At 33.8% G+C, this 136,015-nt stretch overlaps 8 protein-coding genes across 14 annotated transcripts; 5 read left to right on the top strand and 3 right to left on the bottom strand.

Annotated features, from left to right (window-relative positions):
• Positions 1-23,107: 23,107 nt before the first annotated feature.
• LOC128157274 (uncharacterized) lies at positions 23,108-25,624 on the bottom strand. Its single transcript, XM_052819747.1, has 2 exons — positions 25,508-25,624; positions 23,108-23,638 (listed from the first exon to the last, which is right to left on the bottom strand). Exons 1-2 carry the CDS (start codon positions 25,536-25,538, stop codon positions 23,286-23,288), a joined length of 384 nt encoding a protein of 127 aa, XP_052675707.1. The 5' UTR covers positions 25,539-25,624; the 3' UTR covers positions 23,108-23,285.
• A 4,893-nt stretch (positions 25,625-30,517) lies between these two features.
• Positions 30,518-36,154, top strand: LOC128157272 (uncharacterized). 3 transcript variants are annotated; one of them, XM_052819746.1, is made up of 3 exons: positions 30,518-30,904; positions 34,140-34,292; positions 34,419-36,154. In XM_052819746.1, the coding sequence occupies exons 1-3, from the start codon at positions 30,562-30,564 to the stop codon at positions 34,721-34,723; spliced, it is 801 nt and encodes a 266-aa protein (XP_052675706.1). In that variant the 5' UTR covers positions 30,518-30,561; the 3' UTR covers positions 34,724-36,154. The 3 variants fall into 3 exon arrangements, 2 of the variants coding, with proteins under 2 accessions (XP_052675706.1, XP_052675705.1); XM_052819745.1 differs by having other exon boundaries at positions 34,140-36,154; XR_008239812.1 differs by lacking the exons at positions 30,518-30,904; positions 34,419-36,154 and adding an exon at positions 31,042-31,697 and having other exon boundaries at positions 34,140-34,228.
• Positions 36,155-40,120: 3,966 nt separating this feature from the next.
• LOC128192989 (nose resistant to fluoxetine protein 6-like) lies at positions 40,121-50,758 on the top strand. Its single transcript, XM_052866140.1, has 14 exons — positions 40,121-40,580; positions 41,121-41,305; positions 41,471-41,537; positions 41,631-41,724; positions 42,563-42,750; positions 42,847-43,111; positions 43,369-43,467; positions 45,411-45,573; positions 46,060-46,139; positions 46,407-46,529; positions 48,300-48,423; positions 49,605-49,797; positions 49,919-50,061; positions 50,329-50,758. Exons 1-14 carry the CDS (start codon positions 40,235-40,237, stop codon positions 50,449-50,451), a joined length of 2,193 nt encoding a protein of 730 aa, XP_052722100.1. The 5' UTR covers positions 40,121-40,234; the 3' UTR covers positions 50,452-50,758.
• Positions 50,759-57,051: 6,293 nt separating this feature from the next.
• LOC128192990 (nose resistant to fluoxetine protein 6-like) lies at positions 57,052-70,111 on the top strand. The gene is made up of 14 exons (XM_052866141.1): positions 57,052-57,499; positions 58,332-58,516; positions 58,818-58,884; positions 58,975-59,068; positions 64,736-64,923; positions 65,051-65,315; positions 66,335-66,433; positions 66,748-66,910; positions 67,474-67,553; positions 67,818-67,940; positions 68,408-68,531; positions 69,105-69,297; positions 69,465-69,607; positions 69,858-70,111. The coding sequence occupies exons 1-14, from the start codon at positions 57,157-57,159 to the stop codon at positions 69,978-69,980; spliced, it is 2,190 nt and encodes a 729-aa protein (XP_052722101.1). The 5' UTR covers positions 57,052-57,156; the 3' UTR covers positions 69,981-70,111.
• A 526-nt stretch (positions 70,112-70,637) lies between these two features.
• On the bottom strand, positions 70,638-73,922 carry LOC128192991 (heat shock 70 kDa protein 12A-like). Of its 2 annotated transcripts, XM_052866142.1 has the most exons (7): positions 73,901-73,922; positions 73,552-73,590; positions 73,164-73,451; positions 72,680-72,927; positions 72,371-72,586; positions 72,125-72,284; positions 70,638-72,033 (listed from the first exon to the last, which is right to left on the bottom strand). In XM_052866142.1, exons 3-7 carry the CDS (start codon positions 73,411-73,413, stop codon positions 70,955-70,957), a joined length of 1,953 nt encoding a protein of 650 aa, XP_052722102.1. In that variant the 5' UTR covers positions 73,414-73,451; positions 73,552-73,590; positions 73,901-73,922; the 3' UTR covers positions 70,638-70,954. The 2 variants fall into 2 exon arrangements, with proteins under 2 accessions (XP_052722102.1, XP_052722103.1); XM_052866143.1 differs by lacking the exon at positions 73,901-73,922 and having other exon boundaries at positions 73,164-73,467; positions 73,552-73,797.
• An 8,944-nt stretch (positions 73,923-82,866) lies between these two features.
• Positions 82,867-104,623, bottom strand: LOC128192090 (RNA-binding protein 42-like). Its single transcript, XM_052864536.1, has 9 exons — positions 104,484-104,623; positions 101,664-101,764; positions 101,233-101,355; positions 100,653-100,907; positions 99,821-99,961; positions 99,183-99,382; positions 98,694-98,817; positions 95,793-95,987; positions 82,867-83,116 (listed from the first exon to the last, which is right to left on the bottom strand). The coding sequence occupies exons 1-9, from the start codon at positions 104,549-104,551 to the stop codon at positions 83,004-83,006; spliced, it is 1,320 nt and encodes a 439-aa protein (XP_052720496.1). The 5' UTR covers positions 104,552-104,623; the 3' UTR covers positions 82,867-83,003.
• Positions 87,299-93,428, top strand: LOC128192091 (uncharacterized). Its single transcript, XM_052864537.1, has 4 exons — positions 87,299-87,834; positions 89,211-89,423; positions 92,017-92,148; positions 93,243-93,428. Exons 2-4 carry the CDS (start codon positions 89,225-89,227, stop codon positions 93,314-93,316), a joined length of 405 nt encoding a protein of 134 aa, XP_052720497.1. The 5' UTR covers positions 87,299-87,834; positions 89,211-89,224; the 3' UTR covers positions 93,317-93,428.
• Positions 104,624-108,703: 4,080 nt separating the features above from the next.
• On the top strand, positions 108,704-126,786 carry LOC128192089 (glucose-6-phosphate exchanger SLC37A2-like). 4 transcript variants are annotated; one of them, XM_052864532.1, is made up of 18 exons: positions 108,704-108,910; positions 111,166-111,247; positions 112,497-112,602; positions 113,114-113,192; positions 115,262-115,397; positions 116,070-116,146; positions 116,418-116,584; positions 117,337-117,386; positions 117,713-117,745; positions 118,235-118,321; positions 119,475-119,576; positions 119,965-120,055; positions 121,247-121,309; positions 121,541-121,626; positions 121,734-121,782; positions 123,064-123,216; positions 123,427-123,524; positions 125,572-126,786. In XM_052864532.1, the coding sequence occupies exons 1-18, from the start codon at positions 108,834-108,836 to the stop codon at positions 125,623-125,625; spliced, it is 1,590 nt and encodes a 529-aa protein (XP_052720492.1). In that variant the 5' UTR covers positions 108,704-108,833; the 3' UTR covers positions 125,626-126,786. The 4 variants fall into 4 exon arrangements, with proteins under 4 accessions (XP_052720492.1, XP_052720493.1, XP_052720494.1 ...); XM_052864533.1 differs by lacking the exon at positions 118,235-118,321 and adding an exon at positions 118,856-118,903 and having other exon boundaries at positions 108,705-108,910; XM_052864534.1 differs by lacking the exon at positions 118,235-118,321 and adding an exon at positions 117,870-117,887 and having other exon boundaries at positions 108,705-108,910.
• The last annotated feature ends 9,229 nt before the right edge of the window (positions 126,787-136,015 follow it).

Here is a 136,015-nt window from a genome sequence, read left to right as displayed (position 1 = left end):
ATTAATTGTCAGTTTTGGAAGAGCGGGAATTGAGAAATTACATACGATACGTATGCCTGTCTATACCTTCTATTCTTTTTTGTTGATAGAATGAGTAATAAAAAACTAAAAAGTTAAATTTAGAAAAATATATTCAAAGTTGGGTTTTTTGTTGTTGTTTTTTTTTTTTTGTTCTCAACACTTTGGTAATCGCAAACACACACAGAGTGAGCAACATCACTTAGATCAGTGAAACACACACCAGTAAAACTATATATTTAGAAAATATATAAAAATAATTTAGTTATGGATAAAATAACACTTATTTATTTCTAAGAGCATTTACGAATAATCTCTATTTAGAACATATTAACGTCGCCAATATACAGTATTTTAAAGCCATAATTTAGATATTGAGTCTCGAATTTCGCATCTCGTATATTAAAACTCGAATGAGCCTTCCAGTCTTTTATAAGAGACAGCAAATATATGGAGACCCATAAACTGTTTGAGTTGGGATTGTAAGCATGGCAATCAATATCAACACACAAGTATAGGACTTCCTTGATATTTTACATTTGTTTTTGTTTATTTGATTTTTTTCACGTATTTATATTTGGTTTAGAATTCTAAGAGATGTAAGTTTACAAATTTTTGAAAATCTTAAGTGTACAAATTATTTCTTAGAAAAGAAATCCAGAAAGTGATGGGTTTACTGCTGAATTTTGTAAATTTTTTCGGGACTGATCTTTAAACATTCATTACAAATGCTATTAATCATAATTTTATGCATAGACCGTTGCCACTGTCTCAGAGACTAGCAATATATAATATCTGCCAAAAGAGGATAAACCCTAGCAATTAAAAAAAAATGGCGTCCTATTACATATTTGTACTTTACTTAATGTATTTTATAAGCTTATTTCTGGATGCATCAGTTATAGAATCAAATTACTGAGAGTACTTAAAAACGGGGTCTTGAAAGTTTGAATTTGTAATTGTACTTGATTTCCTCGAATATGCTTCCAAAAATTATGAGTTTGAATTAGTTGTTTCAATCTATGTTAATTCACCTTTTTTGCAATTGTCTGATTCTTTGTTCTTTGCCTAAATTTTACTCAACCCCGGCCTTCATAATTGTAGAAAATTGACACAACGGTATTTTATTTTAAAAAAACCCTCAAGGAATAATTTTAAAAATTACTTATAACCGGGGAAATCAAAACAACTATATAAAGGTAGATAATTTAAATCATTAGATATATTTAATTTTGTGATCCAAGAGAATATCCACTAGTCGGACGATATCCGTTATACAAAGTTTATGAAAACCCCGAAAACTCTCAAACTGCAGAATTAACAAACAAAGTTAAAATTTGTATACCTATAACAAACACAGGCACCTAACGTTAGAAATATTTCTTTTTACAATAAGATTCCAAGTACTTTAACAATAAAAAGGTTTGTCTGACACGGTCGCCATTTTGATTTGTTAGACCGACTTACCTGACGCGATTTTCTTGCAGCGAGTCATGCAAAATTAATAGGTAAAAATAAATCCCTACTACTTACTACTTTTTTGTGTAAATTCAAGTATCACCCACACGAATTACGATACAACCGCTCCGTTCATTAAAAATCATACTCCGAAAATCAAAGACATAAATAACAGGGACTGGCAACTCTGCCATTAGCGTGTAAATGTTACGGGACCAACCTTACTTTGAGGACTACAAGTGCAACAGGAATCTTGTATAGATCATTAAATTTGAACCTGATATTGAACATGAACTTGTCAATATGTTTAAGCATGTTTTATTTATGAAACATCTACAAAAACCCTTTTTTTTAGCTTTTAAATTACTTTTTTAAAACTTACTGACTTTTCACAAAGTAATGTTAATGGTAATGCATTTCTTTACTCATGTAATGGTAATGTAATGCATTACTTCAAGAGAATAAAGTAATGGTAATGGTTATTTAATGCCCTAATTCATGAAGAAATGGTAATGCAATGTATTACTTTGCAATGCAATTCACCCCAAGACTGATTCCAACCAAACTGGAAAACATGAACATTAACATTTAACTTGGTTCTTCACTCGATAAGATTGTACATGTATAAAATATTATTTGATGTATTGTTTACCCAAAATGTATGATCTACATGTATATAAATTTTGCTAACAATGCATTGTTCAAAATTCAAATCCTGTTTAATTAATTAAAGAGCCAACAAACGAGAAGGCAAATTCATAATTGTTTTTATTTTCTATGTACTATATTCCTTCACAGACGAACAGCAGTCATACCGCAAGTTGACTGGAAGCCAATGAAACACATATTTAATATGTAAGACATCTGTGTTTAATCTGTCATGATTTTAACTTGGCTTGCACATGAAGTTCGGTGGTATTCAGGTGAAAGATTGTCAAAATAAGATTCACGACTTTTCAAAAATGGCACAATGCTTTTGGGAACTTTACTTTCGATTCAACCTTCAATCTCTTCTATTGATTAATGAGCTTGTACACCAACTGAATCGTCAACGGCGTTGTGCATTTAGTTACGTAACTCATTCCACATTTGAACCCGAGCAAGAATATGTTGATCAATAAAACATTTTGTTTGTTTTCTAAATAGAATTTAGTTTATACACAGAGAACTTAAACAAATTTAATGCGTGTTTTTATAATATATATTTACTGAAATGCATGAAAACTTTCTGCACTTTTTTCTTATGCGTAGACTCAATTCATGTGTTCTACGCGTGCTTTCCGGTTTGAGACTTCGGCTGACAGTAAACTTATAGCGAGCGCAGCTCGCCGGCGCGCAGCGCCGGTGAGCGATGCGAGCTATAAGAACCAGTGTGCGCGGGAAAAAGAACGAGCTACACCTACTGCAGTACAGTTCATCAAACAAAATTTTTTGTCTACGTCCCATAATGCTCTCTAATGTTTTCACCCGTGGTGCTATGCCAAAAATGGCCGACTTTTAACTCGTAATTTACGGTGACTTTAAGTTTGAAAGACACGTTTTGAGTACTGCATATGCTTTGGCGAGACTCAAAAGATTTGTTGCATGCTTCCATACCTTCGTATTGAGTCGAGAAGCGTACACAAAGACGAACAAAGTCATGGATGACGTCACAGTGCACTCGCGCTATATTTCCCGCGATAAATTTAGAGGTGGATCAAACATCTGTAATGAGTGTAGTTGGCTATTTCAGTATAGACTGCGATACCTGCCTCATTGACATATGATTTGTTTTTAATCTTTTTTTAATATAGAGATTATATATACTAGCAAGAGCCATACTTTACTGTCATATCGATCCATTTTAAGCTAATTGTGCATGCATGTACAGTAGGCAGGTAAGTATATGAGTAGGGAGGAAATAAACAATAGGACATTTTGAACTAAATAGAAAGGAATAAAATGAAAAAATAAACAGGTAAAAAAATTATGTAGATATTGCATATAGTCAGACCATTAAATTTAAAAGTGGGAAATTCAAACATACAAACAGGTACCGGGCTCTCTCTCTCTCTCTCTCTCTCTCTCTCTCTCTCTCTCTCTCTCTCTCTCTCTCTCTCTCTCTCTCTCTCTCGGGATAGTGGGTTGCGCTGTATGTATCATAACCATTAAAATTAGTTCCTTTGGCATACTTATTGTAGAGCAATACTCTCTCAAAAATTCTTTGACGTTCATTTATACCTAAATAAAACTATAAGTTGACAATGATGCAAGGTATGTGTAATTCTTGCTGCGCTCGCCAGAACGGTAGCACCGTAAAACATATTAGACGGGGTAAGTCTGATAAAATTCTCCTTAGACCTACTTCTTTTGGATATACAAACAGCTTTCACACAGGGGAGATATATTGGAGAAAACACTAGATTTATATATAATCTAATATCTTACACAAAAATCAATGCCTGGATTGCTTATGCTTAATGATTTCGAAAAAAGCTTTTTGCTTTAGTGAGGGGAGGGGAGGTCAGGAAAACTGGTATAAGCATAGAATAATGCAATCCAGTAGTTGTTTTAAAGGCGAATGGTTTATTAGGGAAATGCATATAACTCACACCATATGTTTATAGCGTCTTATTCAGAGCACAGTTATGACTTAATACTATTTCCATACAGATGACAAATGTGACAAATTTCCATTATATAAAGAAAACCTCCGTTTCTATATTAGCATATTTTATTTCCGTATACAATTATTTGATTTCGGAATCATTAACCAGATCTGACTAGAGAAATTAGTTTTAAAGATTCTTTTTTTAAATAGATACATGTATTAACACCAGCAGGTTGTATGCAATAACCCCCTCCCCACTTTCGCTTTTCAATTTTCTGTTTAACCCACGCTTCTCCAACACAATTGATTACAATAGTCAGTGCTTATATTTTTCTTGAAATGTGTGGCAATATCGACGAAAAAATACAGGATTAAGAAATTTGAAAAATTAATTCTAAAAAATATTATTATTTGATTTTAAAAAAAGTTAATAAGCTCGAAATCAATGTAAATGTAAACATTACCTCTATTTGGATAAGTCACTAGCACGTACATAATGAATGCGAGTCGTATGTACACACATTTACAAAGACCATAGGCATGGGCCTCGGGCCACTGTCAAGGTGTAACGACCTCTAACGGTATTGTGTGTAAGCTTCTGATTGGAAACATTGAAGTCCTTTATTATGTACAAACAGCTTGCTATTGGGCCCCTGTGTGTCCTGTGATAAATTTTTATATATATCTTGCACGACTCTTCGCGTGGTTGCACAAGTCTTCTTATAACAATCATCTCACGTGTCAATTGAGAATGTAAATATAAGCTTATAATGCATGTGCACTTTAAACGTTGTAGTTTTTTTTTTTTTAATTTTTTTTCATAAATTTTGTATTCTTTGATTATTCTATTCTTTTGTATACTAGTATATTTCACATTGTTTGATTTTCCATTGGTGTCTTCAATTTATGAAATGTTTTGCAAAAAGTAATATTCAATTTTTCTCGGAATTATGGAAATTTTCTATTCGTTTTGAATCGATATTCATTTGTATTTTGTAATTGATATGGTTTTCTCCTATCATGTCATGATATTACATAACTTTATGGTTGTATTCTGTAATCCATGGTTGTCCAAAAATATTGTAAACTGAGGGCAATATTTAAATTTTGTTCAATATTATTTCGTAGGACAACTGTATTTTGATCATTGTACCCAAAAATTTAAATGCGTGCTTAATATATTATTTGATAAACAAAATAATCTATATCAGCGGGGTTTCTTAGGCAGTGCAATGTTTAACATTGAAAATACTCAGCCTTTACGCCGTTGGCAAACTCTTCGTATCATTTATGGTAACACCCCCCGTTCTGTGTCCGAAAATGTCTTAGAAAATAATATTTTTTTTTGAACATGTACATGTACCCTTTGTGCAAATTTACTATGCATTTCTTGTTTTGTTTTTCAAGTTCTTTCTTGGAACAAACGATCTGCCGACTCCAAACATGCAGTTTTACTAGTTGCCTAATGTTGTGTCGTTCAGCAGTTGTCGTCGTTTTATTATCAGTCGGGGTTTCTTTTTCATTTGATGTTATTATCAAAGATGCAAGTTAAAATAAGGGAGTGCCAGTATACCCGATAAATAAAGCAAGAAGCACCTCTAAAAATGCAAAAATGGTGAACCCTTGGAACAGATGTTCACAATTACATACTGTCAAGATAAGCACGAATTAGTTATAACCAAGTCCAATGATACTACTGAACGCCGCCACAAGAAGACTATGCCAAATGCTGGGACATAGTCTGCGCCACCAGTAATATGCAAAACAGCGCCCCATCTCTACAGAAAAATGAACTTTAGATAAAACCAATAAGGTAATCAGCAAAAGGTTAATGAGTGATCAAATAATGATCAATGTCAGATACATAACAGATGTGCATCATAGGCAAAAGCATTATCTGCAAATACCAAATTGACTGGGTATATAAGTGCAAATAAGTCAAAAGCAGTAATATAATCAATGCAGCCACCACAATTTGTGACTGAGACTATTACCCGCTTACTAGTCATAGCACAGCCATTGCCCAAACTCTCCCAATTTTGGTGACACTTTTTCAGTGATTTTGTAATGAAGGTTAGCTAACCCTGTTGACGGCGATACAAGAAAAATCGGTTACCAAGCTCAGAGAATGAACACCATCAGGGGAAAACAAGTGCAGACAATCAATCTGAATTTCGGAATAACGAATATACCCCCCCCCCCCCCGTGTGGATTAAGGCGGTACAAAACTGTTTAATCGTTTTCTGATCATATTCATTGCTTCTTTGTCAACACCGCCTCGCCAGTGCTAGCGGGGAAGTATCTGTGACCAAACTAAAACAGTGTCGGGCAACAGCTTGGACAAACTGACCAAGGTGTTGTTTATATTTAGTCTTTAACTAACCTTTAACACCCGATATGTTATTGACCCCACAGTGCAATACGAGGAAATTGGGTGGGTCCTCTACCTTAGGTAAACACTTGATTTTCGGCATCCCCCCATTTCATTCCACCCTTACCCCGCCAGAAAATTGATGCCCGATGCCTTTCTAGCTCGAGGCGAGTTTGAAATATTGAATGCCTTGTCTGGCTAAAGGCCTCCTTAGTAATAAACGAGCCCACACTCCAAATTCTAATATCTACAAATACAAAATTATTTGAACAAGATATATATACACACATATTATGTATTCTATACTAGTTTGTTAGTTATTGTCTAAATTTGAAATATAGCAGCTGCTATTGTAGCCCTGGTGTGAAATAAAGAAGAATACTGGGCAACATGACAATAACGAACTAAATTTTATAACACCTCAAATGCACAATATAAATGCTAGCAAAATGTTAAACTTCTAATGTACCAACACATACAACGAGATTTCCAACGCCCATCACCCGCAATATCCCTTAATATAAATTTTAGAAATGATGATTTTAGTTAGAACTGAAAGAGCAAAATGTCTCCATTATTGTGAACCGAAGACCAAAGTGACTCTCTGCATATCTGCATATACATCTTGAAGTAATCATCTCTCTCTCTCTCTCTCTCTCTCTCTCTCTCTCTCTCAGGTTTGAAAAAATTAAATGCAAGGTATATAATTTGTGATAGCATTGCTATGATTCAAAGCGTTTTGATGCAGAAATATATTTGTAAACTGCCTACTTGTACCTATTATCTTCAAATTGCTGTCTGAGCGCCTTTAAGACATCGTTTTAATTTGTTTTACTACTTCACATTTCAAAACCTTACAAAATATCATTCATTTCTTTACACAAGAATGATTTGGTTTAAAAGGAAAAGTTGAGAAAAATTACGACATTCTTTAATCAGAGCTATCGATAAATAAAAAAACAACATTTTATCAGTCAAATATTCTCTACATAATTCAAGCTTGACAGATAACCAAACACACTAAAACTGTTGGATCGATACGAGGGTTGGTCCTAAAAGTACATGCAGCGTCATAGTTGCAATAAAATCATAAAAACTCACCGTAATGACAAAACTTCGAACTGTAAAATATTTACATATATTTATATATTTACATTTTCTTTGCCTGTGATAACACTACGTATCGATTTTGTACTATATAACCCATAATACAAATGACGCCAAATTGAGGCGTCAGCGGGGTTGGCTTACAGTGGCGTAGCGTCAATTAAGGCAAAAAGGCAAATGCCCACACAATTTTGTGAGGCAAAATTTGAAATTTGTGTAGATTTTAAATCTATAACAAAGTTGACTTTACCACTAAAAACCTAAACCTTTGGCAATTTATAAAGATATATTCGATAGTTAAGTTAAAACGATTACTTTTGCGATTTTACTGAATTTTATGAAAAGGCAACTTTCTGAACAATATATATATATATATATATATATATATATATATATATATATATATATATATATATATATATATATATATATATATATAATGTGGTCTGGTCCCTTGATTTTAACGTTGTCATGTCTGTTCAATAAAAAAATTATTTTTTTCAAATAAGGGGCTGAAAACATGTAAATGTGGCGTATCAATTATGAAAAAGAAGTTGATATAGAAGTATACTGTGCGTACAGCCGTAGCGCAATGGAGGCAAATGAGGCATACGCCTCATATCGAAGTTTTTTAATGTCATAGTGAATTTTCCAATTATGAAAATATTATAATATCTTGAAGATGACAACATAATGTTTAGTTTTGATCCATATTAAACCCACCAACTCTCAAGCTGCTACCCTACCCATACCTCTAGATAAACTACCCAGATTAGAAGAATATATATGTCCTCTGAAAAACATAGATATTCCATTAAATCCCATCTGTGTTTTCAAAGCTACAAAGCCACACATGCTGTTCAAAAAACAATTTATGAGATAATCAATACGATAAAATTTTATAATCGTATACTGCAATGCGTACACATTTCGCCTAACTGCCAAATGGACGCGCTACAACCGTGGCCTACGGTTGTTGGTTTTGTTTATGCAGAGTATGTTATGGATACGGTGTATGAAAGATTTCTCTTAAATTTCATTAACGAAACATAGATTCTATTTGATTATTACGAAATGAATCGACTGAGGACAGGAAATAATTATTTTAAATTTACATAATGGTCCCTTAAAACATACTAATTAATTTGTTAAAACTAACAAATGCATGCTCTCATAAGTGGTAATTTTGCATCTTTTTTGTAAAAAATTTCTTGAGGGAGGTCCCCTAACCCCCTCCCTATTGCGACCCCTCCTGCACAGGTCTACATGTACATTCGGCTTCAATTTTTGCCTACACATATATATTGGGCACGCTACGCCACTGGCTTATCTTTATTCAAATATTTTAATCGTACGGTGGCTTAAAATTATATACATATAGGTAATAAGGAATCATTCTTTGAATATTATGAGGTGAAAATTTCGGTCGGGGCGTGATCAAATCTATTATATAGCCCTTCGGGCTTTATTGGATTTGATCACGCCCCGACCGAAATAATCACCTCATAATACTCAAAGAATGATTCCTTATTCCTTATTTAGATCTGAAAATTTTAATGCAAAACTGTAGTTACTTCTGAAGACTACATACATGTATATAGAGTGTAAGGTGAGGACAGTCGCCGCACGCCTGCGACGTTATTTATGTATTCTTGAAGTTTTGTTTTAAATTCATACTTCTGTGCTTTACAAAGAAATGGTTGGGATGCTCTCTTCTCACTTAATTGTAATTGTTTCTATTAAATATCAATACAGTGTATTTTATCTGTGACTTCCGGTCGTCACCGGTACCAAACAAAATTCTATCTTCTATTATTGTAATTTTCAATAGATCTAGAATTTTTCAGATTGTTTTTAAAATATTACACAGCATTGAAATGGTATATACTTGAAAAGTGCATTTCTTCTGTTGAGATATTTCAGATCTTATTGAGATGTTAATTTTCTGAGTTTGTCCGCGCGAGATCTCAATAAAGGCTAGTGACAAAACAACAAATTATTGCTGTAAACTAAACCTTAAGGAGGTTGGCACCTGAAATAATAGTAATGTCAATCATCCGAAAACTGGATATAAAGATGAGGACCTAAAATGTTCATTAATTTTATTTGTGACGCATGTCACATGCCATTTTTTGGAAATATAGGGCCCCAAACAGAAATGACAATTTTCCCGTTTGTTTTTGCTATAAGATGACATGGAAATTAATAACTTGTAGCAATCAAACAAATATTTATAGTTTGAACAATTATTTAGTTATGATTTTAATACAGTATGAAGTTGAACATATATATATATATATATATATATATATATATATATATATATATATATATATATATATATATATATATATTAGGGATGTCAACGAGTACCCGGTTAACCGGGTACTCGATCGAACGTCCGAGTATCGAATACTAAAATCAGTACTCGGTTACTCGGATGTATATTTTTAATATTTCTAAGTTTATTTAATAATGCATTAAAACATCGGTTTTAAAACTTAAAATATCCATTGCACTTGTACATACAGTAATTAGGATTTCCTACGCCTCTAAATATGCTAAATGACCGTTATCGCCTGTGGCAGTGTTTATATAGTAATTATAGTGACCAAGCACCTGTTACCTAGCTTTTCAAACCTTTGGCTGTCTTTAACCCTTATTTTTGGCTTACTTTAATGATTTGTTTTCACTGAACATCGTTTATATAGTCTATTATATAAATTAGATGGCACACAGTAGATAAATTGAACAGACCTAAAATGCCGCAACCGACTTCAAAGGTCTGGAAATATTTTTACAGTTATCAATGTACTTCTTCATATTTATTTTCTCCTTCGTTTCACTCCTCCGAAAATAAATCTTTTCTTGTCTAATTTAAAAAACAACAATTAAATGAAATAGGTTAGGTGCGTTCGTTACAAGATCGCATTTAATAACAATTAGACACAAACGTATATATAAAATAATTGCATACCATATAAACAAGCATGTAAATTGTGCAATACAGTGTACAGGGCGGGCAGGGAGGGCTACTATCAACTCCTAACAACCTTGTAACGAACGTCGCAATGACCAAATCACGCATGAAAAACTATTTATACTACGCGCCAAGTCACTCGTGCGTGACGAAACTACTAATAATAGAATAAAGATTTCCGTAATGTCGTAAAATCAAAACGTTAAGAAATTCATTTATTTACACTTTTACCGACTACCCGGGTACTCGATCGGAAAAACGTCCGAGTAACCGAGTACTAAAAATTGACCGATTTGACATCCCTAATATATATATATATATATATATATATATATATATATATATATATATATATATATATATATATATATATATATATATATATTACTGTCATCAGTTCATTATCGTAACTGGCAACTTGTGCATTCAAAAGTTCAGAACCAGAGTTATATGTACCTTCTTCCTGAGATTGAGGACTTCCTCTCTCTTTTAAGATGACAGATATCCGCTCCGTTATGTCTTGCAGTTGGCGAGGAGGTAATGGCTCTACGGGGGAGTTTCCTGTGCACCAAGTGTGTAAGAAGGACCAGGGATGGGCAAATGTGTATAAGACTATTATGTTATCACGCGAACGTGTTGGTGCCCAGCATGAACAACACGGATCCTAATCAAAACACATTCTCAAATACGAGTATGCGCATCGACAACAAAACACATTTTAGAAATATTGGTAAACAAAAAGTACATAAATTTGTGACTTGCCAAACAATGTTTTACCTTTATTTATAGCGATGTTACAGTCGTCTCGAAGTCGGGGCGAATTTTAATATGACTGTGGCGAAAATAACGCTACACCCTATCGTGTCGTATATTTTGTTTCATTAAATTTACAATGTACCTTAAAATTTTAGAAATTATTATTTTAGTTATATTTTATGCACATTACTTGAATCCTCTGTGGCACAAGTTTCATCTCCCTGTGTCTTCGATTAATTGAATAATTCCACTTATATAGACTATTTTGGGACAACCCGGCCTCCTATATGTTCTGGTTTTATTGAAATATCTATTTTTATTGCATAACTATCCATTTAATCATAATTTTGTATCATATAACATAATATTAGGTATGAATTTTTAAATACTTTCTCAATAACTTCTTTTTGTATTCTTTACTTGCACTCTACAGGGGATCAGTTTGTGGTCTGTGAATTCCTCTGACAACGTCAGCATTATTATTGGTTCATTCAACATACAGCCTAAAATCTTCTTTAGTCATTGTCAACTTCAACGTCAAAAGGATTTGATAATGACTTTGCCAACTATTATATTACTATCTTATTAAAGGTTCAAAATTGACGTAAGTACAATTGAGATAAAAAAAAAAAATTTAAAGTTTTGAATTGGAAAAGCCTTATTTAAAGGTGAAAAAATTAAAATTTGTGTTGAAAAGGTCAAATTTAAAGTTGGAAAATCAAGTTAGTGTTGGTAAAGTCAATAATAATTGGCCAAATCAATCTTCGAAAACCAAACATTTGTGTTGTCTTTTCCGAAAAACAAAACGTTTTTGCACTTTGACCCTTCTGGAAGAAATGAATTGTAATATTATAGAATAAAAACAATGCATTTTATAAAACATGGAATTCTTGCTATATGAATAAAAAAAATATAGGAAACGGATAGAATTTTAGTACATTGATCTTTTTTAATTGATAGGAAATTTTTATTAACATATTAGTGTTATACCTCAGAGTCTGTGTCATCTGATTCATATTTCGATATTTTACCTGAAATGAACATTGATGAATAACCTAACAACACAGCTTTTTATTAAACGTGATGATTTTTTTTTTCTATAGTGAACTTTTCTTACTTATGTAGCAATATACATTCATCACCTGTATATTGAATTTTTGTCTATCAGTGATTTGACACGCAAGGGAATGCTCCTAGTCTGAAAAATGTCTAAGGCGAGGCAAGCTACTGACAAACAAGTTGATAAAACAAAAATATCAACAGTCTCGATTGAAGTCATTTTATTGCAAGTTCTATGGTCGATACAACGACCTTGTCAGCAAACGCAATCTTCCACTGGGTTGCATGTTGACTGACGTTCTTAACGCCTTATGTTAGACCATAATTAAGTCTCCCAAACGAAGTTTGGAGACGTTTTGTTTTTGTACGGTTTCTTCTTCTTTCCTACTGTGAACTTATCCGTCGCGTTTCTCAGAGATGGCTGAACAGAATTGTACAAAACTCTAGGATACGATAGGCCTGCATATCTAGATGTGCACGCTGGTTTGATTTTTCTCATTTGGGGTTGGGAAACCACTTTTCTAGGGGTCAAAAGGTCGTAGGGTCTAACATTGAACCATATGGGACATATCTTTTTGTAAATGGTTATTACTTGAAAACGGACCAAGATAATAATACAGGGTTTTCATAATCATATATTGACTGTTACAGGCAATATATAAGGTTTATTAGATCTGACCCCTGGGAGTCATCTTCACCTCCCAGAAATTGTAAATGACCATATATTTCAGAAACTGTTAGAATCCTGACCCCTAAACGGTATATATTCTTGTTTCATGTGTTAAGGGGCATCAAATGGTATGTAGGTCATGGGCCCCAGGTTGGTTCTGACCCCTCTCAAACAGGTAGTGCACAAATAACTTGAAAATGGTTAAGATTCCCACTCCTAAACCATATATATTCTTGTTACTTGTGTCAAGGAGCATCAAATGGTATGTAGGTCATGGGCCCTAGGGGTGGTCCTGACCCCTCTCAAACAGAAAGTGCCCGAATATCTTGAAAACAGTTAAGATTCCTACCCCTAAGCTATATATATTCTTGTTCCTGGTGTCAAGGGCATCAAATGGTATGTAGGTCATCGGCTTTGAGGGTGGTCCTGACCCCCCTCAAACAGGAAGTGCCCAAATATCTTGAAAATGATTAAGATCCATACCCCTTAATCATATACCGGTATATTCTTGTATATTCTTGTATAAAGGACCCATGAGGAACATCATGAAACTTCAGAAATAAAAATAATAAAGTTCTCAATCTTTTTGTCTGTAAAATTTGACCCATGTGGGTCATCCCTACTCCCAATGATGGCCTTGTTCGTTTGGGAGACTTTATAATCGCCCCGATTATAATTACATCTTGTTAATCACTTATTTTTCTACGGATTTTTCCGTATTTACGATAACGACAAAGAGTACACGGGGGGTGTGACCGGTGTCGTATAATTTAAGGTCCGCCCCGTAAAATGGTCCGGCCGGACCTTTTATGCTAAATGGGTTTCCCTACATGAAAAGGTCCTACCCGTAGTTACTTATTGCAATGTATCTCAGAGTTATTATTTTTTTTTGCTCATGTACATTTACATGTGTCTAAAAGATGTCTTTGTTTACATAAACCAGTCGGCCATTTGCGTATGGTACATGTATGGCATATCACTAAATTACTTTGTGGAATATTAAATATTGATAGTGGATAACATTTTGACGAATTGTTTAATGATCTGAAGAAAAAATAAAAACATGAGTATTTTGACAATTTTAAACCTCTGCTTATCCATATACTCCGGTGTATATGGATTAGCAGAGGATTTCACGACAAGTACACACGGGTAAATGAAGCCCTGCAAGCATTCACACCTTAGCTAATCAGAATACACCCCTGAACTGAAAGAGAAAAATGTCTCCACTGTTGTGAACCGAAGACCAAAGTGACTCTCGGCTATATACCTCTTGACGTAATCATTTCTCTCTCTCTCTCTCTCTCTCTCTCTCTCTCTCTCCGGTTTGAAAAAATTAGATGCAAGGTATATAATTTGTGATAGCATTTGATGCAGATATATATTTGTAAACTGCCTAGCTATTATCTTCAAAGTGCTGTCTGAGCGCCTTTAAAGCATCATTTTAATTTGTTTTACTACTTCACATTTCAAAACCTCATAAAATATTATTCATTTCACAAGAATGATTTGGTTTAAAAGGAAAAGTTACGTAAGTGAGAAAAATTATGACATTCTTTAATCGGAGCTAATGATAAATGAAAACCCCCACATTTTATCAGTCAAATTATCTCTACATAATTCAAGTTTCACGTTAAATGGAACTTTCAGACGAATAGCATTCGGATAAGAGACATTTGCGCTTCATAGATAACCAAACACACTAAACTGTTGGATCGATACGAGGGTTGGTCCCAAAAGTACATGTAGTGTCATAGTTGCAATAAAATCATAAAAACTCACCGTAATGACGAAACTTCGTACTGTAAAATATTTACATATATTTATTTAGATCAGAAAATTTTAATGCAAAACTGTAGTTACTTCTGAAGACAACATACGCAAGGTGAGGACAGTCGCCGCACGCCTGCGACGTTATTTATGTATTCTTGACGTTTTGTTTTAAATTCATACCCTTGTGCTTTACAAAGAAATGGTTGGGATGCTATATCCACACTTTATTGTAATTGTGTCTATTAAATATCAATACAGTGTATTTTATTTGTGACTTCCGGTCGTCACCGGTACCAAACAAAATTCTATCTTCTATTATTGTAATTTTCGATAGAATTTTTCAGATTGTTTTTAAAATATTACACAGCATTGAAATGGTATATACTTGAAAAGTGCATTTCTTCTGTTGAGATACTTCAGATCTTATTGAGATGTTAATTTTCTTAGTTTGTCTGCGCGAAATCTCAATAAAGGTTAGTGACTGAATAACAAATCATTGCTGTAAAATAGACCTTAAGGAGGTTGGCACCTGAAATAATAGTAATGTCAATCATCCGAAAACTTGATATAAAGATGAGGACCTAAAATGTTCATTTATTTCTTTTGTGACCCAAGTCACATGCCATTTTTGGAAATATAGGGCCCAAACAGAAATGATTATTTTCCTAAATTTTTGCTAAAAATTGACATGGAAATTGATAATTTGAAGAAATCAAACAAATATTTATAGTTTGAACAATTATTTAGTTATGATTTTAATACAGTTTGAAGTTAAACACATGTAGTGACTATAAAAGTAAAATCTTAGTCAAAGTTTAAAAATGTTTGCTTTGCTGGTGGCTTCAAAAGCCAGTACATAATGAACACAACAACAGATGTTACAAAATTTTAGAGTAATCAAGTTATAATTATGCATATAAAAAATATATATACAGTACTGTCATCTTTCCAAACCTTTTCAAACAAATAGACATACATTTAATGTCTCATTTAAAAGTAAAAGAAGTAGGGGTCACATCTCAAAGAATTAAGATTTAGCATGAAATAAGCTAATTTTAGGCCAAAATTGGAGTTAATTTTTTCTTAACTGATATGAAATATAAGCTAGATATGCCAAAATATATCGATAGAAACCTCAAAATATTTTTTAAATATGTTTTAAAACATCATGAATATATTGTTATACACAAAACATCTAGAAGTTCGGTCTGCGCTGAAAATTATGAAGCTGAAGTAACAGTTCTCTAAAACTAGTGAGTTATGAAAATTGTTCATTTCCTTCTAGAAAACTTTCCTCAACAAAATATTGTCCCATACTAAACTCTGTAAAAATGTAATTTTTTAAAAACAATTTTATTTAATAAAGTTTATTTGGCATTTTAAAAATATAAATAAACTGCTAGAATAAATATTTGATGCAGAATTTTCAGACTAGAGGTGACCCAAAATGGCTACCCAAAACCTAAGGAGCGAACCTCTTTAACATATAAATGTAACATGTAAAATAGATACAGTGTATCAGTTATTAGTCCATCACTTCAGTAGTCACCGGAATTTAAACCAAAAATCGACTTTTAAACGTTTTTGCTTTTTGATGAAATACTCTATCTAAAGGCACTTTTTCGATCTTTTCGAATGAAATATACCTTTTCTTCCTTTGAGATATTTCAGATATCTCATTAATAAGTTTCTTTTCTGATTTTGTACGCGCGAGATCTAAAAAAAAAACAGTAAGTGATTAAGCAACCAAACTTTGCTTTATAATAGACCTTATCTTGAACATGTGCAGAATACGTATCAATAACTTGTCTGTCAGTTCTGGTTGTAACCGGAAGCAAACAAAATTCTACATTAAATAATATTCGATAGAGTTTTCCAGACTTTTTTTTTATTTCAGCACATTATGGTAATGGAAAATATATAAATATTGTTTTTTCTATTAAGGTATCTCAGATATTTTCAGATTCTATTCTAATTAATTTTGTCCATGCTGACTCAATAACGGATATTGATTGAGCAACCAATATCATATATCATATGATATATATCATATATATAAACATGAATATTTGTAGAAAAGGTGTCAATGGTTTATTCGGCATGTCCAGTCGTCACCGGAAGCAAACAAAATTGTATTTTTAAAACTTTAGTATGTTCCAGATTTTTAAAAAAAATCAACCCAACATTAAAATCTCATGCTCAATCATCATGATGACTATTGCCTTTTATGTTGAGATATCTCGGATATCTCATTAAGATGTCTCTATTTCTGTTATTTTCATGTTTTATTTGAAATGTCAGAGGATCAACGAAGGAACATGTTTTCTTTTGGTTTTATTATGGTTTGTTGTTTACAGTTGCAATTAAGTGTTTAATATCAACTTTTGTAATTTAGAGTTTAAAATATTAAAATTCTTCAAGACTGTATATTATCATTTAAAAATTCTACGGAAGACCTATTCGTTGCTTGGAACGAGATTGAATCGATCTTGTTATATTTCTATTATTGGTTTTCATCGTAAAATATATCAGTTATAGGAGTGGGACCCATTGCATGTACATGTATTGTATCCAAAAAAAAATACCAGAAAATTAGTATTATTTTAAACACAGGAAGTAGTAAAACATATTTGTAACTAAGTTTTATTCGACGATTTTTTTCAAAAATTGTGACAAACGCCTGGAATTCATTTCAAACGAGAGTCCGTCTCCTTGAAATAATCTTAAAACAAGGTAAATTTTTCTGACTGTTTTGATTTTCATCTAATGACCTTATCTTTTTTATAAGGGAGGGGGGGAAAATGCATGCCATGATATTTCTGAAAAAAATTAATGATACACGTACATGTAGGTGTAGAGGACGGGAATCTAGAAAAAAAATTACCGTGAGGTGATTCAACTTTTGCAATTGCCTTTTTTCACACAAACATTTTCCTTTTAAGAAAAAGAACCCCCAAACGGCTACTCGCCAGATAGACAATTATGGGGTCCTCTAAGGGGCACAGGTATACCTATGTTCACCTGTATAGTGCAAGAGTTGATTATTTATTATTTCTTTTGTCATATGTTGAATTCATTTTATTTCATTTTAAAAATTAAGTAAAAAGGAATAGAGACAATTTCTTTAACTTAGTTGTTCCTCTCCTTATATATATATATTAAATTTACTTTTTGACCTATTAATCAAATAGTATAGGCTACATATAAAAAGGTAGATGCCTACTCCAAATTATAAGAAGCAAACAAATTTTTATAAGAAAGATTAGATAGAAATATGAAATGATTTAATTGAAAAGCTTAGAATATTTTCAAAATTAGGGATATCATTTTTGTTTTGTTCATATTAATGATATTTAATCTGTCCTTAATTATCATGATAATGATTATTTAAAAATCTAACCAAACAAACAAACATACAAAATTCTTTATTTATACTTGTATATCATAACTTCTCTCTGAATTTTCTTTGACAATATTAAACTGAACACTAATTTTCAGGGGATATCTGAGTGATCCCAGACAGTTATTAGTCAATGCAATTTACATGGTCGAATATTTTCAACAAAAATTAACTAGCTAGTATACCTCAATGTTTTTAGATGTCCGTGTTTGCTCTGCTCCTGTTTCATTCTACTAAACTGACAAAAAATATCATGGTTTTTAAATTCCTTTTTACCATATTTTTGTGGAAAAATTCGTTAAGAAGCCTTAATTGGAGCAAATTTGAATTATTTTCGTCCTGTGCAAAAATTATCTGCTATGTATTCCTTATAAGAGAATACTTTTTTCTGACAAAAATTCATGATTTTTCAAATCTTATTGATCATAAGAGTATAAGTTACATGCAGCCTTAACATGCTAGTAGGTATTTGAAGCAAAATAAAATTCTAAAATATGTGATAGGAATGTCGATAAATTTTAATGTCGAATTGTTTGCATGGTTCCATCCAAACGTTAACATGATCGGGTTTTCAGGTATGATGACGCAAAGGGTGTTGAACAATGAGGAGAAAAATTATAAAACATCACCAGTAAAAACAGCTTGTCTGGATGGCTTGTTGTCAAAGAAATGGACGATGCAATAAATCCAGACCATGTGTTATTTAGCGAGAGATCTATATTTATTTTGCTCTATGTATGTCAATTTTGATCAGAATTACATGTAGGTATGAAAATTGTCCACAATAAATCACATGGATACGCTGATGGTGTGGTTTTGCTCCTGTAGTGGATAAGCCCCCTCCGGTCCTGGTGGACCAAGATGAAGGTCTCAGGTCTATTTAATTTATACTGAATCTCATTCTCTTGTCAAAATAAAGCTTTTTAATCGATTATTCGGTTTAAGCAACGTGTCATATTATTATACAGGTAAATTGCTTGAATAATCGATATGCTCTAAGTCAATTTCATGATGAACTTTTCACATAGTATTTATCATCTAAGGCATCACCACCTGTGAAGATGGCAGTTGCATTTGTTAACTTTTATATTTGTTAGCGCAAATGGTTGATTTTCGTGTTCAGCAAGTCAGCACTATACCAGTAGTATGTTTGTTTCATATCAAATACTTTAAATGGTATGTGATAGGCAATAAGGTTAATAAGTCCAAAAAACCAGTTCGTTTTTTGTGCGCCGTAAATTTCAGTTTGATGCGAGTGATTACTTCCCTGAAGTTCCACTGTCAGTTTCTTACCTTAGAGCTTCAGATCTGCAGTTTGAACTGATTTTGAAAAAAAAAATTGATCAATTAAACCACTGATTTCATTTTCACAGTAACCATAAAATTTTAACCTTTAAACTACAGAAAAATATAATTTATTGATTTTTTTTCTTTCAATCTGTTATTACCATTCATATCTGTAATGTATTGGATTAAATTAACAGAGAGAGAAAGAGAGAGAGAGAGAGAGAGAGAGAGAGAGTATTTAATGCGACACCTGTACCTAGAGTCCTACTTTGCCTCAGGGCAGGTGTATGCATTCATCGTTGTGCACAAGATCTTTCAAGTTTACCTGGTTTGTTTATACTTATACCGGTATTGTGGATTCATACCTGTTAGTATCTGTAAAGAACTCACAGAATCTATACACTGGCAAACTGGTAACCCAATACTTCTGTGATAAATCATTTATCGAATAGTTGAACTCAACTCTTGCTGTGGAGAACAAGGGAAGTGCCTGGAAAAAATTGCTTATGTTTTACGGTAACAGCTTAACTATATGAATAATTTTTAATTTACCAATTAGCATGCTGGGTTATGTTAAAACAAAACATGATTTTTCTTTTTTTAACTTTTTATACTTTTTTTTTATTGAAATATGATATTTATTTAGTGAAACTCAAGAGAAAAAACGTGAGAGAGAGAGAGAGAGAGAGAGAGAGAGAGAGAGAGAGAGAGAGAGAGAGAGAGAGAGAGAGAGAGACTTTTACCAAATAACTCATGATCATTAAATGTCATTAGTTTTTAAATAAAATAAAGTACATCACCTTAGCACTTTATTTGATGACAAGATCTGAAATTTTAAGGCTTAAGCCGGAAACGCTTATATAATCAATTTATAACATATGACAGACTTGTAAAGAAGTAGTACACAGACGCCGAAACATTCTAGCATTATCACTCACCACCTATCATGCAAACGCTACAACTTCAGGGGATGGTTTAGTTGAGTAACATCCCACGTTCAAGTTTTGTTTTGCTTGTTGGCAAATGTATCATGAATAACCTTCTGCCTCCATACACTTTTCAAAGACCCTTGTTTATCGTTGTCATAATGTTAATTTCATATTTTTCAGATGACAGATTCCAAGAAATATCAATATAACCTGCTGCAGACAATGCGATCCATTTGAGAAGACATGCCCAAGCACGGGTTAATTTATACCTTCGATGGGAATGCAGCGAGAAAGCAGGGCATCCAGGGGAAGAGCGGTTTCTCCGTGGTTTTGGTTCGGCTGTTTGTGGTAGTGCTGGTTATCATGGGGATCTTTATGTTATATCAGATGCATCTAACAAATAGACTTTTATTCAATATATCAGCTCAGTTTGACAAACTTTATCCTCATCCACTGGACAAGGAGACAGAAACAAACCTCCAGCAGATTATGAATTTAGACTGAATTTGTTTCAGTGTGTGTTTTCTATTCTATATTAAGGAGGAACGCTTCTTTATTTAAATAAAAACAACAATGCATATAGTTATTTTCTTCTTAACAGTAAACGAATGCCATTGAACATTGGAACCAAGACATGGACAAGACTAAGAAGCTGGTACGTACCGACCGTCTGTTACTTCTGTAACCGTCGTCCAACATGGCAACGACAGCAAAAGGCATGACATTCTCTGGTCGAGAACTTTGTTAAAATTCAATCTTTATACGTTAATTACATAAACAAAATTAGCAAAATATGTACATGTATTCAGAACACCTATACAAGGTTGATGTTACTAGGTACAGAAATTGAATTTTAAAAAAATGGCGTCAACTGCATAAAGCATTTCAAGTTACTCTTTAAAATCAATTGTTGTTGTAGACAGTCAAATTACGTTTTCAAATTACGCTATGGCATTTATTTTAGGTTTTAAGAAAAGATGTAAATATGTAGACCTCGTTAGTACATGTGTCATTTCCTTTTTTCAATCTGAACTTTGCCTAATATTTATCTTAAGCATCATTACAGGACAATTTGTTGCTATTTGTGTGTTATGATAACGTATTGAATAACCCTTGTTAAATAAATACTTTCAAAGTATTTTTCATCATTTTTTAGATGATTCAATGGGTTTTTTTTAAAATCGATTTTCCAAGTTTAAAAATGTCAACGAAATCTTATCTAAGCATATACTGTAAACCAGCTTTTATTCTTAACGACTTTACTTTGCGATTTATATGTACCAACGGTAATCTGCTCTACGGGCAAGTCATTTTCGTGATTAAGATTATCATTTGAGGAATGGTTTGCAGCGAGAAATGTTCACATCGAATAGGTTTTGTTGAACCTCGCTAAAATTTCTTAAACTCGAAAAATATTATTTTAAAATATTTGAAAAGTTAAGATTTTGAGTTTGAAGATAAAAGAAAACTCAGACTGTTAGCCACTCCTTCCACAGAGAATTGTGAGCTGTCAATAGTGGGTAATGTAACAGGGAGAACAGAACATTGTGATGTTTATTAAACTTCATATATTTTTCTAAAGATGTACTGCACGGAAGCGTATTTTTTCAACAATGACTAGTTTTTTTCAGCTTTTGTTGTTCATTTTTAATTGAAGTGCAAATTTTACAATTTATTATGTAAATTTTACACAATAATCTGTAAATCTTACACATAAATCTGGAAATTTTTACATAAATCTGGAAATTTACAATTTTTACATTTCCGTTATGATTTTTAATTATATGTATCAGTTTATTAGAATTATAAGTGAACCCAAATGTAACACTTAATTTTTTTTATTTCAAGTTTTTATCGAAATTTCCAAAATGGCCAGCATACTTTTGGGGGTTTTTGGGGTAAGGGAATACTAATCAACAATGATAATAATTGTTTTGAAACAAAAAAGAACCAGCCACTTATTTGTATATAATTTTATTTGCAAATTGAAAAGAACAACATAAACCGACATTATTGATAGGTACTTAATTTTAACTCATGGTTCACAAAGCATGACGGCGTTCTAAGAATTAAGCGTCGTCAAATTCTCAGTAAATCTGATGTTTAGGTAATGTAGGTCAAACTATACGCAGAAGAATCTTTTTTTCATTGTGTCATTAGAATGTACATTTAATTGTGAGTAAAACAATTCTGCAGATTTCGTTGCATTTACATACTACTGCCATATTCCATTGAACATATGCTATATAATATGCAAAGATGTAAATCTGTAGATTTGAAACTTAATTACAAGAAGCGTGATTTGTATGATTACTATTTTGTTGTGACCAAAAGTGGACAAGCTTTGCCTTTCGTTGTCATATCTGAACTGTTTACATTTGTTGGAATTTCTGGATATTTTGGCACTACCAGTCCGAAGCTGAAAGTATTTATAACAAATTCATTCATTCGTGTACGTACAAATTATTTCAATGGTTTTCTATACGTTAGAGGAAATTTATGATGATTTTTGTTTCACAAACACAATGAATAAGATGGGTAACACAGAGGTTACAGTCAGGTTATTCTCAGGAAATGAGTCATTTATCACAAAACTTTTCATTTTGTGTAATAAAAATTGAAGAATATGCATAGTGAATATATCTTCTTGCACCTTTCACTTTCAAACAGTGGTCCATATTTGAAATTACACATCGACTCACAGATAAATTTATATTTCACATGCATTGGCTCTTAACTACAAAAGTTGAACCATAGCGTTTCGCACCACAAAAGACGAAAAGAACAATCCTCAATGATTTAAAAAGCAAACACCGACATCGTCCTTTGAAGCACTCTATGATAATCCAGTTTCCAACTTCTTTCAGTTACATACACTCGGAATCCCTCATGTTCCATCGCTGGTAGTATTAAAGGTTTCCACAACGTCCTTAAAATTGAATTGCCTGACGAGTTGTTGTAGCTTGGTAAGTAACAGTCGATGGTGGATGGCAAGTTTGTCTATGTCTGATCTGAAGTTTTGTGTAATGACGGTGAGTTTGTTCAAATACTGGTTAGATTGATAGATCTTCAGTAAGGCAGCCAAATTTATGATGAAGAGACAGAAGAATAGAAGCCGGTGATGTTCCCTTGGTAATTCTTTCTTCTCGCGCAGTATCGTCGGTTTTCGTACTGGATATACCAGGAAAGGTCTCTCTTTCTCCATTTCACAAGTTTCTTTTAGTGGGGAAAGGGAACTATCTGTAATGATATAGCACATGTTGCACAAGTATTGATTTACACATTTTGTCAGAAAAAAGCCTAAGGGTTTGATTGATGTTTGCCGATAGAACATCTCTAAATAAACTCAAAGTCATGGTGTAAATAAACAAATAATATTATTTGATTTTTATGTAAACCTTCATTGTTGCAAGTACTTATACGTTAAATGCATTAAGCATATCCTGTGTTTTTTTAGATTAACTAACTTTCTAAATAAAAAAAGGCACCCACCCAAACCCAATCGACCCAGCATCTAATGTGTTTTTTTAAGGACCAACATGCAAACTGTTTCAGTCGGGATTGTAAGCACGGGTACTCTAGCAATCAACAACAAATAGAACTATTTAATATTTGAAATTTTTTGTATTTCTTTTATTTTTGTCCATTCGTCGTAAGTTTTGAATTTTAAGAGATGTTCAATTAATTTCAGAAAATCTTTGGTAGAGAAATTATATACGAATTATAAAAAAAGAATATACTTCCAAGCTTACTTTAACTTCAAAACGTACGATTTCTCGACGGTTTATACAACCATTTTTCCATGACAAAACCTAAGCCTCTTTAATATCATCACCAAATGTTTTATCTCGAAAGAATGGAACTCTTAAGTTTTCTTCCCTTGTCATTAGAAAATCTAAAAACTTATTTTGGTAAAATTCATTCTGATTTCACACACAAGTACACTGAAGGTGACAAAGAAGCTTGAATTTCTGATAGACAACAATGTAGTCTTTGGAGACCAGGTCTTACAACATTAAGTAGGAATTTCAATGGGCACAAATTGTGCTCCTCTATTGGCTGACTTATTTTTATATTTATACGAAGCAGAATTTATTCAAAAAAAAAAACAAAAAACACTTGTTGTGGTCTTTAACTCGACATTTAGATGTATTGATGATGTTTTATCCATTTACAACCGTTACATTCACTCTTATAGAAACTCAATATATCCCAGTGAGCTTGAAATAAAAGATAACATAGATTCTTTGACATCTGTTTCATGTTTGGATCTTTTTCTAGAAAAAGACGTTAATTGTAACGTAACAACAAAATTATATGATGAACGTGATGATTTTTATTTTAATGTTAGCATCGTCAACTTCCCTTACTTATGTAGCAATAAACCATCACCACCTGCTTATGGGGATTTTGTCTCTCAGCTTATTCGTTATGCGAGATCATGCTCTTCATACGAACAATTTCGACGCTATTACTAACAAACAAGTCGTTGGAACAAGAATATCAAGAATGTTTGTAATTCCATCTTTACTCAAGTCGATACTTGTCGATACAATGACCTTGGCAGCAAGTACTATGTCTCATTAAGAGACATGTTGACCGACGTTTTTCATGTTAGAACTTTATACACCGGAATGATTACGGTTTCTTCCGTTTTTTTGCAGATTTTTTAGATGGTTGGCGGTTTGTTATGGTCATATTATTTTTACCTTTCATATATTCTTACACATTAATTTAGACGCATCCTGACATTTGAGATCTTGTTTTGAACAAATATATAAAAGTAGTTATTGTATCAGGAATTATTCATGAAATTAAAATAGCAATACTAGTTATAAGTTTCAAAGAGTCTTTCTTCTTTAAGATATATTAAACCAGCATGTTTTATGCTACTACCCTCTCAATTTTCCCTTTAAATGTTTTGTTTACCCGATGCTTCTTCAATACAATTTTAGGATACAATAGTCAGAACTTTTGCTTGTCTTCAAATGTACCTCAATACTGATAATAAAAAGTATTATAAAGCTTCATCGATCGATTCCGTAAATTTTTTTTATCAAAACTTAAGTAAAAAGCTAAGCTTGAACACAATGTAAATGTTAACATTACCTCTATTCGGATAAGTCGCTAGTACGTACATAATGAAAGCCTATGTACACACAATTACAATGGCCCCAGGCACGGGCCTTGGGCCACTGTCTAGGTGTAACGACCTCTGACGGTATTGTGTGTTAGCTTCTGATAGGAAACATGGAAGTCCTTTAGTATATACTAATATATTGCTACGGGACTCCTGTGGGGCCAGTGATAAATTTCTATGCCTTTTCGTACAGGTCTGCTCATAACTATCACCTAATGTGTTAACTGAGAATGTAAATGTAAACTCGATGTGCATTAGCCTTGCAGTATTCGATCTTTTTTCATTACTTTTGTATTCCATGATTATTCAATTCTTTTTGCATATTTTACACACATTGCTTTTCCAATGTTGCCATTGATTTACAAATTATATGTAAAATTTTCCATTTCTCCCTTCATAGAGAGACTGTGTTACATATTTTTCATTTGTTTTGAAATATTTTTTTGTATTCTGTGGTTTTTCAATTTTGTTGCATTTTTCCTATCGTTTAAGCGTCTAAGTCAGTAAAAAAAAGTTTGAAATAGTTTGTAGTTCCAACTTCAAAGTTTGATATACCAGCTTTAAACTCTCAAATCATTATGAAAATGTCAAATTGAATCTTTTCATTCATCTTTTGATTGATAAAGTTAGGTTTTTTTCCCCTTTTTATCAGAATTGTGAGTTGTTTTTCCTTATGAAATTCACACCACCCATTTCTGTTACCCAAGAGAATGATTAATATAACCTTCTTGGCTTGTTTCCTCATCTTTTTGTATACTTCGTCAATTATTTTTACGTACACATTGATAAATTCAGCACATTTTGTTTAAACTATATTTTAAATACGATTTTCCAATATTTAAGTTGGTATTTTCAAGATAATTTTTGTTTCCAACTTTAATGGATATTTCCAAAATTAATTTAGGATTTTCCAAGATTCAAGTTTTAATTGCTTTTTTGTAAGAAGGTATCTGTGGCCAGGTTCATGAAAGTATCTTAAGATCTATCTTAAAACATGTCCTAGGATGTGGCTTAAGACATATCTTGTGACAACTTTAAGACATATCTTAAGGTCTTACGCAAGGAAATAGCCAATCAAACTGCACTTGGTAGTCCATTTATAGAGAGACAGTTTCTTTTCTTTCTTTCCTTTTTGGCACCTTTTTTTTAGGCCTGCAGTATTGAATTTGGACTCATTTGCTAGGAAAATTATTACTTGAGTGGAATTGTCACACTGAATTAAATGATGCAACTTCCTGGATGGTGCTGAGTTTGTCTCTGTTTGTCAACATGAGAAACTAACGTGAATTTGAAGGTAGGTATGTTTACTATCAATTATCTCTCTTAGAAGCATAAGGCGTTATATTTCTCATCTCAATTTTTTTGAAGCACTTAACAATAGTTTTTCTTTCATTAATAATATGCTGAGAGTATAGGTAATTAATTAACTTAATTAAAGCTATATAGTAGCATATAGTGAAATTTATTCCTTTTTTGAGACCTTAAGATGTAAAACGAAGCTAACTTAGACGTATCCTAAATTAAAATATCTTAGATCGATATGCTATAAGCTGATGTTCATAATGTACCTTTTACAAAAATGTTTCTCACCTGAGGCATCACCAGCTGTGAAAATGTCGAATACATTTCGTTCGTTTATATATTTGTTAGCGCAACTTATCGATTCTGTTATCCTGCACGTCCGTCATGTGCGGATCCATAAACATTTAGGTTTACCCGGGGGGGGGGGGGAGGGTCCGAGGCATATTTTCTGTTATTTAACTATGTAAATTTAAGAAAATTGAATATCAAGGAATTTCAGGGTGGGCTTGTAAGGGGGGAAGTGACAAGACTAGAGTAACATTTTGATTGGAATATTGTTGGGAAATAAGGTTAATTAGTTAAATAAGGATATATGTATTTTTAACCGTAAATTGCAATTTTCAATGTAATGATGGTGTAATGAACTGAACTCTTCGGCTTGTCAATCCGAATTTTCCATTAGAGCTAAAGATACAACTATACTGCTACTACTGATTTTGAAAATATAATTGAATATTGAAAATTAAAACAGCCGAATTCTTTTTCCGTAGTTACAATCCAATTTATCAAAACTGTTGTTTTTCTTGTATATACACAATTAAGATATTCTATTAATCGATTTCTCCCTCTTTCAGTCTGTCAAGACCATATATCTGTAATGTACATGTATTTGATAAAGTAAAGTAATAAATTTTAAATTGAGCACATGCAACCAATATCAAACACCTTTAACCACGTCATTACATACATATATACATGCATACATACATCAGAGACAAAATTCTGCAAATACATAGAAAATTTATTAACAAAATTGAGGAGTTTGCATTTACAGCTCGTAAAATTGACATGAGAGAGAGAGAGAGAGAGAGAGAGAGAGAGAGAGAGAGAGAGAGAGAGAGAGAGAATTTAATGTGACACCTGTACAGAGTTTTATTTTGCTCCAGGACCGGTGTATGTATAATCATCGTTGTGCAGGGTTTTTTACGTTGTCTCCTCTGTTTATACTTGTGGATTTATTCAATTACAGGTCTCTCAGACTCTTAACACCGGCATTCAGGTAACCCAAACTTTTTTTGATAAATTGAAAGCATTTATATGATAGTTTAATTCAACTCTTGTGGTGGAGAAGAAGGGCGATTCTTTGTCGAAACAAGTACAGCTTTATTCTATATGTTTTACGTTAACATTTAAACTGAATGAATTATAATTAATTATAATTTTTATTCCTCTAATAAGCATGCTAAGTGATGTTAAAACAAAATATTTACATTCGCAAATGTTTTCCCTTATATAACATTGTTTGCGCAATCCGCTGTTATTCCTCATTTCCTGCATAACAACAGTCTGTGTCAAGAGGTCAAAGTAGCGCATAAGTAATATAAGTAATCTCGGTCACTTCTTTTGTACGTACTCAAACTTGAGTTTAAACATACCTAGCTGCAGGACTGTTGCTCTCGGTCTGAAAAATTGGGATGGACGACCTAGGAGCTACGTACAGTGCAACCCATTCAAAAAATTGTGTATTTATTGCGAACGAAAACGTGCGCTAGTTTTGGACTGATTAACCTTATCAATACTCAAATTCTGTGTAAGCAATTTGTACCATCAAATTTCTCATGCAATTTGTAGTGTTTGTAATTCATGTAAAGTATTCTAACTCTATACCATTCTCTATTGTGTTATGTTGGGTTATTGCCCCTGTTTTATGTGTGACGTTGTTTCCGTTTTAATAAAGGTCTCCAATGACAAACATGTTATTTACTGATACACTAAATTTAGTTTAATCCGCATGTGTAGCATGAAAGGAGGGTACAAAAAATAGGCGACGAGGATGATTAACACTTGGTGATCACTATGGCAAGTGTTTTGATGCATGATATGCATGGACTTCCGAATTTTGATGTTTCCGATGTGACCGGCATTGCATCCAAATGGCAGAGATGGCGTCTGGCATTTGAATTATATGCTACAGGAAAAGGGATAGATGGTGCGGCTCAATTGGTATTACGAAGTCCAAGAATCGTTATCCCAGCACAACTGCACGATCAAATTCTTCAACTTGTGCCTGAAGCACATCCCGGCATCGTTGCAATGAAATCACGGTTAAGAAGTAAAGTTTGGTGGCCAGGGATTGACAAATGTGTTGAAAAGTTTAGTAGAAGTTGTTAAGGGTGTCAGTAAGTCAGCCTAGTAAACCCGAACCGATGAAGCGAACTGAGTTGCCTTCTGCGCCTTGGCAACATCTCGCCGCGGATCTCTTCGGTCCATTGCCGAGCAAGGAGTATATATTCGTACTAGTTGTTTACTATAGTAGGTAGTTTGAAGTCGCAATCACGAAAATATTTCGTCTGAGAATATTACAGCATTGATTTCAAAGTTCTTTCTAACTCATGGGTTGCCGTTATCAATTCATACAGATAATGGCCACCAGTTTGTGAGTCAGCATTTTAAAGACTTCATGTTGGAAGAAAGTATTGTTTACTACAGAACGACTCCTTTATGACCGCAGCCGAAGGGTGAAGTTGAGCCAAAATTGGTCAATATTAAAACGCATTAGAATTGCTCACTTGAAGGTTGAGATTGGAAAGAGGAACTTGATAAATTTCTGGTGATGTATTGCAATACGCCGCACACTACGACTGATGTAAGCCCATCTCAGTTATTGATTGGTCGCAAGCTTCGCACAAAGCCACCCAAACTTTTTGACTACAACGTTGTTGATCTCAAAGTACGAGATCGCGATGCGGAACAGAAGGAAAAGGGCAAACTGTGTTCCGATAAACGTCGTAGAGCAGTTGAATCCGATATTCGAACCGGTGCTAAGCTCTTGATAAACAATATCGCGAACACAAACTATCCACACCATTCAATACATCACCGTTTAAAGTTTCTGAAATGAATGGTACATGTAATAGTGCAGTTATTGAATCAGATGAAGGTCTACAATACAAACGAAATGTTACACATTTAAAGAAATTCAAAAAGAGAAAAAATAATTGTTTGTCAGATGAACCACAATTGAGTGAATTTGATGAGAGAGTTGATGAGAACTGTGAGGCACATACAAGTACAAATGTTAGTTATAACACACAAAGTCAATGTAGTACTGAGCCTGTCAGTATGTCCAGTGATACATGTAGTGAAACTGTTGGTGTTCAAAGCAGACCTGTAAGAAATAAGAAACTACCGTCAAGGTTTGAGGGATTTTCCATGTATTAATAACTTTCCGGGAAATAATTGGGTTTATCAAATATGGATAAACCCTGTTATTTCATGCAGTTAAGCATATTGTTTGGGGCAAGAACTATAACTCTAGTAATGCTAATTCAAGGGCAATAACTCCACACTTCCTGGTCTTGGAGCGTGCGCGTTAAGCTCTTCCTTTTATATTCAACTGTTCCCTGAGTCGGTCACAAAAAATCAACTAGAGAAATGATCAAGTTTTATCGTTTTAATCGGCGAGTTTTATTACTTTATACCGGCATATTATTTCAATATCATGCTGAGAGTAAGGAACCAAAGGGCATCTAAGGCGAGAAGCCCATACGCAGCCGTGCCAAATGGAGCAAATACAGTTGCCTCGAATAGTGTATTGGCACGAGGTCGTCGCGGAAATCGTCGAGGAGGTCAAGTGAGACAGCCCGCTCCTCCGACACAAGCGACTCCTCCAACACCTGCGGCTCCGACGACACCAGCGACACAGTCGTCAACTGAAGCAGGCCAGGGAATGTCACGGAGCGGGATGATTGGGATGATTCCTCACAACATGCCGCCCATAGTTAACCCCACCCCTGACGCACCAAGTGCCTTGTCGTCACATGTTCCCACCAACATGAATCAAGGTACAGAAAATTATTTGGAAAATAATATTGACACGCCAAACCCATTTAACAGTGTTACTTCTATACTGGGATCCCATGTATCCCAAGCTCTCAAAGATAAAATTTGAAATTCATTTAAACAAATTGTTGCTTCAAGAGCCTTGCACAGAAATGCAAAATCAAATTGTTTTCGAGGGGGGTGTTTTCCAGGTCAAACCAAAAAATAAAGAAACAAAAATTACAAACTTCTCGCAATGGATGGATGCATTTTTCATATATGCTTCTATATACTTAGAAAAACATCCACTACAAGCCATTTCACTCTTGAGGTATATGTCAACAATTAAAAGGGGGGCTGCTAGTAACAATTCAGGTTGGTTGGATTATGATGTGCAATTTCGCTTAAAGAAGTCTGTAGACTCCTCTTTAAACTGGGGATCTATTGATGCTGAACTATGGTTGTTTTACATGCAAACAGTTAATAAAACCCAATTGTCAAATCAGTCAACTCGTAGGTATTTGAAATGTTATGCCTACAATTATGAAGGTGTTTGTCAGAAACAATATTGCAAGTATTTGCATCAGTGCATCACATGTAATGCATATCATCCCTCCATTAACTGCTTCAAAAATAATCAATCTAATCAAATTCCCAAAAATGCACCTGCTCGTTCGGAAAATTTTAATTCCAACAACAAATTTTTCAGGAATCGACAACAAACCACAGGACGGCAAACCTACATGTAACTTGTTACATAAATTATGGGATATTGGCAGCACTCCAATCAATACATCTAACTTCGATTCTTTACTGGTAAATTACCCAAACAAAGAAATAGCAACAGTTCTATCAAATGGGTTTAAAAATGGGTTTTCACTTCAATGTACAGGCATTAGAAAAAAGGTTGAATTTAAAAACATGATATCTGCAGAGGAACATGCTGTTGAGTTACATGAAAAAATAAATAAAGAAATAAAATTGGGTAGAATTTTAGGCCCCTTTCCCTGTCCACCTATTTCAAATTTGCGGTGTAATCCTATTGGTATCCTCCCCAAAAAGCAAGGGGGGTGGCGTATGATTTCTAATTTATCACACCCAGTGGGTAATAGTATCAATGATCACATTGATCAGCAATATTGCTCAGTGTTGTACTCTACATTTGATCAAGCCTTGTCACTGAATCAGGAGATGGGGGAGGGTGCATTAATGGCCAAAATGGACATTTCAAGTGCTTTTAGATTGTTGCCAGTCTGTCCTGAAGATTTCTGCTTGCTAGGTTTCAAGTTTTTAAATTCATATTATGTGGACAAATGCTTGCCAATGGGTTGCTCAATTTCATGTTCATTATTTGAGATGTTCTCTTCCTTCCTTCACTGGGAGCTGCAGCAAAGGTCAAATTCAAGGGGGATCATTCATTATTTAGATGATTTTTTATTTATAGGTAGAGCAAACAAAGCTGATTGTGAGATGTTAATGGCTCATATGATAAAGTTATCAAAAATTTTAGGGATCCCATTAGCTCCAGAAAAAACAGAAGGTCCATGTACATCTATTTGTTTCTTAGGATTAGGCATTGACACAGTTTCAAGAACTATTTTCGTTCCAAAAAATAAAGTTACTGAACTTTTGGAAAAAATTAATGATGCTTTAAGTTGTAAAAAGGTCACCGTTAAAAAATTACAGTCATTAGCAGGTCACTAGCATTTGTGGTTAAAGCTTTGCCCTCAGGAAGAGCATTTTGTCGTCGTGTATATGCGGCTTTAGCAGGAGGTAAAAAATCTTTCCATTTCATAAGAATTTCAAAAGAAAACAGATTGGATTTAGAAACGTGGGTAGAATTTCTTACAAAGTTTAATGGATTAACCCCTTTTCCATCTTTGACATGGCAAGATGATGAGACACTCAAATTTTATACAGATAGCTCAGGTTCAAAAGGGTGTGGGGTCATATTTGGCAGTCAGTGGTGTTATTTGGCTTGGCCTTCACATTGGTTTTATGAGACAACAAAAGATATTACTTTTCTTGAACTTGTGCCTATTGTTTTGGGAGTTTTTATTTGGGCAGAACAACTCTATGCAAAAAAGTTATTGTTACATATTGACAATCTCTCATTAGTTCATATTATTAATCAAAAGTCTTCAAAAAATAAAAGGGTCATGGTTTTGATTCGAGCGTTGGTATTGTATACCCTTAGTTATAATATCCAGGTTAGAGCTATACATGTTCCGGGAAACAATAACAATATAGCAGATGCTATTTCTCGCTTTCAGTGGTCAAGATTCCGACAGTTGGCTCCTACAGCAGATAATTTTCCATGTCAAATTCCTGCTCCATTTTGGGAGATTATTCATCAACTATAGATCAACTGTTAGAAGCCAGTATATCTAAAAACTCAAGTAAAGTTTACAAACAAGGCATCCAAGCATTTTTTAATTTCAGAGTTCAAGCTTCCTTTGAGCATTTGTGGCCACCACCTATAGATCATATAGTAATGTTTATAGCTTATATGAAGGAATCTGGGTTTGCATTTTCAACAGCAAAATCTTATATGGCTGGTTTGAGTTTTGTTGTAAATTTACATGGTTGGCAGAATGCTACAGAATCCTTTTTGGTAAAAAAGTTGTTAGCAGGATTTAAAAGGTCATGCAGAACTCAGGACATTAGACAACCAATTACATTGTCTTTATTAACACAAATTACCAGTATCATTCCACATTTAACTATTTCTTCGTATGAAGCACATTTATTTCAGTCAGCATTTCTCATTGCATTTTTTGCTTTATTGAGAGTAAGTGAACTAGTGGTGTTGGAAAGAAATCATGTTCAAATGTTGGAGGATGAGTTTATAGTTTTTGTGGGTTGCTCAAAAACAGATCAATTTGGTAACGGTTCATCCATTAGAATACCCAAAACACCAGATTCTTTTTTGATGTTTCAAATTTTTCAAAAATTTCAAAGTCATAGGCAATGCATTCAAGCAACACATCTATTTGCCCACTGCAATACTAAACCATTGACGCAATATCAATTTTCATCCATGCTGTATAAATCCTTAAAATTCCTAGAGGTACCTACAAATTCATTCAAGTCGCACTCATTTAGGATTGGAGGTGCAACTTACCTGTACTTAAAAGGGGTTTCTGAAATACAAATCAAGCATATGGGTAGATGGAGTTCATCGGCTTTCAAATCCTACATAAGACCATGTTAATAGTATTTTTAGTTTTATGCTGTTAAATCATACATAAATTTCAGATTCAGTTTGGATCATTGGCTCATCTATTATTCATTGGGCACAGAAATATGCAGAGACCACAAATCAGTTAAACCTTGGATTAAACCACTTTACCATTAATTGGAATGGTAGAAGGGGAATGGTTTGGGAGTACTTGTATACAACTGTGTCAAGTATGTTAATAGCTAATAAACAACCAACTATTTTGATTATTCACTGCGGTGGTAATAATATTGGGGACCCTCAAAATACCTTAAAAGGTATTCAAAAATTCATGAAACTAACTTTATCTCAAATAGCAGACCTCTTGCCAAACACTCTCATTGTATGGTCACATATATTACCTAGAAGTAATTGGAGGCAGTCTTTATCAACCATTGAAGGTGAAAACTCTAGACGTAGAATAAATAGTGCCATTGCAACATTTGTCTTGAAAAAGCTTAATGATGCATCTATCAAATATACAGATATCCAGATAACTCAAAAGAGATTATTTAGATTAGATGGTGTGCATTTGTCAGATCTGGGTAACAATATATACATAAATTCCCTGAAAAATGCTATTGTGCAGTTTGTGACATCTTCCTCTCGCACCTATCCTTAAAATATACTAGCTGATATATCTCTGGCAAGTCATGGTCCGTTTACTTATCTATCTTATTATATATCATATACATATATCTGAATCTAGAATGTCCAAGTATAGACATTCTTATGTATCATATCTACAGGTGTCATTGTTGTCAAAATTGCCGCCTGGTATTGGCGGATGGTTCACGTGACAGTGTCCGTGATCCATTTGGCATAATTTTGATTAGAATACTGTCTCCGTGGGGCACTGTTTTTTCCAGGCTCCTCGGGTCAAGAGAGTATTTCTAATATTGTATATTACATATATATATTTGATATATGCTGCCATATTGTTTGAACGGCGCATGTCGAGTTCAATGTACATGTATGAAATCTATCTGATGTACATGTACTATATATCTGACTGATATCTATCTGATATTCATGTACTTATCTAATTTTTGCACATTTGATTAAACGGCCATGACAACTACGCCAAACAAACAAAAGTCTATTTAGTTTTGTATATACATCAGGGTAAATATCTGAATCATAATTGTCTGTTGTTTTGATATTGGTATTAGCTAGAAACATGAAAAGCATATTTATTTGGGCAAAGGTCATGAAATAATTGGGTTTATCAAATATGGATAAACCCTGTTATTTCATGCAGTTAAGCATATTGTTTGGGGCAAGAACTATAACTCTAGTAATGCTAATTCAAGGGCAATAACTCCACACTTCCTGGTCTTGGAGCGTGCGCGTTAAGCTCTTCCTTTTATATTCAACTGTTCCCTGAGTCGGTCACAAAAAATCCCCTCCCACCCAAACCCATTATTTAGAATTAGGTTGCATGGTTATAAATTATTATAAATTTCCATTTAAACTACTTGTTTATAGTTGCATAGGTATTGTTTTTGTACAATTATAAATTGTGAATAGCTTTTTCGGGTTGAGTTTTCTTTTGCAGCGTCATGGCCATGAAGAATAGAAGAAAGATGTGCTGGAAAGTGAATATGGACAAGGAATGGTTTTGCAGGTCATCTGTAGTCAAGGACTCGGCAACAAAGTGCATAATTTTGATTAGAATACTGTCTCCGTGGGGCACTGTTTTTTCCAGGCTCCTCGGGTCAAGAGAGTATTTCTAATATTGTATATTACATATATATATTTGATATATGCTGCCATATTGTTTGAACGGCGCATGTCGAGTTCAATGTACATGTATGAAATCTATCTGATGTACATGTACTATATATCTGACTGATATCTATCTGATATTCATGTACTTATCTAATTTTTGCACATTTGATTAAACGGCCATGACAACTACGCTAAACAAACAAAAGTCTATTTAGTTTTGTATATACATCAGGGTAAATATCTGAATCATAATTGTCTGTTGTTTTGATATTGGTATTAGCTAGAAACATGAAAAGCATATTTATTTGGGCAAAGGTCATGAAATAACTATGAATAAGCATTCTGGAATTGGTAAAATGTTATTGGTAATCTTAATGTTAAATTTGGAATATTTCATTATGTCTTTGTCGGCACAAGTAACTGATTTGTGCCAATAATATGTATGGCATTGCTTATATGTGTTTTAATTGATTATTAAAAGTTATTTTATTTGAAACAAAGTTGTATTACGAGAAAGGAAGAGATGTAGTGTTTGTATTTCATGTTAAGTTTTCTAAAAGAGAAAACTCTTTACCATCCCCTATTACGTAATGTTGGGTTATTGTATTATGTTTGACGTTGTTTCCGTTTGAATAAAGGATTATTATGGACGTTTTATATAGGACGTTTTATGGGCTTTGATCACGTGACCAACCCGTATTTATATCTTGATATACATCCAAAATGATACTGTATTTCTTAAAGATGTCTTTCTTTAAGGTTGTTATACTATTTTAATGGAAAAATAAGATTGATATATTGAAATTCAAAAAAAAAAAAAGAGAGAGAGAGAGAAAGAACGAAAAAGGTTATATGTGTCTGTTAGTCTGAGTCAGACTTTTGCCGACTTAACGAGAGATTTGTATAAACAAATATCTTCCACAGACCCATTCGCTATTGTTTTCATAAGCTCAAACTCTTTGTTTATTTTTTTCAGATTCCAACATCTTCTTGTGAAAGAAACATGTCGATGAACAGTTTAATTTCTGCCCTCGACGGGGAGACAGCGAGAGAGCGGGACCCCCCTGAAAAGGGCGCATTCCCCGTGATCTTGGGCAGGGTGTTTGTGGTGGTTCTATTTATCGTGGGGATCTTAATGCTATATCAGATGCACATGACCTATAGACTTTTGTTCAATATATCAGCTCAACTGGACAAACTTTATACTCACCTACTGGATATAGACACCGATAAAAATCTCCAGGAGATTATGAATTTGGACTGAACGTGTTACTACGCTATATTATTGAGGGATGGTTTTTTTTATTTTCATAAAAACAACCATGCAACTATGTTTTCTTAACGGCGAACGAATGCCATTGAACATTGGAACCAAGACATGGACAAGACTAAGAAGTTGGTACGTACCGACTGTCTGTTACTTCTGTAACCGTCATCCAACATGACAACGACAGCAAAAGGCAAGACATTCTCTGGTCGAACTTGCTTAATTAAAATAAATACAATGTTCTACGTTTCTACCTTCTTTCAAAATTAACAAAATATATATGTAACCGTGGGTTTGTTTTGCCAATGAACAAAACACAGTCGTTATCAACCTGCAAAATATATACATGTAGGCTACAATATAATCAATATTTAATAACAATAAGACATATTGTATCACTTTTGTAATTAATATACATGAGCATATTTATCATCAAGCATAAAATCTTAAATATAACACTGAATGTCACTGATAGTTGATTTACTTGAATTTAATCTACAAAGGGAAATACATCTTTTTAACCCATATTGTACTTATTTGAATGTATATCAGATTCTCAATAAAAATAAAAGATACGATAGATACCGAATTGTGGATTCAAGTGACGATTACTAATATACATATTGTATTCTCAGCAATGCATGGCTTTGACTTGTATATACAATAAAGCACTTTTTCATTCTATGTACCAGAATGTATAAATACATGTATCTCTCTGTCAGATTTATATTAAATCTATGTAACACTTACTTATTAATTGCCATAGCTTTTTGTAATTATATACAATATAATCAAAACAACTTGATATTCTTTCTTTCATCATTTGCTTTTTTACACGTACCTCTCACATACTTTTTAAAGATATATACTTTATATTTGATAATTTATCAAAGCATAAATATGCGATACATAAAAATCACTAATGGTAATAAACTCTTTTTAAGCAGTGGCCTATCATTTCATATGTTTGAAATTTTCGAAGCATGCACCTTAGACGGGTAGAAAAACGCCACCTTCGCACTGGCATAATTATTCGGTACTGTTCAGTTATGATAACACGGCAAACTTATCTAATACGTTTAAAGTGACAATATCATATATAAAACAAAGTAGACAATCTTTTGTTTTCATATAGATACAAACATTTAAAACCATTTTTGATTCATCCACTCACACATTCATGCTCACATTCACCCAGATTTGGTAAATTGAAAAAATTACTAATTTGTATCAAATATGTTTCCAGCAATGCCAGTTGTTGGTAAAATTTTGCTTTTGAAATTTCTGACATGAAATATATTTTTCAAGTTTGTATTTGTTATAAAAATAAGATAACAGCCTTGATAGACAAGGCAGTGTATCTTTTTTAAGACAGCAAAATAGATATTGTTTTTTATACAAAATTATGTTTACAATTTTGTTGTCTTTTGACAATGGGAGTTCACCCAATAAAATATTGATAACATTGAAACCAATTTGCATAGAAGTTGATTGGTAAATAAGCATGCTTAGGGTGCTTCAAATTGTTGATATTTTTTTCACAGGTTAAAAACATGTTGTATTGTCTCAACTTCATGTTCACAAAAGGAACAGCAATCAGAAGATACAACATTGATATTTTTCAAATTGTTATTTACTGGAAGAATTTTATGGAGTAATCTGTATTGTAACCATTGAATAGATGAGTCGCTGGTTGTTTTAAAACGTACATTGAAAGCATCATAAACACAAATTTCCACCCCATATTGTTCCAATTCTGAATTCCAATTTGGTATTGCAGCTAGAGTTATTTTACGGGCAGTTAGTCGTTTGTAGATGGGTTTTGTACATTTGTTTTGCAAAAGAAAATGTTTGTAATATAATGTAATATATGGAGTAAAGGATCTCTTATATAAACATTTGATTTGTACACGTAAAAAGGATTTTAGATATGTTGATATATCCCTAACTATACTGTTGTATGCAAATCAATTTTTTGTTGAAAAGTTACATGTGACAAAAAATTTCCATTATCATCTAGAAAGTCATTGGTGACCTTTACACCTTTTTTGTACCATTTTTTTCTATAAACAATATTTTCATACCGACTGTAATATGGCTATCATACCAAATAAATAAAAAGTTTTCTTCAACATTATTATCATCAAAAGATTTTATAAGGCAGCACTGTGACTGTTAGTGCAAAAATAATATGGATACCTGCGAAATCCTTTCAAAGAATAAATATTTTTTGTATTTTATTGATTGTTGTTTCCTTTATTCTTTTATTACAAACTTTTTCTACAATGTGTAGTTCATGCATTTAGAAGTCCGTGCAACCTGAATGCCTCGATCGGAACGCAACCGACAGTAACTTTCTCAACCGGTATATATACCCCAGTGGCAGTAGAAGAGCGATCGAAAGTAATAGCGACCAAATGCTTTTATGAATTCACGTCAGCTTTAAATTAATTTAGAGCATTTCGAAATATAATTACACATGTATAAAAATTATCCCGTTTAAACAATATCACATTTTTAAGGGATTGGTATTTATCATCATATTTTTTATTTTCCATTCTTTCTCTGTATTCTGTTTGGTTTTTCATTCCAATATAAATACACTACTATATTAAATTTTGTAAGGTCATTAAAACACTTTAATCATGTATAGTTCTTGTTTGTATCTGTTCACACCTTTCTGATTCATGATTATTGATAAATCTAGTGTTTAATGAATTAACAAATGCAAACATCAACTTCATATATTTACATAAGTTATAAGTACATGTAAATATTGGGAACTGTGTACTCTGGATATCTCCATATATCACGGTGTGTAAGTACTCATGTATGATGTGCATGACAAGCGTATTGTAATGACGAACCTGATATTTACTGTATAAATATTGTGCAAGATAAAGTGTTGAGAAATACACCGGCATTCACATGTGTGCATGTCTCTTGCTTTGCTCACTGTCACAAGATAATAACTGAACAGTTTAATAATAGGTACAGTTTTCGACCCCTTATCTTAAACTACCCTGGTTCTCAGAATACACATAACTCCATAATCCATACGTGAAGGCTGTGTCATTCATCATCCGCCGCTCATTTAGGAAGCTTACTTCTACAAGTACAATTTAGGTCTACACTATGCTAAGACTTCGTTCGACTCTACTGATTTTAGTCGGAGTCTGTGTCAATTGTCTCGATGCCTTCGGAGAATCGCGTTCCTACGAGGATCGTTTAACCTTCCGTGTGTATTCTCCCTCTGTCCAACAACAACTCAACAACAAGACGGCTCTACTGGAGCTAAGGACGCAGATCAACAAGCTTCACGATGCAGAGTTCCTTAAAGAATTGGCTCTTTCCAATGACAATTTTGGGGAGCAAGGTTCGGGACTATTCGCAGACATTAACAATGTTTCGTATACTTGTCGTGAACATTGGAACCGGACCATAGCCGGGCTGTTGAGAAGTGAATTCTGGGCTTTTAAAAGTAAGTTGATTGATTGAGAAAAGGGACCATTACACATGGCAAGGTCTTACTTTGCTGTATGTACACATTTAATACATTTGATGTATATCAAACATTTATACAATGGATATGAGACACAACGGTGTTTAAACAATATTGAATTAATGATATAAAGCTAATGTATGTATATGAAAAAAAAAACCAAAGTATTACAGACCAAGGTGTTAAGGGGACAAGTTCTGGAGATTAAACAAATATACATACATGTATAAAGCTGGACTTTTCTCTCAGTTCCTGGGATTCTTAAAGTTGGATAAATAGCGATTTCAGATCGTTTATTGTTTTTTTGTGTTTTTAACTTAGGCGTTTCAAAAAATTCAAAAAAAAAACGCTATCGTATATTTTGAATGCAAAATTTGTTTCACAAACTTAATACATTTAACATATCGATGATCTTTTTCAATGAGCATCGGTCCTAGGAGGTCATGTAGGAGGGTGAAGGATAAAATAAATCCAGGACTGATTTTTAGGGTTCGGTTATTTAATATCTCTGTTCTACAGTGCTAGACGCCTCAGGAAAGATCGGTGCAGGAATACTGGAGGGACACACGAAATGGATGGGCTCCTACGACGAGTGTTTCCGAATAGACCGGACTCTTCCAGGAATGCCCCCCTCCAACAGTGGGTTCAGTACCCAGTTCTGTGGAATGAGGACCAAAGTGACTTTCGGCTATATACCTCTAGAAGTAATCTCTCTCTCTCTCTCTCTCTCTCTCTCTCTCTCTCTCTCTCTCAAACATACACATATTGAATTCCATATCAAGACCACTCATATTATCTCATATCCCTGTAAATAACTAAAGTAAAAATTGTATAATAATGTTTGATTATAAATATGTTTGATCCAACAGATTGATTTTGCTGCGTGTGTTCCGAAAGCTTGTTCACCAAAAGATCTGACAATTCTATATAATGACTGTAAGTAAAATAGGCAAACGCTTTTCAGTTTCTGGTTCATGGCTGGCTGTGAACAAAATACTAACAATATATTGGTGGATTTTATTTTAACAGTATTAAAACGTCTACCAACTCAAAATCCAGTTCGTGTTTATGGCACATTTTGCAAAGAAGACCAAGAAATAGACTCACGAGCTGTTGTTGCTATGTAAGTTTGGAATAATAAAAACAATGTCAATGGCAACAGGAGAAAGAAAAAGCATGAATTCTACTAGTAAATTGGTGTATTAAAACATAGCAGAAAAAAATAATTTGGATATGGACTATTCATGCATTGTAATTGTTGGTTGTAACTACAAAATCTATAAAACAGGGAACAATGCCTTGATTATAAAAATGTTGGGCAAAAACTCTGCTATTTGTATGTTTCGTTTAAAAGATCAGCAACAAAAGCAAATTTCTCATTATAATGACCGATCATCTGTTAAATAAGTGGAGCAAAGAAGATGAAGTTATGTATTATATTTTATATTTTGATATCCTTTTCATATATTATGAGATGCAGTATAAAAATAGTTTAACACGGTGTTCCGAACTTTGTTTCATTTAAAATTTCAATATAAAAAATGTGTCTAATGTGACTTTACGCGTTTATAACATTAGAAACTTTCCGCCACGACCACTGTGTATATATCAAAGGTTGGCAAATTAGAAAATTCTTGTGTGGTAAGATGTCAATAAGTATGAGACGTCGAGACATCGTTAAGCATACCCACAACAAAGTTGTTAACAGTCCAGGGAGATGGGCATTTGGTTGATTATAAATATATATTACCTGTTATTAATGGAATATTTGATGAACATTTACCCCGCCTTCCCAGTGACAGACAAAGGTACATGTATTTGAAACTTAAGCTACCACCACCTCACCATTTGTCAACACACACTTTTTATAAACGCTGCCAGGTAATCAATAAAATTAGATTATCAAACTTATTGTGTATTAATTCAAATTCAACTCTTTATTTTCTGTTTCTTTGAACCAGTGTGATTCTTGGCATTTTTGCTGCCCTGATGTTTGTAAGTACTGTGTATGACTTACTGATCATCCAGCGTCAGCGCCACACAGCAGAACGCACCAAGTCGGAGATTCTGAGCGAACACACCGCAAGCGTTGGAGAAAAATCTCCCCTTCTTATCTCACATGAAAAGAAATTGGCCCCAAAACAAGACAGTATATATCTAAATTTACTAAAACACAAACCACAAATATCTTTTTCAATGTCTCCGTTTCACAACGTTCAGCCACGTATTTCTCTGTCATTACCAGGTGTCGCCGAGAGACTTCTGTTGGCCTTCTCCGTCTACTCCAATGGGAAGAAGATCCTGCAAGTAAACCACTCCGCGGGCACCCTGACCGCCCTGAACGGCATCCGCTTCCTGAGCATCTCCTGGGTGGTACTGGGCCACACGTTTGCCTTCATTACCCCCGTTCTGAGCAACAGCTACGTGGTGCTTCCTGACCTCATTGCGCGCTGGACATTCCAGGCAGTGGCTAACGCCCTCGTCTCTGTCGATTCTTTCTTTGCTTTGAGGTGAATATAAAACATCATTAATAGTATCGCTTCTTTTTTGAAATGTGGTAAATAATGAATTTTTTTTACTTATTAATTAAAGTTTAAAAACTATAACCACTTATATCTATAAAACTTAACAACAAAGAATGTGGATACTAGTATCTTACTTTACGATAGAATTATAAAGCATCCCTTTTTCTCTCCCCTCTCTCTCTCTCTTTCTCTCTCTCTCCCTCTCTCTGTCTCTCTCTCACGTACCCATTTTCTTCTTGCAGTGGTCTACTGTTGGCATACCTCACTCTGAAGGAAATGAAAAAAGGACAAGGGAAATTCAGAATCAACTGGTTCATGTTCTACTTTCACAGATTTTGGAGGTATTCAATCATCGATAGTATAAATCTATGCATCTTTGATATACTGATATACCCATAACAGAATATTTAAAAGAATATATTCGTAAGTATTATTTGTTCGATGCAATGACCTTTTCAGGAACAACAATCTTCCACTGGGTCACATGCTGACTAATGTTTTTCATACTTATTGTTAGTCCATAATTAATCACCTACATGTATTTTTCTACGTATTTTCCGTTTTTCCGAATATGACGAAGACCACACGGTGGGTGTGACCGGTCAGCAGAGGATGCTCACTCCTCCGTGGCACCTGATCCTACCTCTAGTTGTTTTAGAAGTCCGCGTTTGATCTGCTCCTGTTTTGTATTTTTCCTGTGGACTTTTGATTTTATCACTGTTCGTTATTCCCACATGTCAATCAAATCATTTAATGATTACTGGTTATAAGCATTGCTTGGAATCAAAATAATTATTACAAAATATATTATACCTTTTTTTTAAATTGTTTCATATTATTTCTTCAAGAAGATGGGGGAATAAGATGGCGCAAATGCCCATTCGGTTTAGTAGTGAAATACAATTTTTAATTTATTTTTCCCCAATTAAATCTATTCAAATATATTATAATACAACTTTGCAAAAGCAAAATTTCTAACTATAGTCAGTTTTTGATATATTTAACAATAAATAAAAAAAAAAAATATTGTCGGAAATTTTGGTGGTATCGAACCCGTAACATAAAAACCCTAGATATATAAGGTTCCGTAGCTTATGCCAGGTACTCTAACCACTGAGCCATTTCAGACACAACAAAGTGGGCTTTTTAAATATTATGTGTGACTAAGGTCAAGAACTACCTGATTTGTACTATTTTTTTTCAAAACGTTCAGTTGTTGGGATACAAAATGATATTTTTAATGTATAGTGGGACATCTCTCCACGTTTTTGTTGATTGAAATCGTTTTGTTTTCCAATAGACCTTAATTAGACTATGAGAAAAATATGGAGCACAGACCCACTCTATAAAAGAGAATGCCTTGAAGTTCTATACTCTGTCCCAAAGTATCCTGGATTTACATTTTGCTTTATTGCATGATATTTATAAATACCTCAGGGTTCAAACGATGTTCATTCAAAAGTATGAAAAATTTCCAAGATTTCTCAGTCGAAACGCCCCTGTTAGCTTATCAGGTTTCAATAAAATGCTAAAAAATGTGATGTCTACGGGGTTTTTTTATTGCAGTAAGCCCGGATGATAACGTTGTAAAATTGTGTGATGTATTCCGAGTGTATTCCGAATGGAGAAAAGATGTAAACATTCCCCATTATAAATCTCCGCAAGGAATCTTTTTTCGTTCCTGTAAATTTTTCCGAGTGAAAGATGATAATGTGTCAATGAAATTATCTTGGAAATTATCCCTTTCAACTATTTCAATTGCACTTCTTTCACAGGTACGTGTATTTTTATTAAAAATCGTCCAAATGTGCTGCATAAATATCTTGGGACAGACTATAAAAAATGACAGTATTTGCAGGTTTTGATATGTATACGCCAGGCCTGTTTGAGTCAACATATTCCAAGTATTGATTCATACCTATAGGTTAAAAATCAATGATTCGTTAAACATATATTGTTTTAAATGATTTTAAAAAAACCATCAGATTTATTGATACTTTAATTTTTCAGTAGCCTGTCCGATCGCGTATGGGCATTTTACACGCCTTATCCACATATCTTCTTTAACTCTAGTTGCTAGTTCAGCATTTTCTTGACTATCATTAAATGTTATATTGACATTTACGGATGAGTCATATATTGTAGATGTTGTTAATAAATTCCAGGGTGGGGGTTAACAGCGAGGCATGCGTTAATTGAATTACATGCAGCCTGAACCCTTGGGGAATGTTCGATCGGTGATCTACATTTAGACCTCAGGTTGATGCCCCACGTGTTGTTTCAGGTTGACTCCAGCCTACATGTTGTTGATGATGATCAGTATCTGTCTGTCTCGCTACTTTGGAGATGGACCACTTTGGCCTGACCAGGGCATTGAAGTTAATTACTGCAAAGACACTTGGTGGAAAAATCTGCTGTATATCAACAACTTGTTTAATGAACAATCGGTAAATAGCTTTAGCATTCTCAGTGCTAAAATTTGAATGTCAGAAGTCAAAAAACAGTAGGCATTCAGAATTCAGAATTCTTACCTGTTTCATAAACAAAGTTCGTGCTATGTTTATTTTTACAAATACTGTACTTTTGAAATAATATACTTTATTCAGAGAAAGTATCACAATGTAGCTTTTACAAAATAGCACTTACGTTGCAAAAGAATATACGATAAAGTCATACAGCTTTCTTGCCATATGAATTAATCCCAATGGGCAAAATTTATGCAATAACACTGACACCTTACAATTTAAATACTTAAAAGTATGTCTTACTGATCCATGCATTAAGTTAAAACAATGTAATAGTACTTTATTTTCGCTTGTAAATCGACGTATAACATATGAAAATCGTGTCAAGGCCCTCATCAAAATTAACATGCAACGATAATCAATGTATTTGAAACGAATAACCTTTTTATCATTCTCGCTTCATTGTAGTGTTTCGGTGTGTCCTGGTATCTAGCTAATGATATGCAGTTCTTTTTGCTGAGTCCTCTAATGCTAATACCTCTCTACTTGTAAGTGTTGTCAGTTGGTTTCTTTGTAACGGTGTGTAGCTTCTAATATTGCTTTTTTCTCCTCGATTAACTTCTAGATTTTACAACGTTTAAACCACTGTGCTTATAAATCATTTAATCACACAAATTGATGCTTAATGATAAATCAAATGAAGCCATTGATACATACTGAACTGTTTATTAATGATTGAAGTTATTTGAAGTTATAATCTGATATGTTACTAGCAATATGAATATGTTAAATATTCTCGTTTAATTACTTTCCAGTTATTTCCCATTCGGAATAGTCATTTGCTTTGTCTGGTTGTTGGGGTCCTCCATCACCCCAGGGGTCGTGTCCAGAGTGCTGGATCTACCCCCGAGTTCCCTCGGTGGAGGAGGAACAGCCCAGTAAGTCACACCATGTTAAATCATGGGGAAAATATGCATATAGAGAATAATTAGTTTATACTTTTCTGTCATGTTTGTATACAGAGTAGTATACGTTAGTATGTAAAATCACAAATACATGTTTTACCCTTGCATACAGTTCTATTTGTAAATACATAAATTTATCAGATTATACAATACCTTATATTCCAACTAATTAGTTTACTATTTCATATCATCATAAAATAAATTTACTACAAAAAACTATTTTGACTATTATAATTTGTGAATACTCTTAAACAGATTAGTCAATTGAAGTCACAAAAATACATGTGATAACTGGTTATTTTAATTAAAGGTCACAAAGGACTATATATGATAAGGGCCTAAAATGGCCCCCTAAAATGAACATCATCATTTTACTATCATTCTTTGTTTTCTTAGTACAGGTATGTATATGATGTGTTTACATAATATTCATTTTGGTTCAAGTGCCCACAATTTAGAAATACGACATTGTAAAGACAACCTTTTCCCGCCATTTTTGCATTTTGAGCGTAAAACAGCTTGTTTTCAAGCAGTTTTTCCTTCCGAAAACATAGAGCGCATTCTTGAACAAATGAAATATTTTAATCAGAGATGTATCTAGCCAAGACTAATAAGTGACAAAAATATTTTCCTTGTTCAAGCATGCGCTCTATATTTCCCATTCGTAAATAGATAAGAAAAATGTCAATTTTTGGCTGATTTTGATTGAATTATAGAAATGGCGTCACTTCTGACGTCATATACTGCCAGTGAGTGCAAATAATTCAAATAAATAGATGAAAAATATATTTCATATCAACTCTTCTAAAAAATTAGTTAACATTTTATTGTACCCGAAACATTTAAAAAATGGCGAATTATGGGGGCCAAATTTAACTCTTATCATATATAGTTCTTTTAGGAAATATTCATTTTCCCGGACTAGTAGATCTTTGTCATTTTGTCCATTTGCTAAGAATATCCTTATAACAGACTCATCGTTTTTGTCTTACTCTGTCAAAAATTTTAAAAAATGCCAATTAATACAACAGTCATGTAAATAAGTAATTTTTGCTGTATACATGTCGCAGAAAATACCTTTATTTACTAGTATATGTTAACAGGCAAGAAAGTATATGTCTCAGTCAAATAACAGAGGTTATTTTCATATATTTACATCTACAAAGTATTATTCCCTCTATTTCTTACGAAAACTTATAGTTAATTCATAGCTCTATAGAAACAGCCAGACTGAAATCTACATGCCCCGTCCCTCGATTGGTCGAAATCTACAGCGGCTGAAACTTGAGTAGAAATTGCCAGGTCTGAAATTGACACGCCCTGTTTAGGTCTAAACCTACAGCGACCTACAAAATATCACGGACTGCAAAAAATAATCATGATGATGCCAGACTCTCAGTCTCACAGGAGACGATTAGGCTGTTCCTTTTAGCTAACCTACTTACGTACATTTACAGTAATTTAGCGAATTTTACTTACTTTTCATAATCAAATTATTGATTTGTTAAAGAGAGATGTTAATATAAACAATAAAATGCTTTCTTTGATGATTCATGTGGGTTATGAAAGTAGCGATCATTGCAGAAAAAATTTACATAACCCGCTAACACTGGTTATGTATTTTTCCTGCAATGTCGTTACCTTCATATCCCGAATGAATCACCAAAGAAAGCATTTTATTGTTTAAATGTATCTAGATCAACATTTATGAAACAATGTACATACGTCATGTATTTTCAACAGAGGGCGGGCTGATTACTTTAACTATTATTATATTCGACCGTACTGTCGGATGGGACCTTATATAGTAGGAATCATCGTTGGATCATTTCTGTACAAAACAGACTGCAAAGTCAAGATAAACAAGGTAAATCTATTTGTAATCATCTCAACCTGAATTAAATTAATCAATGGTGGAAAATGAAGACCAAAAAAGTTTAATCTCATACGTTTTAAAGCAAGGACAGTATGGTGTATGCTTGGATTTATGCCCAATATCATTTTGTGAAATATCATTACAGACCATGCCTTTAAAGCTATACACGCTATAATTTGCGTCAATTTTGAATAAAGGGGAAAATGTATGTGTTTGATTACTAATAAAAGTTACCTTTATTCTGTTAATTATAATGCTCAATTCGATCACGTAACAAATATATCAAATATTAAACAATAAAAAATATTTATTTTCCTGCCAGGAAAGTAATGCCTCCTCGTGAATATCAATCTATCACGTGATATCGACAGCTAAATTTAGCCTATCATACCAAAACTGGTGAAGGGTCAACATCTTCATAATTGTGATAGTTTCACAAAGGAAAGGATATTTTCAGTAAAGCATAAATTTGTCCGATATACGAGTACAAACAAAAGAAAAAAAATACAAGCCTGTGAGTAGATATGAATACTTCCTTTAAAGAAATGACGTAGACCTGTGTTTTCCCCTATGTGCTATTTATAGATCCTATAAGTGTTAATGCAGAAGTAAGGGTATCGTGAATGGCAAGCGTATTTTACTCATTATACATATATGTATTTCAAATTAACAACTGTTAAGCATATTAAAAATCAAGTTGGATATTTAATTAGGCAAACAATAACGACCACCTAGTTCTCCGCGGACATGCGCAATGAGGTCGGTTTGCTCTTCCTTCATCAATATTCATGAAAAGGTATATTTTCCTGGCAGGAAAATAAACAATTAAAAATCTATATCTTTGTAACGAGATGGAATTCACCCTTGTAATTTACAGATTAAGGATAACTTTTATAAGTAGACAAACACATGCGTTTTCACTGTCTTTCAAAATTGACGCAAATTATAGCGTGTATAGCTTTAATTCTTCTGACGCTTCATATATTTTAAACAGGATCTTGTAAATGAATCTTGTCAATGAATCTGTATTTGTGATTAACTGTTTCCTGTTTATAGGATTTGTGTTTGTTTTTAACACGTTTGTTTGGATACAAAATCAAATACACTAATTTTAAGTACCGCCGATGAACTTGCTTTGTTTACAGTGTTTATTTTTCCTTTCCTTTCTTCAGTACCTGAACCTACTACTGTGGCTGGTTTTCGCTACCCTGGCCGTGGTGGTTCTGTACGGACTCCGGGATCCGATCAGTTTCCCGGAGGATGCACTCAGTCGTGACGTGTCCGCTCTCTACAACGCCACTCACAAAATTGTGTGGGGAGCGTGCGTTTGTTGGGTCATCTTCGCATGCGCAACCGGAAATGGAGGTGTGATTACTTAAAGCCAAATTGGTTCTAACAATATCTTTTCATGTTTTTGTTGTTGTTGTTGTGATTTCATTGGGTTTTTTAATAATTGAACAGTAAATAAATACGAATTTTCTGGCAGGTTTCATCAACACTCTTCTCTCCTGGTCGCCATTTGTACCACTAGCCCGCTTGTCCTATTGTATCTATTTATCACATGCTATGGTCCTTTTCACGTACTACGACAGCCAACGGAGTCTGATATATCTGGACGACTTGAACATTGTAAGTTTGCTTATTTTTCCGTCAGCATAACATTGCAACATGAATTACGGTTGATAATAAGATTTATTTACTAAAATACATCAGGTGTTTTGTATACCTTTTGGCTTTTGTTTTGTCTGTAGGTAGTTATTCATTTAAAAGGAACAAACTATAAACTTTTTTGAAAATGGTAGCTATACATGTATATGTCGAATTAAAATTTATTTGGACGTTTCTAATTTTATGAAATTATTATCAACATCAATTTTGACTTTGTGGTTCTTTCAGATTTACGTGTTTTTGGCCACTTTGGTTCTGTCGGTGATGGTTGCCTTTTTAGCCTCGTTATCATTTGAGGCGCCTATGATGGGACTGGAGAAAGTGATCTTTAAACGAGATCGAAGAAACTAGATATTTAAATCGTTGAAATTTAATGCATGAATTGAAATACCTCAATTTTTTTCAATATCGTGAAAAATATATTGTTAATGTTTTTGTTTATAAACTATTAACGGTATCCAATTGTGGATAGTTATCGATCATTAAAGTTTGATATACTGTAGTTAAATAGAAATGAATAATGTAATGTTTTCATATAACGAATAAAATTGTCATAGGAACACTAAAAGTTTGTCATAGGAACACAAGTTATTGATGAAAAATAATAAAATAATATTCTGCATTCAAAGTGAATAAAATATGTCCAAGCACAAGGTAATATCGAGTTTTGATGAAAAAAAACCCAGCGAAATATAGCGACACCCATGAAAAGGGTGGCTTCCTGGTGATCTTGGGCAGGGTGTTATTGATGGTGGCGTTTTCTTTGGGATGCTTTTATATTTTCTTAAACTAGATGATAACCCGCGCAAGCGCGGGAATTAACACTTTACCTAATATTATAATATAATGCTCAATATGTTGAACCATATTTTTTTCATTTATGTATATACATTGTCCAAATTTTTCCTTATCTTAATCCTGTGGAAATTGTGAAAACAATGCACTGTTATGCAGAATACCGAACCCGAACAATAAAAAATTGGAATATAAAAAATTAATTTTCTCAAAAATATTATCAAAACCGATTTGGTTTGACTTTTCCTATAGCGTCACGATCATTTCTGTCAGCTACGTCATGCATAAATTATACACGCCGCCGGTGTGAAAACTATATGATTGGTTAACTCCTATTTTTAGGCCGAGTTATCACTATACGCTTATGCAATGCCAGAGCTGAAGGATTTCTCAGAACAGTTTATTTCCCCCCAATATTATTCATTCAAAATCGACTATCCCGTATGTTTGAATTCTGTGCTAAACTCTCTCTCTCTCTCTCTCTCTCTCTCTCTCTCTCTCTCTCTCTCTCTCTCTCTCTCTCTCTCTCTCTCTGTGTGTGTAAACGGGCGTTAAACCATAGCCTCAAGCTACAGTCCAGAGTACGGAGTTATAAAAAATATAATATTTAAAAGTTGCATGTGCTAAGCGTTCATTTCATGTAAATACCGTAAATGTATAATGCACATGTATTACCTACTAACTTGCCAGTCAAAGTGATAGGTATGAATTCCTCGATTTCTACACCTTTCGATCGGCAATCGACAGTCAATAAAAGTATTGAACGATGGTGTGAAAGAACGAGACGGAAGTGGAGAGTGCAAGGGGGTTTGTACATGTGCGTCTTCATAAGGCAAGTGTCCGATTCGTTTCTCTTCTGTTGCCCTATCACTTTCGGTGTAAATATATATACTAAAATATCCACAAACCATTTACTGCAGATTTCTTTATTTTACCTGTCTCTGAACCCCCGATCACCCGCTCCATACATGAACACTGGTTTGTTTACATACATAAAAAATACAGTTCTTGATCCGCTTTCCGAGTACGGTTAAAGGTTGTTTAATAGGAGAAAGTTTGGGGCAAGTAAAATACAATTATTAACAGTAGTAAACTAAATGAAGAATTATTTAAATGGATTATTTGCACAAAATGTGGTATGGTATGATGTAAATATTTTTAAATAATAGTGTTATTTTTATACGCGGCAAATTGCCGTAAAGTTCTTTTTTGTACACTAGATTTTGACCCGTGCGTGCACGGGTTGACATTTCATATCTGACATTTACGAAATAGGTACAACGACACAGTTTATTATTGACATTTGCATAACAACGCTATAAGCCTACAATAATGGTATTAATTTAACTATACTTTCCTTAGTTTGATAAATCTAACTGTGTCTCGGGAAAGGCACTCACCACAGTTAGAATGCCTCCCTTATACCCGTAATGTAGCAGAAAATTGCAGAATCGCTCCGGAACGATTTTGGAGAAAGTTAATGAAGTTGCCTTGAAAATAACAGTCAAATTCATCACAACAAACCTTTTTGAGACTGCAAACACCTTTGAACTAAAAAATTTAATCCATAGAATGGAAGAATTCAACACCTTTTCACCAACGTTCACGTATTTTCTTTGTAAAACTGGGTCCGTAGGACATTATTCATTTTAACGATGAAAAATATTCTATCTTCACTCTCCTAACAAATATATAGTGTAACTTTTTTGCATGTAAACAAATATTTTTTGTCATCACGAAGACAAAAGTAAGTACTTAGTTGAAAGGTATTTGTTATTTTATACTTTCTCTCATAAGAAATCATTAATTTATATGAACAGAATATATAACAAAAGTCCAATGAAAATCTACCCGTATATGTATTATCATTTCTGAGTTTATTCATGCAGATGTGATATTGTGGAAACATAAACTAAAGATCCCGTTAGCGTTAATGTATTGCGCAAGCGCAAGATTGTAAAATCCAAAAAATCCAGGTGTTTTCCAGGATTTTTTGAGGAATTTTCGTTGATTATTAATTAGCGAAGCTTACTTGAGAAAAAATAAAAACAAATTGGTAATCTTAAAGTACCAATGATGTTTAAAATATACTAAACAAAAGACAGTATTCTTCCGATTTCTCGGTATTAAAGAACAAAAAATCGAGTCTATTATTTTAATATAGTAGTATAGATGTAAGTATTGTATGCACTGTAGCTTTATATTTACTAACCCAAAATTTAGACACAGAGCTACAGCTATATATGTTATGTACCGTATGTATTGTTTTATCACAAGTGTACACTTTCGAAAAATAGCCCAATTTCGACAGTCACGAGTACCCATGTGAATTTTTCATTCTCTGATATGTTGTTGTTCTGTCCGTGCATAATTTAGTCTTAGTTAACCAACAGCCAATCAGCGGTAAGCTGAATCCACCAATAAAAAAACTGTGGTTAAGGTGCGGGTATTGTTTATGTATGACGTAGCTGAAAAAGTTGAACGCGACGCGATCGGAAAAGTCAAACCAAATCGGTTTTAGTAATATGTCCACAAGACGCTACAAAAGTGTAAACTTGATCTGTAGTTTGACATTTTGAAGCTGTTCAGCAAATTTCATATTATTCCTCAAACGCAGAAAGAAAAAAAGTGTGGAAAACTGAAGTGGGGCGGACGGACTGACGGACACAGAGGAAAGCTATAGTCCCCTCCGGTGAAAACTGCTAGGGGACTAAAACACACTACATTGTTGAAAATTTAGAGGAGCGGGCAGGGATGAAAAATCTAAACTGAAATGGATAATATACACATGTACATGTGCGTGGCCTTAATCCGGTTTGTTGCAGCTGACTTGAAAAATATAAACTTTTCTTATATTTCAAACCACTGAATAGGTATGTAGTGTACATGTGTATCTCATATTAAATTTGGTTCTTTTGGTCAATTTTCAATATAATTTCTATTACTCTCGCAAATAAGAGTTTAAGATAAAAGAAAAACAATCTGGAGGGGGGGGGGGGGGGGCATTAAACTTTACTGTTTTATGCATACATCATAACTCTAAAAGTAACGATAACTCTATTTTATCGCAACTTCCCATGAAGTTGCGATTGACAATATATAGACGTAGAATACAATTCTGTTCATTATGTTTGAGTTTAACAACCAATCTCTCGTGGTATGAAAATGTATGAAATTAAAACACACTAGGTTATGCATTATTATCCATTTGCATGCATATTTTAATCCAAAGTTGTCATATTCGAAGTAGCTGGTCAGAGCACAGGGGCTCGTCACGAAGTTTTTTCAATCTTTTATATATATACCACCTCTATACTATAAAATACACAAGGGAGGAATCAAAACTCGAAAAAATCGCTACCTCCCGATTTCAGTCGCCTCGTATTAATTCTTCTCGGACGTTAAACCCTGCACTCTAGGTATCATTAGATCGGGAAAGGACCATCGTTTTTAGGAATACCTGCAAAATTTAAACATCGGCAACAATTTTAGAAGTTTTCACGCATTTTCTTCGTTTACTCTCCGGTGACACTTTCTTCGATCAGATGTCGCGCACCAAATTTATTCATGCGCTCTCATTGGTTAATTTTGTTGATCAAGATAAATCGTACGTTGACTCGTATTTTAGAGGGATATTCAAATGATGAGTGAAGAAGTTCTTATTACGTGGTGAGTATATGTATTAATTTTCATATTTATGTAGAAATATTTTAACTATACTTCGGACATTCGGTAGGACGTGACTATGTATTTCTAGCATCAAAGCAAGTTTGAATATCGTTTGAAAATCCTTCTAAAATACAAGTCCGCGTACGAGTTATCTTGAGCAACATTGAATTGACCAATGAGAGCGCGACATATGATCGAAGAAAGTGTCACCGGAGAGTAAACTGGAAGAAAATGCGTGAAAACTTCTAAAATTGTTGCCGATGTTTAAATTTTGCAGGTATTCCTAAAAACTATGGTCCTTTCCCGATCTAATGATACCTAGAGTGCAGGGTTTAACGTCCGAGAAGAATTAATACGAGGCGACTGAAATCGGGAGGTAGCGATTTTTTCGAGTTTTGATTCCTCCCTTGTGTATTTTATAGTGGTATATATAAAAGATTGAAAAAACTTCGTGACGAGCCCCTGTGGTCAGAGCCGATGGTTAACTCGCCCTACACTTTCCGCCATGTTGTCAATAAGTCAACCCGTTTCTAGGCACCCCGTTCTGGAAAGCTCTTTCCATTAATATTAAAATCGTATTAATTGTTCCATTCTATTTATTAACTTTTTGTATTAATCGAAGTCCGATCCAAGGTTTCTGCCCGCGATGCAGTGATGAACTCGTCCTACTCTTTTCGTTAATTAGTCAATCCGCGTTCTTGGTTACCCCGTTCTGGAGAGTTCAATCCCATTCTCTCACCAGAGGTCCTGCTTCCGAGCGAATGAGTATCAAAACTAAAATCGCCCACTAAAGAAACGAATTGACTTATTTTATTTATTCAACATTTGTCAAATCTTAACTTTTATATACTCTCTAAATAGGCTTACAGTAAATATTTTCACTCTATAAGTAATCATTCAATATAACTAGTATTTTATTGCAAGTTTAAATTTTGATCGAGACTATCCCAGACTTGGATCAGCTAAAGCGTGTCCACCACCTTACTTTCATTTTTGCTATTTTGGGCTTGTTTATCGAAAATGAAAGAAGGTTTTTAATTAATTTCACAATTACAACTCACCTTACGGACATCATCTCACATGTGTTGAAATATCAAAGGTGTAAGCAAGTACTCTGGTGCAGGCATTTTGTAGTTTATTTGCAAAATGCCTTAATTTATAAGTATAGATTAGCTGCTTTGAATTTTGGTGCTGATTTTTAAATCAACTCTTTATGTAATCAGTGACGTAGACCTGGGCACTCTTTTATTTGAATAATCTGCAATACAAAAAAAAATCTTTGAAAAAAAAATCAGATGATTGTTACTATAAGTCATTGAAAGCATAACATGTATTCGAATTATATTTCAAAATAAACATGGCTTTAAATATTGAAATCGAAAATGAAAACTCCCGGCCTTTATAATTCACAACAATACTCATCAGCAGAACTTTCAAAATAAACAAAAAATATTTATTGACACAATAGAAGTAAAGACACGTGTCATAGACTTGTTTGCCCTTTTAAGTTTATCGTGGGAATTGGGGTGGGCGAGGATACTTAATTGAGGTTGATATTTTCTATATTGGTAAAATTATTCGTTCCGGTGGACTATTAATTCAATAATCAAACTGTCGGCAATTTCTTCCTTTGCATTGAAAATTTTTATTTGTTATTTTTTTTATTTTCTAGAATTAGACTAAGAAAGAGGGTTAAATATAATGAGATTTTCCAAGAGACTTCCTCTTCAGATAAACTTTATATAAACAGTAAATTCTCATACTGACTCAGCAATGTTCAGTCTTTATTTAGTCAAACAATAATCAATCCTCTGAAGGTAGTGTGAAACACCTGTGGAACAAGCTTTTGGAAATGTTTTCTCAAATACGCAAATTCATGGCATAATTGACGTTCCTTGTATCATATTTATTTTGAAACCTCATTTTGAATTAGATATTTGTTTAAAATTAGCCTTCTGTCTTGTATGGATTGCATATAGAATTTCAATCGAAGGGCAATAAGTCAAATATGGTGACATCTACCATGATTTTCTCTATAAAATGTTTCATTAATTTGACAGATATTAAATACATGGTCATGACAATCATCTGGTTTTATTCAAATTTGTGTATTATACACCTACAATTGATGTAAAATGTCAGATTTCTTTCATATTAAAAAAAAAATTCATTCCATGTTGGCCTATCTGATTTATCGTTTTTGCTTATGCTTACGTCTTTCTGACTCGATTTTATAGATAATTTTTACGTCATCTTTTTTTAATGATCAAACTATTCAAGAATCTTATCTACATGGACAAGTCAATATTGAGAGCTATGTATGTTTGATCATTTTCATACGGCGTTTAATTGTACTTATGTACTTAAGTGGGATGTGCATTACAGATCATATTAACTGTATAATCCAGGATACATTGGTATTTATGTGTATCAAGACTGGGCACATACAAAGTTTTCGTCCTCAATATTAAACTACACCCCAGTTCTAAAAATAACATTGGCTCATAATCGATAAAGGAAAGCAGTGTCATTCGTGATTCACCGTTTATTTAGGACAATTTTACTTCAACATGTACAATTAAGATCTGCACTATGCTAAGATTTCGTTCGACTCTACTGGTTTTAGTCGGAGTCTGTGTCAATTGTCTCGATGCCTTCGGAGAATCCCGTTCCTATGAGGATCGCTTAACTTTCCGTGTGTATTCTCCCTCTGTCCAACAACATGGCAACCACGAGGCCCTCCTGGAGCTAAGGACACAGATTAACAAGGTTCACGATGCAGAGTTCCTTAAGGAATTGGCTCTTTCCAATATCAATTTGGGGGAGCAAGGCTCGGGACTATTCGCAGACAATAACAATGTCTCGTATACTTGTCGTGAACATTGGAACCGGACCATAGCCGGGCTGTTGAGAAGTGAATTCTGGGCTTTTAAAAGTAAGTTTATTGAGAAAAAGGACTTGTACACATGGTAAGGCTTAACCTTTAGGTGTAAACACACTAAATTCACTTTTTTCAATTCCGATGATTTATTTACCTAAACCATTCACAGGCGCGTAACATCGTGGGGGGGGGGGGGGGGCAGGGGAGGGGGCCTGCGCCCTCCTCCACTTTTTCGAGCAGCAAAGATTTTTCTTAAATTGACACACACAAAATTGATTTAACACGAAGTTGCCCCCCCCCACTTTTCTGTGACCCTGTAAAAATTGAACTGAAAATAAGGAAATAAATTTTTATTTTTTTTGCTTGTCAAGTTTTTTTGGATGAGTCTGCCCCCCCCCCTCCCCCACTTTCAAAAACGATGCTACGTGCCTGATTCATACGATGAAATGTATATGAGGTGCATAGATATGTATAAAACAGTTTTTCAACAACAGAGGTTTGAGAAGAAGAGTTTGGAAAATAAATATATGTATACATGTTGGGGGCTTACATTTCTGTTCTGTACTGGGAGTCACTACATTCTACATTTTCCAATTGGGCAACTAGCTATCTGATTTTTTCTTTAAACCTAAAAACGGGTTTTAAAAATTATCTCCAACAAAGTGTTTAATGCATTTATTAAGCTAACAATTGACTTAAAAACCGTAAAACGTTAACCCGTCGACAAAGTATATCAATGTACACTTGTGTACTATATGCATTATCATCAAAATATGACAGACCTGTCCATGTATACATCCTATGACGTCAGTTCAGGGGATGAATGATGAAGAAAATCCAAGTCTGATATTTCTGAGTTCTCTTTATTTGAGTTTTTTTGTTCCAGTGCTGGACGCCTCAGGAAAAATCGGCGCGGGGATACTGGAGGGAAATACAAAATGGCTGGGCTCCTACGACGAGTGTTTCCGGATAGACCGGACTCTTCCAGGAATGCCCCCCTCCAACAGTGGGTTCAGTACCCAGTTCTGTGGAATGAAGACCAATGTTCCACTCGGCGTTATACCTCTTGAAGTAATCTCTCTCTCTCTCTCTCTCTCTCTCTCTCTCTCTCTCTCTCTCTCTCTCTCTCTCTCTCTCTCTCTCTCTCTCTCTCTCTCTCTCTCTCTCTCTCTCTCAAACACACACATTCAATTCCAAATCAAGACCACCTACGTTAATTTTTTGCAAATAATCAAAATATAATATTTTTTCATTAAATCATTTTCATCTCTCTCTCAATCAATCAATCAATAAATCAAACACAATTCCATATCGGGAACACTCAAATCTTTTAACAATATTACTGATTATATATGTATGATTGATCCAACAGATTGAACTTACTGCGTGTGTTCCAAAAGCCTGCTCACCAAAAGATCTGACATACCTATATAATGACTGTAAGTACATCAAGGGACATGTTTGATATCTGAAACGTGTTCATTACAGGCTGTGTATTAAATAATTAAGAGTGTACTTTTAACCAACAGTATTGAAACGTCTACCAACTCAAAGCCCAGTTCGTGTTCATGATGTTAAGTGTAATGTAGATCCCGAGATAGACACGAGAGCTGTTGTTGCTATGTAAGTATATGTAAAAAGATATTTGTATATGAATATAAAATATTTTGAATACGTAGTTTTTTAGCTCACCTGAGCTGAAAGCTCAAGTGAGCTATTCTGATCACATTTTGTCTGTCGTCCATCTGTCCGTCCGTCCGTAAACTTTTCACATTTTCAACATCTTCTCAAGAACTACTGGGCCAATTTCAACCAAACTTGGCACAAATCATCCTTAGGCAAAGCGGATTCAAAGTTGTGAAAATTAAGGGCCACACCTGTTTTCAAGGGGAGATAATTAGAAATTAATGAAAAATTTCGAGAAATTTTCAAAAATCTTCTTCTCAAGAACCAGAAAGCCAGGAAAGCTGACACTTGTGTGGAAGCATCCTCAGGTAGTGTAGATTCAAATTTGTGAAAATCATGACCCCTGGGGGTAGGGTGGGGCCACAATGGGGGGTCGAAGTTTTACATAGGAAAATATAGAGTAAATCTTTAAAAATCTTCTTCTCAGAAACTAAACAGCCAGGAAAGCTGAAACTTGTGTGGAAGCATCCTCAGGTAGTGTAGATTCAAATTTGTGAAAATCATGACCCCTGGGGGTAGGGTGGGGCCACAATGGGGGGTCGAAGTTTTACATAGGAAAATATAGAGTAAATCTTTAAAAATCTTCTTCTCAGAAACTAAACAGCCAGGAAAGCTGAAACTTGTGTGGAAGCATCCTCAGGTAGTGTAGATTCAAAGTTGTGAAATTCATGACCCCCAGGGGTAGGGAAGGGCCACAATGGGGGGTCTAAGTTTAACATAGGAATATATAGAGTAAATCTTTAAAAATCTTCTTCTCAGAAACTAATCAGCCAGGAAAGCTGAAACTTGTGTGAAAGCATCCTCAGGTAGTGTAGATTCATTCAAAGTTGTGAAAATCATGACCCCCGGGGTAGGGTGGGGCCACAATGGGGGGTCGAAGCTTTACATAGGAAAATATAGAGTAAATCTTTAAAAATCTTCTTCTCAGAAACTAATCAGCCAGGAAAGCTGAAACTTGTGTGGAAGAATCCGCAGGTAGTGTAGATTCAAAGTTGTGAAATTCATGATCCTTGGGGGTAGGGTGAGGCCACATTGGGGGGGGGGGGCTGTTAAAATTTTACATAGAAATATATAGAGTTAATCTTTAAAAATCTTCTTCTCAGAAACTAATCAGCCAGGAAAACTGAAACTTTTGTGGAAGCATCCTCAGGCAGTGTAGATTCAAAGTTGTGAAATTCATGATCCCTGGGGGTAGGGTGGGGCACAATGGGGGTCGAAGTTTTACATAGGAATATATAGAGTGAATCTTTAAAAATCTTCTTCTCAGAAACTAAATAGCCAGGAAAGCTGACACTTGTGTGGAAGCATCCTCAGGTAGTGTAGATTCAAAGTTGTGAAAATCATGATCCCTGGGGGTAGGGTGAGGCCACATTAGGGGGGGGGGGTGTTAAAGTTTTACATAGGAATATATAGAGTAAATCTTTAAAAATCTTCTTCTCAGAAACTAATCAGCAAGATGATTCTTTATAATTGTTAAGATTTTGGCTCCAGGACAATTCTTCGGCCTCACAAGAAGATTCAGAGTTGATGTAGCTAAATATTCCATATATAAACAATTGTAAAGGATCTTTTTGAGAACTGCAATACTCAACATGTGATATGACTATAAAATTGAAGCAGGCAGCTATTTTTTCATTAGAATCTTTTTGTATTACTGTATTGAGTTATTGCCCTTGATTTATTGATTCTTGATTATTTCTAATTAATGCATCCACTGTTAACAAATTATTGTGATGATTATTTTTATACAATAATAAATATTCAATGTATATAAGTTGTTCTGCATAAGTAGTTTTGGGTTAGGCCGGATTAGTTTGCTTATTTTTTATTTCCATTTTTTAGATATTATGAATTATTTTAGGCCGGCACATATATAGGGACAGTGTCTATTGCATTTTGAGGAGTGACTGTTTGGGTTTAACCTTGAACAGGTATGGATAGAGTGAGTGTGTGGACATCCCTGCTCTATCTAATCTTCGTGTTTTCTAACCTACGATACAGAGTGTGCGGTCATTCCTGCCCTGTATCGCATTAATACAAGTGTGCGGTCATACCTGCTTGTATTGGTGGTGGTTGCGGCGGAGCAATAGTGTATGGTCATCCCTGCTGGTGTTCTGGCCTTTCTAGCGCAAGTGCGCGGTACTCCCTGCTTGCGTTAGGTTGAGCTGTTGGCGCAAGTGTGTGGTCATCCCTGCTTGCGTTAACGCTTGTACCTGTTCAGTTGCATAGGTGTGCGGTCATTCCTGCCTGCGTAACGTTGAGTCCCTATATATGTGCAGGAGCAGTGATTAAAGTCTGCTCTTGTAAATAATCGCAGCAATCAGGGCTATCCGAGTTCCAAGGGGGAAAAATTGATTTTATATATACAGGATCTACATGTATTATTGTACATTGTCCAGATTGTTTGTATTATGACTCCATTAAGCTGACTTTATCATACCTATTGTTCCTCAGGTGAGCGATGTGGCCCATTGGCCTCTTGTTTAATTATGAATAGAGTTACATGATTAGGGCAAAGATGAGTCTTGAAATTGTTTGCAGTTACATGTACATGTGATTTTAAAATGTAAAAATAATAACAATGCAGCGCGATAATTGGTTAGTAGATTGATAAATATTTGCTATGGCTTCCTTTAACAGAACAACAGCAAAATCAATTACTTATTAAAATTGCTGTAATAAGGTTGAAAAATAAACCATGAAAAAAATGAATGATACAGTTATATATCCTGACAACCTTTGAGATAACAATCAGATAAACTCTATGTATATCATCAACTGGGTATATTTGAACCACAGGGGAATTGTATCCTCTCTACACTCTATGACACACACAGACATATATATATATATATATATATATATATATATATATATATATATATATATAAAGCGCAGGGAAATTCACTTTTGTTGGAGTTCCACCTCAGCCCCGACCGAGGCTTGAACTCACAACCCCTGGAACCCATTCTCCTAGCAGTGAGCACCACCGCGCTACCGACTCGGCCATCTAGGCAAGACAAGTATCTTTCTTTCGATGACGAACGTAACATAGCGCGCTGGCCGCGCACTACACAGTCGCTTGAGATACAGGTGGAGTACAGTTAAACGACAATTTGAGAGGATCGAAACGATACACATTGCATAGATACACACATATATAATAATGATATAATATAATATTTAATAATGATAATAATATATAATAATAATATCATATATATATATATATATATATATATATATATATATATATATATATATATATATATATATATATATATAAACACACACACACACACACACACACAAAGGAAGAATCGAAAGTAGGCCACGATTTGTAAACAATGTCAAAAAACAACTTACTTGACAAAAGTTACGCAAATTCTCCCACACAATGTTGCAAATGTTTTCAAAAAACACGTTCACATTGAAATATTTCTAATGAACTTGGTATATTCCAATAAAACCGCTGTCTGCTGCAGACATTCAAACTCTTCGCCATCCGAAAACTTTCGGGACTCTCTCTATATGTTCAGTAATGATAGAAGAAAGAAAGTGAGCGCACAAGATTGTAAGTTTGCAGGAATCCTCGACACGAATCAATTGGGATTTAAATGTCTATAACCTCGAAAGGCTATGTACAGGTTTCAACAAAAATATATTATGTTGAGAGTGGAAGTACATGGCTATTCCGGTTATTAAAAAACTCACAAAGCTTTCAAAAAATGGCAATAAGAGGTTAACCGATAACTAGTTGGAAATGTTAATGAAAACATTATTTAATGAAGTTATACATGTATTGTGTTATCCTAAAAAACTAGTAATAAGAAAAGAATTTTTTTATAGTGTTCATACAGCAGATCTAGAAATCAATAAAAACAAATTAAAATATACCGGTATATTATAATTCAACATCGTGTTATAATAACATACATTTAAAACAAAAAAGTTTAATTTTTTTTAAAAAGACCACCAGTTGGATTTGAACCCAAAACACTGAATGTATGTATTCACTAAATCCAGGACGAAACCACTGAGCCACGGAGACTTGTCAATATATGCTCTATAAAGTACTGTTTGAAACACCACTGTCATATCAATGGACTTTGTTTTTTATCCTTCAAAAAATAATTTGAAAAGTACATAATTAGTCATCTCTGGGTCACCTCTCCATCTTTTTTTAAAATGCGACATTTTTAATGTTGAAATATGTTACCTTTACACGTTTCAAATTTGTGGAGAGAAGACCGAGAGACAACAAAATCATTTAAAAACAGTTGTAAATAAGTAGGATTTTGCATGAATTGCATCGTGTTGCTATATTTAGACCCATATTATAATAAAACCTTTTGCATTTCAAATATTTTTCCACTCATTCCACATCCAAAAGAAACCAAATAACGGTTATAATTCGAAAAATATTCAAACTTAATTGATGAAATTTTCACTCTCCTTGTGCGCCCAGATTCCTGCCGAATCTACATCTTAAGCGCCCACATTCTTTCGGCGGTAAACAGTAAAATGTCTGCGAAAATTTTCGTCTTGATGTAACTAAGCATTATAACATTCATTCCGATATATTTGGCATGTACTTTAATTAGCATAATTTAATATGCCAGAGTTTAAAAACAAATATATTTCCTATCATTTAGTCTTTTGTAGAAATGTAAATACTAGTAATTTGATATTGACAATTAAAACAATGCTGAAATTCTTAGGCAACGACAATTAATTTTGGATGAATGGGTTGCAAAAACAATAAATGAATTATGAGTATTTTAATAATTGAATAAAAAAAATAAATAAAAAAAATATATATGTCGACACCAACGTAGTTTTTCATTAACTTTTCAGAGATTCTTCCCTTGTGTAGTATTTCTATATATGTCATAGATACGATGCCCCTGTGTTTGAACTAAGTGAATAAAAATACCATTTGGAGAATTTGTAAACCAATTTGGTGTTCTTTCTCTTCTAATTCATTAGAAATCTCCTTCCATCACACGCATTCACATGTAGACAACTTGTTTCAGTATGGTCTTATAGAGGATCATAAATACTAGAGGTTCATACTGAAATACAAAGCAACAGCTAGTTCTCTGTGCTGTTTCAGAAGATGGTTAGACAAAAGGCGGATTGACATGATATACGATTTGAACTGACCCTGTTTTCATCAGAAGGGGTTTGATCAATACTGGTAAATTGGCAATTTAAAAGACGGTGATATTTATCGGTCTCCTTTTTTTCGAAAGACCTTGATTGCAGATGTAACAAAAAGCGACAAGAAAGACAACCTTTCAATTATTTCTACATAGAACTGGTAAAACCTTCTTGTTCATTGTTAAAAAGAATTGGTACCTTAGTTTTGGAGGTCCATGTTCTGTATTAGTTTTGGTTATATGTGTTGATACTCTGATATGTTGATATATCTGATACTTTTAATACTAGTAACCATCACTGTGTGCCTTTTAGCATCGAAACTCTTTCTACCCCTACCACTTTCCCACACAAACTCTTTTCAATAGAGGTAGACAAAATAGCAATGAACAAACTTATTTGTGATTTCTTTTTACACGATTTTTTTCTGTTTCTTTGAACCAGTGTGATTCTTGGCATCTTTGCTGCCCTGATGTTTGTAAGTACTGTGTATGACTTACTGGTCATCCAGCGTCAGCGTCATGCAGCAGAACACAGCCAATCAGAGATCCTAAGCGACCACATAGAAAACCTTGGAGAAAACTCACCCCTTCTCAATTCACGTGAAAAGAAATCGGTTCCAAAACAAGAAAGTAAGTCTTAAAAGACAAATCAACCCCAGAACAAGAGAGTAAGTACACATAATCACCACTAGAAAATCGCTCAATCAGATTGTTTTTGTTTTGTTCAAATGAATACCGGTATGACTGCCATTATCAGGTGTCGCTGAGAGACTCCTGTTGGCCTTCTCCGTCTACTCCAATGGGAAGAAGATCCTGCAAGTAAACCAGTCCTCGGGCACCCTGACCGCCCTGAACGGCATCCGTTTCCTGAGCATCTCCTGGGTGGTACTGGACCACACATTTGGCGTCATGTACCCCGTTCTGAGCAACGGTTATGCAATACTTCCTGACCTTTATCAACGTTGGTCATTTCAGGCAGTGGCTAACGCCTTCGTTGCGGTCGATTCTTTCTTTGCTTTGAGGTAGAATAAGATACTTAGTCTATTTCTATATAATCGTATTTCTTTTCAGGTGGTGGTAAATGATATGGTTATCATATAATTTATATTATATATACATGTAATTTAACAAGGCTGTCTTTAATTAAAAAAAAGTGGGGGTTGTTGGTAAAAAAAAAAACAATTAGAATCTATAAAACAACCAAATTGACTGAAATATAAAGAACAAATAATTTTATTATTTTTTCTTTGCAACAATAACATTTAATCAAAGTACTGAAGTACTGTCGGGAGTTGATTTTATTGATTATTATCAATTTTAAAATCAACGATATGTTATTTTGCCTGGCATGTAGTTTCTAATCTGTATTTGAACTACGCACATTTTTATAATATGAATTCGCGAACTTTTCCGACAAGAATTGCGAGAAAACCCCATATAAATCATGTTGTGTAATATTTAAAGATAGAATTAATTCCATCAAACTGTGTATCAGTAATCGAAATGTTTCAAAAAATTGTACACGTCTGGATCCAAGCAATATTGAACTCTAGTCTCGTTTAACTAGACGCTCGGCTGTCTCCGTTAATCTCCTACTACCAAAAGAGACTCTCTGCTTGTCGGAGATTTACGGAGACAGTCGAGCGTCTGGTTGAACGAGACTATATTGAACTCTGGCGTAGGAATACATACAACAATTAAATTGTTCGTACTATATAAAATCTGACTATTTTCAAGGTATTTATAAATACGTTTCTTTTGAAAAATAATGGTACAGCATACATTACACCGAATTTATCTATTATTTTCAAGATCTACGTCTTGTCAGCGGTGATGATTTGTGCTTAGGTCCAAACACTGTTTCACTTTCGGTTTGCCAGAGTAACTGCATAGGAGAGTTGATTAAAATCAACTCCCAAAAACGATATAAATGGAAAGGTTATTGAAGATGACAATGCGTGAAGTGTGGATACTACTATCTAACTTTACGATAGGATTATCCAGCAATCCCCTCTCTCACGCACCCATTTTCTTCTTGCAGTGGTCTACTGTTGGCATACCTCACTCTGAAGGAAATGAAAAAAGGACAAGGAAAATTCAGAATCAACTGGTTCATGTTCTACTTTCACAGATTTTGGAGGTATTTCATCATCGATATTATAAGTATCTTTAAGATACCGGTAGTAAACCTATTTTGAACTTTATTACACAATAAATTGTAATACATATTTTCAATTTTAATTTATCTTAATTAATTCTAGTCGCTAGTTTATTCTACGAAAATTACTTTCGTGTTGGCAAATTTTCGATAAGCTGTTTGTAAGAGAAATCGTTAATTTAGCTTAGTGTAAATGTTAAAGTTGATTTATATAAGACTTGTATTTATTGGTGGATGTTAGATTGGTCGGTGAACTACATTCTGACCTTAGGTTGATGTTCCACGTGTTGTTTCAGGTTGACTCCAGCCTACATGTTGTTGATGATGATCAGTATCTGTCTGTCTCGCTACTTTGGAGAGGGACCACTTTGGCCTGACCAAGGCATTGAAGTAAATTACTGCAAGAACACTTGGTGGAAAAATCTGCTGTATATCAACAACTTCTATAGTGAGCAATCGGTAAATGCTTAGTAAATATTCGGCAAGATCTAGGGTGATTCATCTACCGGTAATGCTTGGTCAAAGTGTTCAGTCAGTATGGTTAAAAGCTAGGCACACAATTCTGATGTGTGTGTAGTGTGTATGTGTGTGTTGTCTCATGCAGTATTTCCATGTACAAATCATATGCCTGTCCTTGAAATTATGTGTCATATCTTAATCACAGTAAATGACGCGTGACAGAAAGCAAAATTGGTTTATTGAACTTATGATAACTTTATGCACAGTAAAGCAAATTTGATTAGATCTTTTACCAATATAATACCATTGCAAAAAAAAAAAAAAAAACAAGGCTCGAGAATGAGAATGAAAAAATAAGGTCTTAACACTATACATCGTTTGTCATTCGACTAATCACAGCATTTAATTTTGGTGAAGCTTTAGAAATGCCCAAACTAAAACTAAAAAAACGAAATGTAAAAATCATGAGCTCAAATAGTGTCAATGTCGTCTCCAAAATCACTTTTAATAATGATTGATATATATGTTAGAATAACCTTACTGTAACTCTTGCTTCATTGTAGTGTTTCGGTGTGTCCTGGTATCTAGCCAATGATATGCAGTTCTTTGTCCTTAGTCCTCTGATGCTGGCCCCACTATATTTGTAAGTGTTGTGTCTGTTTGCCTCGTTAGAAGCGATATCTTAAGGATATAGCTGTCAATTTCGCCTCGACAAACTGTAAAAATTCACCTCTATCTCTCTTTTACCACAGTGCTTTTATTAAATCTTCAATTCCAATCAAAGAATCATTTGATGAAATACAAATTAATACTTACAATTACATGTAGAATGAAGCCAATGATACATATTGAACTTTTTGCAAATATTTGAAGCTATCTAATATGTAGATAGATGATTAATTTCCAGCAAATATCGAGTTGGAATGGTCATCTGTTTTATCTGGTTGTTGGGGTCCGCCATCACCCCAGGGGTTATATCCAACGTGCTGAATCTACCGCCAAGTGCCTTTGGTGGAGGCGGAACAATCCAGTAAGTCACACCTATGTCAAATCAAAACAAGAGAAAACAGTCGTATAAATAAAAAATCGTATAAATAAGTAGTTAATCTGTGTTACTATTATTGAGTCCTATCACAGAGAAAACTGATGATTAGATCTTTGTTACTAGCTGTGTCAAACGACAGAGAACTTACTTGCATGCAGACTGGAAAGTCTAAGTCACAAATTGCAGAAAATATCCTTTAATACAGACTAGTACTTTGATATCAATGTCACAAAGTTACACTACTTAGAATATTCCTATGCACTGACTCGTCATCTTTGTATCACTATGTCATATTGCAAAAATACCGATAAATACGGAAAGCCAATCTATGTCACTATGTCACATTGCCATAAAGTACCTTTATACTTGTACTAGTAAGTTTATGTTACTGTCGGAAGATTTCCGTACATGTAGATCAGAATTCTTTTTAAAAAGCTTACCATTTTTAACAGAGGGCGGACTGATTACTTAAGCAACTATTACGCTCGGCCGTACTGTCGGATTGGGCCTTATATAGTTGGAATCATCGTTGGATCACTCATGTACAAAACAGACTGCAAAGTCAAGATAAACAAGGTAAATCTATTTGTAATGATGTCAGACTAAATTAAAATAATCAGTGGTAGAAAATGAAGACTGATCAAGTTCATACTAACACACAATACGGTGCATGTGATACATGTGCAGTATCATTTGGTACAATATTATTACATACAATTTCATAAGACCAATTTTAAACCAGAATTTGGACTACCTATCTAATCTTGTATCATAGCAAGTTGGAAATAGCGAAATATACACAGATGACAAATCAGTCGGACAAATCTTGTTGATTTGAATGAGCTATACTTGGGGGACCGCAATAAAATAGACAAGCCTAAATGTCACAGAGCACATTGCAGGTCTTGTTAAAATGGCTCAAATATACTGACGCAACATATGATTTTAAACAATTGTATGTAAAAATTCATTGATTTTGTAATTTAACAAAAATATTTCATTTTTATTATTTAAAGTAAATTTTTTATTGGGGAGGGGTCCCTGGAATTCGGGGTTGATTTTCGGCCCATTTGTTTGTTTGGTAAACTAAACGTATCGCCGATTAACTTGCTTTGTTTACAGTGTTTATCTTTCCTTTCCTTTTTTCAGTACCTGAACCTACTACTGTGGCTGGTTTTCGCTACCCTGGCCATGGTGGTTCTGTACGGACTCCGAGATCCGATCAATTTCCCGGAGGATGCGCTTAACCGTGACGTATCCGCTCTCTACAACGCCACGCACAGAATTGTCTGGGGAGCGTGCGTTTGTTGGGTCATCTTTGCATGCGCAACCGGAAATGGAGGTGTGATTAAATAATTACCAAATTTTCATATCTAGCTTTTTTTTTAGCTTATTCATTTTTTCATTAATTGAGATGTGATCTACTTAAACTCAGTTTCTCTTACTTTAAAAAATACAATGTACATGTATTAAACAATAAACAAGTGGTAATGATTTATTTTCTGTCAGGTTTCATCAACACTCTTCTCTCCTGGTCGCCATTTGTACCACTAGCCCGTCTGTCCTATTGCATCTTTCTGTCGCATTTTATGATTATCTCCACGTACTTCGACAGTCAAAAGAGTCTGTTATATATGGATGACCTAAATGCTGTAAGTTTGAGCATAACTACAATTTGTTGCCAAAAAAGATCATTTTCCAGTAAACAAACTCAAAGACATGCAGTGACTTGAATGTCATTACTTTGTTGTCAGTAAAGGATTTCGATGAGTTTAATTATTTGTCTAGTGTGTGTCTTTTCTTTTTTTTTTAAAAATTGATACTCAAATTCAGGTGAAGTTTACTTTGACGTATATGATTTGACGGAATTGTTATATTATTCTTGACTTTTTGTTCTTTCAGATTTACGTGTTTCTGGCCACTCTAGTCCTGTCGGTGATGGTTGCCTTTGTAGCCTCGTTATCATTTGAGGCGCCTATGATGGGACTGGAGAAAGTGATCTTTAAACGAGATCGAAGAAACTAGATACCAAATAATTTTTAATATTAAAGTTAATTCCATTGTGTTTACTGTTTTGAGAGATATTTTTATTTCCCATTTATGGGAAATATATTTTTAATTATTTTTTGTAAATAAACTCTTAAAACAACACCCGAGATATGAATAAAGGTGGATCATTAATGAAATGATACGTGTGGGAACAGCAAAGTAATTCATTCACCCAGCTAAACAAATATGCCGTAAAATCAGCGCAATTTGATTACAAAACTTCCAAGCTTATTTTAAAATAATAAATGCCCAAGTTTACCCTCTCCCCACTCCCCAAACACTACTGACATTTAGTTGCGTTGTCTAAATTTCCTAAGGTGTTGTTCACTCGGGATTCGAGTTATCCAATTCGGATTGTTCTAAAGTTCAATTGAATTTGTAAAATTTGCCCTGAACACACTATGTATTTATGAAGTGAATTAATATTACATAGTTGAGATATTTTGACCATTTCACAAACTGGGTTTAAACAAAGATGAATTAATGTTTGGTAAAACGGAGAAATTCGGGCTAAATTTTTCATATTCTGTTCAATTTGTGGATAGTAGCTACAAACTGCTTTAACCTTTAATTATATATATTACTGTAACTTATTTCAATATGATTATTCCAAAAGACGCTAACAACAAGATGAACGATAAAGATAGCACTTTAATCAAAAATGCAACCAAGAAACAAAAAAAAAAGATTGTAGAAAAAAATGATCAATGTATATAGCACTACAATGTAAAAAGCACGTACAAAAATGCTCATCGATACTAACTTTGTTTTGTGAATTAAAAATACATGTATAGACATTATCAAAATATCTATCGATACTGAATATTGAAAAAAAAACCCAAAAACGATCTGCTTTAGCGGCAATGTGCAAGCTTGTGCAATAATGTTTAAAAGAGAGCGATTGTTAACATTTGACAGATTAACCCAAAGCTATCAGAAGTCGTGAGCGATCAAGACAAGAAATCCAAATAGATCATGTTGGTTTCTCCGTTCTGTTTGTTTACAAAGCGGCCCACGATCTCTGTACCCGCTATCTCCATCTCCACGAACCCAGAGAACTTTTCCGGCCACAGACCCCCGGGGGGCTCCATTATTATTTCGCCGTGTTTTTTGCAGTTCGAATCCGTTATGTACAGGGGATGTGGGTCGTCACTTATGTAGATTTCGGTAATTTTCGGTTCCTTTCGTAAATCTTGCCGTATTTCACTTTCGTATGAATTATGAATTGGGTATCTGAATGTCTCACCTATTTTAGTTTTCTGGTCAACAGCGAAAAAAACTTGGAACAGGTTTTTGCAATAGTATTTTCCATCTACCAATACTTTGTACTCATCTCTATGAATCCCGTCTATGAAGGGTCGAGCGATTCGAATCCCATACGTACTCTTGCAAATTCTTGAGCAGATGCACTCAGGGTTTTGTCCAAACAAAACAGCACCCTTCAACACCGCCATACTCGGTTCTTTTGGAGTTATTATCATCATGTTCGGAAAGGCTTCTCTTACGGCTTCACGGACTAAGGGAGACTCTGTAAATCCCCCAACCAATAATATCGTAGCTATGTGTCGGCCAGAATTCTCCTCGAAAATTTCCTTCATGTGTTTGATGATACTGTCAATGGTTTTCTTGAAGAATTCTCTGAATACGTTTGGATCAATCAAGATTTTGTCTCCCTTAACTATTACTTTACCATTGTACTTAGTTTCACGAATAACTTCCTCAAGCTCAAACCCTGTCTTTAGTTTCAACAACATCCTTAGTTCCGCAGGAATCTTGAACGGGACTTCGTCAGTCGTCTCCTTACAAATTTTCCGCTTTTTGATCTCGAAAGCACGAACCATCTCGAGGTATTCCGAGGGATTCTCGGCCCAGCACTGAGTGACAACGTCTTCACCAAAGATCTTGTTGAGGAACACGCTGAACTCCTCATTCACTTTGCCGCCACCCCACGCCCCGCCCGTTGCTTTCCGAATGTGCTCTATATTTCCGTCGTTCACTACTTCCATTACAGAAATGTCACATGTTCCTCCTAAAAACAAATAGTCATCGAAAATGTTACAGTATTTCAATCCACAACCTTGACTTCAGTTTATTATGAAATTGATAAACAATTTTTTTACCTCCAAGATCCAGAACCATGAATTTCCTTCCTTTGTTAAAGGACTGAAGGAGATCTCGCCCCCTTAGTCCCACTAACATTTTTTTCGGCAGATGCCGACAATAGACCGCAGCCACTTCAGATTCATACGCCAGGGAAAGATTATCGCCAGGAATACCAGCCTGTATGCAACATAACCAAGTATTAGAAACCTGGAAACACCCATGACTAAAATAGCTTTCAAAATGCAACTCACGAGTTTGTTTACCTCTAAGGCCGCTTCCCTCATGAATTGTTTGGCGGCGTCCGTCCATACTGCCGGAATTGTGATGATGAAATGGACATCCTCGATGGTATAGCCAGAATGTTTCGTCAATGACTTGAGAATTTCCATCTTAAGAAAATTTATCGACATGGCAAAAATTGTGTGTGCTGGAACTTGTTTCCCTTCAATGTCCTCCAGCATTCTCTTTCGGGTGACATCCTACTCAAAAGACAATAAGAACATTTGGGTGGAAACTTAATTTTTGCAAACCAAAAAATGATTCTATCGGTGCGTTGATAGCTACATTCCTACCATGTTACCCTGTAGCTTCATTTTAAACTTCTGGAAGTAGTACCACTCAGAGCCGAGTCCTTTCTGGGCCAGCTCCGTGTAACGCTGGTCAGCTTCATAGCCGAAGGCGTGAAACTTCTGGTCGGGGTTCAGAAGAATAGAGGTCGGTGCTTTCAGGGACATGCTTCCAGATCCCTTCACGGTCCAGTGGTTTGTCATGATACGCAGGGGTTTTATCTCAAAGTCATGCTTCAACGAGTATGCATATCCTGCAATAAATCCTTCTTGATAACCCGTAACGATAATGTTTGATTTAATAAAAATGAGAAATTTAATCAATTAAAGATTTTGAAAAAAAAATTAAACACTTAATTGCATTGATTTTAAAAACGTAAATAGAAACAAATCCGAAAGCTGCCTTGTATATTGATTTGAACTTTGTGTGTTTCAGTATATATCACGTATTTTTAACAGTTTAAAGGTTTGTAAAAAAAACATTTCTAACCAGAGTAGGCAGTTCCAAAATCAATGGCCGCCACCACCATCTTGTTTCTCTTGTGTTCATTAATGATCATCAAGCTGGGGTCGAATTTCGTCCCCGGTTTTTTAGACACCGCCCCCTTGTCGCGATCTGTCACCCGTCCCGTATCTCTTCCTGTTGGAGGATTCGGAGCTTTTTCTTTTTCCGTCTCTGGTTCCTCATCCTCAAGATCTTCAAGTTGATCAATTTCCGGGATTTTTTCCAAACTTGACATCTTCACAGAATTTTTCCAAATACACAAATTTTTAGAGTCTAAAAATAAAATAAACTACTCCATATATTTAAGGACATAGCATTTTATTCAAAGAAGATGAATTTTGTACAAAATATCAATGTTTGTAAATAATCTTACCTAAAATGTTTTTCTAACTCCATTTTAGTCAGGACATTTCTACAAGAACAAACCTAATTTGCGATTAACATGCACAATTACATGCGTCAGAAATAATGAACAATTAATTCGTTACAAGAACACTTTCTGGACCATTGTCAAATTTTTCAAAGAATTTACAGAGTGTAACAAAATCGAAATCGTGTTGAAACCGTCCGTTTGAGAATTTAGTTGTTCTGATATCAAATATTGGTATATTAATCACTGCAAACAAATAATTACAACTCTATAGTAGTTATTGTGTTTACACGACAAAAAATGACAGTATTATCATCATTTTTATAGTGTTTATAATGCAAATATACCTTACTTTTGAAATACACTGTCATTTTCACTGGGCCCGGTGCTGCTTTAGTTGGGACTAATCTGAATTATTAGGGTCTTACGGAAGATTAAGAATTTATTATTGGGATTAACGGGAGAGACAATTCACAATAAATGTATTAGCCCTGCTCAGTACACGCCAGCTCGTGTATAAAGACCGGGTAATTTAAATATTTATGTAGCGGTCGGCCAAATATGCAATTAAGGTGCAGGTTCATAACACACACACGTCATATGACCCCCGGTTCACAATGACCGCTATTTAGCTGATTTTTCATATTGTCATAAGGGGCGAGTAGATGAATCACCATTATTTCTCAAAACTCGAATATATCGAAAAAACTTTAAGTTTAAGTCAAGATATCCAGAGTTAGATTAGCCATAGGAACAAAAAATCACATGTATGTACAATTTATTGCAAATTTTTTTTTTGAATGCACAAATAGCATTGTGATTTCATCCATCCTGAATGTCTAACATGGGACGTTAACATATAACTTCTATAGACAGACTGGTGAAACTGAAAATAAAATGGTTATAAAGTGTCCTCGTCTTCATTTCTTGTCATCATATCGTATTCACCGACTCACGTAGGGTTTTCTTAACGGAACTGCAGTAGAAGGCAATAACCGGCGGGAAGTTCAAACATCCTATTGCCTTAATTCAAGCCATAATCCCAGCTCGTAAACTCTATCGATAGATCAAATGGGAAACAAAACAAATCCATTGGCGGATCCAGAGGGGGGGTTCCGGGGGTTGGAACCCCCCCTTTCTCTGGGACATATGAATTTTTTTTTAAACTTAAAATTCTAACTGGAAGGCAATTTTTTCCATCTGCAATTTAAATACTATAATTATCCAACATAAATGCTTTAGAAATCGCTTACTAGTATTTAAAAGATGTTCGTACAACGGACGTAATTTATTTCTTATAAACAACACCCTATCGATATTTTATTGAAGTAAAGTTATTAGTTAGGTTCCTGAGACTCCTCTGTTTTTATTATTGGGGTCCCAAATACTAAAACAGAGGGTACTCGGAAACCTGACTAAAGTGTTCTTCTTCAGCAATCGGTGTTTATTTCTTTTAGTAAGCATGTGGAAATTTTTTTAAAAATTACATAAAGCATGCAATATCGCTTAGGTATTTTCTTCTTTATTCCTAAAGAAAATCGATTGTACTTAATGAAACGCATGAATTGCATTTTATTTTTCAAATGCTTAACTGAAATTCTGTGGCAAAATACCATAAGAAGGGTTAACTTGAGACTTATTGATTATTAAGGCTACAAATTATCAAAATCCTTACCAAAACCAAAATTAATTTACCCACAGAAAATGTTAAAAAAAGTCGGGGGGGGGGGGGGGTCTTTACGAATAAAAGATTAAGTTGGTATTGGACATCTCCATATTATGACGTACTTCCTATTGAAATAAACAATAAAATCAAGTATAATTTTATTAAAGGTTTCTTTTCCAAAATTGCTACCTAACAGCGTAGTGCAATGAGTTTGAGTGTTAACTACGAATGTTAGTTATGAGTTCAAATCCCGTTGGGGAAGTTATGATATCAACCTTTCCAGAAAATTTTAAAATATATTTTTTGGTCAAATATTGTAAAAGTTGATTTTTTTTAACCGCTGAAAGTATTCGTTTATAATTTACTTTTATCCACATTAATATAGACCCTTACCACCTTAACTAGTGCTGAATTTTACACGTTTTGATATTTATGGATTGGAACCCCCCCTTTCCAATTTTGCTGGATCCGCCTCTGAAATCAATTCAATTTTGTAGTCTTCGAATTACTTTTTGTGTATAAACAATGACTGAATGGTCAGCGGATTATAGAAAAAACTGCGACATCGTAACAGGAGAGCAGAAAGTCGTACGACAATTTTACTATGCAATTCTTTACTGTCAAGCACATGTATATTATAACAACAGTATTATTCAAATGAAAGGCGCGCACCTGCTAAAAACTGTGCTCACGATGGCGCCAGATAATGTCAGTTTGACACGTTAGGGGTCGTGCTTGTCGCCTCCAACACCGGATAATCGTATTTCAAAATGCTCAGAATTTATGAGGTATCGTAGGACTTGCGTATCGTAAAACTTGCACTTTATCCATTTCGCCATATATAGAAAATTTTGATAATTAAACAAAGATTAAGAGAATGACTTTTCATTTGCCAAACCCTTCATCAATAAAGCGTGATTAGGAAGGCATCGTCGTCGATAACGTATTGCAAAATAGGGAATCAAAATCATTGGATTAAACAAAGTTAACAAGTGGCAAACTTTACGATTGTTTTACGACTGTTTTATCGCCGGGAAGGCGAACTCCGTTCCAATGATTGTTCTCGGTTCTGAATCATCTCCAGTCTGCTCTTGACTCGTAACCAGACAGGCATGGACAATCACCGATAACACACACTTTGAAGTTGTTCTGCGCTCTGGGGCTAATCCATGGCATTACATACAGTATTTCTGCTAATGTTTACGAGTGGTTAAAATAATTCGTATTTACAACACTGAGTGAGGCATTTTACGCTTTTTAAGCTAGAAAAATGATGTGCAGAATATAATAAATTTGTAGAGAAATTGCCCACGAAGTTTTCCATCACACTGAAGTGCAGAAAGGTTGGTACTTCTCTGTATGTACACATATACTATGCCATGGTGCTGACAGGATAGCATGAACATACAAATGGACTTCCCTAAATAAACGTCTCAATTTTTAACTTATTTTATTTTTTCTCTTTTTAATCAAACTCTTACCCATTATAAACTTAATTGAACAATTCGGGTCTAAATCATAAGTGCCGTTCGAGTTGACAACCGGGGTTCTAATTTTCAATTTCTCGGACGTCAATTTTAATTAGCTAATTAACTCAATCAGGCGTGAAGTTGGCAGTCGATTGATTACTTTAGAGCGATCGGCCGCATGGTCAACACATGTGAATTAAAACTGTTAATAATGTAGTTGTTCTTTTTATAGTTTCTTTAGTAGTTTTAGTAGTAGCGCTAGATTGTGTTTTCTTTGGTTTTACCCATGTAACTAATTTCTCTTGTCCTGAAGACAATATCTATTATTATACTTTCATGTTAAATACTGAAATCTGATTGGTTTAGACACAGTTGATAATCCGTTCTATTATCATCAGCGTTAGCAACACACTTAGCAACGGGTAACACAATAAATTGTTACATGCGTGTAAATTATGCGCGTACGGTTTGCCGTGGAATTCACTTCATTTCTATATAAAAGCAGTAAAAAAAATCTTTAAAATTAAGACATTCAGTATAATAAAATAAATAGTGCCTGATTGGGAGGATAACAGTTGAAATTGACACCCCTCGAAAACCATTGTCAACCTCCGCTTCCCGTCGGTTGACAACGGTTTCCTCGGGGTGTCAATTTCAACTGTTACCCTCCCAAACAGGCACTATTTATATATTGTTCGTGTCGTTAGCCATTTTAAGTATAAAATATATATACCTGTGTATATATCTGTGTGTGTGCGCCAAAAATTTTTATTTCAGTATTTCAAGTGTATTCTCACTAAGATTACATGTATGTAGGAAATTGCACTCTCTAGTATCTTGCACTAATGCCTGATAAGGTACCCTAATTTTTTGCGAGAAAGCTTGTCAAAGTAGTGGTAAATCAATAACAAAGTACTGGAAAAAGTTATATAAAATTGAGATATATATATTGATATAACATAGCTATTTGAACCTACCTGATCATCAATAAATATACACCCAAAAGGAACCTACACACGATTTGAGATTTAAAAAAATTCAAACGGTTTATTTGTGTTTTTTGAATGATTGATCAAAATTTGAATGTTAAAAGTAAAAATTAAAATTAAGCAAAATAAAGACGTAAGACATTGTTACGTAAACAAGCTCGAGTCTTTTTAACAAAAGGACTTTGGGCAAACAAGAACGTCCGATTCAATGCATTCATAAATAATATTATCAACAGAAAAAAATTACAGCATTCGATTGAAACTTTTAAAATACAGAACAAATGAAATCAATAATAAGACTTGAGTTGTTTTCCTTACAAATAATTTTGAACTCTGTATCTTGCTTTAAACTCGATATTTGACTTTCGAATTTTGACGAAGCACTAAAAATGCCCATATTAAGTATTCTTTACATCAAAAATGGAAAAATAAAATTTTAAGCTCAAAATTTGTTTAGGTTTTCTAGTACTTACAAATTATTTACAAACTTTTTACAGTATTTTCTGTCACAGACAACTTTGCAACATTCATGGGGTTGAAAAAGAATCACTGCTTGCTTAGTATACACAAGTCCGAATTATCTGACGTTTTCCTGGCTTTTTTAACGATTTGGATATTTTTACTTGCCAGGAAAACGTGAAAAATAAAAACTGTTTTGAAAAGCCAGGAAAAAAGGTAGATATTTTGGACTACTTTAAAATCGTGTATTTTCTTTTTAATTATCCTGTCTTAATTTCTTTCATACAAATTTGTTAAATGATGTATTTTTGCAGAATAATAATCGTGTTTCCTGCTGGCACATTTTTCTCTAAATTATATATTTATATCATGAAAACTACGCTTAAACAAAAAAAAGTTACTAGTAAATGCCAATTGCCGAACATTAGGAAAATCGTGACAACATAAAGAAAATTAATCTGTTCAGTATTTGATAATCATCTTTTATTTATTCTCTGATACAGACACCTGTTTAAAATCAATTAAGCTTCTTTTAAAAAAAAATCTGTAAAATATGTAAATAGGCAAAAGATGTTAAAGTACAAGATTAAACCTGTTGAACATGTTTTTTAGTGTAACTGGATTTTTCCACAAAACGACACTTGTTAATCCTTTGCACTTTATACTAAATAAACATTGCCTTGGCCACACCATATAATTATAGGTAGGGGCACTTCAATGTTGAGGCGTAGTATTTAATAGAATAAACAATAAAATCGAGTGTAATTTTACATATACTAGTTTCTTTCCCAAAGTTGCCGAGAAACAGCGGAGAGTAGTGGGTTTGAGGGTTCACTACGAAACTGTAAGTCACGAGTCCGCATCCCACTGGGGATTTCAAAATTAAAAGTATTTTAATTATAATTTACTTTAATTCACATTAATAGTGACAGATTTCCAATACCGCCTTAACATGGAATCAATGGATACTAGTACTATAAGTTTTCAAATAAGTCTTAACTTTTCAGAAGTATGAATTGAAACTTATCGAAAGAATGTAGAAAAAAGTTCCTAAAACACTTGTCCTTAAATGCTTCCCCTATTAAAGCTGTTCAAAGTAAACCTAAAACTTTCGACGAACCCTTCTTTTAACCTATTAAATAATAACAAACAAAACTACTTAGTTGGGGAAGTAATGGTAAGTTTAAGGTGATGTCAGTTATATACTTGATGGAAATCTTTAAAACAAAATTTTGCAAGAAAACTTACAATCCATTTTAAAATTCTCTTGTTCTTATTACTTTTTTGTTACATTTTTTTACAGGATTTTTTTTTTCTGTGAAACACTTAATTTCTATTTTCCTGATAATTTCTACCTTAAACAATTAGCTAACCCATGATGATATAGAAAACAAATAAACAAATAGTATATGTCATTAATACAACGGTAAAAGAAAATCGTATTCTTTTTTTAAACAGTTGTTATTTGAATACACTCAAAAACCTATTTTGTTTTTGCGCAGGGTTTTTTTTTTTAGACGAAAATGACAGAAACAAGCATTTCATTGAATTTTCAATTTACTTTGTATCTTTTTATTTTACTTTATTCATTATTCAAAATTTTAATATTTGATAGGTTTGTAACATATTCTACAGGCTCTGTGTGACTTGTAAGACATTAAATCTTGAGAGAGTGATAAATGTATAGCATAAAATCATGCAAATATATATAAAATGTCTGATTTTCTAAGCCAAATTTTGGAAGAATTTTACTTTTGAAGCCCTATATCTAAAATTTGACATAACTGGCCCCCATGTTTAACTATGTCAAAATTATACCGATTACATATCAAGGCAAACTAGAGTAGTCTTATAAAATCCTTAATATCTGAAAAGTTTTTATTTCAAATCAAATTGTAACTAAGTGCAAAAATGGTCATCAAAAAATTATGCAGCTTCGTAAATTTTTTCGTAATCCATGTATTCAGTGTCACCATTGTGCATATTCGAAAACAATATTTGAAGAAATAAGTTTGCTTAAATTAATCAAAAATACTGACAACAAATCCTAATCAGGCTGAAACTACATTTTAGATGCAAAAAGGTCAAATTAAATGGGCCATAACTCAGGATGAATACTGACCCCCTGCTATCTTTTTATCTTTTAGTATCTTTTGTGTACTGTAAGCCTTCTGTCTTACAGGATCCTATTGAGGGTCAGCTCAAGCTTATGGATGACAAGTCCAGGATTTCTTTCTCAAGCGGTTTTATTAAGCGTGATCGTATAGTTACAATAACATCAGCTAATAGTAGCCCAAATCAGGAGTCTGCACAATCTCATTTCATATGGGTATATATAAGGTTTTACTTATGATGGACAGTTTTGACTAGTTCGGCCCATATACGACGATCATGAGTGAACATTTAGTGTTCAAAATTAAGATTAATATTTTATTTCTAAATAAAGTAACAAAACCGTCAAAACTGCCTATCAAAGAGTCTGGATGCAGGATTTGGGTCTCCGAGTCCTGGGTCTCGGAGCCCCCCCACCTAGTATGAGCATACACGGCATAAAAGGTTACAAAGGTTAATATATAGAATACACAATACATGACTCAATATAGAATACTAGAGCATTCGTTGCAGACACATAATCGCCAAATAGGTCACATGTTGTTAAACTCTCAATTTGGATATTATTCTGCTCGTATTATGACCTGGTTTCATAACATCATTTAGGAATACTACGCATTGCTACAAGAGTCACAGAGTTCATTCTGTCAATTATTATTAACACCATTCAGTGCGCAGCATCTAGGTACACATAAATATCATAGTGACCATTATGTAATACTAGCAATTCAAGGTCATAGCATGGCTATCTGTTTACAGTACAGATTTCAATGATATACTTTTCAAGAAATTCTTGATACAACAAGATTGAGGAGTGAGATACCTTATTTGTTTTGAAAGGTCAACTACAAATTAATTCATGGTTTGCATGAGGACCTGAAGCTTATACACTGATCCAAATGCTTTATCCAAAACTGGTCGATTTTGCTGAGGTTTTGTCTTTAAAGAAAAAGGTCATATTTCTTCATAAGCACGAATATTCTAGAAGACAAGCTTTTATTCTGTGTATTTTGCAATGAATAGATAGTTCAATAACATTATACCCTGCCTGAAATAGACTATATAATTGGGGAATCGTGGGGTGTTGCAAATAGTTAACATAGCATTTTATTATACTTTCATGTTAAATACTGAAATCTGATTGGTAAGACCTCGGTGATATTCCGTTCTATTACCCTCAGCGTCAGCAACACATTTAGCAACGGGTAACAGAACGAAATGTAACATGCGCGTACGGTTCGTCGTGGAATTCACGTCATTTCTATATAGAAGCAGTAAGAAAATCTCTAAAATTAAGACATTCAGTATAATAAAATATATAGTGCCTGTATGGGAGGATAACAGTTGAAATTAACACCCCTCAAAAACCATTGTCAACCTCCGCTTCGCGTCGGTTGACAATGGTTTTCTCGGGTGTCAATTTCAACTATTACCCTCCGAAACAGGCACTATTTATATAATGAATTTCCACTGGTCTGTTATGATGCGCTGACTTGCATTTTACCATCTGAAACCCGTTGTTTGCTATTATTGTTTCAATTTAATTATCGCTTTTGATTGAAGCAAATATATTCGAATTGTTATGAACGCAGGTCGTAAGCAATATAAAGCGAAAGTGTAAGTGTACAGTTCTAATGCGTACAAATATGATTGTCTTTTTTGTTTACTTTTCCCCTGTGACAACAGATACCATTTTAACATAAATCCTTCATAAGCCGTTTCCCAAAATGTTTTACAAATATTTTGATATTTTTATATCTATCGAGTATAATTCTCTCTACTCCTGCAGAAACGTAATAGTTACCGTGGAATCATTTTTATTCATGGGTGTCAATGTTCGTGGATAACAAAAACTATCCTGGTTCGTGGGGTCGTTATTTTTGTTGGTAGCAAGTTCTATTTCGTGAATAAATGTCACACAAACACTTGTATGTATGTTCGTGAGGATGTAAATTTGTGGGCAAGGGTTACCCACAAAAGCCATGAACATTGGCCCCCCACGAACAATGATGATTCCACAGTAAGTCATGGCTCTATAGAACAACTATACAAACTGACAGGACTGATACTTACACGCCTGTTTATCGATTGGTCGAAACCTACAGGTTACAGCGACCTACCAAAAATCACGGACCGCACGAAATAATCATGATGCTGTCAGACTCAAATTCCCATAGGAGAGGGTTGGCTGTTTCTTTTAGCTAACGTACTGATGTAAATAAACAGTACTTTGATGAATTTTACTTACTTTTTAAAATCAACTTATTAATTTGTTAAAAGAAATATGTAAATATATATAGACAATAAAATATTTTCTTTGATAATTAATGCGAGTTATGAAGGTAGCGATCATTGGGAAAAAATTGTATTTTTTCTGCCATGTCGCCACCTTCATATCCCATATGAATCACCAAAGAAAGCATTTTATTGTTTATATGACACCCATAGACTAACATTAAAAGTTTGAATATCGAAAATATCTGCCAGCATTTCTAAAAAAAAAAATCGATTATTTTGTATGAACTGGTAAAAATGGACACCAAATTCCCACCACATCATATTTGGTTTAAACAACGTGATAACCTACAAAACTCAATGTATTGTTTGAAAAAAAAAACGTATATAAATCGATTAAGTTTATTTGACTGTTACATTCATCACTCGTACCTTTGCTGTACACCTGTACATTAAAGTCAACACTTATCATTTATGAAAACTTATTTAAATGATGAAAAATAGTCCACTTCCGGTCCTGCACAATTAACGGAGACCCAATCGTTTCTTCTCTTTATCCTTTTTCCTGACTATTTCAATATTTCTGTCCCTCCAACTGCTCTTTCTTAGTTTTATTGGCCTATTTCCCACGTACTTTCCTGTAAATCAAAATTGCAAAATTATTAGAATATCACTGGTAAACAAAAATGTCCTTGTTTATTCACTTCACAGTATAATCATATTTGTACAATCACATCAAATAAAAACACATCCAGCTATATTTCTTCATATTTTTGTTTTTACTCCACGGAAAGGAAGTCTTTAACGTTACGTGAATTTTTCACATAAACAAAGACTGAACCGACAACAAGGATTTCATTGACAAGTTCAGCTATTCTCCCACACCATTTCCGCCACCTTAAACTAGTACCCAAAATGACCATAATAAACTAGTACCTAATGAAAATAGTGTCTGGCACTGGTTTGTTTTGTGGAGTAATATTGCATGCTAGTTTTGTTTGAGACAAGTTACACCCTGGGCAATGAGCTGTGTCAACAATAAATCGTACTGATCTCAGTGCAGCAAATTTCCACATCTCGTTAACATCTCGTTAACATCACGCACAGATAGCTGTGCAGCGATCCCCATTCACACCCATTCTTTGTTTATTCATTATCCTGTCATTAAAAAAGAAATCTTGATGATTTGGCATTTTATCGATGTTTTCATTTACGTTTAAGATTGCTTTATTTGGTGCATTTATATCACGTGTCAAGAGAATTGAAAGTGTGATTTCCTTTTCGAGTAGGAGGTCTGGTTTTCCTCACAAAATGAGTTAATCTTATGAAAATATTATTCATTTCAATTTAATAAAATGGAAATTATTTTAATCATGAAAAAGACAAACTTTATATAAAATCAAAGAACTGAGAGTACTGAAAGGCGGGGTCTTGACAGTTTGAATTTGTAATTGTCCTCGATTTCCTCGAATATGCTTCCAAAAATTATGAGTTTGAATAAGTTGTTTCAATCTATGTTAATTCGGCTTTTTTGCAATTGTCTTATACTTTGTCTTAATTGTACTCAATCCCGGCCTTCATAATTGTAGAAAATTGACACAACGGTATTTTATGTAAAATAAGACCCCAAGGAAAAATTTTAAAAGAAGATGAGGGAATAAGATGGCGCAAATGCCCATTCGGTTTAGTAGTGAAATACAATTTTGAATTTATGTTTCCCCAATTAAATCTATTCAAATATATTATAATAAAACTTTGCAAAAGCAAAATTTCTAACTATAGTAAGTTTTTAATATATTTAACAAAAAATAAGAAAAAAAATATTGTCGGAAATTATGGTGGTATCGAACCCGTAACATAAAAACCCTAGATATATAAGGTTAGCTTATGCCAGGTGCTCTAACCACTGAGGCATTTCAGACACAACAAAGTGGGCTTTTTAAATATTATGTGGGACTAAGGTCACGAACTACCGTACTTGTATTATTTTTTCAAAACGTTCAATTGTTGGGATACAAAATGATATTTTTAATGTATAGTGGGTCATCTCTCCACGTTTTTGTTGATTGAAATCGGTTTGTTTTCCAATCGACCTTAATTAGACTATGAGAAAAATATGGAGCAAAGACCCACTCTATAAAAGAAAATGCCCTGAAGTTCTAAAAATTGACAGTATTTGCTGGTTTTGATACGTACACGCCTGTTTGAGTCAACATATTCCAAGTATTGAACATACCTATAGGTTAAAAAACAATAATTCGTTAAATATATATTGTTTTCAATGATTTAAAAAAAAAACCATCAGATTTATTGATACTTTAATTTTTCAGTAGCCTGTCCGACCGCGTATGGGCATTTTACACGCCTTATCCACCCATTTTCTTACTACTAACCGGGAAAATCAAACAACTCTATCAAAGTAGGTAAATTTAATCATTAGATTTATCGAATTTTGTGATCCAAGGGAAAATCCACAAGTCGGACGGTATCCGTTATACAAGGTTGATGAAAACCCCGACAACTCTAAAACTGCTGAATTAACAAACAAAGTGAACATTTGTATACCAATAACAAACACTGGCACCTGGTCATGACGTTAGAAATATTTCTTTTTACAATAAGATTCCAAAAACTCTAACAATAAAAAGGTTTGTCACGGTCGCCATTTTGATTTTTAGACCAACTTATCTGACACGATTTTCTTGCAGCGATTCATGCAAAATTAATAGGTAAAAATAAATCCGTTCGCCACTTACTACTTTTTTGTGTAAACTCGTGCATCACCTACACAAATTACGATACAACTGTTCCTTTCATATTCCGAAAATCAGAGACATAAATAACAGAGATTGGCAACTCCGCCATTAGCGTGTAAATGTTACAACCTTACTTTGAGAACTACAAGTGCAACAACAATCTTGTATAAGTCATTAAATTTGAACCTGATAGTGAACATGAACCTGTAAATATGTTTAAGCATGTTTTATTTATGAAATTTTTACAAAAACTCTTTATTTAGCTTTTAAATTACTTTTTTAAACTTATTGACTTTTCACAAAGTAATGGTAATGGTAATGCATTACTTTACTCGTGTAATGGTAATGTAATTCATTACTTTACAATGTAATTCACCCCAAGCCTGATTCCAACTCAGCCAGAAAACATGAACATTAACATTTAACTTGGTTCTTCAATCGATAAGATTGTATATATTATATGTATAAGTCACCCAAAATGTATAATCTATATAGATTAAATAGACAACGAACGAGAAGGCAAATTCAGACTTGTTTTTACTTTCTATGTACAAAATTCCTTTAGAGACGAACAGCAGTCATACCGAAAGTAGACTGGAAGCCAATGAAACACCAATTTAATATGTAAAACATCTGTGTATAATCCGTCCTGATTTTAACTTCGGCTTGCGCATGAAGTTTGGTAGATTTCAGGTGAAAAATTGTCAAAATAAAATTCACAACTTTTCAAAAATGGCACATTGCGTTTGGGAACTTTACTTTCGATTCAACCTTCAACCTCTTCTACTGATTAATGAGCTCGTACACCAACTGAATCGTCAACGGCGTTATGCATTCAGTTACGTAACACATTCCACATTTGAACCCGAGTAAGAATATTTTGATCAATAAAACTATTTGTTTATTTTCTAAATAGAATTTGGTTTATACACAGAGGACTTAAAAGATTTAATGCGTGTTTTTTAAAAATATATTTACTGAAATGCATAAAAACTTTCTGCACTTTTTTCTTACGCGTAGACTCAATTCATGTGTTCTACGCGTGCCTTCCGGTTTGAGACTTCGGCTGACAGTAAACTAATAGACGGGGTCACGTGATCCCGTCTAAAAATAGATAAACTTTACTGCAAGACATCTTAATACGTTCAATTTATTTCGTAATTACCATTTGAATTTACATATGAAACGTAAATTGCTAATATATGTTCTAGGAAAGGATTTTTTCTACCTAACAACTACTATGAAAATTCCTAAACTGGATGGAATTCAAGTTCAAGATAGTAACGTTACCATTCTATCAAATTTATACAGATTAGTTTGTAGTCATTTGGTCATGTATTTTTAATGACATAATAAATGCACAAATAAAACAATAATGGGTTCGTATCAAGTTCGTTCGTTCGGAGTAAAAACACAAAACGCTTTTTAATGTTCAGTAATGAATAATGCAGCCATTCAGAGAAATTCTCCTACCCGGAAAACATGCTCCGCGTGCCGGTAGACTCCGCTAAGTATTGTGGGTAAAAAAAATAGTAAGGGGTGGAAATCGGTTGTTCAAGGTTTTACGCGGCCCTGCAGGGGATAAAATCAGGAACTATAAAAATTCCCAATAAACATAATATAGCGATTTATAAGACGATAATGAATGGATTATGATATAAAAGAACTTCAGCAAGAGTACAGGCGTGCTTCCAGAAGCCGTTATGGTCGCTCTTGCACGGATGTAAAATGTCGAAACATCTAGAAACCCTGTGTATAGTTATTTGTATATAACCATGCCAAATACCTTTGGTTACATTTTCCTATTAAAAGTTATTTATCATTTTCATCTTTCTTGAAAAATAATTATCTATAGTTTCTTACAGAACAGTTAAAGAGTGCGAAATGCTGGCAGTTTATGCACCAGTCCTGAATCATTTGATGATTACAAAGGAACGACATGTACAATTCAAGTATCTAAAATTTGAGTGGCAAAAATTTAATTGTTCCATTCAATGAAGCATCCTGATTTTATATGTATCGTAAAATCAAGTAATTATGTAGTATATATATTGAACCAAAAATTCCAGTGTCCAGGATTTTTTTGTGGTTGGTGTAATATTTATCAGAAATGCAAATACCTGTTGAGTTTGAAATTCAAGTACTATATATAGATTTATATATATATAGTATCTAATTCTTATATAAGCGCCAAATATCCGGAATCTAATTGAGCAAGATCTTGAAATACATAGACTGCGATAAAAACATAAAAAAGCTTTATTCCCATGGATGTCAAATTTCGATAGATGTCATCTTCAGCATTTTTTTAAATAAACAAATGTCCAAGACACACTGTCTGTTGACGAAACTGTAGCCGATGAGCGCCGGATTCCGAGAGTTGAATCAAGAATTCAAAGACGTCTAGAATACTGACTGGCAGCACTAGTCAATCATGGGTGAATGGAGCAGGATTGGATAGCCATGGATTGGGACCTGTCCTCCCGCCGCGCACTCTGAGGCTGTTTGTATGGTGTATAAATATTGGCTGTAACTGGCAAGGAGCTGGCATACATTACAGGTGGGAGCACACTACTCGCAGGAACTACCTTCACACTCAGGTAACTCAATCTATCTATCTTAACTCCAGAAAATTTTTTCGCCAAAATTAAACCAATTAAGCAGTTATTTCCAAATACTTGCAATGGCATTTTCAATTTATGAGCATGTTATTCTGGAATAATTATTTACTATGCACAGTGTATTCTTTATATTTATTTATTATGTTTTGGTTATAATCGTACCAGTTAAAGTGAATAATCATTATTTTTAATGCAGGAATATTTTTATTAATTCTTTAACTGGATTGAGTTTCTCTTTCTTTTTGTAATAATGATCCATACAATGGAAAATCGTTGAGGATATATATTGTTGTTGTGTTCAAAATGGTTTTGGTTTTAACTTCAAATGGTGGCTGAAATACATTAGTAACCATAATTGTTTGTAGTGTAGACATTATCATTACACATGTACACACAAAAATTAACTAAACTGAAACGTGGACTCAAACATGAAAAATATAAACACGGATCAAATTATTGGCCATATTTTTGGGGCGGGGATTCCAATAGTCCCTGTTTCGATAACCGTGGTACTGCTCTTGCAGGAGAAGTTGATAAATTTTGGTGAAGTTTATTCGGTAGATACATGAATGACGTAGATAAAACAACTTTCTTTACCTTATATTTCACCAAACTTCATTAATGTGTCCTACAATAAAGAGGTACTGCAGTAACCGTAAGAGGGTCTATACGGGGGAATAAAACCAAGGATTGAATTTAAAACATTTTTTTAAAATTTGCAATATTCGACAAATATAAATCTCTAATATTTATTTAACGAGGGAATTTACAAAAAATATTATTGTTGTAAACTATGTAGAGTAAACAGTTTATCAATTTGATAAAGAAATACGCCGTACAAAAATATAAAACACAAGAGCTATATTGATTGACAATAAGCTATACTGTGTAAGATTATGCGAGTTGGCTAATGAATATTAGGGCAATTTTTTATCTTCGAGATTATGACGCCTGCATTCTATCAGAGTCAGGATAAAGATGAAATATGTATCACTACATAAAATGTGCTAAATGTTGCCTTAAGCATTAAAAATGTGATTCTTGGAGGCAAAGTGGGAAAATATCATAATCCAATAGTCATGACTTAAATCGTGATAAATGGGAAAAAATAAAGAAAAAATCTTTTTTAAATTTTAGATTAAGCTATTGCTGTCGTTACAAAAATTATACATAGTTCCTGATAATAAAAATGTTAACACGATAAAAGAATGAGCAAAATTTGATTTTCATGAATCTGCTAAAGAAAGGAAAGGGATTAATAAAACAACCCAATAGTTAACTTTTAGGATGTCAGTTTTGTTCCTCAATGTTACAGATCTGAGGTATATATAACAGGAATTTTCTTTTAATTTTAGACACCCCCTGTAGAATGTCCACACTGAAACTGGTTACACTGGGGCTATTAGTCGCCGCCGTGGTCAGCGACAAGCGACAGGGCGTGTTCGGACCCTGCCAGGGCTGGGGGGCGGGCTGCACCAGCTACTTCTCCTACAGACCCCAGCCACAACCCCCCACACGCAAGATCACCAGAAACGTCCACAAGGCTCCCGCCTACATGTTCACTTCCGGTGAGTATGACAAAAATGCCCGTACGTTGAATATGAATACTGCTTTCAAGCTGCTAGTTTTTAAGGCCATTTAAGTATTAAATGATTTTTCATACAAACTTTCTTCTTCAAGTCTATGAACCTGCAGAATATGTCTCTTTTTTAAGATAAAAAATATTTTAAGTAAATCATTTTACTGCGCGATCACAGCTTTCAAACTGCTTGGTACCAATTTTTTTTTTGTCAATTAATCATCAACAAATTTTTTGACACAAACCTTTTCTAAATGTACATGTTACACGAATTAATGAACATGTACATTGTTTACTGATACAATTGTTTTCAGGGGTGAAAGAAATGTAAAGATTACTTCATTTTTGTCAGCAAAAATACTTTCGAAAGCATATTGCGTTATTGTTTACGGAAGGCTAAATATACCCGTCTCAACATCAGAATCAATATCTATTAGAAGTACTAAACTTGAGATATCAATGAAGTTTGTTTTGTAATAGATTTTTTACATCACTTTATTAGAAGATATATAATGATCAGAAAAATTACTGCATTGCTTATGTTTTACAGCATCTTTAAAGTACGAATTATTTAAATGAAACAAGCAGGTCCACAAACTGTATAAAAAAATTAAAACGTTTACTTCCAAAAATTTAATTGCTATTTTATGCAATGGTTTCTCCAAATTCCATAACTAAAATAAATGTTCAAAGCTACCCCATGTCCATTCTTATCTAATGAATTATATAAATGTATTTTCAAATCCGATTCGTTTTGTCAACATTGAATTAAAAAGGCCCGACAGGATATATACCCTACAAACCGACTCCCGGGCTGGGTAATACATGTATTTATGATTACGACAATGACATTAAATGCAAAGCAAATATGCACCTGTTAATTATTATATTGTATTTCCTTTATATAACAGAAATTTTGAAGGTAACCCTTCATGACAAAACTTACATAAATTGTAAACATTACGTCTTTTACCCTTGTGAAAATTGAAGCGGGTGTTTTTCCGACGGATGTTACGAAAGACTTATGATTTCCTATGGTATCCCATTTTAGAATTTGGTTCAGTTATCGCTTTAGTAGCATATCTACCTAAAAAGACAAAGACGTACGAGTCGCTTGGGGAAAGTCGTCAATTTTTGCATATTCAGTAACTCTGAGGACATAAGGATGGTAATGAACAATAAGAAACAAGAACCATTATCCTTAAACTGAGAAAAGCACTTTTAATGTATTCCTCCCCTTGACTTTCATAATGGTGATTGCGTTATTTTTCTTGGAAGGATTCAAAGGGCGAACATTGGTAGTTGCAAGAGGCAAAACTGTGGTTTGCACGCATCGTGAAAGTTGAACATGTCAAAAAAGTTGAGTCTCAGAGATATACAAAAATGTACTGTATCCATATTCGAACAAAAAATATAAAGAATGTATTGGGAGTGCTTATACGGAGCATGGTAAATACTACATTAATCATAATGAATTTTAACTTCCTGTCAAAGACAAGGGTCGGTGAGCTATTACGAAACATTCAATGGGCTCACTTGACGATTACGCGCCAAACCTAATGACTGCCTGGAGCAGACGACACCTCTTGATAAATGGAAACTTTCAAAATTCTTGAGAAAATTGTAGAATACTTTCACTGAGTCCCCTGAATTATCAATTGAGATATAATGGACAGTCATCCATCAACTCTCCACAGGTTTTTCCTCAGAAGTATGGTTGTTTAAAAATACTATCGACATAATTCTACAGGCAAAAAATTGCTAGCTATTTACAGCAGAGTAAAGGAGTGTAAAATTAAAAGTCATTTGAAAGTGATTAGATTAACGTGATTTACCCCATTTCAATATCATTATCATTGTTTCACCATCGGAACTAATAGGTAGGACTTTAGGATGTTGTCAGGATGTGCCTCATACCCGAATGGATTGGGTCGTTTGTCTCTTTTGACATATAGGAGAATTGGGGAGAAATTTCTTTGTTTTTAAACACTAATCGTGATCCAATTTGCTTTACATCAGAGTCTCAGACTTCAATTAGAACAGCCATTCGTGATCTTCTCGGATATTCCCACACAAATAAAAGCTGGCAGACGACAGATGATTTACCGAATTTGTTTTCCTAAAACGTGTTCTCTCATGCTGAGGTGGCAATTAATTGTTCATAGATTTTTAAATTGTGTTTTTTATTAACTTTATACAGAAAGTACTTGCAGGTTATGAGTCAAGACAGAGATACTTATTTGATGTTAACAAGTCACAACCGTAAACAATAATCGACTTCTTTTACCATATGTTTAAATACTCGCAAATATAAATGAACAATTTATCAACAACATTATTATATTTAAATAACTCCCAACTGTAAACAAATATTCGACAACATTATTTATATGTTGTAAACAAGTCACAATCGTGAACAATCAACCGTATTGTTGATAAAAACTTACTTCAAACAAAAAAATTTTTTTTTATGAAAACAATTTTCCTTCCATAGTTCGAATAACAAATTCTTTTAAAAATAATATTATTTATGTTTATTCATTTGATCTGTGAATAGGAAACTTTCCGTTTCCATCTTACAGGTTCGTCGTGGAAGCCAATCGGCAAACGCGGCAAGGACGCAAAGGATACGAAGAAGCGGACATCCTGGTTTACCGACATCCCCTACCTACGGAATCCCTTCCTCTCCTACCCCCGCCTCAAAAACGGCGCAGGTAAAGCACATATATGCATATAGTAAAGATAGCATTTATATGCATACAGTAAAGATAGCATTGATAGCATGTATATGCATTCGGTAAAGATAGCATTTATATGCATACGGTAAAGATAGCATTTATATGCACACGGTAATAATAGAGCAGTTAGTGTATGAGTTATAACATTGGGTATCTGTCGAGTGCACGTAAACCTATTGACATGTAATCAGAATCACTAAACGTAGTCACAAAAACAAATATCTTCTAAAGAGGATTTACATGTACCTATCATATTTCTCTCCCTTTTTTGGGCTATGGTAATAGCAATAAGGTGCTAAGACTCTGTAATGTGTCAAGCATGATATCAAACGGCAAATATTTACTTTCTGTGCACCAAACATTGATTTTTTATGTGAATTCGCACACCCATTTTGTTAGGGATTATAACTAGCTTTAATATTGAAAACATCATTTGCTCGACATAGAAAATACCATTTCTATATATAATATTGTTATACTTTCATGTTAAATACTGAAATCTGATTGGTTAAGACGCAGTTAATAATATTTACTATTACCCTCAGCGTTAGCAACGCACTTGGCAACGGGTAACATTATATAAATAGTGCCTGTTTGGGAGGGTAACAGTTGAAATTGACACCCCGAGAAAACCATTGTCAACCGACGCGAAGCGGAGGTTGACAATGGTTTTCGAGGGGTGTCAATTTCAACTGTTATCCTCCCAAACAGGCACTATTTATTTTGTTATACTGAATGTCTTTTTTAAAATTTTAAAGAAAATTTTACTGCTTTTATATAGGAATAACGTGAATTCTACAGCGAACCGTACGCGCATAATTTTCGCGCATGTAACATTTTTTAATATTACCCGTTGCCAAGTGCGTTGCTAACGCTGAGGGTAATAGTAAATATTATTAACTGCGTCTTAACCAATCAGATTTCAGTATTTAACATGAAAGTATAACAATAAAAAATGTTACATTCGCGTCGGTTGACAATGGTTTTCTCGGGGTGTCAATTTCAACTGTTACCCTCCCAAACAGGCACTATTTATATAATAATGCAACATTGTTTTTTTTTTATAACAGGTGGTCACTTAAACAGCCTCAACCGCGTGTCATCCTCACAAAGACAGCGGCACCACAATTTGGTGGAGGTCTAAGCCGACCCGTGGTCCCTTTCTCCGGGGGGAAATATTTTTCTTCGAGGAAGAACAACGAAATTATTAGTTGATTGTTTGAAAGAATTGCTATAAAAGTGCTCACATAAACATATTTTTAGTGTTTTGTTCTGAGGTGTGAAGTCCAACTGTGAATCTTCTCTAGTCCTGAACCATTCAGCTTTGTTGAACTAATTGTATTTAAAGACAAGTGTTCGAACCCGCTAATAGGTCTGTCTGGTTTTATTCATGGGTTGGGTATGACCTTATTCTTTTACTCAGAAAAACATAACAGTGTGCACTTCTTATACCTCAATCAACGGCCAATTAAAACAAAAGAGAAGTTGGAGTTGAGCCAGAAGAAACTGTGTTTAAACATGTACTAACACATGCAAACTTAAGTCTATAGAACACACTAAAGGGTTACCATGGTAACTAGTGTGAATAATTTGATAAGTATGAAATAAAATGATATGAAATTTTCAATATTTTGTTAAAGATATGTCTTCTCAACAATAGCATAGAAAAAATAAAACAATATTGATTGATACCAATTACCCGTGACGAAACCTTAAAACAAGAAATTAGGTTTTTTTTAGCATGTGCGTCATATTAATGGTAACTTTTTACAATTCATATTAGTCTTTAGTAATAGTTTAAAATGTAAAACACTTAAAAAGGCAGAATTATCATTAATGAAAACGAAATTTTGGTGTCCAAATTGTTCTTACGACTGGTTGTATTCCTTTAAATCTACTGTTCATTTCTGCCTCGATTTTGTTTCAAGTATTTGGTAATCCATATAGAAAGTTGTTTTATCATAATTTTTCAATGCTACAAGTGCATTGTCATTTCAACCGGCAACCAACAACAATCCGAAAACTCTGTGGGAAACTCAGATAAACCGGTAGTGTTCATGATATCCAGCAAAGGTCAAGGTCCTGGGTCACAACCAGAGATCAAGATCACTATATTGTTCTTAAACACTTGAGAGTTAATTAGATGAACATCAGTCAACTAAACCACAAGGAAAACAAATGTGTGTATTCCATGTAATCATTACATAACATAGGGTGAACACTTGGAACTTTGGTTCAACGTATATCTATTCATGTTAACCACATAAATACTAATACACTGTACATATACTAGTATATTACCAATATAAATTTAAATATGAAGATGGACATGAGTCGATATATACATGTGTAAGAATATATGGATAATTATCTCTGTGCCAAAATCATTTTTTCTACACAATATAACTGACTCCAATTAATGTAAACCAAAATTATTGGGCATATGAATTATTTTACTTACAATGAGTCTAATTTAATCAAACCTTGCACTAATGAGCTCATATTAATGGAAGGAAAAAAGGTTTTCTACATGATTGACACTAACCTAATATTGTTTGATTACCGGTAAATGTATGCTTTTTAAATCTTAATGGTTTTTTTAAATCTTAATTTTTCTTCTATATTCGACACAGCAATGACTGAATATTTAGAGATTACCTACAAAGATACTGTAAACCAACATTTATTCGTGGCGAACCTCACGAAAATTTCTCGCATGCGAATAAATGTTGGATTACAGTAGATGGTTTTGTGTGTTGGAGCCATAGCTTTTACCCCTACGTCAAAACAGGTGCTCCTACCATACACAAATTAAGAGATACACCAATTCATCTAGCACAGCCCTGTCAGAAAAGGGAATTTTTTTAACAACTGCCCTGACAATCTGTTAATTTATACATATACAAATGACAGGTTGAGACCAATCATCAAAATGGTTTATTATTGCCAGCCATATGGGATATAATACCCCAAATGAGATTTGAAGTGCAAAAAATCAAAAGTTTGATTTGGTAATTATTTACATGAATATAATTTTGCATACATAATGAAACATTTTTTGGCAAGCAATTTTTCCTATAATCCTACAAAATCTTTTTGTTTGACAGATTGAACCCAAAGAAGTTTTTCAGATACTGAGGAATCATCCTCATAAAAATCTACATAGGCCTTGCTTACATTTCTCCAAGCATAGATACTGCTTGGATAGATTCTCTTCCACAAACATTTTGACCTTGATAATAAGCCTAGCCTTTACTTCTCATATGATTTTCAATTTACCAGGTAATCTGATAACAAGCTTTGCCTCTTAAGCTGCTTTGTTTCCCATAAAAATACACTTTGCCCCATATTAGATATAAACCAAATGCACTGTGATCATTGGCATAAAACTTAAACCATTTTACACGAAAGCTGTTTGCAAAAAATTGTATATCTCAAAAACTCTTAAACTGTTATCTAAATTGTAAATAAATCAATGTACATTTACTTCCATCTAGATTAAGATCACATAGTGCCCCAAACTACCTTTTGAGTCAAATGTCTGCTTACTGAGTTGATTTTGTACATATGAATTAATAGCATCCTTGGCAAATTATTCAGGATCTATTTGTAAATCTTACCATTCATTTCTCTCATGGCCTGGACGAAATCATTGGGATCTTTGAAGCTCACAAATCCGTAACCTTTCGTTTTGTTAGTTCTTTTATCTCGAACAACTTTGGACTTTAAAAAAGAGGGGTATCTACTGAAAGCACGGGCCAAGACTTCATCGGTGACTTCATTCCCTAGATCTCCACAGAATATTCTAAAATCATCTGCAAATATCAGAATTATTCAATAAGATAATAATTCAACAAAAATTGTTACAGAGAGGAAAAACTTAATGTATTTAAAATTACTTTTCAAAGAGATGAAAAAAATACAAATACAAATGAACCAATAAGTTTGTCCTTCTTTTCTACATTGAAGTTGATAATTTCCTAAATGTAATGGAATTGTGAAACCTGTTCCTATCCAGAGTTACTGTAGAAGCACATATTTTCGTTGGGTCAACATTTCGTTGTTTTTAAATGAAATAAATTTTCACTGGCATTTACTTTCATCATATTGTAATCTCTTTGTATACATTATTACTTGGTTTAAAAATTCAACACGGATTTAATTTCGTTGATTTATACTATGAATGAAAATAACAAAATTAAATCCTCAACAAATATTTCTGCTTCTACAGTAATAATCATTACTTTATTAATAAATAAACTAATTCAGTCCCAGTGGTCAATTATGAGGTTGCAATGTACTTTTTAAAATACTAAGAGCAGTGTTTGTTGTTGTTGCAACTAAGCAGATCAAATGCAGCCACAGCAAGGGTTTATGAAAATTTAACACATCTCTGAAGAAGGCTAACAGATCTCTTATTACAGTAGTAGCTTTATCATATAAGAGTTTAAATAAGCATCTAACAAGAGGTCCAGGGGCCACATTGCTCACATGAGCAACAATTGCCAACCATGATTTGAATAAACTTATATCTACTCTACCTTAGCATGCTTCCACACAAAGAACTGCGAATGCTAACGCCCGTTTCCCGCCCACATTTTACATCCAAATATTTCGGAATTGCTGTCAGATATTCAAAAACTAAGTTTTCTACTAAAAAGTATAATCAAATCCTAATCAATTTATATTAAAATAAAATTTGTGATCAAATCATTTTTTTTAAAACAAAAGTTTTGCTAACGTGGGGTCTTAAAAAAAATTTAATTGAAATAGGTCTCTATGAGTGAGAAAAATATTATTGGCCAATATGTGCATAAAAACTTAATTATAACATATTAACGATATATATATTAAAGTAAAATTTGTGATCAAATCATTTTTTTTAAACAAAAGTTTTGCTAACGTGGGGTCTTAAAAATTTTTTAATTGAAATAGGTCTCTATGAGTGAGAAAAATATTATTGGCCAATATGTGCATAAAAACTTAATTATAACATATTAACGATATATATATTAAAGTAAAATTTCATTTAATTCATATCTGTTAATTGTTTTTCGAAAATTTACAAAGCAAAATTCTTTTTTTGGAATGTATTTCGGTCTGTAGACATATGTCCCCCCCCCCCCCCCCCCCCATGAAACAACAAACCCTTTGGTAAAAATAATGCTAAATAACAATAATTAAAACCCCTCAAAAGGAATTTTTGTTTCACGGTGGGGAAAGATGTTTTAAAAAACATTTCCGCTATTTTCTATTATGAAATGAGCTATTTTAACCCAAAATAAAAAGTTATCTCTCTTTGTTTGACCAAATCATTTATATTTAATGAAAATATACATAAATGTTTACATTATTATAAAAAATAACTTTAATTAGACAACTTTCAAAAAATGACTTTTAGTTAGGCGGCTAAACAATGCCATCGTTCGCAGTCCTTTGAGCTTTTCTGGCCAAATGGTTTATCAGAAGAAGTTTTTAGAGGTTTTCTCTAAAGGTTTTCTCTTCCCTGAGGAAGCTCCGGCCAAAATACCGCTTTTCTGGCCAAAAGGTTTTTGAGAAGAAGATTTTTGAAAATACCAACAAAAAAATTAAAATTCTAAACTGTTTCCCTTGAAAGAGGGCTTGGCCCTTGATTTGAACAAACTTGAATTCACTTCACCCAATTATGCTTTCTGCCAAGTTTGGTTGAAATCAGTGGTTCTAGAGAAGAAGTTGAAAATAAAAGTTTACAACTACAACAAAGATGACGACAGACAACGGACAAATCTTGATCAGAAAAGCTTACTTGAGCTTTGGCTCAACAACTAACAACTAATAGTGTTAAAATATCAGTTTCTAACCAAGCTGGGCTAACAACTTTCCTTACACACTGATAACTTAATATATAAATGTATGAATAAGCTGTGCTAACAACTCTTTTTATACATTGATAACTTAACATACAAGTGTCTGAATAAGCTATGTTAATTACTCTCCTTACATTCTGAAGGCTTTCTAAGGCATTGCCTGCTGCTTAATCCATTTATGTAATACATTTACATAATAAAATATGTTCAAATAAAACACTGATAACTTCACTTATAAGTGTCTAAATAAGTTATATTAAAAATTCTCTTTACAAATTGATAACTTAACATATAAGTGTCTAAATAAGCTATGTAAATAACTATCCTGACACACTGATAACATACAAGCGTCTAAACAAATTATGCTTACAACTCTCCTAGCACACTGATTAAGTAATATATAAGATTCTACCAGTAAACAAGCCATGCTAACAGCTCTCCTAGCACACTGATTAAGAGACATATAAGTGTCTACCGGTAAACAAGCCATGCTTACAACTCTCCTAGTACACTGATTAAGAGACATATAAGTGTCTACCGGTAAACAAGCCATGCTAACAGCTCTCTCAGCACACTGATTAAGTAGCTTATAAGTGTTTAAATAAGCCATGCTGACAACTCCCTGACAGATGTAGGGATACATTTTTACAATGGTCCATAGTCTTGGTCCGTTACCTTTCTCCCACTCCTCCAGCGATGGATCCTCCCAGGTCTCTCCTGCCGCTGTCCGGATTATCTTCTTGGGCTTCTTCTCTTTCTTCTCTCTTTTAGGCACTACTTCCATCACAGGCTCAGGCTCCTAAAGGCACCCAATAAAGTATTGTAACATTCTCAGTAGTTTAATATAAAAGGAATTACTCTCTAAAATAACACAATTTTTCCTTCAGGAATAAGTCAAGTTGCTTTAAAACCAACTTTTATATACAAGCAAGAAACTTTTGTGAGGTTTGTAAGAGACCACTTTTTCTTGTTGTGAGCCAGCTAGTGTATGAATATCTTTGTTGACTGACATTTAACACTACAGGCATTTAACATCAGTGAACAAAATTAATTTTTTTTTCCCTCAGCAGCTGTCTATATTTTTTTTTTTGGTTTGGTAAATGTACAAACTCTGGTTGTGACTGACATAAAATTAACATTTTTACCCATTTATACATAACTCACATGTATTGGTTCATGCACTTTTACTTCTGGCTGTGGTACTGGCATTATAGCTGGAACAATTCCCCCTGAGGGCCCCACTTTACTCTGGTCTCCTGTGTCCCCCTGTGGTCCCCCTTCCTCCTCTTTTTTTTTCTTTTTCTTTTTCTCTGGTTTGTTGATGACAGGAGCGGAGGAGTAGACAACTCTTGGTTTTTCAATCACTACAAAATACAAGTTCATATTAAAAATAAAAAAAATAGAAGGATGTTTCCTAAATTCTATCAATTTAAAAAGCTATTTCTTGAGCTTTCCAATTTATTTCATAAAAAACTATCTTTTTTGAAGAATTATTAGATATAATTACACTTAAATTAAATATGCACAAGGATGTTATACAATCATTGACATCTGTTACATTTTATACAAAAATGTATCAAGTGCATGAAATCAAGTATAAAAATATCTTTATCAATGACAGGTACACAAAATTGTAATAGTGGTGGTAAAATCAACAATATATCTAAACTGTCTTTAGAAAGTGCAGGTAACCCAATGATCAGCACCAACTGCAACTATGTACTGAAACACACTTGTGTTATTAAATCAAATACACGATGTACATTTAAGTATGCATATGTAAATATTAAATTTCCATTTACTTGGCTCTTTTTTCTGCTCCATAGGAGGAGGTCCTCCATGAAAAGGTGGCATAGGTCCCTGGGGACCTGGACCTCCATATGGAGGTCTCATCATAGGACCTCGATTTGGCATGGAATGGGGATGAGGGGGTCCTTGGTAACCTAAAAAATAGTGAATAGAATATGAAAGTTACAAAGATTAAATGTATGTGTTCCTCATCTATACAAATTTTATGATAATCTATTATATTATAATTAGACTACTCACTAGCAAAATTAAATTAGAATTTTTTCATAATTCCACCAAATGACCTGATTATTCTGGACATGATCTCTAATTTTTTTAAAACATATTTTATAGCTTTAATATTCTGCAAAAGTTTAAAAAGCTACATTGATTTCATTTATTATCAAATTTAAGCATAAAATATTATATAAGTTTATCAAATCATGAAGAAAACCAAAAAAAAATAATGCAGTAAGAGTACTTTTTTGAGCTGTTAAAATGTGCTTTTTAATATTAATAAAGCAAGATACAGTTCTTGTTTCTTGACATGACCATGTCTATTAAAATCAAGTACTTTTGATAACCTTGAATTTGACTCAGCCTACCTAATGAATTTTTGCATACAGTTACTGTAAACCAACATTTTTTTACAAGGTTCATAAGAGTCTTGTAGAATATTACTTGCTGCAGATCAGTCATCAAATGTCTCTTATATTCTATTTTCCAGCTAATCTACATCACAATCATGAAAATTAATCGCTGCGAACCAGCTTATCTCTGATGAATTGTGAAAAAAAGTTGGTTTTCAGTAATGTGTTCAACTTGGTAATATAACCTGAAACTCACCTCCTGAATATGGGTCCGGTCCACTCTGGCCTCCCATGAAGTGTGGTGGTGGTCTAGGGGGCCCCTGGACAGGGGGCCCAGAAGGGGGAGGTGGGGGAGGGGGCATTCTTTGTCTGATCTGATGAGGAACAAATGGGAGATTTGGGCGCATGGCTGGAGGTGGAGGTGGGGGAGGCGCTAGGTTGGACACCCCTGAGGATGTCGGCCTTGAAGATGACATCAGAGAGGGAGGAGGTGGGGGTGGGGCAGCTAGCACTGAAAAGAAGATATACGGTAGATACATGTATGTTTATTATGATCAACATTCAGTTATATTTTTTTCATGTGTATTAAAAATTAATTGGCTATCTTTATTCAAAGATTTTTACCAACACTTTGTAAACAAGCAATTGAACAATCATTTTTCTCCACAATACTTTCTATGTCATACATTTTTATGAGATACAGTCATGTAAATTAAGGCTTGCATGCATGTTGATAGTTTGAGCTGTCAACAATCAAATTATTGGGGTCCTCATTGATATTTCCCTAAGAATGGTAATTCAAGGTCAAACTTACAGCTCTTCACTGCAGTCATTACCTGATAATGGGATGTTGGGGTCCGAGTATTGTGAGCCCTCTGGGTGTGGAGGTTTCGCCCTTGGCGGAGGGCCCTGGGGAGGGCCTTCATGGCGGGCCATCTTATGTGGAGGTTCATCATTTCCTAACGCATAAATTTATTTACTGATAATTGATATCACAGGATACACAATCTGCAAACATTTCTACAACAATGGAATTTACATAACCTGTAAATTCTGTTAAGTATGGTTTTGGAAAAAATACCAAAAATATTTTTACAAAGCTGTGTTTATTCTTGTCAAAAATTCTAATTATTAAAGATATACATAAAATGCCCAAAAAAATATTGGTATTAATAATACTTCAGTGAGACTATAAATCTTACCAAATATCATAATTCTCAGCCTATAATCCAATTTTGTACACAAATGTATTGGAGAATCTTTTTACCTGTGATTTGGGCTTTGACTTTATTGAATGTGCCAGCACCAATAATCATCCGCGATCCTCCTGCCTCAAAGTCTTTTGGCACCAGAATCTCCTGCTCAAAGCTAAAGAAAAATATCATTTCATAATGATTATCATAGTACTCTTTGTAGAATTCATGTAAGTAACTTTTTCTTTATTGTGTGTGTAGTCTTAGCTGTGCTTGAATTACTTTTCAGTTTCCCATCTATTATAAGCATTAATTGTGAACCATTGACTTTTAAATCAGCAGTAAAAATCAATGAAATAAACCCATTACAAATCTAAAACACAAGTATTATTGAATACAGAGTTTGTATGTGATACACTTTAGAGATTACAACATGACTAAAATAAATCCCAACAAAATATTATTTTTCAATATGTTTGGTCTGTATATCATTTTTCTGATTACAACTACTTTTCTCTGTGTTTCAGGCTAAAGAGATAGCTAGTTCATGTCAAGAATAACAAATAACATTGCAATTTTGTATGACATCATTGAAAACAATAATCAAATGCTTGCTATCAAATGCTTGCTATCAATTAAATGAAAGCTTTCTGACTTCAAGGGTGACTCCTTGTTGCTTGTTGAAAATAACCAAGCTTTTATCATTAATGACAGTCAACAAAAATAAAATTCTCACGAGACATTCTGTGATTGATACCTACATAGCTTTTCTAGTGTTTTAATTCAAAGACTTTTCAAAAACAATCATTGATAGATAAGCTCATATGCCTTGATAAATTAAATAACTTCTAATTCAACATCTTAAAAGGCTCCTTTCTGGACCAAGGGTTTGCTTTACATGACTATATGTACATGTAGATGTAGAAAAAAAACAACTCAAAACTGTTAAAAGAAAAATTAAACAACCATATCTGAAAAATGAATAAATAGTAAAATTCTAAAACAAAATTTGTTCTTGAAAAATTCGACCATGCCTAATTTTTGCAAGTCTTGAACAAAAAACCCTCTGTGTCACAGTATACATGTATCTGTTAGAAAATTTGCTCCTCTCTATGTGTCAGAAAATTCAGTCTGAACTTTGATACACATGTCTACAATAATTTATGTTGCTGGTATGTTATTAGGCCTATAAAAAAAATTGTGTGTTTAGAGTAACAGTGATGAAAAAATTAGGTTAGGTAGGTAGGGATTTTTATTTCATTTTATCATATTTTTTTCTGCATGAATCCTAAGAATGTTTTTAGTGTCATATTTAAAAACGGATTTTTTAATAGAAATAATATAAAATTCACAATCAGATAAAATCAGACATCTAAAAATGGTAGGATATTTGTAGGTTACATTGGGTTCCTCTAAACACACAACTTTTTTTTTTAGGCCTTATTGAAATAAGATTTGCTATACAAAACCTTAACATCAATGTGCACTTTTGCATCGAAACTGGTCAAAAAGTCAAAAGTTAGATAAATTGCAACAGTATCAACAAGTAAAATGTGACCCTTATCAGTCTAGATGGGACTCCAAAAATGGAGTTAACTCCCAAAACGGAGTCATGCATTGTGGTAAAATGGCGTTTCTAATGTAAACAACGTATGAGTTATGTCCCTTAGTTTTATTTAAATGTCTAAAATTGGTCAAAAACACAACAAAAAATAATTTTAAACTTTCAAAAACATTTCTGAACATTAATGTGTCATATTTATGTCACATGTTCATAACTGTTTACTTGTATTACGTAAGATTAATTTTTAAAATGAAAAATTCACCCTTATCTTCGATCGCGCATTACTATAACTTTTTAGAAATAAATTAAATGCTTGGATTTGATTATTTATCATTGTTTGAAAAAGTATAGTTTCATTTAAATCATTTTCAGGCTTAATTATTCATTTATCTTGAATAATTATGTATTTAACATGGTTTCCTAATATCGGAAACTCCGCGAGCGATTATAATTGTTTTGATGATAAATATCTGTTTAATTTAATGAGTTATTGTATGTAGAGTGACTATTTGTTTCTTTTTGTAGGTTTTTAAACAATCAATCCTATTTTTTCAATACAGAAAAGACATTTTTAATCATCACTAGAGCAGCCAGTTTTTGTTAGTAATCTGGCCTTTTTTTGTTTATGCAATTATCAATTTGTGTGTTTGGTTACTTTAAATTAGAACACTCTTCGAAAAAAGTACAATTTAATCCTGGGTCTTTTAAAACATGTTAGAAGTCTGCCAACACATGCAGCAATTTGCAAGATGATTTCTTGTGGACCCCATGTTTTTATCGAAAAATCACCATTTTTTGTACAACTGCGCATGCGTAGACTCCCAAAACAGAGTCCAAAATACTTGCAGAGATTCACTTCCGTTGATTCCTTTTTGGGAGTCCGTCTAGACTGCTTATGGTGCAATGAAAAATTGATGCAAACTCGAAACAACATTAACATTGGATTATCCTGATTAAATCATGACAAGAAATACAAGACTAGGTTGAATGTATTGACAAAAATCATAGGCAAAATAAAAGTGTTTCCCATTTTTCCCTTTTGATTATCTTAACGATAAAAAAACAATACTGACTCCGTTACAACTTAAAGTTACATTATGATTATGTGATAAGTGAAATAGTCACAATTTTAACATATTTCTTTTTGTTATCAGTGTCGTTTTATTATTAAATGTGCTGGCGAAAGATAACTGAAACTTTTTAAAAAACTGTTGTGTATTGGAATATTAGTTCCTGGGAGGAGTTTAACGTTCTTAAGAGCTGAGGTTGGTATGTAGCATAACTAATATACGTCGAAACTGCATAATTCTTGCCAAATATAATTTCGTACCGGTTCATCTCCGCTTCCATTTCTTTTAAACGTTTTTCTGTCAACAAAGCCATATCGGAATTCGCCATTTTTTCGTTTCTTCAGTGTACCTTTTAGTCTTACAATTCATTCAGGATAATGTCCTACAATGAAGCACATTTTGAACCAAGATCTAAATAAAAAATAAAAGTAAAACCTAAAATAGTGATTTCATGATATCCGGAAAGAAAAGGTATTGTTTGACTAGCACATTATACATGTACGTTTTGTCTTTTTCATCAGTGCTCATATGTCTTGGCTAAAAAGTATTTTTAAATTAGATCTTTTTGAAATAAAAATGTTATTTTTACCCCTAATGCCTATCTTCCCTTAAGGGAATATTAATAATTACCATTTTGTAATAAATAACATCAATTTTTGTTTTATATTCATCAGAATCATGAGAATGAGATTAAACATAAAAGATAAGGAAAACATCTGTATGATTTTTCGTAGCTTTTTTCATGACTTATTGCACCTTTGAATTGGTTAGTTTTTTAACAGTTACAATTAATTTGTTTTGAAATGTATGCTTGTGATTTTTTGTTAATAAATCTCATGCAATGTACGAGTTTGCAATGTCTTCACGGTGGTAAGATTCCTTTAAAAGTGGATGCCGTTGATGTCGATTTTAGATAGAGGGCTTTTATAGTTAACAGCCAAATTTTGCCCAAAATCAGATTTTTTTTCAAATTATTTAATTTTACATGCACATGTAATAGTAAGGTTTTATCACCATGTAAAATGTATATTTTACATGTTCCGACTATTTTCTATAGTTTAGCTTGTTGGTAAATTAACGTTATTCACTCTTCTTAATTATCGTGAAATTCCTCCTGACTGTGATGTGATAGAATGTAAATTAATGTTTATCAAACGCCTTAACTGTAACAAAGAAATAGGACATCAAAGTAATCAAGTGTAGCTTTGGGAAAGATACTTATTAGAAAGGCGGGATTGAAGGACAATGGTTTCAACTAAGAAATGTGTGTTTGACACTAATAGAGTTAATGCAATTACATAACAATTAGCGGATTAACGCAGGTGAATAAATGGGCGTTTACCTGGACGATGGCAGTTAGGATTAAGAAATATATTCTCTGATTGGGTGATTTATATATGTCAATTATTTAGAGGGTCACGCCAGTAAAATAATAATATATGTTTTAGAGGATGGTAAGTTAGTTGAATAGAGTCAGAGTTCGATATATAGAGGTTAAGAGTCAAGATACAAGTCGTCCGTCTAATCCGTTACGTTTTCCCTCACTGTCATATGTAGGTTAACATTAAGTTAGAATTATTAATAAGCGAGTTCCCCCTTTTTAGCCGGGCTCTGCTGAAAGCAGAGTCCTGGCTATAGGCAGGCAAATCGCCAATGTTACTATAAATAGCACAAGTAAACAAAAAACCAAACAGCGTCAAGGTAAAGCTTCCGCTATACCAAATAGTTACACAAAGAGCCACGTTTTGTTAAAAGTGTTGGCATTTTGTTTCTTTTTTTTAAATTTCGAATGAATTGTCTATCTTTTTTAGTTTTCTGATTAATAACGTGTTTTTAAAACATTACTATGCATTTTGGACACATACAATGCGCATGATTTTCCATGAACTACTTTGCTGCGCGATGAAGAAATGGGGATTGAATATATAATGCTTGTTGCAAAATTCAGGCAGCAACTGTTGAACTTTTTAACTTCTACTAGACAGACATATTTTTGTTTATAGCCGCTTACAAAATTTGGTCGCTCTCTGATGCTTTGCCGACATTAAAAGCATGAGAGAGAGAGAGAGAGAGAGAGAGATTTTCAGTCTTTATTACACAATATGCATAAAGACACACCAAAAGAGCCCGGCTTTCAGTACTTCAGTACTTTGATTAATGTGTACGGAGTGGAGAGTAACTGTTTGTATAATTGTGTTATTAACTGGAATAAATGTGGAAAATACAGCGAGTGTTGAGCTAATTCCCTAGTAATCGCCCGGTACGGAAAATACCCCATACGGTACAAACCCGGCGGTTATAGTTTTATGCAAGACCCAAACCTTTGTAAATTTTAAATATATTATTAGTGAACAAAAAAAAAATTATTTGTTTCGGTACACGATATATTTACATGTATTTTTCCTTCTAATTAATAATGACCACACGAGGATGAAACGCTTCAAGGATTCGGCCAAATACTGTGGCATGAATCGAATCTAGCGCGAACAAATGAATAGCCAGTTAGAATGGCACGATTTTGCCGGAGTTATCATTACGCTTTGCATATTTTTGTGAAACACTCTTCTCAATGCACAGTTCCCCGATTTTCCGATAGTGTTCGCATATACTTTTCTGCATGTATCTATTACCGATATATTACTATTTTCAGACAGCAACGGTAATCACGTGACACACTTTTCTCAATGTCAAATTCAAATGTGTTGTTTTGGATGATAATTTAATTAAATTTAATTAAAGGATTGTTTACTTAGAATGTGCTAAACCCATATATAACATTATCATATAACTTCATAAACAATAAAATATTTGTTAGGTTCAATATGTCACCAAGAGTAATTCACCTCACAGAGAGGTCATAGGAAGGCCTCTTTCGAACAAACTCGGTCATGCCAGTGAGAAGCCAGGTATCTCTTGCTGTGACGTACTTAAGTCATCGGTTTTTGTTTTTTTATATGCAAGGCTTCCCACCTTTTGTTCTAGGTGAAATTGATAATCCCAAGAGAGTAATAAACTGCAGTTGTTGTTCACGAGAAATTATGTAGTTATTGCATTTCCTTTGTAATGAACTCATTGAATGTTTTCAGAGATTTAAATGGGAGAAATGTTGCCAGAGTGTCGTTACCTTGGGGAAATTTTTATTTTATGCTGATATATTCCTATTCTTTAAAGTGTATGTATGTATTTACATATACTCAAATGAATTCGATCGGGGGGGGGGGGGGGGGGTTCTTTTTTATATATGTTACATTAAAAGTTTAAAATCGAAGATTTCTAAACTTATCTATAACAATCTAGATTGTTATAGATAAGTTTAGAAATCTTCGATTTTAAACTTTTAATGTAACATATATGGGCTAGGGATGGTATCAATTTTGGTCAATATAATTGACAAATGAACTTGGACAAAGTCACAATACACCGTTTTAATATCTATCGTTCTGGAGATTGTCCCCATGGTTGTATTAGATGCTAAATATCCTGTTTATGTTTCGTCAGGACTTACATTGAGGTTATCATGCAGATTTAGTTACTTTTAGGGATTGTATCGACGTATAATTATAGCTGATGTGGACTATATGGCTTCAGACTCTCTCTCTCCCTCTCTCTCTCTCTCTCTCTCTCTCTCTCTCTCTCTCTCTCTCTCTCTCTCTCTCTCTCTCTCTCTAAATTAAGTCGATTTGCGGTAGAAAGATAAACTCTAATCTTGTTGTCATATAATGGTAATACCAAGAATCATACGTTGTCTGAACTGTGTACCCTCTTTAGGGAATGAGGAAAATGTTTGTCGTAGGTAGCCTCTCGGCCTTGCCTTTCGATAAGACTCCACACTTCACGGTACTCCTTATCATTTTTGCATTCTTCTAAATCTGTGGCCAATGACCTGGCGATCAAGTAGAAAAAGAGCCGTTGTCCGCTTTCTATATCAATGTCTGGTCGAACACGCGATCGGACGTATAGTGCATGTGTGATATATATTGCTCCAAGAACAGTGAGTAAAGCAACTATCAAGTATAATAAATCATTTTTTCTTTATTAAAAAGACAAATTCGGTCAATATTTTACAGCTTTACAATCGTTTTTTTTTTAGCAGAAATTTTTTGGTTCGTCCCTAAACTGTTATGGACTTTGAAAGACTGCGTTTATATAGTAATGCGGAACATAAAAAAAATAGTAGATCAGTTTTACTATTTATTTATTTTTTACTTATGTTAATGAAAAAAATTGACGTGAAAATGATTCCATTTTTATAATACAGAGTAGTTAAAATAGATGTTTTTACTAATTACTTAGTGTTTGTAACACACGCTGATATTGAATTGACCGTTTAATTTGAACCATTTTCAAATGAATAAAGGTTACACAATTAAAACAATTTATGCAGTCATTAAATCACTTTATATCTCCCAATATATGTTACAAGCTGTACTTTGATTTTAAGTATCCGGGATTACTTTATCCACCGTTACAGTTTTCTTCTCATTGTACACCGGAACTAGACAATTCGGACGTTGTTGTCGGTTCTGCGGAGAGCCCGAAAGGACTTAGTTAAGTGACAGAAAATGGATAGGTGATAGTACGGAAATTCCATCATTATTTTTTATAGTAAGATGACCAGCCTTCCTCCCATTGGCATCCGGTTGCTTTCGTCGCTTGATGGAACTCCAAATTCAAGTCGAACATTCAGGTAAGCTGAGACTGAATTTCACTGATTATAACTAATATATCCCATTTGGGAGATTGGTCCCAACCTGTATAATAAGTCAGCTGAATTTGCTAACATTTAGAATTCAAACTTTTTAGTATATGGCTTTCTTCAATGGAAATTTTAATATTTTGTATACTCTGAACTTGAGATCACAACAACTTATGTAGTTTGGTTTGCATTTTCACCTGGAATCGCTTTAGGATTTGGGCTTCCAGCTGCATACCGCAGTTTAGCTGTATAGTGGTAGTGTTATTAATTGATTTACCACAGGCAAAATGCGTCCACCCTAATCCCTTTGTCTAATTTACATTTATTGTTATCAATTCTTAAGTGTTTACAGGTGTAATTGTAAACCAAACTTCTATAGACTGATAAATCATTCAATGTTATCAACACATCAAAGTGTAGAAAATATGTTAAAATTTCCATACACCAATAGAATAAAATTGTATCATTACACACAAACACTCATAGGTGTACATGGGTTCTTTTCAAATGTTAGTTTCAACTGTTTGGGTGATATGGAATTTAGTTTAATAATTGTTGTTCATGCAATACGTAAAAGAACAAATTGTTTTAAATACATGTATCATTTTTGGTTGTCAGGTGTTACTCAAACAATTTTTCAGACCAAAACATCCCCATATATTCTTTTTTATCTGTTCTTCCATTTTGGTAAAATCAACACAAACTGATTTCTACATGAAATGTTTAATTTATGATATAAACTTAATTGTAAATCTTGGGAGAGTTCAACTACATGTAACTATGGGTTAATTATTTGACTTGCTAGTATGTTATCTTAAAATTTTTTATTATACTGTGATTGTTCATCAAAATTTGTGAATAGTTTCACAGTACATGTAGTTTCATAATCATAAATGACAATGGATGGTTGCCAAAAATATGTTGAGCTTTAGAAGTTAGTACTAGTGACCTATATGTACATGATGTGTGTTTGTTTTATATAGATAGCATAAAGGCAATAACTAAAACTACATGTACTCATAACATTTCAAATCCTAGATACACAAAGTAAACTTAGAGTACTGTACTTTCGTGTTAGTGAGGGGTCATATGGTAAAATCTCTTGACCTTTGGCAAATGATGTTTGTCATGAGTGAAGATAGCTAGTGTGTAAATGTACATGTAATGTAAGCTTGTCTTAACCTTGTATGGCTCACACATAAAGAAACCTTGTCTGCCTGACACATAACCTAATTTCTTAATCACATACATAGATCTTTGTTAGAAGTATTACTGATTTGGTAATAATCATTTCATAACAATATCTATGTAATTGCATGTACATGTGATTATATTATATAATAAGGAAGTCTCAAACAGAGCACTTATGATTACTGGTACATGCATGTAAATTGAAAGAAAATTATTTGTTCAATCAATCACTGTACAGTGTTTTACATTTTCATAAAATAAAATTGCAGTTCTTAAGCTGGTTTCTGAAAATTAAATTGTAAATATTATTCAATGATCAAGAAGTGCATACTTTTGCATACATACGACTGTATGAATGCTAAATTTTATGCAAATTAATTAGCATTCTTTTTCTTTTATTTACTTTAATAACATTCTGAAACTAAATGCATACAATATCTAAAGGGTCTGCCATTTTTTTTCATATGGGTGTCTTGCTATGTAATTTTGCTGAACAAGAATCAGCTGTTTAAATTATACAGTAACTTGTGCTACTCTCAGAACGCTTTTCTTTATATTTCTACTTTCTTATGTTGTATTTAACAGCAAACACAGGAAAAGGGTCACTCTCATATTGTGAGAGATAAAAAAAAATGTGCAGATTTTTGAAAATTGCTTTTATTTAAATATATATATATATACCAGGTAATTAGTACCAATTACTTATTTTAGACCAAAAAATTACTTTAAAAAAAAAAATTCTGAATGTTATATGAATAATACATGTACATGCACATTCCTTAGATAAATCGATAGACACTAAACAACTTGAAAGAAGTATTGATCTATGCATATGCTGAAAAATTACACAAACATTACACAAACATTATAGATTCATTTGTCAAGGGAAGAGCAGAGATGGCCATATATTTTTCATCAAATACAATGTTGACAGCTGTTCTTAAGAGTGTCTATGTTAGCAGCAGTTTGTAAAATGATGATTTTTATTCATACTAAGTTCATGGATGTGGCCATTGATTTGTGGAGTTATGTATTTCTCTATATTTTTGTTGCAGGTATAAGATATTCATCCTGATATTCACATTTCTGTGTTACACCAGCTATCACCTATCCAGAAAGCCCATAAGTGTAGTCAAGGTAAATACTCTTAGAGAGAACTAAACAAGCATCTATATCTCTACCTCCCACCAACCTTACCTTTAACAAATCCCCAATTCATGGTCAAATCATTTATTTAAGGAATAAGGAGTCATTCTTTGGGTATTATGAGGTGAATATTTGGGTAGGGGCATGATCAAATCCAATAAATGATAGATATTCATGCCCCGACTGATATTATCACCTCATAATATACAAAGAATGTTTCCTTATTACTTATGTATCTATATAATTTTTAGCAATGGTACAATTAAATATTTGAATATAAATAAGCAAACCCCGCTTGCGCCCCAATTATATGATTGTCATTTGAATTTATTGGACTGGTACATAGTGTTATCACAGGCAAAGACACTGAAAAATGTAAATATTATATAATGATACAAACACAATAAATCATTAACTCATTTCTCTGTTTGTTATTTAATTCACTTTTTGTACACACTGGAGATATGGTTACAGCCTATCATGTCACTAGCATTTTCTCACTTTTTTTTAAAGTGATTGTTTCATTTAGACATTTTAAACTTCATTTTTACTTAACAGTCATGAAAACTTACTTGTAAAAGAAAATAGACAAGTGCACTGTTGTGCATTGGCAATGCAGTTAATATCTTTGTACCAATGTTAATGATTACCCAATAACACCCCAACCCACCCATCAAGCATTTATATTGAATGATTAAATGCCTTAGTTTACAGCAGACCTTTGATTGTCTTGAAAATGTGTCATTGTCTTCAGTAAAGTTCATGTCAGCACGATAGAGGGCCGTGATGACATCTTGAAACTAGTCTGAGAGATATTTGTCTATCGCAGAATTATCTAAGGCGCAAATAGATTTAAAAATCCCATATCAAACAAATACTGCTAATAAAATTGATAATGAGAAAGCTGGCTTCTTGATAGAGTTATTTATGTAGATTAGATCATTTATCCTGATCTTGAATTGAGATCACCAGAAGGTCTCTCAGTTCTTATTGGACATAGTAGATTACTTGTTAAATCCTGGTTCAAAAACAAGTTTGATGCGTAATATGTTGAAATCATGCACTTGTACTGAAAGTGCTTGTCCTTGTCCTATTATGATATAAAGTAATCAGCTGCTTTTGGTTCTAGCACATGCCATAAGTATTGTAAGTGTACTTTACTTGTGCATGATTTGATATTTTGCTTCATTCAACAACTACCAGTATACTAATTGTCATGTATTTTTTCCTCCACTGACAGAGTGTCCTCAACAGAAACTGCTCGCTGTCCATCAGTGACCCCAGTGTGGTGGTCAACACCTCCTCCCATGGAAACAACACTAAGTGGTGCGACTGGAAACCGTTCGGTAATTAGTGACCATTATCGCAATCAATACTTTACCACTCACAATCAATTAAAGATATCAAGAATTCTTCCTGTTCACAATGTACAATTGTAATAGCTCATCAAGCACATTGGTTGCTATACATGTATATGCAAATGATTTAATATCAAATCATACATGGTTTTATGAGTATGAATGTGTGTAAAACATGTTGTGATAAGAAATTCAATCCATGAAATTCCCCTATGGCCACAACAAATCATATTTGTCAGAGTTATCATATGTGAACCAAAGATAATCTTTTAAACTATTTTCCTCTTTTGTGAGGAAGTTTTTGTTTTTGAATGACAAAGTATCTAATAGCAAATCTCTGAAATACTTGCCCTACCCTACCTACCGACATAACCAGTGGGTGACAGGGGTAGGGAACCTCTCGTTGAGTCTGATTAACCACTCTGTGCTAGCTACAGTAGTTAACAAGTGTACCAGTGTAAAGAAGACTATATCTGAGAATTTGTTGTTTTTATTGTAGATCAGGACAATGCGGGCTCCCTCCTGGGAAGTCTGGACCTGGCCTATCTGTTCTCCTACGCTGTCGGAATGTTTATTAGGTACGGTTATCAATGTCCAGTCTAATATTTCCTTTATTTATCTCTCACGGATTTGATCTCTTTTAATTGATGATAATGGATAATTAAAAGTATTTTGTTGATGTGATGTCTAGTATGTGCATAATCTGTCTGTTTCTTCTGATGTTCAGACTTTATCATGGATCAGTGATGCTGCACTTTTAAAGGCTAGAAAAATTTAAAAAAAAAAAAACTTTAATGAATATCATTTTAATTTCCTCCATCATTCAATTGAATATGACTGCATGTTTCTCACGAGTAATGGCAAATTTGGTTATTTATGTACATGTCTATGTTGTGAATGCAGTATACTGGTATTCAAATGAAGGGTTAAGTTAGGTCATTTAAAGACCATAGATGATACTGTATATCCTTCCAAGGCTTTACGGTCAATGTACGGAATGTTCTGACCAGATACTCTTGTGACCCAATCTCTACATTACTCTGTAACCAAAGAGGCAATAATTGCACTCTAGTCTGACCATGATTTAGTCAAAGAAACAAAGTCACAGTGACCTCTGAGTCTTGTATAGGGTCCTGCTAAATATAGGACTTTTGGGGGGAAATCGTACTGCTTACTTTATTAAGAAGTGGACAAAAGATTCCTACAGTGTACATTTAATGGACAAAATTTTATTTAATTAGATAATTTGTTTAACTAGAAAGTGTCAGTATTAAATTATTTCTATGTACCCACACTTGCTCTCATTTTGTGTAAAACAATTTAGTCAACCATTTACAGAAAAAATATGTTCCTTTTTGACAAAACTCTCACTGTTTCTACAGTTTAGTGACAACTTTTAAAAATTTTTGAAGAATAGTAATTATTTGACTTAAACTATCAGTCTATTCTTATAGATAAACAGTACTGTTCACGCATACATTGGTGACAATCACAGACACAAAGTCAAGGTGACTTATTGTTATCTGAGGATTTTGCATACTTCCTCTGTGAAGGTTGAGGAGGTCCCCCAGAAGGATGACCTCTTGGCCTTATCTTAGTGATATGCTTCACAGTTTGTGACCCATTCTCATTTTTGGCCCATTCTTATTTCATTTCCTGTCTAGCTATCAAAATGCGTTCCTGATTTTGAAACAGTTGATAGCTGTAACACAGCGGTTGTACAAATCGAGAATCTAGCCAAATTGAGATATAGGGAAGGTCGAGCAAGATAAAAGGGGAAGCTCAGTAAGACAAAGGGGGATGTTTGAGGAACCTATCATGATTATTTCATTATCACTAAGACAATGTGTATTATCTAGCTATCGTCCTAGACACAGTGTCCAGAAAAAATTTAATGTTTGACTAGATGACTACCAATCGTAAATCTGAATCAAGCATATTCAGGTCTTCTTAATTTGCAATCTTTTCTTCAGTTTATTAACTGGGTTTTCCATTGGAAAAATCCGTTAATTGAAATGGTGAAAATGGCAGGCGGGCAGGCAGGGGGTGGCGGGTGGGCAGCTGCCAAAAGGGTACCCTCATTGTACGGATAATTCCTCTTACAGTTTTCAAGATAGGAAGTTGTTCTTTTGCAGATCAATAATACATATATCAGAGGTGTGCTTATTGCTAGGATTTTGATTTCTGATTATTAATGAAAAAAATACCAGCTTTTGAACTTAGTCGTTTTTGGCAAAATATTGCATACAGGGTACTCCATTTCACTGGATATTGTAGGTAGTATTATCAATTCAGGGTTGACATGGATTATGTATACAGTTCACATAAAAGAAAACCCGGTTTGCTGTCACATTGACAGCTTTTCACTTGTTACAAAGTTTTGTTGCAGTACTATAAATGCCACCTTCACACAACAATGGTACAAGAGGTGTTGTAAAAGCTATGAATAGTTTTTCTTAAGTCACCGGATGAATGAGAGGTTGTTCTGTATATTAGATGTTTGGATGAGAGAGAGGTTGTTCTGTATATTAGATGTTTTGATAGGATGCAATGATTTTAATGAAATAATTGAAACTAAGTTTGTAGACTTAATTGTAGTGGGACAGTAAGTTTTTGACGTTAATTGTTTTTCTTTATGTGTCTGTAGTGGACAGGTGGCTGAGCGGGTCCATCTTCGGTACTTCCTGTCTGCGGGGATGATCAGCAGTGGCATCATGACAATCCTGTTTGGGATGGGCTATTTCTGGAATATCCACAATATCGCCTTCTTTATTGGAATCCAGGTGAAACATCAAACCAATGTTCATCACTAAATAATAATCCATCAAAACTCATACTCGTCAAACAAGACAGACAAAGTCATTGGAGCTGGTGTAGCAAAATTTTATAAGAGAATGCACTCAAAGATTTTAGGAAACCACCTATATGTATATGAATATACATGTATTATTTAAATAATACGGAAGTACAAACTAACTTGATTTAAATAAAAATCAAACAAAAATGATTATATGAATATATGAATTCATTCATGTACATGTATTATTTTTACATATAGTTATATGTAAACTGTTTACTATTTTGAAACCTTATACAGTAATTTAAGAGTCTTAAATCACCATGAATGGTAGATAAACAATTCTGAACTTTTAACCTTGGCTTGATCATTGACTGTCATGGCACATATTCTTACTGGCAACCCCTGATCAGCCTTATGAATTCATTATTATTTTTACATATATATAGTTACAAGTAAACTGTTTACTATTTTGAAACCTTATACAGTAATTCAAGAGTCTTAAATCACCATTACTGGTAGATAAACAATTCTGACTTTTAACCTTGGCTTGATCATTGAATGTCATGGCACATATTCTTACTGGCAACCCCTGATCAGCCTTAAGTATAGATCTTTTTATATTGAGTACAGTAGTTAGTACCTTGGACTGTTTCAGGTTATCGGAGGACTGGTACAGAGCAGTGGGTGGCCGTCTGTCGTCACCTGTGTGGGGAACTGGTACGGCAAAGGGAAGTAAGTGCTACAACTCTTACATGTTTGTCTGGTCTCTGTCACACTGCAGCTAAATACATGTATCTTATTAAATTTGTATTTCTGATTTTTAGATAGAGCTGAATTTATTCAAGTCAATTAAGCTGAATAAGTTTAACAAGATCTGGTTTTATCCTAGTTGGTACTTATAGGGGTAAATGAGATTTAAATCAAAATACTTGTAGAATAGATGTTGTCTGAGGTTTATGACCTTAATTGTGGCTTGCCTGACTTTAATAACTTTTCTGATTAGACGAGGCCTGATTATGGGAATCTGGAATTCCCATACATCAGTAGGGAACATCTTGGGATCTCTTATTGCTGGGATCTTTGTGAACACTGCCTGGGGCTGGTCCTTTATTGTTCCCGGAATAATCATCGGTACACTAGGAATCCTGGTATTCTTCTTTATGGTACCAAGTAAGTGACAATATCTAGTTCTTCAGGTTTAGTAAAGATGTTTTACTATTCCCTTTGAATTTCAAATTAACAAGACTAAGTCTGTAATTATTTTTATCCTAGATATTTTTATAAAATATCTTGCATGTAGTTTTTCTTTTAAATCAATTATTTTTTAGAGTAAAAAATAATTTATTTTTCATCCCAAAGCCTCCTAAAGGGTTGTCTTTAAAGTAATCAATATTTACAAATGAATCCTTTTAGAATTTGTTGGAAATGCATCAAATTTTCACCTTTTTTCCATATTTTTTGTATTTCTGTTCTAGGGATTTCTGTTCCTTTCTAATATATAAAAGCTATTGTGAAAAGTAACCAGATGGTGAAATTTTAAAAATATTAACCTCCTGGTTTGGTCCAGGGATTATATCATCAAAATTGCTTTTTTGTTATTAATGGCTCATCTCGTTTTATTTGGCATATTGCACCTAATTGCGGTATATACATGTATTGTCTTAGAAAAATAAATTCATGGTGAAAAAATCCATAGCCAACTCAAATAGATTCTCTCTGGATTTCATTTTAGGAATCTTACTTATTATCTTTTGAATGACGCCCTGAAAATTATTTCAAAGCTTAGAAAGTATGGTCATGAAGTTCTATGTAATAATACTGTATTTGCTCTATATATGTTCAAAATACAATGTATTCTAGTATGGTCTTTAGTAATGATTTGGACTTACTGGAAATAAAGTTTATCTTTTGCTGTTACCTAGGTCCTGAAGAGGTTAAATGTGAACTGCCGGATCAGTTGCCAGCAACAAAGGTCAGTCCAAATAAAGCAAAGATCAGCCTAGTGCTATCAAGAAATAAGATTGTTTCTCTCAACAAGTTGTTTGCTATTTCTAAATGAAATGATGTTTAGTTATAATTGCTGATTTTCAAGCCATGTAGGCTATGTAACCAACATGTCAAAGGAAAAGATAATGTGAAATTTGTGGACTCCCATTTTCACACAAATTGGGAATACATGTATAAAATTGTAACTGTATTCACTATTTTGGAGAATTCCCTATGAACAACTTTGATTGAGATAAAACATATTTTTGCAATTGAAAAATTACACTTTTAACTGTATAATATTTCTTTCAGTATACAGATAGAGCCACAGAAAGTTCTGATTTGGTAAGAAAAAGATGCTCATTTCTGTACGCATATTCTAAAATGAATTAAAGATAACAAAAGATGTACTGTAATGTTTGTTTGGTCCTAATGCAGAAAAGATAAATGAATTATCAAATACTTCCAGAACACAGAAAGTTACAAGGTAAAATCTGCTCAGGACTAACATTAGAAATAACAAACGCTTAACAATTAATAGTAGATGTTTATTTGCATGTGTGCAGTTTCATGACATGACTAACAAGTTTATCATACAATAGATAGATTAGTTTTTATTTTACTAAATTGATCTAATTGTCCTGCATGTTTTTTAACATCTGTGACATATGATATTGAAAGGAATGTTTTGAAGAATATTTGTGACAGAAAATAATGCAACGACTGCCTGTCAGAAGAGCATCCAGTTATTGACATGGTGCACGCTTAAGCTGCTATGTTTATATGCCTAGAAGTTTGTCTATTTATATATAATGCATGGCATTCATTTTATAGAAGAAAACAACATGTCACATCCCCATGGAGACCGTAAATAATAATAAGGCCATTGCCATGGAGACCGTAAATAATAATAAGACCATTGTAAGCAGGAATTTGAATTCATGCTCGACTACAACTGTCTAGTCTTTGTGTTCAGTGTTATTTGTTAGCTCAGCTAGTCTGCAGAGGGAGCTGTATAATACAAGCTTGGTTACAAGCTGTCTAGTGTCTATGTCTGATAGCTTGGTTATGGGTATATGTATCAATCAACAATATGTATTACTACAGCGATTATTTCCTGAGTAGTTGTTGCTTTGATTTTATTCTAATTGTGTTTTCCCAGCCACCCCATAAATATTACCCTAACTCTTGCTCAGGAGAGTTGGAATTAATATGTGAACATTGTGGCTCAAAAAATTTTGCATACTATATGCAAAGACAAAACTTATGAAATGTGTAATTGAATCGAATTAAAATAAAGCTCAAAGATGTACAGAGTTCACTACTTGGGGGTGGGGTGGGGGAAGGGGGGTATGAAGTGATGTAGCTACTAGATCAATAAATGGGTGTGAGACATTTGAAATGAGCAGAAAGATCACCTGTGTTCAAAATATTTTTTTTGTTCCACTCTTACAGGAGGATGACCCGTTGATTGAATCACTTAAGAGCGTCGATCGAATCAACGTATGTCTGAGACAGCACAGCCAAAACCCCCACTGACTCAGAACTAGTCCTTAAATTTAGCACAAGCCTGTACACTTTTATTCATTACCAAAAAAGAAACCTTACACACGGGTGAAATGATCAGAAAGTTCATTGACACAATTAAAGTGCCTAGTTATATGTATTACAAGCTGTGATCCACACTTCCATGCTATTTTTTTTTTTCAGAAAGTTGTGAAAAACTGTATAGTACATATCAGTATATATGTCATTAAAACTTGCTTGCTTTTTGTATTACCCCGAACAACTGACCAATGTAGTCATCCCGCTAGAAACTTGCCTGCCCTTCACATCTTACATAACCTGATATTTGAGAATGACACCATTTGACATATAGAAATGAATTTGGAATTATTTGGATTTATTTTGACATTTTCTTTTTTATTAAATATATCTTCATAATGTTATTGATTTAAGAGAGTTTTGATTAATTAAAAAATTTTAAATAACATTTGTAAGAAAAGTATATTTTCCTTTATGTGTGTGGTTTATTATCAGCTGACAGTTCATGGTTAATGTACTTATGTTTCAGGAATATGGAGCAACAAACAGTCAGTCCTCCCAAACTTCACTCATCTCATTGGACAAGTCCAAAGAGAAACCTATATCATTGTGGCGAGCTCTTTTCATCCCAGTAAGTCATCAAGTCGAAGAAACTAAAAATTTTTACATTTTAAGTCATCAAGTCAGAAAAACTCAAACTGACAACTGCTTAGTAAGTACATGTAAGTCATCAATAAGTCAGAGAGACTTAAACTCTTAGTACTAGATGTACATTATGAATCATCAAGTCAATTTAAGTACAACATTATAAGTCATCAAGTCACAGAAACTCAAACAGTGAACTACAAATGTAATTTGTAAGTCAGAGAAACTTAAATTGTAAATTTTATACTGTAGGTCATCAGTTTAAAGATTTTCAAACTGAGAACTAGATAGTAAGTCTAAGAGTAAGAGAAACTCTAAACTCTTAGAACTACATTGTAAGCCATCAATGCAGATATGGTAACATCTCTTTGCAGGGCGTGATTGAGTTTTCCCTCTGCCTGTTCTTTGCCAAACTTGTTAGTTATACATTCCTGTTTTGGTTGCCAAAATACATTCACGAAAAAGGTAAGTACCCTTACATCTCTTTTTAGTCAGATATATGAGGGTTGTTTGGACATTACTGAGACAACATAAATAATTCCCGATACATAAACAAGTTTGTGGTCAGGGTACCCTGTGCAAGCATAAACTCTGAGATTAAAAAACTTAAATAACTACTAAGTGTTGTTAGACCAACAATTGATAATGAAGGAAAGTCTATTTATTGTGACTAACATTTGTGCAAGTTTCACTAGTGTTTGAGTTGAAATATGGAGATAGTACAAGTATATTAACCAAGCAATAGAAATCTGACCATGACAGTTTATTAAATTTTGATGTCCAGGCGGTGCAGCCAATATACCAATATACATCAAATTGGTGGGAATCTCAGAAGAAGACCTTTTCATGACAAACATTTGCTTAAACAAAAACTATACAATGTAAAGAGGTCAAGCTTCATTTTTGTAATTTTTTGTTACTTATTGGTATTATTTAACTAGAATGAAAAAGAGACTAAATAGCATAAGCTTTTACTTTTAACACAAAAATTGATGTCAACAGTTCTTAAATATTTATAGAGTGACTGTAAGAGATATCCATAGAAAGTTGACTTTTGAGTAGAAAAAGCTGGATTTTTTGGGGTGTTTTTTCACAAAAAATCAAGAATAAAGAGAATGTTTAAAAATGTTGAATATAAAATGAAAGCAAAAGATGAGAAATGAAGAATAATTTGGTTTTCTGTTTGTTTGTAAGGTGTTTAAAACATAAAAACAAGGAAACGCATTAAAATGACGTTGCGATATCAATTAAGTTTTGGGTTGCTCCAGGTCACTAGATGTAAGTAAGTTTGTCAGCTTATCAGGAATGATCTAATGATGACATTGACTGGAAATTTTTCAAATCAATAAATGCTATCCAGGTTTACTTTCTGGTGAAATTTCAATGGGTTTTTTTATACCAAGGGAGTAAGAATAAATGTCTCAATAATTTCTGAACAGCCCTTGTATGTACATTTGTTGTGAATCTATTTTAATTGCAATATTTTTTTTACATCAAAATCCATTTTGATACCACATCATATTTCTGGTAGTTTACTTACAGTAAGTTCACAAATATGAATAATTTTAAGATCAAATGAATTTGAAAAAAAAAGTTATTTACTATGGTTTAGTACAAGATGAAGAGAATTTTCTATAGCCCTGTCTTCCATTGTAGCCAACTATGACCCAGAGAAGGCAGCCGACATTTCTACTCTGTTTGACGTTGGAGGGATTTTCGGTAATTTAAGACAATGTTACAATATTCCTGAAGCAAACTCAGAATCCTCACTCAATCAGTGCAAACATTAAAATTAAGATTCCAGTTTAAAATGACTTTATTTATAACAGTTTCCAGAGGAATAAAACAAACATTCTGGATGCTATTTTAAAACAATTAATGAGAGGTCTTAGATCCAAACTAACTATAATGCGGTGTACAGTTTAGTCAGTGATTGTGGTTCCGTTGTAGGTGGTATATCCGCTGGACTACTCTCGGATTTTACTGGTATGAGGGCAACCACCTGTGTCATCATGCTTACTCTCTCAGCCCCTGTGGTATGTACCAAAAGTCAGTAAAGTTTAATTGATAACTCAGAAAACCAATGAGTTCCTCTCCTTCTCCTCTGAAATTTTATTTTGATAATACTTTCTTTGTTTTTCAGTTGTATATCTATAATTTGTATGGCAGCTTGAGCCTAGCCCACAGTATAGGTAAGTCATTCCTCCACACAGTGTATGTAAGTTATAATGTATGTAAGTCATGCTACACACAGTGTACTTTCTACAGTATACATGTAGGTTTAAGTCATTGTACCAGTATATATACCAGAGATATCTACATACAGCTTACTCCACTTATATTGAAATTGCTTGTTTTGAAATTCTGCTTATTTTGAAATAGAAATAAATCCCCCGTTTTTGCCTCTCATTTTCTTTGCATTTATTCAACGGATATAATGAAATCGGCTATTTTGAAATATCGCTTATATTGAAGCCACTGATCGGTCCCCATAGATGATAATTAGTTGTTTTTATAACGGTTATATTGAAGTACTCCCTGGCGGCTGTCGTCATGGTTGGTGACAGTAATTATGCCAGACTGACCAGTTGATATACAAAGGTGTGAATTGATAAGCTCTCATCATGTGCGTTTTTATACTCCTTTTAAAAAGTAAAATTTATTCACTGTTGAATGTTTTATTTTTACGTATACGGATGTATTGAGGCTAGACGTAACATGGAAACCCCATGGAAAAGAAAAACCTTATCTTCGGACACTAAATACGAACTAGTTATGGCTATTGATAAAAGGTCAAAACCTAAATTCGAAATAGCAAAGGATTTTGAGATGATCGCGAGTACACTTACGATGATATACAAGCAGCATTCAGCAGTATTTGATGCATTTGAGTCTGGTGATTTTTCTCTAAAACGTAAAAGAATGCGATCGGAGATTATGATGAGGTTTAAGATAGTAACAAAATGAAACTTACAAAACTTACAGATATAATTTTAATCAAACTTTGAAGGACTAATATTTCATGTAATCTGTTCACTGTAATAGATAAATGATGACTAAATAATTCGTTCGGGTTTGGTTTTCTATGCTAACATCCGGATTGAACTTTCAAAAATGGCAGTTTCACATCTGTCAATTTCGCTTATATTGAAATACAGATATATTGAAATAATTTGCATGGTCCCCTGAATTTCAATATATCCGGAGTAGGCTATATCTTGGCTGGAATTATTAGTAATGGTTTTAATGTATGACTGCATTGGAAGAGCTCTCTTTTTTCCCAGACTACCCTTGGGTTTAAATATTCGTTGACAACCTTATCAAAAACCATGTTGTACATGTATTCTCTTTTCATTGATACATAATTTTATTATTAAAGAATTCATTTTTGTCTCCTTTATTATCCATAATCATAGTTACAGCTAATAGAGTCCCGCAGTGACCGCTGTATGTTTCATCATTTATCCTTCCAGGTCTCTCCATGGTGTGTGGTTTCTTTGTGAATGGCCCCTACGCTCTGATCACTACGGCAGTCAGTGCAGATTTGGGCACACACGAGGTCCTGAAGGGAAATGCTAAGGCCTTATCTACAGTCACTGCCATTATTGATGGAACAGGAAGTATAGGTTAGTATCTAAAAAATAAACCCAGCTGAACAGCAGCTTTTGAAAGATGTACTAGTATTATATAATGAATATTGAAGGTCCAACATTATTAAATCAATTTAGTATTTTTCTACCAATATATGAAATGGGTTTTGATTCACAATGGTCAACTCTTCTTTGATGTCTGTGAACATTTTACGGATTTTGAGACAAGGTTGACTGTGTTAACAGGAGCAGCTGTGGGTCCTCTACTGGCTGGCGTGATCGAGTCCTCAGGCTGGAACAACGTTTTCTACATGCTGATTGGTTCAGATATAATGGCATTATTGGTAAGCTCCTACATTTCATATCATCGGGAGTACACTAAAGTACAGGAGAATATCAAGCCCCTACAAACCTACATATCACACGGCCTTGGTGACTCGTTACGACTGGTCATTAGGCGGATCAGAAATATGGACTTTTTCTCCATGATCTCTTCTGGGTTTATTTTTACGATGATGTTTATTTTTTATCTGAATTACATATATAATTCTTGACAATGGGACAGACTTAGCATTTCAGAATGTTATGGAATCATATCTATTAGTATTATAAGCTATTTATCAACAAATTGGTCTGTGACATTCCTTTGAGTTTCATTTGTATGGATATATTGTGTAGTGCTTCCATGTTTTCATTGTTTTCTTGTGAATCTCATAACATGCATAATTTTTTTTTTGCCAGAAATCATTTCTTTATTCAGTGCTACTTTACAATGTGCATTTATAATTTTTTTGCAAGTGTTCATGATATTGATTACAGAACAATTGTTTAACTTTTTGCAACAAAGTAGATACCCAAACATCTACACGTAGAAACCGGGTATAGATTAACTTTCCCATGACTGATATTGCTATTGATTCTGTGCCCTCAAAAGATTTTTTTTATCTGTTTTTGTGCAAACTATGCATGAAGAGTTGCCTGAACAGATCATCTCAACAAGGTAGAAATCATAGTGTAACTCGCCTTATCACCTCCGTTTCTCTAAATATAGTGTTAATGGTCCTCAGCTGAGAGAGTTTGGTATTTAGGCCTTCATTCAAAGAAAGCAGTGATCATTTCACAGGATGTCAATCATCACATACATTCAGAAAGGCAGTAACATTAGCCTTTCTGCATCTATATCACAGTTGCTGACTTTTCTGGTTAATGGGGGATTTTTTTCGGGGGGGGGGGGGGGTGTTGAATTGATCCTTTTTTTTTTTTCAAGGATATTTAACAAGTTTGAAACCAAAACAATGAAATAGGTTATGCAATGAATTGGTAATGGATATTAATTAAAAAGCAAACTAAAACTATATACTATCACAGCTTAAGACTAAGGTTTTAATGCGTGTGTTGAAGAATTTCCAAGAGAGAGACAAACTCAGCTGAGGAATTTTGGATGCACATAACATTTTGTATCACCATTGTTTATTAATCAGAAACTTCATTTGTAATAGTTTATCACCTCTCATCTTCATCTTATCAAAAGAGGCTGCTTGTCTTTCTATTTACTTGTTTTTCAGTATTCTTATAATGGCGGCTGTTTATAAAATCTATTTCTGTAACACCTGTGTTAATTTACCCTGCATTAAGCTTGTCCTGGAGGCCACTACATCATCCATGTATCATTCTAGAATCATGATTGTGCTTCGTTCTGAGTTTTCAGTGATGATAAGACATTAACATGTAACACATTTGTCATTCTCTTAATTCTTTGGGTTTGCTTTGTCATTGTATAGGTAACAATTTGCATTTTTAGTATTCCAGTGCACACTAGTTATATTTTACAAACACAAACCATAACAAACCTTGACCTAAAAATAAAAAAATACCTGAATTTTTTAAATTTTACTTGTACACTGCATTTGGACATGGAAATTTTTGTATTAATGTTGCTTTTAGCTGACTCCTGCTACTGTTGATATTGAGTTGATATTTTCATGAGATATCTAACATTAAACATTTATCATAAGTTTGTATTTCCTGTATCATCTAGTGTATGGATTCTCTAAAGTCCAACATTTTGATATACTGATCTATAGTGTTGTATTATTGGGTGGATTATCCCAGGATTATATAATCAATGTGCTGTTACTGATCTGACTATGAAGATATAATCTCCGCTGATTTTTGCTAAAGCTATCATTAATGTCAACAAAATGTATATACTGAATACTCCTTAAAATCTATAAATATTTAAAGATCTGGAAAGTAATACATGTAAAATAAACAATTCCACTGGAGTCTGCTGCTCTTTGAATCTCTGATAATTTGTGATAGTATTTACTGTATCTCCATATTTATTCCAAGATATGACCAATAATAACAAAGTTTTCTCTTTCCTCACAGCTTTTACTTCGACTTTTGTACAAAGAGATCTCCTCATCTCTGCGCAGGAGCTAACTAGACCCTGGCTGCCCTTCCTGTGGCCCCGTTTCTGGACCATCTTGATCTCACTTGGGGAATCCCCCATCAACCCCCTCCCTGTGATACCAGAAATTTTATTCGTATCTTAAATCACCTTTTAAAAATATATTTTTTAAATTTTAATATTTTTTTAATCTAAAGCACAAAATACTTAGTTTTAATTTGTCAGCAGACAACAAATTGTTGATTGATTGTTTAATTAAAGTTTTTTACTTGGGATCTTTTATAGAGATGTAACTTTCTGTGTGTTGTACTTAATTGCTCAATTTTAATTACTTGGTGTTTACACGAGAAGACATTTTATTCAACTCAATTTCAAAGTAGTCTAAATTTGATATCTTGAAGATTAGTATGTTAAATACTATAGAGATTTTAAGGTCCTTGGCGCTATTTCTATGTATAGATAACCCAATATCTAGAAGCCTTTGAAACCTAGACATTTTTCCTTGTTCTGATGAATTTGGGATTCAATTTTGTCTTAAACACTTCATATATCATGTCTATTATCGTCAAAAATTAAATTGAAAACCATCTTTCAATGGTTTGTTTGTACATGTTAATACTCAGTCTGTTATAATAGCCTTCCCTCTTTGGTTCAGTCACTTGGCCAGAATTATAACATTATCATGTCATGGGTATTCATCTCATCAAGTATTACTTGTTTGTTGTCAGACTTGAAAGTTTTATTTGTTATAGTGGGATGCATTATGTTTGTTAACTTTAATATTTTATCAAATTATTATTATCAATTTTTTAGATAGATATAAAGAATAAGTGATGATTATTGTTTAGGTTAATCAATGATTAAAAAACTTACTGTTAAATGAAGGCATTGTTAGCTTGTTTAAGGAAAAATAAAGTGCCCATGCAGTGTGAAAAGTTGTTCATATGTACACATGTATATATATTTTTTGTTTGATATTTTTCTTTTTGATGAATTTGGCATTCACACTGTCCTGATAAAAATGTCATATGAATATTGCGTGTTCAGTTTCTATTTTGCAATTATTGTGCCATTATTTCAACTGAACGTGAGACAATCAACATTAATACTGAAGAATGTTCGCCAGAGTTACTGCATCAAATCGATGTCAAAGTTTACTTTTATAAAAGAAATAAAACAAATGCAATAATTAATAGTGTATCTTTTATTGTTATGTAATAGTTGGCTTGTACGTATCTGTGTTGCTTGTAGATTTCTCAATACCTTTTTACATATAATATAAAACATTCATTGTTAAATATGATTAACTTTACTCCCTGCATAAAGAATTGTACAGAGATGGTATTCCAGAACCAATAGATTTCATCTATTTTTTTACTATTTCCTCTTTTGTTTTATGTACAGAAAAAAAATGGAAAACCATATTTCAAAATGTTTTAATTTTGTTCAACAGAGTTTTAAAAAATTATTTTTAGTTGCCCAATGATATGTCTGTTCAATTTTGTGTTTCAATTTAAGAAATTGAGATGCTGTGAATGGATTTGTTCACATTTAAATGCAAAGCATTTGAGATATTTGATACAAAAACCTTACAATGATCTGTCTGCCCATCTGATATCATTTTTAGGGATTATTATATCTTCTCCCTGTTTGGTCCAATTTAGCTCAAACTTTACCAACGATGCTTTTTCAAGAATACACGAAGAACAGTGTTCATAAACAAATTATCTAGATCAAGGGTTATGCACATGTAAATACTTAACCAGACCAAATTTTCTCTCTCCTTTGACCAAATATGGCTAATATTTTCTCAGTGAGTTTGCCTTGGTAAAGAGGTGCAGTGATCTTGAACCTATTTTAGGCCAGTGGTCAATATCACAGTAAATTCCAGTGCAAAGTTTGTCCAATAATCTTGTGTAACATTGAACCAAGGTCTAAGGCATTGGATGTTTCTGTTTACTAGTTTTGTTGGAACTTATTTGTTTTCTCTCATTGTGTCCAATGACCAATTTCCTAGGTCAGAAGTCAATGTATTCAAAACCTCCCGAGTTAAACCACTGGCAGAGCATACTTTTGATACCCTTGGCCTTAACTGTCCCATATCAAACTTTAGTTAAAGTTTAAAGTCATACAAGATCGCTGTGAAAAAATCTTTGATCCGACAGATAATATTTTACCAGTCATTATACACAAATAGAGTCTCTATGGCAAAGGTCAACGTCAAAGAGGAACTTTGTCAAAATCGTTAACAATTACAACCCCCCCCCCCCCCTTTAATGCGTTCATATCTAACTTCTTAAAAAATGCAAATGTCTATTTTGTAACCTTTTATAATGTTATTTCTCTGTACTCAGCAAATCACGTGACCTGACATAAATATGGGTAAGGGTGTTGGACGTGACTTAATTAAGTTTATATGTCATAACTTTTATTTATGCGGATACAGTATTTCTAAGTTGTTTCATCAATGAAATTTATATTTTTGATCGCTAAGTTTATCTTCAACGGGTGAGGTCATGTGATATGTAAACGAGTCTTGTCCGATCTGCTGAATTCCTGAATATAAACATATCGACTATTATACCAAGGTCCAACCATTCAACCAATATATTCATTTTTAGCCGGGCTCTGCTGAAAGCAGAGTCCTGGCTATAGGCAGGCAAATCGCCAATGTTACTATAAATAGCACAAGTAAACAAAAAACCAAACAGCGTCAAGGTAAAGCTTCCGCTATACCAAATAGTTACACAAAGAGCCACGTTTTGTCAAAAGTGTTGGCATTTTGTTTGTTTTTTTTTAAATTTCGAATGAATTGTCTATCTTTTTTAGTTTTCTTATTAATAGCGTGTTTTTAAATCATTACTATGCATTTTGGACACATACAATGCGCATGAATTTCCATGAACTACTTTGCTGCGCGATGAAGAAATGGGGATTGAATATATAATGCTTGTTGCAAAATTCAAGGCAGCAAGTGTTGAACTTTTTAACTTCTACTAGACAGACATATTTTTTGTTTATAGCCGCTTACAAAATTTCGTCGCTCTCTGATGCTTTGCCGACTTTAAAAGCATGAGAGAGAGAGAGAGAGAGAGAGAGAGAGAGAGAGATTTTTTCAGTCTTTACTACACAATATGCATAAAGACACACCAAAAGAGCCCGGCTTTCAGTACTTCAGTACTTTGATTATTCATTGAAGGGACAGGGCTACAGACTAGAACGAAATTCACTGTTACAGGGCGTACGAAATCATTGATAATGCGTCAACCTTTTCAATAAAAAACGACCACCCAAGCAATTAACACAAATCAGAGTGTGTCGATTCTATTCTCTCTTGTTTTCCAATTATCAAAATAATAGTTACTGTAGATTTATCTAAAATTTGTTGTTAAAAAGGGCTGCTTGCAGATGTTTAAGAATATAATCATTTTTAGGTAAGAGCATAAAGTCATAAGACATGGCTATAGAAAAAAATCTTTGATCTGAGCATATTATACATGAACCAATAATTATACACAAAATGAGACTCTATAGCAAAAGTACAAGTCAAAAGTCAGAGGGGAACGTTGAAAAAGAAATGCTAAAGTCGTTAAAGATTAAGGTCGAAACACGGTCCTATCAATCCTCTTACTCTTAAAACGTCAATCATTTAGATTAGGCTGAACCATTGAAATAGTCACCATGATGTGTCTGATTTATTCCTCAAGTCCGAATTTAAAATATTTAAAATATTTAAAATATTAACAAACCTAGGTCAGCTGCTGATTAAGGAGCAGTCTGACTTTTTATAGGTCACTTCTTCTCTACTCTCATATATATTTGTTAAAAACTAAATGCATGATTATGATGTCCATGAGACCCTCTATTAAAATTGTGAAATTCATGACCCCTGGGTCAGGGGTTCAGGCTCTAGGGTGGGGCCAATATGGCCAAATAGTAAAAATGTATTGAATCTAACGCCCCTTTCACAATTGGCGCACGAGCAGAAGCGACCAAATATTCGTGCGACCGAAAAAATTAGATATGAATCGCCAATTGTTGCCGAAATAATCGCATATGAAAAAAGTATTCGTACGAATTTCGCACGATCTAAGCGAGCGTTGTGCGATGTGAACGCATCGAATCTTGCGATATATCTTGCGTCTGTATGCGACTGTTGTACAATGAAAGCAACTGTTGAAAGATAATACGACAGGAACGCCGAGAGACTAGGTGATCGGACGATTGAACGTGCGCCAGTGTGATTGGACGTGCGATTATGCCTTCCATGGTACGAATGATCGTGCGAGTCAGCGGGGGCATGTACACCGCCCATATTCAGTAGACATAGTTGAAAGCGAGAAAAGATGCCGCCCAAGAAGGTACAGATATGCAGCAGCATTTATTATCATACCTCAATATGATTATTCTATTATATATGATTGGTCTAGAAAGTCACGTGACAGGGAGATATCATAGGTATGAGCATACGATGTAGACAAATGTGATTAGATCAAAAATATTTAATCATTATGATTCTCTTTATATCTCAGAACCAACTTAACTATCTATGATTTATGAAAGAAAAGTGAGACAGTTGCATGGGAAATCAAACAATCACGACGTTAATGTTGCGACTGTTGAAAAGTAAAACATTATTAGAAATCAAGGTATTTTGTGTAATCATATGTTGCTTGGTATAATAAAACGTTTATTGCATTAATGTTCAGGGAATATGAAGATTTATTCCCCGAAAAAAAAAACCAAATTTCTCTCAGGCGAAGCCCTCGGGAAATATGATTTTTCTTGAGGGAATACATCTTCATACATGTATTTCTCTCACCATCATGCAATAAATGCATATTGTTAATTTTGCTCTGAAACAGAGACACTTATACAGGGTATATATACTAATAGCAAAGCATGGCATATTGAGGCTGATAAGTCGTGCAATGATAGTAAAACGTTGCAAGATTACATGGGATACGTTGAGCAACAGTCTCAAGGTCGCAAAACAGACGCATAAACACCAGCGATTTATCTTACAATCTTTATAAATCGTGTATCCCTCTTGCGAGTACACACAACGTTGTAAAACGTTAATCGTACTAATGTTCGTGCGTTGCACTGCGATAATTTGGATCGCGTTGGGTCGCGTCTGAATAGTGTGCATGTCCGCTATTAAGAGGAGACTTGATGCGACCAGTCAAACGTATGCAACGAATGCGAGAGCTCGTGCAACGTAAGCGAGGGCTTGTGCAACGTATGCGAGAGCTCGTGCGAAGCTCAAAAATTTCAATCGCAAAGTGGTGTTAAGTGGTCGTGCACCAATTGTGAAAGGGGCTTTAGAAAATCTTCTTCTCTACTCCCATATATATATGTTTAAAACTAAATGCATGGTTATGATGTCCATGAAGCCCTCTACCTTAATTGTGAAATTCATGACCCCTCGGTCAGGGGTTCAGGCTCTAGGGTGGGGCCAATATGGCCAAATAGTAAAAATGTATTAAATCTTAGAAAATCTTCTTCTCTACTCCCATATATATTTGTTAAAACCTAAATGCATGATTATGATGTCCATGAGGCCCTCTACCAAAATTGTGAAATTCATGACCCCTTTGTTAGGTGTTCAGGCTCTAGGGTGGGGCCAATATGGCCATATAGTAAAAATGTTTTAAATCATAAAAAATCTTCTTCTCTACTCCCACACATGTGGGCAAAAAACTGAATACATGGTTATGATATCCACAACTCCTTTACCTAAATTGTGAAATTCATAGCCCCTGGGTCAGGGGTACAGGACATGAGGGGGGGGGGGCAATATGGCAATATAGTGTTAATGCATATAATGTTTAAAAATCTTCTTCTCTATTCTCACACATCTGTATAAAAAAACTGACTAATAATTATGTTTACAGGAAGTCTCTACTGAAATTTTAATTTTCATGTCCCCTGGGGTATGGGTTTTGACTCTAGGGCAGGGCCAAAATGGATGTATAGATGTTAATGCATATAACGTTAAAAAATTATCTTATTTACTCCCACACACCTGAAAGGAAAACTGAATTCATGATTTTGTAGACCAGATCTTTTAGTTTTCACCAAAATTATAGGTTTCACAGTTCTTTTTCACATGTGGTCGCAAATACAAATTTATAATTTTTCTACTCCAGTATGAAACCTTATTAATTAGATGCATATATCAGACTCCAAGACAAGTTTGTCTATGGGATATATATACATGTATGCTACTCAGGTGACCTTTAAGGCCAATTGGCCTCTTGTTTTGTAGGTTACCTAAGTCACTCACATGACTTAATTGCAATTCTTCTTCCGTTGCTGTGCGTGGTGCGGCGTACAAGACCAATTGTGGCCATTTTTAGCCGGTCGTAGGCAGCCAAATCGCCAATGTTACCATAAATAGCCCAACTTCAAAAGTAAACAAAAACAGCGTCAAATTAAAAGTTTCCGCTATACTAAATTAATAGTTGAACAGAGTCATGTTTAATCAAATGTAGTGTTTGTGGGGTTTTTTGCGAATCCATTTTGCGATGAATGTTTTCCCCCCTTAATTACGTGTTTTAAAGGCACGACTACACATTCTGGACTCATGCAATGCGCATAAAGAATGACTGCACTTAAGAACATTTAAAAATTGCGATAAAATAAAAGTTAAAAAATGGCATATTTCCTTTTAATGTAGGAATTGCTTGCTGCAACTTTATGTAATTACATCAATAAAAAGGTCATAATTAGAAAGAGCGAAGTCATTTTCATAGGTCGGGGTCATTGCATTTTCTTAAGGGGGATGTGCGCCCATCTTGTACATTTGAGGATAAGAATGTAAACATTTCTTGTACTGGCTTGTTTCTGCCAAAAATGTTGCCAAAAGATATAAAAGCAATAAATATGAGGTTCTACGCTTGTTTCAAAATTCAATGCATTGTTAATTTTCTACTAGAGAGCAGACATACAATGTATATCATTAATAGTCGCTCTCTGACACTTTGCCGACAATATAAGCATGAGAGAGAGAGAGAGAGAAAGAGAGAGAGAGAGAGAGAGAGAGAGAGAGAGAGAGAGAGATTTTTGGACAGTCTTCACTACTTCATGTGCCTGTAGACACATCAACATAATCCGGCTTTCAGTACTTCATTAGTTTGATTATTCTGAAGCTTGTTGCATCTCTAGAGTAAGAGGAATCTAAATTGTGAAATTTTTGACTTTGGGGTTCAGGCCCTGGGGTAGGGCCAATATGACCATATAATGAAAATGTATCAAACCTTAAAATATCTTCTTCTCTACTCCCATATACATTTGAGAAAACTTCATGCATAGTTATGATGTCCATGATGCCTTTTTTCCCAAATTAAGAAATTCATGTCTCCCAGGGTCAGGGGTTCAGGTTGTAGGGTGGGGCCAATATGACCAAATAGTGAAAATGTATTAAATCTTTAAAAATCTTCCTCCCTGCTCCCATGTAATTATATTTGAGAAAAACTAAATATATGATTATAATGTCAATGAAGCCCTCTACTTAAATTGTGAAATTTATGGCTCATTTGTTAAGGGTTCAGGTCCCTGAAAAGGCCAATATGACCATATATATGTATATTGAAAATGCTTAACATTTTATAATATTTTTTTCTGTACCTTTACAGTAATGGGAGATAAACCTTTGCAGTAATGGGAGATGAACTAAATGCGTTGTTATTATGCCCATAATGCCCTCTTTTTAAGTTGTGAAACTCACTGCCCATGGGGTAGGGGTTGAGGCTTTTTATTTGGGATGAGTAGGTGTGACAAATATAACCATTTAGTGAACATGTATTTTTATTGGTTTAGGTCACTTGAGTTTTTCGATAACCTATTGCTGTTAGTTGTGTGTCATCCGTTAACAGTTTTACATTAAGTTCATCCTAAAAACACCCTGTACTTTGCATGTTCGTAGCTATAGACTGTGAGCATGTTGTGGGGATTATAAATGAAACTGTGAGTATTATAGGAGATTGACCATTAAAGGCCTTCAGGTCGCTTTTTACCAAAGGTTTACAAATTTTTGCCCTCTGGAGCTAGGGTATAGATAATTCGAGATTCCTCTGAATCTTGTTACTTTTTTTATTGAATTGATGTTGGTAAACAGTCAGGGGTAACAGTCAGAGGAGTCTCGAATTAAGTTTTAGACTCCAAAATGAAACTTAAAATACAAACAAGGGCCTCGACAGGTCCGTCGAAGGGGTATGTATTCAGGTGACCGTCAAAGCCCATGGGCCTCTTGTTTTACGTATTTCAGAAAAAAAATTCTGGAGTTGCACAATTACACATTTAAAAGAACAGCATTTGTATGCTTTGTCGCGTGAAATGATCCACAATAAGCTTCTAAGCAACGTCAAAATATTTCTTGACCTGATAATTTTTCACAAATCATCTAAAGACCTTCACGGCACAGAACACATCTATTATTTATTAAAATTACCTATATAAATATATCTGAACCTAAACTTTTAAAAGATATTTTCATATCATATTCATGCTATTGAGACATATACTAGCCCTTAAATTAAACCGTTTCAAAGTCTTACTTTAACTACCAGCTTACTTCTCGGTAATCATATTTTTTAATCTCGAACTAAGTGTCATCATTCGGTAGTTATGAAACAACTAAAATAATGCCAACTGTTCGGTGTATAAAGAATTCCTTTATTGCAGCCAGATTCAAATGAAACTTTGCCAAGATACACAATAACTAGTCTTAAGTTATCTCACCCATCTATGTGGTTAAGTCGAGAATTTTTTTTCAGAAGTATAGCCTTCAAATCTACAGGCGAAACATTCTTAAAAACTACAAAGTTATAGGGTCCACTATTCATCCTCTTACTTAATGCTCATTCCTTTTTTATTTTAACCTCTTTACTCTGATATGGAATTTTAACAAAATGGAATAATCACATTAAATAATTATATTGTTCTGAATAATGCCCAGTGATCAAAAAGACGTCTCACTTTTTTGGTTACCTGATTTCACCTAAAAATAACTAACATTTTGAAATGAATAAAAGTTATAGAACATACAGAATAGCTAAACGGTCGCTTGCACTAAAAAAAAAACCTTACCTATAAAAATACACCACCGCTAGTATTGATGACACATGGCTTAACTGACCTATAAAGATATATACCACCGCTAGTATTGATGACACATGGCTAAACTTACCTATAAAGTTATACCACCGCTAGTATTGATGACACATGGCTAAACTTACCTATAAAGTTATACCACCGCTAGTATTGATGACACATGGCTAAACTGACCTATAAAGATATATACCACCGCTAGTATTGATGACACATGGCTTAACTTACCTAGCAAGATACACCATAGCTAGTGTTGATGACACATATGATAGCCAGACATTCCTATAAAAATATACCACCGCTAGTATTGATGACACAAGGCTAGACTTACCTTTAAAGTATACCACCGCTAGTATTGATGACACATAGCCAGATTTACCTTTAAAGATTTACCAACGCTTGTATTGATGACACATAGCCAGACTTACCAGTAAAGATAATCCGCCGCTAGTATTGATGACACATTACTAGACTTACCTATAAAGATATACCACCGCTAAGGTCAGTTTAACTATACAAAAGTAATTTCGGTACCTATTATCTTTAAGTACAGTCTACAGTTGAGATGTTGGTCACTCTCCTTACTGGCAACCCAATGCAACAGTGGTTAGGACCTCTGTCACACAATTATCACCCCTCTCTACAGCATCTCACAGCAATGGAGATATTGGACTCGGTTGGTGTGTTTTTCGCAGATGTTACCAATTAACGTGGACAAGGAACAGGTGAAAAATGTCAATATATTTTTTATGTGCGTAAACAATGAAACACTTTCTCAGGTGGTTCATATACGGGACGTGAAGAGAGCAGAAATTGTAAGAAACAGTGGTTTTATACACAGCTTGTTTTGTAGACAGCTCGTTTTATTCACTGTCCTTTCTTTGCGACAAACCTTTAATGCTAGAATGTTGAGCAGAGTGTCAGGTTTGGCAGCGTTTTGAATAACACACTTAAAATATAGTCCTGTCCCACGGGCACCTGAAGGTAAAAACTATCCTTTTTGTGGTAAGATACTTTCATCTAGAGAAAATTATCTGATTATAAAGAGAAATACTTTAACATCAGGTGCTTGTGTCCTGTCTGTGTAGTTTTTATGCACTTAAACACTCTGAAACACTGAAAACCATGCTGTCGGGGGGGGGGGGGGGGGGAGGGGGGAGGAGGGGGTGGGGGAGTCATATCTCTGCGTCGATCTCTCTGTGACAGTCTGTTTGTAAATTGTCACGCTGACGGTTTGTAGCCGACCTTATATCTGATAATATGAAAGATATAGAATAAAAAAACCAATAACAAACCGTGACCCATCTC

Source organism: Crassostrea angulata, chromosome 7 (genome assembly GCF_025612915.1).
Source record: "Crassostrea angulata isolate pt1a10 chromosome 7, ASM2561291v2, whole genome shotgun sequence".
NCBI classification, from domain to species: Eukaryota; Metazoa; Mollusca; class Bivalvia; order Ostreida; family Ostreidae; genus Magallana; species Magallana angulata.
This window is presented reverse-complemented; position numbering and strand designations above follow the sequence as displayed.

Bases quoted from the DNA above. Each gene is read 5' to 3' on its own strand.
- LOC128192089 (XM_052864532.1), top strand. From the start codon at position 108,834: ATGACCAGCCTTCCTCCCATTGGCATCCGGTTGCTTTCGTCGCTTGAT. The intron at 120,056-121,246 runs GTAAGTACCCTT...CTTCCATTGTAG, and splicing joins AAAATACATTCACGAAAAAG to CCAACTATGACCCAGAGAAG. The intron at 123,217-123,426 runs GTTAGTATCTAA...CTGTGTTAACAG, and splicing joins TGATGGAACAGGAAGTATAG to GAGCAGCTGTGGGTCCTCTA.
- LOC128157272 (XM_052819745.1), top strand. From the start codon at position 30,562: ATGCTGAGAGTAAGGAACCAAAGGGCATCTAAGGCGAGAAGCCCATAC. The intron at 30,905-34,139 runs GTACAGAAAATT...CATAAATTTCAG, and splicing joins TCCCACCAACATGAATCAAG to ATTCAGTTTGGATCATTGGC.
- LOC128192990 (XM_052866141.1), top strand. From the start codon at position 57,157: ATGCTAAGATTTCGTTCGACTCTACTGGTTTTAGTCGGAGTCTGTGTC. The intron at 59,069-64,735 runs GTAAGTATATGT...TCTTTGAACCAG, and splicing joins ACGAGAGCTGTTGTTGCTAT to TGTGATTCTTGGCATCTTTG. The intron at 67,941-68,407 runs GTAAGTCACACC...CATTTTTAACAG, and splicing joins GGTGGAGGCGGAACAATCCA to AGGGCGGACTGATTACTTAA.
- LOC128157274 (XM_052819747.1), bottom strand. From the start codon at position 25,538: ATGTACGTACTAGCGACTTATCCGAATAGAG. The intron at 23,639-25,507 runs GTAATGTTAACA...ATATCATTACAG, and splicing joins AGCGACTTATCCGAATAGAG to ATAGTTCCCTTTCCCCACTA.
- LOC128192091 (XM_052864537.1), top strand. From the start codon at position 89,225: ATGTCCACACTGAAACTGGTTACACTGGGGCTATTAGTCGCCGCCGTG. The intron at 89,424-92,016 runs GTGAGTATGACA...TCCATCTTACAG, and splicing joins CGCCTACATGTTCACTTCCG to GTTCGTCGTGGAAGCCAATC. The intron at 92,149-93,242 runs GTAAAGCACATA...TTTTTATAACAG, and splicing joins CCGCCTCAAAAACGGCGCAG to GTGGTCACTTAAACAGCCTC.
- LOC128192090 (XM_052864536.1), bottom strand. From the start codon at position 104,551: ATGGCGAATTCCGATATGGCTTTGTTGACAGAAAAACGTTTAAAAGAA. The intron at 101,356-101,663 runs GTAAAAAGATTC...TTTATGCGTTAG, and splicing joins AGTCAAAGCCCAAATCACAG to GAAATGATGAACCTCCACAT. The intron at 98,818-99,182 runs GTGAGTTATGTA...GGGTGCCTTTAG, and splicing joins AAGTGCATGAACCAATACAT to GAGCCTGAGCCTGTGATGGA.
- LOC128192991 (XM_052866142.1), bottom strand. From the start codon at position 73,413: ATGTCAAGTTTGGAAAAAATCCCGGAAATTGATCAACTTGAAGATCTT. The intron at 72,587-72,679 runs GTAGGAATGTAG...TCTTTTGAGTAG, and splicing joins TGAAGCTACAGGGTAACATG to GATGTCACCCGAAAGAGAAT. The intron at 72,034-72,124 runs GTAAAAAAATTG...ATTTGTTTTTAG, and splicing joins CATGGTTCTGGATCTTGGAG to GAGGAACATGTGACATTTCT.
- LOC128192989 (XM_052866140.1), top strand. From the start codon at position 40,235: ATGCTAAGACTTCGTTCGACTCTACTGATTTTAGTCGGAGTCTGTGTC. The intron at 41,538-41,630 runs GTAAGTAAAATA...TTATTTTAACAG, and splicing joins GACAATTCTATATAATGACT to TATTAAAACGTCTACCAACT. The intron at 49,798-49,918 runs GTGTGATTACTT...ATTTTCTGGCAG, and splicing joins ATGCGCAACCGGAAATGGAG to GTTTCATCAACACTCTTCTC.